Source organism: Nomascus leucogenys, chromosome 3 (assembly GCF_006542625.1).
Source record: "Nomascus leucogenys isolate Asia chromosome 3, Asia_NLE_v1, whole genome shotgun sequence".
Classification (NCBI taxonomy): Eukaryota; Metazoa; Chordata; class Mammalia; order Primates; family Hylobatidae; genus Nomascus; species Nomascus leucogenys.
This window is the reverse complement of record NC_044383.1, coordinates 1,794,788-1,938,966: the sequence shown is the minus strand read 5'-3', so window position 1 is coordinate 1,938,966 and position 144,179 is coordinate 1,794,788.

The following is a 144,179-nucleotide window of genomic DNA, read 5'->3' as shown; positions in this document are numbered from 1 at the left end:
CACTGCACACCCCCTGACCTGGGAACTCCTGACTGCCAAGCACAGGGCAGGAGCGGGGCCCATGGGCAGCTTCCAGCATCCCCACGGAGCACAGGTTCCTTCTGAGCCAGGGGGGCTTGGGGAGGCTGCAGGAAAGCTGTGCAAGGTGTGCAAGGCATCACCTGACTGACAAGCTGAGGGATCCTGTAAACCTCAATCCGACACTGCCAGAAATCCCAAATGCTCCCTCTCCCGTGCTCAGCCAGGGCCCTGGCTTCTCCCTCAAACCCCACGTGACGTGGTCTTTTGTTTCCTGATTGCGTGCCCACTTCCACGGGACATTGTGAAACCCCTCCAGGCAGGGAACTGCACACATCATCTTCACAGTCTCGACCCTCAGCAGAGTGACTGGTTCCTGAGAAATCTCACCCAGTGCTTGAAGGAATGAATGAATGAAGAGCTACACAAGTGAGAGTGGCTTTTGGGTCCTGTGACAATGGGCTTGGTGTCACTGAGCCTTGGTCCCTTCCAGCCCATGGTAAAGGAGGCTTCTGTGGCTCTCTCCAGGCCCACGTGGTCTGATGCCCTGGCAGTGACAGAAGCAGCATCGTGCTTAGCTCCTTTCGAAAACAAAGCTCAGATACTTGTTTTTGCCTCCTTGTTTATAGACATTTGCATTTTGATCGCTTAAGACCTCAAGGAGACTGGAAAGGAGAGCACTCCGAGGCCCCTTCATCTCTCCCTCCTTCATCTGCATTAGCAAATCTGCATATAAATGGCAAAGGCGAGGGCTTTCTCCCACAACATCCTCAGAATCGCCTTCCTGATCACTGCCGCTGCACTGAGAGCAATTTGCACTTGCCTGTTACCAAATTAGACCCAGCAACTGAGCTGAGAGCCGGCAGCAGGGCGGGTCCCACTCAGGGAGACTCCTCGTCTATTCCCAGGGCCAGGGCCCCTGCTGGCGAGGGGAGGGCAGCGAAAGGGCCCTCGGAGATGTACCCCAGCGGGCCGGGGCAGACAAGCCCCTTGGGCCCTCGCCAGGACGCCCCTCCCTGCGGCTGGCTGGAGCTATCTCCCAGGCAACGCGTCTCAGCGCATCGGGAGCTCTTTTCAGATGAGGCTCTGAATCTGCAACTTAGCAGAAGACGCGTTCTCTGCTGTTTTTATGGGGGGTACTTATCACATTTTCGCAGACAACATAAACATAATTTTAAGTATCAAACATCTTTAATGTCTTTATTCCTCAGGAAGTGACAGTAAACGCTCCTCTGTTAATGGGCTGTTTCCTGTAAGGGGGAGATAAAACATCTATTCTTCTCGGGCCGTCCAGTAAGGGCGGTTTACTTCTTAGGCGCGAGCATCAATCTCAGCCGCCCGTCCTTCCTTTAGAGCTAATTTAGAGTTACTGCATCTTGAGCGAGGCCGTCCAAATTGAGCTTAGTTCACATTCCAGCTTCAAAAACAAGGTCTGTGTCTTGCTGTTTCCCTATTGTTATATGGGCTCTCATTTCTGTGCTTTTGATCCCAAATTCTAAGAACTCCCTTTAGAAAGCCTTGCTGGGAAGGTGGTTTGGTGGGGACCAGGTTCCGGAAGGGCAGGTCGGCAGGGTGGCCTGGAGTGGAAACACCCAGCAATCGGCCCACACGCGGAGCGGAGTGGAGGGCGGGTCAACTCACTTCCGCAGTTGAGACTGACTCTGCCTGCAAGTCAGGGGGTTAGCACCAGCCCCCTGTCGCCTGCCCAGGTGTCGTCCCCCGCCGCGAGGCGGTACCTCGTTCCTCCTCTAAAATGCCTGCTCGCAGGGCACATAAACTGCCTATTATTTATTGGTAATCCGTCTATTAGGCACAGACGTAACACATTTTAATTCGGTGTTGCTTCTCTTCTGCTCTAAAAAATTAACGCACGCAGGGCACAAACCTCATTCCAGGGGATGTGCTGCAAGGCAGACTCAGAAACTCAGACTCCCTTCAAACTGCACGAATTCCCACGGCTCTTAAGAGAGAGATGATTTCCGGAGCCATCATTTATCCCAGGTAACTTGAGGAATTCATCGCTGCTATTTGCATGTACTGGCTCCAAGATAAGGCTGAGTTAGTTAGAAGTTCCTCGGGGTCCTAAACGATATTTCTTGGGAATGAGAGTCTGGGACTGAAATTATGATCTGTGTGGGAGGAACCCTGGTCCCTCCAGAGTGCGCTTGCCTGAAAGACTGTTATAGTCCTAAAGAAACCACGGAGGCCCCCCACACCCCAGAGGCTGGACGGGAGCCACAGACGGTGGGCCATGGACACGCCCCCTCCAGCAGGCAGGGGGACGTTAAGTGCTGACCTTGGGCACTACCTGTTGACCTTGCACAGGTCCTCTGGGCTCATCCTTGTATCCACTCATGACCCGGGGCCTGGGGAGGCAACTGGCATTGCCCATGCACAGACGGCAGTGGCGTAGAACGAAAAGTCACACATGGCGGACTCAGCCCCACGAAGGTTCAGACTCCAGCCCTACCACCCACTAGCTCTGTGTTTCCCAGCAAATCATTCATTTCCACGTCTGCCACTGAGGCTGAGGATGCTTCCCTCCCCGCTGGCCCCGAGTCTAGGAGGACACTGCAGGGAGGCCTGGAAAGCAGAGGGGCACAGTCTGTTCCTGGGTTTGCTCGAATTTCCTGGGCTTTCCGGGAGCCCTGAGATCTGTGGAAGGGGAACCACATGATCCCCAGCAAGGCCTCCGTTCTGGACTTCGGGGAAGGTTGAGGGGGGTCCATGTGCACGCACTGGCGCAAGCAGGGCGGGGGACAGGCTGCCTCATCCCTTCCGGGGGGCAGCACCCATCTGGCATCCTCCAACAGGAGGCAAGAGAGTCCCTGCTGGGGGGCCCAGGAGTTCCACCGGTCCAGTGCCCACTGCCACTCACACGGAGGCAGCAGACACACGGCACCACTCACAGACATACACACACACACGCACACACGCACACAATGCACACCCACACTCACAGGGAGGCAGCAGACACATGGCAACACTCACACACACACATGCACACCCCCATTCACACAGAGGCAACACAGTACCACTCTCACACACACGCACACACACATGCACACGCAAGGATGCAACACACATGGTACCCCACATACAGACACACTCACACAAAGGCACCAGACACACATGGCACCACTCACACAAACATGCACATGCACACAGAGGCAGCACTCACAAGCACATGCACAATCACATGGACGCAGCAGACACGCACGGCACCCCTCACACACACACACAAAGAGGCAGCAGACACACACTGCCCTCCTGCACACTCACACACTCGCACACTCTCGCATACACTAATGCACACAGCCCACGTCAGGGTCCCTGGGGTGCCTGCAGCCTGAAGTCACACTCACACCCTCACACACCCTCACATACACTCACTCACTCACGCACACAGCCCACGTCAGGGTCCACTGGGCACTCACAGCCTGAGGTCAGTTGCTGTCCTCGGTTGCTGTCCTTGGGTTGAGCCATCATTGGCACCCTGGTGAGGGGCAGACGCTGTGGACATTTGGGGCCTGGGGGCTGGCCCCACAAAGGTCAAGGACTCCAGGGCAAAGCTGAACACCCTCAGCCCCAGCCTGGCATGGGCAGACCCCTACTCTCAGGGCCACTTTTCCCAGAGCCCCTGGCCAGTGCCTGCCTCTTCCTGGCCCTGGTCCCCTCTGAGAGACTGGGTCTGGTGCCCCCAGAGCATCTAAGATGAGTGGCTGGTGAAGGTCAGACAGCCTGGCTAGGAACAGGGCCGGAAGCAGGACGCATACACCCTGGACCCCATGCATCCGGCCTCCCCGTGCTGCATCTAGGAGTGTCACCAGCCTCCTGAGTGCACAGCCGTCTCTGCTCCTCACACAGGATGCTGGGGCGGGAAGGACAGGGCTCTTCCTCTGCAGGTTTTCTGAAAACGATGGCAGGGCCCAGACAGCGCCTCATCTCCTGGCCACGCTCCTGGGGGTCACTGGCCTTGCAGCGTCCAACGCCTCCTTCTGCACCCGGAGTCCCCAGCAAGGGTGCCTCAGGGAGCACCACCCATGTCTGTGGCCCACGCGGGGCCGCCCCTGACCACGGGCTGTCACGAAACAGGAGCCTGCCCCGGGTGGCTCCCACAGGAACAGGGCAGGCCTGGGCGCTCTCGCTACGCTAGTCCTGCTGCACTTCCTCATGCGGCGTCAGGACGAGTCTGGACGGTCCACAGCTCTCTCACCTGGCTTCTCGGCCTGTCCTGGTTTGCTTCTGTTTCTTCTGTTGCATTTGCCCATGTTCCTTAGGTCATGGAAGGTTCCGGAATCCTCCTGCAATAAAAGCTGGAGCAGTGCTGGCTTTTGAGCTGGTTGAGATGAGACTCATTCCTCCCTGGACACAGAAGCCGCACACACCCCCAGGCAAAGTCCCTGGCTGGCAGCCAAGCTGTGCCCTGCACTTGGTTAGCTGGTCAAGGCCGTGACCTCCCTGGCGAGTGCCTTTTCCCAGGGTCCCGGGGCTGTTTCTGGGGAGCACAGTCTGACTCAGAGTGCGGGTGTCCTAGAGGAAGCCAGCAGAACCAGCAAGGCCTCGCTGGAGCAGATCCTGGGTGTCAGGTTGTTCAGCTCAGGGTCCCACTGCAGCGCTGAGCCTAGAAATTCTGGAACGAGAGGAAGAGCGGAGGAGGAGTGGCCAAGTGCCCTCCAAAGAGGGAAGCAAGGGATTCACCTCTGCTGACCAATGCAGGGCCGCCCAGGAAGACAATTTAATTCCAATCTTTTCCCATGAACGTGTTTCCACTCACCCGTGAGCACAGAGCCTCTGCTGATGAGAACCCTGCACAGGGAGCCCCTCTGGCCGGGACCCAGGTTTAATTAAAACACAGCCAACACGGCCAGGTTGCCTTTACCTGGGAAAAGCAGGATCCTTGGTGCCTACGGAAGCTTTTTTGCAAATTGACACTTAATTTAACATTAAAAACAAATTATGCTTACATTAAAGGTAGTATGAAGTATTAATTTCGCTTTAAAACATTTCCAGAGAATTTCTCTGAGAACAGGTCCCGGGAGAATATTACTCCACTCATTTTATTCTGTTTATTTGTAGCTTTCCAGGGGAGAGTTTTCTTTCACTTTTCTCTTTAGCTTACACCATTTCCTAGAAGCCCATTGTTATGCTCCAGGTTCTATCCTGTTTAGCCTTTCCTCATATACCCATAGAATACAACTCCCTCCACCCCTCCTCAACAGACAGACTCCCGATTGTAGAAATGGGGCTCTTGGGAACCGTCGAGCCCAGGAAATCCTGGAAATCGGTCCCTGAAACCTGCAGGCCGGGTGACTCATCAGGGGATGCGACACTTCTCAGAAGTCCTCCTGGAACCCGCACTTTCCCTGCTCCAGGAAGAGGCATTCTCTGGAATCTGTTCTTGTCCTTGTGGGTGGTTCTCAGTAACACACACAACAGTGACCAAAAAGAGAAGATGACAGAAATGAGGCAGACCCCAGAGGCCACCCACAAACCCTCGGGACCCCTGATCCCAGGTCCCACCCTCACCTGTCTGAGCCTGAGCCAGCCCTGAGCCTGGAGAACAGGAAAAAAGGCCAGAGCTGCCAAACCCAGCCAGACTGCCACACAAGAGCATGTGCCACACGGGAGCCACATGCCACATGGTATCCACATGCTGCACAGGAGACACACACCACACAGGAGCCACATGTCACACACCACATGGGACCACATGGTATCCACATGCCACACAGGAGCCATATGCCACATGAGAGCCACACAGCACACAGGAGCCACATGCCACGTGGGAGCCACACACCACACAGGAGCCACATGCCACATGGGAGCCACACACCACATGGGACTACATGGGGCCCACATGCCATGCAGAAGCCACATGCCACACAGGAGCCACACGCCACACAGGAGCCAGTGCCACATGGGAGCCACATGCCACACGGGAGCCACATGCCACACAGAAGCCACATGCCACATGGCAGCCATGTGCCACACAGGAGCCATGTGCCACGCGGAGTCACACGCCACACATTGGCCTTGGGAGCCTTACCTTGGAAGGCAGAGGGCCCGGCCGGATCAGGTGGAGGTCAAGGGCCAGGGCTACACATGGATTCCTGCAGTCTCAGGGCCGTCCTACCTGAAGGCTGATTTCCCTTTTAGATAACAAAGAACAACAAAGCTTAAACATTTTTGAAAGTTTTAAAGCTATAAACAAAAGCAAAGCACACATCTATTTCTTTTTTTTTTCTTTTTTTTCTTTTTTCTTTTCTGAGATGGAGTTTCATTCTTGTTGCCCAGGCTGGAGTGCAATGGCACGATCTCAGCTCACCGCAACCTCTGCCTCCCAGATTCAAGCAATTCTGCCTCAGCCTCCTGAGTAGCTGGGACTACAAACATGTGCCACCATGCCCAGCTAATTTTGTATTTTTAGTAGAGATGGGGTTTCTCCATGTTGGTCAGGCTGGTCTCGAACTCCTGACCTCAGGTGATCCGCCCACCTCGGCCTCCTAAAGTGCTGGGATTACAGGCGTGAGCCACCATGCCCGGTAGCAGGGGTGGAGCTAGCCAGAGCCTGACATCATGCTCACAGTAGAAAGGAGAGCACAATTTGCAGACAAGTCTAAAGGAATGATGGGATGGGCACACGAGGCGCCTGCTGGACACTGTGCAGCCAACACCATGGCAGCTGCCTCCATGGCCTGCAAACATTCCGGAAAGTCATCTGTGGGTGCACCCGGCACGGGCTGGACGTGCAACACCCAGCTGCCTCCATGGGCTGGGAATATTCCGGAAGGTCATCTGCGGGCGCACCTGGCTCGGGCTGGACGTGCAATACTGACCAATCAGCGTCCACTGCCTTCTCCCCAGGAAACCCCTTCGCTTCCAGAGGCTGCTGTGCGTTCCCTGGTTCACTGGGCCCTTGTGGTTTGAGGTTTATTCCTTCCCACCCTGGGATCCATTTGTTATTTGATCAGAACAAAGTTTTCTGTCTCCTCTCACCTGATTCCAATCAGGCATCCAATGTGTCAACCCCAAGTGTGGGGAAAAAACAACCGTGGTAGCCCCCCCAATCCAGCCTTCCCACACCCTGGGGCCAGGCCTGACCTGCCTTCTTCTCCTTCCCAAGCCTTAAGTAACTTTGCAGCTAAAAGTAATGACCACTGCAATAGACCAAATGTCTGTGTCCCCCAAAAATCCACAGATTAAAATCCCAACCCCCAAGGTGGTGGTGTTGGGAAGTGAGGATGTGGGGAGGGGATTAGGCCACAGGGATGGGGCCGCATGGATGGGCTCAGCGCTCTTCTAAAAGGCACCCAGCAAGCAGCTCTCTTGCCCTCTCCCCCCGCCCCGCCCCCCACAAGGACACAGGGAGAAGGTGGCCCTCTGCAACCCAGAAGAGGCCCTCACCAGAATTCGACCTGCTGCCACCCTCACCTCAGACCTCCAGCTTCCAGAACTGTGAGAAAGGGATGTCTGTGGTTCAGAAGCCACCCAGCCTTGTGGGACTTTGTGAGACTGCCCCCAACAATCTCCAACACCGTTAAAATGGCCAATGGCAAGTTTTATACATGATAATAAATCATTGAGCATGACATCAACTTTGAACACAGCAAAACCTTAAAAAATGTGTAAAATAATACCCAGAGTGTCATTTTTTCTGTCAATATTTGTTGGGAAACTGCTATGTGCCAGGCCCTGCTGCAGGGGCTGAGAGACCCCAGTAAATAAAACCAGACATCAGGGTGGGGTCTACACCCTCCTGGGGGGTACAGAGGTGGGGGGCAATGAGCCTAGGGAGATCCTCAAGCAGGGTGAGGAGAAAGGGACACTGTGGAGATAGGACCAATGTGGTGCATGGACCAGCTGCCACCCAGGCTCCCCGGAAGCCGAGTCTGCCATGGAAGTTAATGGAGAAGCTGCCTTTGCTCCACAGCAACGTGGAATAGAGGGAGGGCCTGGGGGCAGAGGAGGAAGAGACAGCCTCAGCAAAGGTCCCAGCCAATCCCCTGGGGAAGCCCAGAGCTGGACAGCCCTTCAGAGTCTTCTTGAATCAGGGCAAGTAGATGAGACCTGGGACCCCCAATCTGACCAATCACTGGCTGCAGTCACACCTGTGATGACCAGGCAGTGGCCCCACCTGACAGGAGGGACACCGGCACATCCACCCAGGGGGAGCCAGGGCTCAGGCGGCGTCCACCCCCCAGACCCTCACGAGGGAGCGGGCAGGTGCAGGTGCAGCTCTCCGGCAGGGCAGCAGCAAGGCCCAGGCCTCCAGGCAGAGACTTTCTTGCCCCCTGCCCATTTTTGCTTTATGTAAGGTGGAGGAGCAGGGTAGGGAGTGGAGGCTGGGGTGGGGAGTGGAGGTCGGGTGGGTCGGGGTGTGTCCGGGGGTCTCAGTTTCTGAGCACACATTCTTTTAAGGGTTCCTTTTCTTTCTGCTCATGGCTCTTCTTGGCAGGTGCAGGTGTGGGTGCTCATGAGTCCTATTTTACAGATGAGGAAACTGAGGAGGTTCAAAGTGGCCCTTCCCAGAGGGATGGAGGATGGGGGCACACTCAGGTCTGTCTCTTGAGCCAGAATGTGCCCCCATCATCCATCCCCCTGGGAAGGGCCACTTTGTGGGGCACCCCCAGTTGGTTTATTCTGTGTCTGGAGAAGGGGCCAGGCTGGGGAAAGAGAGACCCTAGGCTGCACAGAGACTCCACTTCTAGCAACAATCAGAGTGATGTTTCTCTGGAATTAGCTTACAGGACACCCTCCTCCTCCCAAAAAAAGGCATAATTTAAAAGCAGACAGATTTATCCACGAATATTCAGCTCTTATGCAAACAGCAAACCTGGCCTACAGACAGGATGTTTTCTATTGTCATCTTGAACATTTCTCAGAACAGAACACCTGCGTGTTTCCACGGTCACTCCTGTCCATAATCACAGTGATAGTTGTGTTTCTGTAGCTTTTGTAGTTTTCTCCTGCAAACACCTCCCTTTTCTGGGGCTGTTTCTGGTATTCTGAATTCACCAAGTAAGAATGCCATATGGAAGGTGTAATTTTCGCTCAATTACTTTTCAGCCTCTTAAGAACACTGCTTTTTCCCCAATGGTTATTTTTTTCTTGAGAGAAGTTACTTCCCTTTTTTCAAATACATAATTTTCTTTAAAGTATTCCTAAAACTCATATTATGTTTTGCCCTTGATTATTTTTTCAAAATGACACTGTAATTTTTGTTACCAGAAGGAGGAAAAATGAAATAAACCTGAAATAGGGGATGATGTGTGTGTCAGTATCCTGAATGCACATGTGGGCTTATAAATGCCCTGTCCTGTCAGTTAACCACACCCATCCATCCACCCCATGCTGGGACCGTCCTGGGAACCTAGAGGATGCAGGGCAGGTGAGCCCCCAAACTGGGGCTTAGCCCAGGAGGGTTCTTGGCTTCAACCAGGAAAGAGTTTGGTGGGGAGGTGGTGGTGTTAGACACTGACTTCTATCGACACAGCAGGGCACAGCAGCAGCCAAGGCGCTGCTCCATGAAGAGTGGGGCTACCTGACAGGCAGGGTGTGCAGAGCAGCAGCTAAGGGCACTTTTAATTATACATGAATTGAGGGGTGGTTTATGCAGAAATTTCTTGAAAAAGGGTGGTGACTTCTAGGCCATCAGGTTGATGCCATGGGAAGGGTCAGAAACCCCAGGTTTTGCCGTGGCGATGGTGAAGTGACATGGCACCCTGGTGGGCATGTCTTACAGAAAGCTGCTTCTGCTCATCCCTGTTTTAGCTAGTCCTCAATTTGGTCTGGTGTCTGAGCCCAGGCTCTAGGGTTGAGTCCTGCCCCCTATCTCACAGGGGGCCTCAGACAGCTCACAGGGAAGGGGTCAAGCCATTGGGTGGCAAGGACCCCCTCCCCCATGCAGAACTAGAGTGTGCAGCCCACACCAGAGGGAGCAGCCTTGGTGCAGGTTGGGGGGCAGCTGCAGCCTTCCAGGTAAACATGCATGCAAAGACCCTGAGACCAGAGGAAGAAGCCATACCCAGCAGCAGCCTCAGGACCAGGGCTGAGGGAGGCCCCCGGGGAAATAAGGCAGAAGAAAGGCAGGAAAAGCATTTATGTGGAAGAAGAAGCTAAGGGGTGCTAGTTGACCAGGAAGAAGGAAAGCATCGTCCAACCACACAGAATCAAGAAGCCGGGGAGAACTTTCAGAAGGAGAGTGGACCTCAGGTCCTTCCCACATGCCATTTAAATGCAGCTCCCAAAACTACTTTAAAGTTCATATGGAACCAAAAACGAGCCCGCATTGCCAAGACAATTCTAAGCAAAAAGAACAAAGCTGGAGGCATCATGCTACCTGACTTCAAACTATACTACAAGGCTGCAGTAACCAAAACAGCATGGTACTGGTACCAAAACAGAGATATAGACCAATGGAACAGAACAGAGGCCTCATAAATAATACCACACATCTACAACCATCTGATCTTTGACAAACCTGACAAAAACAAGAAATGGGGAAAGGATTCCCTATTTAATAAATGGTGCTGGGAAAATTGGCTAGCTATATGTAGAAAGCTGAAACTGGATCCCCTTCCTTACACCTTATACAAAAATTAATTCAAGATGGATTAAAGACTTAAATGTTAGACCTAAAACCATAAAAACCCTAGAAGAAAACCTAGGCAATACCATTCAGGACATAGGCATGGGCAAGGACTTCATGTCTAAAACACCAAACGCAATAGCAACACAAGTCAAAATTGACAAATGGGATCTAATTGAACTAAAGAGCTTCTGCACAGCAAAAGAAACTACCGCCAGAGTGAACAGGCAATCTACAGAATGGGAGAAAATTTTTGCAATCTGCTCATCTGACAAAGGGCTAATATCCAGAATCTACAAAGATCTCAAACAAATTTACAAGAAAAAAACAAACAACCCCATCAACAAGTGGGCAAAGCATATGAACAGACACTTCTCAAAAGAAGACATTTATGCAGCCAACAGACACATGAAAAAATGCTCATCATCACTGGCCATCAGAGAAATACAAATCAAAACCACAATGAGATACCATCTCACACCAGTTAGAATGGCGATCATTAAGAAGTCAGGAAACAACAGGTGATGGAGAGGACGTGGAGAAATAGGAATGCTTTTACACTGTTGGTGGGACTGTAAACTAGTTCAACCATTGTGGAAGACAGTGTGGTGATTCCTCAAGGATCTAGAACTAGAAATACCATTTGACCCAGCCATCCCATTACTGGGTATATACCAAAAGGATTATAAATCATGCTGCTATAAAGGCACATGCACACGTATGTTTATTGCAGCACTATTCACAATAGCAAAGACTTGGAACCAACCAAACAATGATAGACTGGATTAAGCAAATGTGGCATATATACACCATGGAATACTATGCAGCCATAAAAAAGGATGAGTTCATGTCCTTTGTAGGGACATGGATGAAGCTGGAAACCATCATTCTCAGCAAACTATCACAAGTACAAAAAACCTAACGCCACATGTTCTCACTCATAGGTGGGAACTGAACAATGAGAACACTTGGACACAGGAAGGGGAACATCACACACCGAGGCCCATCATGGGGTGGGGGGAGGGGGGAGGGAAAGCATTAGGAGATACACCTAATGTAAATGACGAGTTAATGGGTACAGCACACCAACATGGCACATGTATACATATGTAACAAACCTGCACGTTGTGCACATGTACCCTAGAACGTAAAGTGTAATTAAAAATAAATAAATAAATGCAGCTCCCTAAGTTGGAGCTCCTCAGAGCCGCACTCCTAGCGGGCTAGGGGCTGGAACACTTGCCCTCTGGGGCTGAGAAGCTGCAGTCTGAGCCAGCACCTCCTCATGTTTGCTGAATTTGAAGGTTCCAGAGCTAACGTTTTAAGGATTCCTTAAGAAATGGTGAAGTATGTTTAAGTTTCTGTTAAATGTACTTTTTGCATTGTAAGATGCAGGGATGTGGTCTCATGCTGGGCAGTAGGGAGCTTGGCCATTAAGGAGCTGAAGAGCCAGGCTCCAGCTCCCTAACGAGGGAAGGCATCCCTTGCTGCTGTGGTATTGGGAGTCCTCAGGGGTTTTTTTCCCTGCTGAAGATGAAAAGGCCTCCACAATCCCTTTTGATTAAAAGAAACACAAAAAAGAATATTCTTCAGAAAGGAGCAGCGTTGCTATTCACTGTGCATAGTGCACAAAATGGAACTGAGGAGGAATCAGCTTTGCATGGTGTGTGGGTGCAGCCGGTGGAGCAGGAGAAGGTGCCCGGCACGGGGCCTGGACACCCAGCAGGATGCAGGTGACCCCCTCGGACCCACAGAGCAGAGCCCAGGGCTGCGCTCCCCCAGCGCGCCCTGGGGCACCAGCCCGCTATGTTCCAGGCACATACTCAGCATTCACCCTTCCTCTCTCTGTCTTCTAGTTACCTCTGCTTTTGTCTTCTCTCGCTAGCAAACACCCACTCCTGGAAGCTAGTGCCAGGTTCGATGCTTCTTCTTCCCTCTCTCTCTCTTTCCTTGTCTCTCCCCTCCCTGATACCCTGCCCACTCAGCCCGTGGCCCACTGCTCACCCCACAGCCTGTGCTCAAAACAAATGCACCAACAAGTAAAGGTGTGAGTGCATGGAAATGGGCACCCCTGCCCTCCACTGTCTCCTTGGAGACCAACCAGGAGGGAACAGATGGGGCCGGAAGAGTTCTGTACTAGGCGCATGCACTAGTTTCCTGCACCGCTGTAATGAATTACCAGGAACCAGGTGGCAGAAAGCAGTGCCCATTTACTCCTGCATGTCCCTAGAGGCCAGGAGCGCTAAGCCAAGTTGGCAGCAGGGCCAGGCCCTGGAAGCTCCAGGAAAAGAGCCTTCCTTCCTACCCCTTCCCACTTCCAGAGGCTCCTGGTGTTCCCTGGCTTGTGGTTGCATCACTCTAGGCTCTGCCCCTGTGGTCTCAGGGGGGCCCCCTCTGTGTCCATGTATTCCAGTTCCCTGAGCCCTTTCTAAACCCTCTCTCTCCCTCTGGCTGCTACAGACAGTTGCTTACAGGCTGCTGCCCCATTCTGATGGTGAACTCTTAGAGCAGGGGTGTCCAAGCTTTTGCCTTCCCTGGGCCATGTTGGAAAAAGAAGAATTGTCTTGGGCCACACGTACAATATACTAACACTAACAATAGCTGATTAGAAAAAAAAAAGAAAGAAAGAAAAGAAAGAAAAGAAAGAAAGAAAGAAAGAAATAAAGAAAGAAAGAAAGAAAGTCACAAAAAAATCTCATAATATTTTAAGGAATTTGTGAATTTGTTTTGGGCCACATTAAAAGCCATCCTGGGCCACATGGAGCCCAAGGGCAATGGGTTTGACAAGCCTTGTCTTCAAGGATGAGACCCCCCCATGCCCTCACTCATGCCCACCCCAAGTCCAAAGCCTGGCCTGAGCAAGCATGTTGAGATCAACAATCCAGAAATGCTAGGAGCTCGGCTTTTAAAAGTCTGAAATTTTTAAAACTTCAGACAAACAAACAAAACCCTCTGGACCGGGATGGTTTTGCTGGATGAGTCTACCAATTGTTTAAGGAAGAATTAACATCAATTCCATACCATCTTTTCCAGAAAATATTGGAGGATGGAACACTTCCCAAATGTTCTGTAATACCACTACCCTGATTTGTAAAAAGATGAAACAGTACCCCAAAAATTACAGATAATAGCTTCATCAACTTAAATGTAAAAATTGTTATCAAAATAAATTCAACAATGTGTGAAAAGGATTACACATCATGACTAAGGGGGAATCATTTCAGGCATGCAAGGCTGGTTCAATGTTTGAAATGCAATCTACCCTGCAACAAGTCAAAGAAGAAAAATCGTATGATAATATCAATTGATGAACAAAAAACATTTGGCAAATTTAACACTCATTCGTGATTGTATAAAGTTCACCAAGTTATGGATAAGACAGAATTAACTCCAAGAATATGAGTAAAAATAGACCTACATCTAATGTCATACTCAATGGTGAAAGATTGAAAGCCATCCTCCTAAGCGCAATAACAAAGCAAAGAGTCCCCTCACTGCTTTCATACTGTATCCCATTGGAGGTTTGAGCCACAGCAGCAAGAATGGGAGGGGCAGGCAGAAAGGGAGGAAGAAAACGAATGTTTTAAATACAGAAGAGAAAGGAAGAAATGTAGCTATCTCTCTTTGCAGATGACGTGGTTTTCCATGTCAACCAAGAGGGAGAGCAAGGCAGGGGGTGGGGAAAGAGAGGGGCGGGGGGAGAGAAAAAGAGTCACAGAATGCTCTGGTGTCTCTTTTCATAAGAAGCCCAGTCCCATGGTTAGGGCCCCTCCCTCATGAGCTCATCTAACCCCAATCACCTCCCAAAGGACCCATCTCCAAATACCATCACACTGGGGATCAGGGATTCAATATGTGTTTTGTGGGACACATTCATTCCATAACAGTGATGGTGGCTATTGGTGTTTTGTTTTGCTTTTCCTATGAGAAGATAAAATTCAGCAGAAACTTGGGAAGGCAGGAAACTTGTCTGTCTTGTTTACCTCTTGCTTGATACCTATGTGGTCCTAGAATAGCACCTGGTCCATAGCAGGTATTTGATAAGTATGTGAAGGAAATCAAGGAGTGAATGATTGGATGGATGGATGGATGGATGGATGGATGGATGGATGGATGAATGGATGGATGATGGGATGGGTGAGTGAATGGATGAGTGGATGAATGCATGATGGATGGATGGTCGATGGGATGGGTTAGTGAATGGATGAGTGGATGGATGCATAATGGATGATGGATGAATAGGTGATGGGATAGGTGATGGGATAGGGTCTTTGCACAGTGTCCAGCTCTCCCTCACCTCTGTCCCCCATTCCCGTACACCCCCACGCTTTGTGGCAGGCCTGCATGGAATTTCTCTCTCCCCTCTCAAGAGTTGTTTCCCAGAAAGAGCCAACATCATGAAGCTCTGTTACTAAGAACATCTCTTCTCAACCCGAGAAAGAATTTGAATCCATGAGACCACCTGGCAACATCCAGTGCAACACCACTGGGCTGGCTGGGGGTGAAGGCAGACAGGGTGCAAGCATCAGATGTGGTAAACAGAAGATCCCCCAAACCCTGCTGACTGGGCACCCCACCTTGCGTGGTCCCAGAGAGTTCCACATCACTGCTCAAGCCCCTCCCTCTCTCCCCTCTCTAAGTTGGGTGCTGAGGGGAGCACCCCTGACCCTGAGCTCTGCTTGCCCAGGTCAACACTGTCCACATTTCTGCAGGTAAAGTCCAGGTGGCAGAAGAGCTGCTGTCCACTGAGAGGACCATGAATGCTGTGACATCCTTGGACCCCTGTGAGCCAAGAGGGAGACCTTTGCGTTTTAGACAAAGGACAAACAGATTTGAATTGTAGAAAAGGTGAGGTTTTGGTGACATTAGACAAAGAGGTGGAGGCAGGGCAGAAACCTTCATCATATTTCCGGAGACAGTCTCAGGCCAATGAAGACAAAGACTTCCTTGTTCTGCTCTTCTATTGACCACATCAGGGGTTCGCACCCTCTCTCCCTCCACTGCCAGCCAGCCCCATGGGACTGCACCCGACGCTAAGCCCTCGCTGGATCAACCCTGTGGCTTAGAAGGAGGCAAAGGCAGGAAGGCCAAGGTGAAAATCTATGACTGGGAAGGACCTAACGTGCGGGCGTGGAGGCTTCTAGGGGCACAAAATGAGAGGAAAGGCCAAGACTGTCGAGGTGGTGGGGGAAGTACTGGCCAGACTGAGGTCTCCAAAACTTAGGCCCTCCCAAAGGGATGTGGGTTCCATTGTCACAGCTCCAATCACAGACAAGCATGTTGGCCAAGATTATGGACATTTGTGTCTTCTCAGCCACTAAATGGGGGGTTGAATCCAATGATCTCTAAGCCTCTTATGCTTCAGACACGTATTTCTAATTCATGGTGTAAGGTTAGGTGTTGTGTCAGTCAGGGAAAACTGGGTTATGCTGCCTTAACAAACATCCCCCTAAATCCTAGGGGCTTAAAACAAAGAAAGGCTTACTTCTCAATCATGCGAAAGCCACTGCTGGGGGCTAGGGCCCTGCTGCTTCTCGTCCCCACTGGGGTCCCACCCTGCTCAAGGCACCATCCTCACAACCTGGTCCCTGCTAAGCTGTGGGAAGAGGAAGTAGCAAGTCAGAAACCAGCTCTTTAAGTTTCCTCCAGGTCACTTCTCACAGATTTCATTGGCAAAGCAAGTCACGTGGTCACCCCTAACATTTTCAGGGACAGGGAATGTCATCCTACTGTGGCCTGGAGGCGCAGTGCCAGCAAGAGTTGGTGAGCTGCACAGATGGGATCTCCCTGTGGAGACAGTGATCTAGGCTTTGTCCTGGCTCCACCACACATGAGCCTTCAGCTTTAGGTGCCCGTCTCCCTGCTCTGTGGACCCTGGTCACAGATCAACAAGGGAGTGCATGGAGCACGCCTGGCACAGAGGACAAGTCTAGTGAGGCTGCCTGCTGTCACCAGTTCTCCCTCCTGAAGGCCCCCCAAGCCTGCACAGCTCCTAACCTCCTCTGTCCCAGCTTTCTTCATTGACCAATTATTCAGGGAAAAAATGCAAGTTATATCTCTAATATCTGAATGCTGCATATTCTGAGAACTAGTTTTCCCAAACAAAGTCATCTTCCTCGACCAAGAATTCAGTTTCTGTGGCCACCCCTTTCCTCTCCTGCTTCGTAAGTCAAGTGCTTCTGAGCCCCCTGCCATATCACGCCTGTACCTCGGTGGGGCTTCTCCGCTAACTAGGCTGAGCCCTCCAGGTCAGTGAGCCAATCCAGCTTTTAAATAATATAGCATATTCCTTCTAAATATTTTAAAGCAATTGGAGAGTTAGAGCGAGTGAGAGGGAGGAGGCATGTAAAGAAGGTAAAGGGCTGTGCCTTGCCACCTCACGCTCATGTGCAGCTCTAGATTAGCATTTAGCAGGCACCAGGAAAAGTGCTCCCTGGAAGTCCCAAAACTGCCACTTCAGCTGCCAGCACCTTTTCTATTTAAAGAAGCACAAGGCAGTCTCCTTCCGCATCTCCGCATCTGACGTCTTTCCCCTTTAAGAGATCCTGCAAGTGGGTCCCAACATTTATAAATATTCAAAGCTTTTCTCATTCCTTGACATTTCAAAATGGACTCAAAAGCTATTATTTCACACAGTAAATTCAGGCAATAGGACAGCGTCAAGAGGGACCAGCCACTTGCCCCACTGTCCTCATCTAGGCGGCAGGAGTTGGGGAGGAGAGTATGGGCACAGCTAGAAGGCCAGGTCCCCAAGGGCAGCAGCCAGGGGCCACCGGGAGAGAAGGAATCACACCGACATCCCCAGCTCACGGGGCGTGAAGGCCACCAGGCAGCCACAGGACTGCCTGTGCTCAGGCCTGAGGACACCGAAGCCAGAAATCAACCCTGTCATCTTGTGTGCAAGGGCTTTTTAGATGCACATTTACGTATCAGCTCACAAATTTCACATCTTTCTGATTTCAGATAAAAATGACTGCAGGTATTGCAAGCTTTTAAAAAACCCTTCACCTGAAAGCAGTGATTTATATATAATTTTCTTTTTTTCTTAAAGAGAAAGACACGATGCCTGTCACTACAGTCGTGGATGGCACGCCGAACTGAAACTCAGGAAACCTGGGTTTCCGAGCCTTGGCTGTGGTGTCCTGAGGAAATCAGTCCACCCCTGTGCCACCCTGTGCCGGCTGAGACCAGATGAGAAAGGGGAGGTGGAGAGACAGAGGGGCTTTGAAAAGTATCTGAAGAAATGTAAAATATTGAAAAGATTCCCATGAGGCCCATTTTTACATTCAAGTTTTCACTGTGGTTTAAAAGAATGTATGTTGTGTGTCGCAGATGCCTTTAAAAAACAGCTTTTGGGAAAACAGCAGACACGTTCCACTCTACCAAGAATATCCGCAACCTTAGAGCTGAGCTATCAAGGACCACAGAGGATGGAGCCCTCGCGTTGTGAAGACGGGGGCAGGAGCAGCTCCTGTTGGGTATTGGATGACGAGTTCTTCTAGTAAGGATTCTGTGATTTCAGAGCGTTCCTACTGTTTTAACGCAGCCAAACATCCCCTCTCCTTCTTTGTTGCCCTGGACTTGGGCTCATGGTGAGGCATCCACAGTCAGGGCCATGTCAGACTCCGTGGGGGCTTCCCTGACCACGTGACGCCTGTCTGTTCTCCTCTGGAAGCTGTTCTGTCTAGCCCAGTCTGTGTCTCAGCCATCCCCAGTCTGGAGAGTTCTGCTGCTAAACAAAGCTATTAAGTCATTAAAATGAAATAACCGAACTTCAAGAATCATTTAGCTCATTCTATGGCTGGAGAACTCCCAGGCAGCAACCGCAGTCCACGCAGCCCTCCACGGGCACCTCTGCCATCTCGGCATCTCCACCGTGAGCTCTCCATGCCCTTGTGGCGTCTCCACCCCATGCTTCCCTCTCCCTTCCCAGCATGCCAGAAAAACAAGTGTGAGAAGGAGGATGTGAATTATGGTCACGTGAATAAGGGGATTTATTAATGATGCCAGCAGGTTTGGGAGGTGGCATAGCTCCAAAGCCCAAATATTTAGGTTGGTGCGAAAGTAATTGGGGTTTTGCCATTGCAAGTAATGTCAAAAACCGCAATTACATTTGCACCAACCTCATAGGTTTAAAAAAAAAAACAAAGCAATTAGGCCCACAAGTCATTTAATTTTCTAGCTGTTGCTCCAGATGTCAGAAGGAAAGCACCTGCAGCCACACCAAAGGGGACCCTGGATCAAGTGCCATAGCTGATTCTGGTCGAAAGGCAACTGTTTCAAATGTCTTCTCTCTAAAGTAAAGATGGTGCCATACTTCCATCTGCAACATAAACGCAAAATATTGATACTGCCCGGGAACTGCCAGGAGGAATGTGGAAGTGGCCCCAGGAGACAGTCTGAGGACACCCTCCCCCCGGCCCCGCCCCAGGCCTCTGTTTTCTAATCAAAGACTCAGCATGGGTCTCCTTCCGCATTGTCTGCCTGGAAATGCAGGCTCTGCTGATGGCCTCCCTGTAGTTGCGAATGTGTTTCCAAGCTAGAATGTGGAAGCGGGAGGAACCCCCCCCGCCTGCATGTCTGGGCTGCAATTCCCCCGTCTGGGGAGCAGCCTGAGCTCCCAGAGCTAACCCGGGGGCAGCTGAAGGCAACCAGGCAGGGGCCCAGCTTCCCAGCAGGATTGTGCTCACTCAGTGGCATAAACACAGCTTCCCCAGGGGGAGGGTTTGGTTTTGTGTTTTGTTTTGTTTTGTTTTGTTTTGTTTTGTTTTGTTTTGTTTCTGAGACGGAGTTTTGTTCTTATTGCCCAGGCTGGAGTGCAATGGTGCAATCGCGGCTCAACGAAACCTCCGCCTCCCAGGTTCAAGCGATTCTCCTGCCTCAGCCTCCCAAGTAGCTGGGATTACAGGCACGCGGCCACCACACCCAGCTAATTGTTTGTATTTTTAGTAGTGATGGGGTTTCTCCATGTTGGTCAGGCTGGTCTCGAACTCCCGACCTCAGGTGATCCACCCGCCTCAGCCGGGGGAGGTTTTAATTCCAGATGCAAGGAAAGAACCGGAGTCCTTCCAAAACCCTGGGCCTCTGACTTCCGGCTGGAGAGGCTCTGGTCCCCACCACTCGTCCCGCCCACCTGCGGGACTGGCCTTGTTTTAAGGAGCCCAGAGCCAACATGGAATCGGAGGAGCGTCAAATCAGGAAGCACAGGCTGCCGTCTCAGGTCTCTCACCCTCTGCGCCTGACTCCTGCCTTCAGCTCCGAGGCTCCGCATCCACCTATTCAAAAGTCAGTCTTAGGGTTTCCAAGTCAGACAGTGGTTCTAGTCTAGGCCTCCAGTTAATTGCTGTGTGACCTTGGGTGACCTTGGGCACTGACTCAGCCCTGACAATCTAATGACTCCCTGAGCCTGGGGCGTGGAGGAGCCGATGGCCTGGTGTTGGCAAGAGGGCATTTGCCCAGCCCACTCTGCATAGTGGGGCTTGGAAGCTAAAACGCTTCGAGAAACATCCATCTCAGGAAGGGTCACCCAGAAGCCAACCTGAAGACAAGGAGTTGAGGGTATGTGAGTAACCTGGGAGGGAGTCTCTCAGGAGCCCCCGGGGGAGTGGGCAGTGAGACAGGGTGGGGAAGGGAGTCCACGGAGGGGCTCTGAGTGGGGCCACGGGGTTGCAGTGCACTGGGGACCTGAGACGATGCAGAGCGCTCCTCGGAGCCACCCGCCCCGGCGTCTGTGAGGCTGCTCCCTGGGGTGTCAGCTCTCCAGCCCCTCTGGCCTGCTCCAGCATTGGTGCGGCTCCCTGGTAGATAGGGCCCCTGGCACAGGCCGCCGTGGGCAGTGGTTGGGTGTGGGTGAGGAATGGCTGCGGGCACACAGTTCAGGGCACAGCCCAGCCTGACACAGGCTTGGAGGTCTAAACTCAGGCCACTGGAGGGCTTTGAAGGGGGAGGCAGAGAATACGGTGTGGCTGCCAGCGGGAGCACTCAGGAGGCAGGAGCACTCAGGAGGCAGGCGCCATCTTGCCTTTGGTGGGAACTCACTGGCAGGTGCTGCTGGAATCAGGTCTGTATTTGTTTGTGGCTTCCCCTGGCAGCGGCTACTGAGATGGCCCAGTTGCCTCTCATCCAAGCCCCCACGTGCATCCTGCACATGGGGGCATGGGTGAGGGGTGAGATGGCCCTTTGGGCTAGGATGAAGCCTCTCCAGCTGGGCAGCAGGAAACCTGAACGAGAGAGTTGCCCCCAGAGACGGAGAAGCCTGTTGGATGCAAAGTCCTGGAGAACGAGCAGCATGGGGGCATTCTCCCTGCCGCGTCCCTCAGCTCCAGGCAGGCACCACGGTTGGTTCCTGTCCATTTTCTAGTTGGCTATTGCCACTAGAGGAAAATGCCCTATTTTAAGCACAATCTGGCCAACTTCTTGAACTTTTTTGAGGAGGGTGGCTCCAATCGATTTTCACTTAATCCTGCTGAGCTTCCCTGGATATCCAATTGCTGGCAAATGTGATGGTTTTCTCCCATCCAGTACGAGTTGTTTTTCTGTTTCCTGCTTTATCACATTGTCCATTATGTACATCGTAAAGTTAGCCTGATGACAACTAATTTTCGATTTTCGAGCACCTGTGGGGAGGATGGATCTGAGAAGAGAGAAGTTGAAAGCAGACTGAACAGCCTCAAAGGTTTGCCATAGATTAGGAGAGGCAGGCTGGGAGCAGAGTGGAAGTGAGAGGGGGAGCAGGGACACATCTGACCAGGGTTTAGACTCAGCCCTGCGTGGACTCAGGCAGGCAACAAAAGCTCCTCTAGGTTCCAAACTGGAAGCACAGGATCCAATAGGCATGAACCAGGAAAGGGCACCATATTACAATCGCTGTTACACTGTGGTCATTTACTCAAGCAAAAAATGGGACAGACGAGATTAATTAGAAGTCCTGATTTCAATGAGTTCTCCAAGAATATGGACTCAAATTAAATTAACAGCCGTTTTAGTTTTCTCCCATACCTCCATGGTCTGACTCTTAACGAGGCCACATCCAAACCCTCTTATGATAATTGAGTTACACGATGATATTGCAGTTGACATGGCAACTCTGCACACATGGTCTTACCTCAAGCCAGAGCCCCATGATCTGCACAACTTTCTCCAATGACCAAAACGTCCCCGTACTGTCCAGAGTGGTCACCCAAGTCAGGCATGGCTCTGCGGCCAGGACACAGAGAAACCGAATTTGCAATTTGATTTGATTTAAATGGAATCTGCCTTACTTAATAGCAAGATTTAGGACATGAAGAATGGGACTCTGCATTTTAGCAAGATGCCCAGGTACCTTGGTTGCAAGTGAAAGGTTGGGGGGCTCTGCTCTTCTAGGTGATTGCAGGGGCTCCTGGAGTGCGCTGCACCCTACAGTTCTCAGAGCACCTCCTCCCCATTTTCTCACCTGATGGTCACGCCGCAGGCTCTTTCCAAAATGCTGTCAGCAGACCTGAGGTGCTCCTGCATGTCACCTGTCTTTGCATCTGGGACTGCATCTGTTGCCTCCGCCTCCCCAGCCTCACCCACCTATAAAAGGCCTCTGATGTGTCCTTACACACTTTGTGCGGGTATGGGCTGGCCTTGGCCCTCCCTCTGAGGGCATGAAGCTTAGCACAAACATGGAGACAGGAGGACTCCACAGGGTCAAGCAGCAAGCCAGCAGGTCAGGTAGACTCGGTTCTGCAGCTGCTTGGAGTCTTTCTGGAAATCCACCGGGCAGGGCTCAAAGACAAAGACAAGGCTCGACCCACAACCCAGTGCTCCTTTCTTTAAAAAACTAAAATAAAATCAGACAATTCCTCCTCTGGGTGGACTTCAACCCCTACTTTCTTCACTCAGAGTGAGGGGGAGCCATGGAGACCTTGCTCTGCCTCCTTTTAACCCCAAAGGAAAAGGCCACCCACCCTGCTGTGGGTAAGTGGGCGTTCGGGTGCCATGTCTCGTTGGCTTTCTTTACTGGTTTTAGCTTTCAGGGTCATTTGGAAGGAGCAGCCTCCTGTAACCCGCTCTGGGACTGTGCAGATTTCATGAGAAACCTTCTGCCTGTGAAACTCCCCACGTGTGAAAATGTCCCCCTGAAGCCAGTGGCTCAAACAAAACCCAACTCAGATCACAGATTCACAGTTATGGGCAGAAACTAGGGTTTTTGTCTCTACCCATAGAATACTTGATTCAAGTCACCCCATTTTAAGTGACTCATCAGGGGAGGAAACATCTCATTGAGGACAGGATGCCTGGCTCTGTGTGGAGCTGACATTCCCAGCCCCAACCCTGAGCATCCTATCAGGGGAAGGAAGGAACGTGTTGGGCTCGTGCAGCAGGCCTGGACCTCCGGCCTCTGTGTCCCTTGCTGGAGGAGCCTGAATGTGTGCGGTGGCCCTGCTTTGTGGTCATTCAGCATGGTTGGACCCAAGCAGAGTTTGAGGGTACATGGAGGAAGCCTTAGTGTCCAGGGGTGTGGCTCAGAGCTCAGATGGCCAGCGCTCCCTGCATGCCCTGCCCAGCCCACACCCCAGCACAATCCCTCTGGAGCGGGGGAGGTCTCCTGCAGAGGTGGAGGTGGAGCTGGTGTGTGTCCTGCTGAGACTCCCCTGCAGCTCACACACCCCACCCACTTATGCAAAGCCTCCCTCTCCTTCCTCCCTCAAAGCAGGAAGTGTCTGCCTGGCCCTTTGGGGGAGTCTGCCACACAGCTGGGCTTGCTCCGCCACCTGTCTCTCTTGAACAATTGTTCCAACCACTGACGCCTGGGGCCTAGGGAAGGGGGGGACTGAAAACCCAGGTTCCCTCCTCCCTCCTCCTCCAGGAACAGCCATGGTGGCTCCGAGTTCTACTGAATGAACCTGTGACCTCTTCCTTCCCAGAAGGATCCACTGGACGTTTAACTAGAGACTGCTAGTTTAGAGTAAAGCAGGCTATACCGCTAATTTGGGACAGTTCGAATAGGCTGTTATGGTGCAGAGACAAACAATCCCCCACATCTGGGGGATGAAATCAGCAGGTGTGTGCTGAGCTCGTTCTGAGAGGGCCTGGGCTCTGCTCCATGTCACTGTCCTGACTCCAGAACCCAATGGACCCAGCAGCCTCTGTCTGAAACCGCCTGTCACTGTGGCGGAGGGAGGCGCAGATGCGGGAACGCGCCCTCTGCCCCCAGTGCCACACAGAAGCAGAGCCCAGTGCCTTGGCTCACCCTCAACGGCCGAAGCAAGACTCAGGGCTACTCCAGGCCTCCGTGGGCAGGAAGGACTCTGCCGTGGGGTACACATTTGCAGACAGGCCTTGCATCGCCTGCAAGATATTGAGGTCTGCCAGGCACAGTCATTTATGCCTGTAATCCCAGCACTTTGGGAGGCTGAAACAGGTGGATCACCTGAGGTCAGGAGTTCAAAACCAGCCTGGTCAACATGGCAAAACTCCATCTCTACTAAAAGTACAAAAATTAGCCAGCCATGGTGACACACACCTGTAATCCCAGCTACTTGGGAGGCTGACGCAAAAGAACTGCTTAAACCCGGGAAATAGGTTGCAGTGAGCCGAGATTGAGCCACTGCATTCCAGCTTGGGTGATAGAATGAGACTCTGTCTCAAAAATAAAAATTAAAAGTAAATTAAAAAAACAAAGATATTGAGGGCCAGCATGTGAAGTTCCTTCTGGAAGTAAGATGGAGAAGCCAGGCTCACCGTGGAAGCCCAGCGGCTCTGCCTTCCTTATGAATGGCCAGCGTGGGCCGCTCCTTCTAGAAATAAGGGGGAGGAAAGGGGGAAGAGTTTGGCCAAGGATTTGTCTGCCTCTGCAGGAGCTGTGCTTGTAGCAGTGATCCATGCACATGGCAGGGTAGCTGGTGCTGGGGAACGGGGGCCCAGCCAAAACTGTACACACTTAAACCATAAATCCAATCAAGCAGAAGGGTATTTTTGTTTCTTTATGCAAATGGATTATCCACGACATCCATGACACAGTTGTGTGTTGTTATTACACAAAAGAGATTGCCTGCCTTCTGCCTGTCCTGAAGAGAGGTCCCCATGGGCAGAGCTAGAGAGCAATGCGGGAGTCAGTAAGCCCTGCGAGAGAGTGATGTGCTGGGGACATTCGGAGGTGAGAAACCCCCTGGGCACTCAGGAAATCCGGGAGGAAGGATGCTTCTCCCAGGAAGGAGATTGTGGCCTGGAGACGGTCGTATGAAGGGACAGAGAAGCAGAGGGTGGGGGCGGATTCAAGGTGCTGTTGCGGAATCATGGTGGAGGGCAGGTGTCGGCGATGGTTTCCGCCATGCACAGTGGCCTCATGGACAGAGATGGGCAAGTTGATGTCAGAGGCCCAGGGCGAAGCCTTATGGGGATAAGAATGGTGTCTGTTTTGTAGGGATTTTGAGGTTTAAATAAGTCACAGCTGCAAGGGTCTTGCCCAGTGCCTGGCCCACCGTGATCAATCAATAAATGTGAGGTGCTGTGACTGTCTGCAGCCACTCAAGGCTTGCTTTGTGTTTTCTAAGCAAGGACTGTGGTGGGAAGCACAATTTCACTACTGTTCGAGTAGAAGACGTGGACTGATCAACAGTAAGCAAATGTATTCAGCACCTTCGTTTCAAAGAACTCAACGTATTTCACATGTGATCCCTCACATCGGAGGTCAGAACAGCAGTGTCTGTCTGTACTTTGAACAGGAGGCCCTGGAACATGATCTTACCTGGGTCTGTGCATGGCCAGCTCCAGGTCCAAGGTCCCTGGCCCCTTATCCACCACCCTTTCCTCTGTCTCCAGCTCAGGGCATGCTGAGGCTTCCTTGGGCTCCTGACCACCCAGTTCCCACGGAAACTGCCTCTTTTCATGGACATCTCCACACTGTGCCTTGTCGGGGGCCCCTGGGGTCCCCGCACCCGGCCAAGAGCAGATTCAGGGCAAACGTGGGCCCTGGCTGAGCAGTGAAACTGGTTCCCCTCCCCTGTTGTGGAGCAGTTGGTCCGGCCACAGAGTTGGTCACCCAGGTCCCCTTCCACGGAGATAGGGACACTGCAGGAGGCACCGTCTGTGGCAGACACGACCTGCCTTCCCAGGACAGACCCGCCCCGACAGCGAGGGCTTCTCATGCCTGAGGCTCCCAGCTCCCCGTATCCAGTCCCAGGGAACGCGAAGGCAGGCTGTTGGGGATGGCAGCGGGAACGCTGTAGGGCCAGGAGTGGGGGGTGGGGTCAGAACAAAGCGTAGACATGACTGCCCGATGCTGCCGCATGCTGGGAGCTGCAGGTGGCTCTCTGAAGCTCTATAGAGACACCTGAGCAGGAGCTCCATCCTACATGGGGGAGGCCAATTTATACCTAGAGAGGGGATCTCTGAGCAGCAATCCACAGAGGTACTTGCTGAGCAAGACCACCCAAGACAAGTCAGCCGCACTTCCCCACCTGCTCAGACTGAGTGCAGCAGCCCAGAAATACCTGCGGCCTTCAGATCAACGTCCTCCTCCTGCGTGAGCTCCTGTCATCGCAGGAACTGCTGCTTTGCAGGGAGAGCTTCGTTAGAGGACAGGCCATTGCTTCTGACTGGGAGGAAGAGGTCCTGGGGTCCCGTAGCCCTGTGGGATGGCTTCTGGTGACAGGGACACGGTGCGGAGTTCAAGACGCTGGAAGAAGGATATTGAATGTGCCCGACATGAAGAAATGATAGGTGTCTGAGCTGTGGGAGGTGCCAATTACCCTGCTCTGATCATGATACAGAACTTGTCTCAAAGCACCGCTATGCACCCCGTGAATGTGCGCAATTATTATTTGACAATTAAGAAATAACATTTTCAAATGGAAAAAAAAGAAAAGTTGGACATTCTAAATCTAAATTTGGGCTTTTCAGGGTATAAGGTGTATATTGCAGGAGCTGCCAAGATACCCAGACAAGACTTTCAAATACCTGGCACCCAGCGCCAAACCTGACCGAGAAAGCCCCAAGTCCAGAGAGAACTCAAAAGTCAAGAACCCAAAAACCCTGCAAACATCGGACGCACCCCACAGAGACCAGCCACAGAGACCCCTACCTTCAAGCAAAGGAAGCCCTCACCCACGTCGGCTTCCACACAGGTGTTCATATTGAATTCAATTACTCCAAATACCCCCACCAGATCCACAAGCAGAATGGAGTCTCACTAAAGGCTAAAATTATTCTCCATAGATTTTGAAATGTCTGCCCTTAGAAACCACCCAGCCATTATTCACACAAAAATTAAAGTAATGCAGTCAGGAAGCGGAGGTTGCAGTGAGCTGAGATTGTGCCCCTGCACTCCAGCCTGGGCAACAAAGCTAGACGCCATCTCAAAAAATAAAAAAATAAAGTAATGCGATCAGAGACGTTTAACCTGAGCTGAACACCAGATGGACAGGAGCACGTTTGTGTTATCACAGCTTTGTGTTATCACAGACGCAGAAGGGCTGTCATTAGACACCAGTGGGCCTTGTGAGAGGCCCTTCCGTCTGGGGTCAGGTGAAATCCTACAAATCCACAGCACAGGCGGGAGGTAGGGGCCTCTGCTGCCCTCATGACTCAGTCATTAAAACGGCCTTGAGAAGGGACAGCTCATGAGAGCAGTAGCCAGGGATGGCTTCCCCGCAGTGGATCCCCTGTGACCCTGCCTGCTGGCCACCACGGTCCTGGCAAGATGGCTGTTCTTACACATTTGAGTAAAATTAACAGCACGCGGAAGACAGGGGTCTACATTTAGGTGACCCTACTAGAATGGTCCCTGAGATGTAAAATCATGAAAGGTCAAAGGGAAAGGGCTCAGAGAGAGCGGGCTCAGAGAGAGCTGGCTCAGACCCTGCTCCTGCCTTCCCTCTCCCCTCCCCTGCTGAAAGCCCGGGCACCTGCCAGCGGTGCTGTCCTGCCCAAGCCTGGTAGCACATGTCTCAGCTCCAAGGACTCTGTCCCCAAAGCACGTCAGTACCCACTGCCTTGGCAGGACCCTGAATCATTCATGCTCTGACATCCCACCCGCTCTGGGGACAAGCACTTTCTCTCCCTCCAGCCCCTACTCTCATTCCTGCCAGGCACTCTCCACTTTCAGCCACGCCGCCTGCCCTCTGCCCCACTGCCTTCTCCAATCTGCCAGGCCTCTCTGCCGTCACTGCCCATGAAGCCGCTCCTGAGACATGAGTAGGGAGCAGCCGGTGGCAGTGCCCAGTCTGCATTTGTGTCAGGGAGAAGGGGTGACTGAGGCACCTGCTCTGCGGAATGACTCACAGGATTGGCCAAGGTCATGTGCCGTGTCCATGATGTGCTTGGCACAGTAAGTGTAGTGTTTGCTGTTATGTGCCCACAGATCCTCACTGGAACCACTGCCACGCCAGTTCTTGAAACTTGGAAAGAAAGAGAGAGAGGCCGGGCATGGCAGCTCACACATGTAATCCCAGCACTTTGGGAGGCCAAGGCTATTGGATCACCTGAGGTCAGGAGTTCAAGACCAGCCTGACCAACATGGTGAAACCCTGTTTCTACAAAAAAAAAAAAAAAAAAAAAAAAAAAAAAAAAAAAAAAAAAAAAAAAAAAAAAAAATTAGCTGGGAGTGGTGGCAGGTACCTGTAATCCCAGCTACTTGGGAGGCTGAAGCAGGAGAATTGCTTGAACCCTGCAGGTAGAGGTTGCAGTGAGCCTATATGGCGCCATTGCACCCCAGCCTGGGCAACAAGAGCAAAACTCCAACAAAAAAAAAAAGAAAGAAAGAAAAAGAAAAGAAAGAAAGAAAAAGAGACAGAGAGAACAGAAAAACAAAGCAATCTGCTTAATGACCAATTCACTGAATTAACCCAGATAACTTTGCATACTTGGAGAAGTACACACATTCTCTCTTTCTCTCTCCCTCTCTCTCTCCCCCTCTCCCTCTCCCTATTTCTCCCTCCTCTCTCCGCCCCCACTTCCTGAATACATTCAATAAATATATGCTTCTTAAAAGAATTGTAAGAAATGGTCCGTTTGTTGAAAACTGTCACTAAGTACTTTCGCCTCCTTATGGACACGTTCTCATCACTACATTTGGGAAGAGGAAGTACCTGAATGTAGTTAAAGAAGACAAAACCGCTCTACTCACCAAGAAAATGCCAGTTAAATTCAGCGGAAAGGAATATGGTCTTCAAATAACCCTTAGAACTTGTTTTTTGGTAAGTTGAACAAATTTAGCAAGTTGATCATTTTGGTGGATTTCTCTGGCGGCACACCACCGTCCTGGGAGCCGGTCTGCTCCCTGGTTAATCACAGTCCCCGCAGCCCAGCCCCGCGGCCCTCAACCTCCAGCCACCCTCCCTTCTGTTCTCCCACCCGTGTGGCTCTGCCAGTCACCGCAGAGCCAGTCCTGGCCTCCAGGCTGGGCTGGGACAGGGTGCTCAGCTTCACCTGCACCTCCCAGGCAGGTGAGTAGGGGTGCCTTTGCAGGGACCCCTGGAGGTTTCTTCCAGCTTGCTTCCCTTCCCCTCCCCTGGTGCCCCGTCCACCCTCCCCAGACCCCCGCTGCTGCTCCATCACCTCCTGTCTCAGAGTGGCTGGGCCCTGGCTCTCAGCTCCACACATTTGCAGCCACACAGCGGCCTCTCTTTCCTCGGCAGCTCTGCAGCTAATCCCACCCCCCGCGGGGACCCTCTTCCTTCAGGCCTTCTCAGGGACTCCACGCTCCATGGGGGACTATGTCTTACCCAGTCTATACCATTCTCTACATTTCTTGAAATTGAAAAACAAAATGAAGTAGGTTTTAGCCGGTTTCAGCCTGTGTATAGTCACAGATTATTTTATTCACAGGTTTTTTTTTAATTTCTTCAGAAACAAAAACAGGATTCAAGGGTAGGCTAATAAGTAATGAGTGTGTTTTGGCTGAAGCTATTTTGAACTGATGATCAGGTCTCAGTGAGAAGAGCTCTGATTTATGGAACTGCGTCAAGCTGATGACATTCACTCTGATGCCTCAGCTGAGCTTCAAAGGAAGGAAGGACACATAACACCTCCCGCCAGCACACACAGGCACACACTCACATACACACGAATGCCTACACAAACACACACAGCACTCACACACAAAGATATGCACACAAAAACACACTCACACATGCACATGCCACTCACACACAGGCACACACACACATACAAATGCATACACAAACACACATAGCACCCACACAAGGATACACACACTCACACGCAAATATGCACACAAAAATACACACTCACTCATGCACACACCACTCATAAACATACACACAAAAACACATGCATGCATGCACACACACGTGGAACCCCATTAACCTCACACATACACAAACACACACACACACAAATATGCACACAAAAATACACATGCACTCACCACTCACATACAAGCATACAAAAACATACATGCATGCATGCGTGCACACACAAACATGCAACCCTGTTAATCTCACACATACACAAAAACACACACGCATGCACACACACCACTCACTCATGCACAAATATGCACACAAAAATACTCACAAGTACATGCCACTCACAAACATACACACAAAAACATGCATGCATGCATGCAAACACACATGCAATCCCATTAACCTCACACATACACAAATACACACATGCATGCACACACCACTCATGCACAAATATACACACATATGCATGCACACACAATACACACAAATATACACATAAACACAGGAGTGCACACACCACTCACACACAAAACACACACATGCATGCACACACACTACATGCAACCCCATCAACCACACACCTACACAAAAACACACATGCATGCACACATACCACTCATGCACAAATATACAAACACACACACATCCACACCCCATTGACCACACACATAGACAAACACACATGCACACATGCACCACATATATACACATACACGTCACACATGTACACATATGCATACACATTCCTACTGGCACAAATACGCATTCACACATATACACACATGAACACACACACATACTGTCACACATCTATACAAACGTGCACACATACATCCATGCACACACCCCACTGACACACATCATGCGCACACACAGCCCTTCTGTTGTCAGGACAGGGGCGGAGCCTGTGAGAAGCCTCCTGTGATGAGGAGATGAGTCCCACGGTGTCCTGTTCCTACTTTCTCCACACACGACACCCAATAAAGACACTTCCTTCCCTTTTGAAAAAGGCTCATTCCATGCACTGAGCTGGACTAGGAAGCCCTGCACTTGCTAATCCATCCCCAACCCCACCACATCCTGCGGGTCGTGCCTCCAGCCCCCACCCCACCCCGCATGCCTACAAACCCATCCCTGCCCCATTTCAGGGTCCCTGTCCACCCCCCCCCCCAGCTCGAGCTCTGCCTCCCCCATGCACATTGGGCTTTGACGCATGTCGCCTTGGCCCCCACAGTTCTCAGCGTGGTGCTCTCTGCCCCTGGCAGGGCCCACTGACCCTCACCCTCATTCTCCAGCAGGGCTCTGCCCACCTGCCCCCACCTCCCAGGCAGAGTGCCTATTTACAAGGCGTTCCCACCTCCGAGGCCTGCCTGCCACCCATCAGTGTGGCTCCCCAGCGCCACCAGGAACCCACAGAGGCTCCCAGGCACCTACGGCTTCAACGCCCATTCGCAGAAGGCCCCGAGCTTCTCCGGCAGCAGCCGCTTTCCTGAGCGCCAAGCCCTGGGTCCGATAGCCTGGTGGACACCTGTGCTCAGATGGTCTCGGGCCCAGCATGGCCCCAGTACACCTGGCGTCCTCTCTACACATTTGTTTTGTGCTGTCCACCCTTCCTTCAGTGACGATGCCCTCACTCAGCTGGCCAATTAGAAAACCCAGGTCATCCCTGATGTCCCCATTAGCAAACTATCTAAATAGGTACCAGGCCCCACAGACTCCTGCTGGAAGATGCCTGGAAATTGGCGATTTCCTCACCCCCCTGCCACTCACCCCACCGCTGCACTCCCCAACAGCCTCTACCTCTGCATGGGCACCGTCCATCTCCTTCTCGGCTATAGCCAGTGGGGCCGGCCTGCAGCGGGAGTCTGAGCCCACTGCTCCCTTGAGCAAAGTTCTTCGCTGTCCTGCTGTCTCCTAGCAAGCCCCTGACTCCACACCCAGCTGCACCGAGTGGCCAACAGCCCCCAGCCCCAGCTCAGCCCCGCACAGTCACACATGCTGCCATCCTGAGCCCTTGCCTGGTCACACACGTTGCCATCCCAGTCACATGCACGCCTGTCTTGGGCCCCTTTCCTTCCTGCTGGCTTCTGACCCTGCAGCATCAGGAAGTGAACTGTGCGCAGAGATGTTTGCATTTTCAATCCTGTTGTCTTCAAACAACCGTCACTGGGTTTCTGACTCCCCATCCGGCAGATTGCCTGTTGCTCAGGGCTCTCCCCAACAGCTGCAGCCACCAGGACACATCCAGGTCAGAGGCGACAGAACACGTTCTCCCTTCACTCCTGACTTTGATGCGAGTGCTTTTGGAATTTCATCATCAAATATGTTTTCCATATTTGTCAGGTTAAGGAAATCCCCTTTTATCCCTCATCTGTTAATATTTCTTAGAATAAATGAGTAATGATTTCTTCAAAGGCATTTATGTACCCATTGAGTGATATTCACTTTTCTCTCCCTTTTGATGGATGAGTAGAGGAAGCAGATTCTGTGACGTGAGCCATCTACTCATCTCCCTGGTCATGAAACATGTCAGTGTCTGCACTTTTGTGTCCTGGACATGTGCTGCTGTGTTTCACAGTTTGCACGTCTGTGTCTGTAAACGTGGTTGTTCACTGTTGTGTGTGGTTCATTCTCCTCCCGTGTCTACCGTGTTGGTTTGGGCTCCCTGTGATTTCAATCAGGCTGTGATTTTCCTCCCTTCTCTCTCTTCCCATGCTCCCTCTGCAGCTCAAACAGGGTCCTGGGCCCAGAAGCAAGTTTCATGCTCAGTCTCGGGGCCTGCGACTCACAGAGACACGGAGGGCATCACAAGGTTGATCAACAAGCCCACCAGTGATTCAGCGCCCGCCTGGTTTCACAGCCCTGGTGCTTCTGTCCACCTCTCAGGGATGGATTCCGAGAAAGTGCCTGTGGACACAGCACTCACAGCTTGCCTGGGCTCTGCCTCCTGCCCCACCCCGCCCCTGCTGTATGTTGGGATCCACCCCCTCGCCGCCTTGATGGGGCACACACTCCCTTTGACTTCCCGGATCCGAGCCCCAGGCCACCTCTGCCTGCTCCCAGGAGCTTCGACCCCCACATTGCCTTGGGTGTCAGCTTTATTTCTGGGCCCCAGCAATGCTCATTTTCTCTAACATGACTGTAGCATTTAATTTTCATTTGTCTGATTAGCTGTGTCTGCTACCCCACCGTGTTTCGAAGGAAAGGGTCTCTGAGGATGGCCTTACAGTGCCGTCCTGGCGGGCCACTCAGGGGCTGCCCAACACACGTTCTTGGGAACTCCAGAAGCCAGGCGACATCATGGGAGAAACCGCACACATTCTGGTTGCACCCAGGCAGCCCTGCCCACGAGGAGAGTTCCTGGGCAAACCCTGTCTCTGGAGGTACCCCCACCATGCCCTCAAGCCTGGTGCCTTCTGGAGCCCTGCCCCTCCCAGTCCAGGGTGACCCCCAAGAACATCTTCCCCTGGGGCTTGCCCTGCGTCCTTGCTGCTGCCTCCAGCTGCCATGTGTCCTGCCCTTCTCCTGCCCCAGAGGGTCTCATCCTCACACATGGGAGTCCGTTTGAGAGTCTGCTGGATGCGTAGGCCTCTGCTCAGAGAGTAGAAGTGCTAAAGTACAGGTGCACAAACTGAAGAATGCAGGTGCCTAGAAAGCTTCACTGATCCCACTTTGAAGATCACTGCCCCCACACCTTCCAGGAGCCTCATGCATCCCCCACTGAGGTCAGAGCCATCACAAATCAAGGGTTTATCCTCCTGCAATCCAGCAAAAGGAAGACAGAGAAAGGAGAAATTTTTCAGGAAGAGTGGATACAAGAAGAAGCACGTTTTTTGTTGTTGTTGGAACCAAACTCAGAGATTTTCTGCATAAAGGGCACAGAGCTGCCCTCTCACACGAGCACTTCTTGCTGAGGGCCCTGGATGAGCCTCCCGTTGCTTCCGTACAAACAACTATGACTCAGTGACTGGAGCAACAAGCGTGGACTTCCCAGAGTTCTGCAGGTCCAACTCCAAAGTCGACCTGGACTAACTCGACATGCGGCAGGGCTGGCTAGTCCTAGAGGCTCCAGGGGAGAAACTTCCTTGCCTTCTCCACCTTCTAGAGGCCGCTGCCCTCCTGGGCTCACCCCCTCTTCCTCCATCTTCAAAGGCAGCATCACGAGGGTGAGTCCTTCTCACGCCACCATCTCTCTAACCTCCTCTCTAAGCCCCTCTTCTGCTGTGAAGGACCCTTGGATGATGCAGGAAAATCTCCCTACTGTAAGGTCACCTGATATCAGCCCCTCAATCCCATCTGCGAGCTTAATTTCTGTGTTCACAGGTTCCGGGGAAGAGGAGGGGGATGTCTTTGGGGCCCCCAGTGGTGGACCACAGGCACTGAATGCTCCCCATCAGGACACCAGTGAGGAGAGCTGGTGAGACTCTGTAACTGGCTACTGTGAACCCAGTGGAGCCCAGGGGGATCTTAGCTCCCTGCAGCAGTGTGAGCTGGAGGGACCATGTGGAAAGCCATGTCTCCGAGGGAGGAAGTCTGTGTTCTCGAGGCTTCACCTGAGTTCCATGGCAGACCTGGCAGCGTGGGAGAGAGGTGACCCATAGGTGCACGGCAGGTCCTCCCACCCCCTCCAGTGGGTGTTCGCTGCCCTGTGGCCCTCAGATGCCCACCTGTGGCCCCTGTGCAGACCTTCCCTGCCCACACACACCTGACTGTCCCCAAAGGGACACGCATCCCACACGGCATCGCCCTGAGCACAGCCCAGTGACACTGGCCCTTGGATACTGCTGTTGTTCTTAATTTCCCCCAACATTCACCCATCTTAGTGGATTTCTCCAGGAACACAAGAGTTTGTAGCCTCTGAATCCAGGACTTTCTCCTAACAAAACTGCCCTTGCCGCTTCAGGTAATGAAACTGAGGAGGAAATTGCCAGGAGCTGGGGTCTTGCCTGCCCCGTGCGGCTGTGTTTTTCCTCATCTTTCAGCCAACCCTGCTGAGACTTAGCATGGGATGAGGAGTCACGGCTGCACAACGGAGGTCATTTTTTGTTCCTTGTCACATAAAATTGGAAGCTTAGAGAACACCATGAGGAAGTTTTTAAAACTTTAATGAATTATTCCCACCAGGAGTCATAAGCATTTTTCACTGTGATCATTTTGGGTTCAGTGAAGCAGTAAGTGGGCTAAGAGTCTCCTGGTTTTATGATTAAAAGGGCAGGTTCTCTCGTCCGGTCGCACAGGCCTGCATGGAAGTTAACCATGTCCTTGGGACTAAATCAATCCACTTAGGACATAGGAGGACGAAATGCAAGGAGAGCCTGCAGAGCATGGAGATGCGCCGCCCTCCCCGGCCAGGGCTGGGAACCACCACCTCCCAGCCAAGGGCAGGTGCAGCGGGCGCGGGGACAGGGATGTGCTGGAGCCCCGCGCCTGAGTCAGTGCTGCTCCAGGACTGCTGGCTGTGCTGCTGGCCCCGCAGGTCACACTGTGTGCTGGGCCTGTGGCTGCACCCACCCAGCTGTGGGGACTTCTGAGTGCTGCGGTTTTCCTGCCTCAGTACATCGGTGTCTGGCTGTCAGCCCCACTCTGGAGATGACAGCCCCCAGGTGGCAGAACTAGCAGTTCTGGAGGGTCACATGGACTGTGTTCATACACAGCCACCCACCCGTGCTCAGGCAACCTCGAGAGATTATGGCCCTGGGCTCTGCAGCTCCCTTAGCCAAAGGGTGCCACCGCGGAGCTCACGGGAAGGGCTGTCCCGTGCAGTACACAAGCGGATGTTGGTAAAGTGCCAAGGACAGAGAAAGCTCCGTCACCTAAAGAATGAGTCCTGCTCAGCCAGGGCTGGGAAGGCTGCACACAGCGGCGACCTTAGGTCACTCAGACACACTCCTTCTGGCTGGGATGACACAGGGTTCAGGGGCTTCAAGTCCCACCTCCAAACACTTCTAATGACAATCCGAGCTCTGCATGCACTTCTATGCGGGAGCCCCGGGGCTGTGCATGCACACTCGAAGCGGGGTGTGGTGTTGGAACATGACAGCTGCTTGCAGACCTCAGCGTCCCCCACACCCACACACTTCAGCTTCTCCTCTATCTCCTGAAAACAAGAGCCTGCATAACAATCAGCACAATTACTGAAGATTCGAATGTGCAGTCCTTATTTAAATATCCTCAATTATCCCATAACGTCCTTGGCAGGTTTCTTTTAACGCAGGTGACCCAGCGAAAAGTTGCAGGCTGCATTTAGTCATACTGTCTCCCGGCTCCTTCAGTGTGGAGCAGCTTCCACTTTGTATTGCTGTTCTATACCTGTTGCTGTTTTGAAGGGTCCAGCCCAGGTGCTTTGCTGGAGGTACCTCATTGGGAAATGCCTGGTTGCTTCCCGTGTTGAGAGAAAGCTGTCACGGGTGCTGTGTCCTACCCAGGGCACCCACACGGGCCCAGGTCCCCAACCAGGGGTGTCATGCCTTGTCACTGGGTTGTGGCTCATCTTCCACCTTCTCGATCCTGAAGGCACCTGCACCGAGCAGCCTGTGGTGATACTTTGAGACTTGCTCTGGCACAACTGGCTGTTCCAGGCCCACTTCGCAGGCTTCCCACAGGGTGGGTCTGGAGCCGGCCCTGGTTCCTTCGGTGAGAAAAGGCATTTGGAAACCATGAGCCAGGTGCCTCTGCTTTTTGACAAGGTCGAATTTCTAGAAGGAGGTTCTTTCTTCTGTGATGCCAGGTTATTTCTTTTCAATTCCCATACTGTGGATTTCTCTCTAAAATGCAAGATATTTACAGAGGATGCACACATGTAGCCACCAGAGGACAGGGAAAGGAGCCTGTGGCGCAGCCCCTAATAATTCTTAGCACATGGCACCTCCGTCGCATCCACTACACACCCTCCTGGGTCCCGGCGCTGTCAGGTCTTGGGGGTTGGTTTGTTCTGTGTTCTGTCCCCGCTCTGTCCCCACTGGGATGGGCCCCACCCATGGCCTGAGTTACCCACAGACTCCTCTCCTCTTTTAGGAAGTGGATCCCCAGTTCCCGGGATGTATCTCTTGGTCCTGGTGGTCTCGGCTAGCACCCACCTGTGCATTCCTGAGAACAGGGCATGGAGGTTCTTTGCAATTTCTGGATCTTCCTGCCTACCAGAAGCCTTCTTGGGGGAGAAAGTCTGTTTCCTCTTTTCTGCTGTGTCACATTCTTTGGCTTAGCCATGTCTTCGAAATAGGTGACAACGTATTTGTCTAAGGGTGCCTTTATTAGTCAATGTAAAATTCAGCAAAAGCAAACTCATTCCCTGCCCCACTGTCTTTTTGCATTTAGCCATGTGTGTACATTACTTTAAAAGAATTTCAACAGCACAAAAGCAGATATCACAAAAGCAGGTCTCCCTCCACCCCGTCCCCTGCCATTGTCCCCAGAGACAGCCACAGCCCCTGGCACCTGTCAGCAACGTTGACAGGAAGCCAAGCCTGCATGTGCCCTTACCATTTTAGAGCACATTATATACTTTTTCACTTAATAAGTTCATCTTAATATTTTTAATATTGATGATCTCACCAGTACTTATCAGTACTAATAGATATTCTTTTTAATATCTGCACAGAATTCTATGGCATGGCTAAAGCATATTTCATTCACCTAGCCTGCCAGTGGACAGGTGGCTCTCCCCTGCCTCCCTGCTATTGAAACACTGCACCACACATAAGATGCTGCACTCCTGTGTGGTTCGTCCCAAGGCCAATCCCAGCACTAGGCTGCTATGTCAAGGGAGTTTCACATTCTAAGTTGTCATCACATTTCCTTCCACACAGGAAGCCCTGCCCACAGGATCGCAAGCAGAGCCGAGAGCATGTGGTGCCGTGTCCTCATCACTACTGATTGTTCCCCACACTTCATCTTTGCCAGTCTGGTTAGCAGAAGACAACACGCTGGTGGCTTGATGCCCATGCTTCTCTCACTCCTTCGCATCCGTCTCTCTCTCTCTCTCCTTGAGGGAGGCTTTTTTATTTCCTCTCCTTCCTGAACTCCCCATGCATGTCCCCTAGAACCTGTCACCTTCCTCCCTGAAACAGAAATAGGGCAAGGCCAGCCCTCTGGCCAGTCTCCCTCCACCTGTCTGTGAAACACAAGGATGGCCGTAGTGAACTGTCTCATTCCCGCCCCAATGCCCTCTTCCTGCCTTCGGGATCTGAACCAGCCTTGTGACATGCTTTAACCAACAGAAAGCTGCAGAAGCAATGCCTGGTGACCTCTGAACTGAGGTGTCAAGAGTTTGAAAGATCCCCTCTGCTTCCCATGGACCACGGGTAAAAATCCAGAACGAAGAGTGGAAGGTGGAGCCGGAACTTGGACTCTGGGTGAAAGTGGAATGGAGCCTGGAGATGCGAAGCCTTAGGTGGAATCTGGAGGGAAGTTTTCAACAGCCCATGGCTTTTCCCTATGGTGACTGAGGGTGGGCCATGCACCAGGGTGGGCAACTCCATGATAAAGGCACAGGATGGGGCTGATGAAGTCAGAGAAACCGCAGAGTGCAGGGAAAGTCTGCAGAAAGTCTCAGAGAGGGAAGCAGGTGCAGGAAGAGAAAGAGCCCTAGGGGCGTGCCAGAGAAAAGAGGTATGCCTGGAAGGGGCGTGCCAGAGAAGGGAGGTGTGCCTGGGAGCAGGTCAAGGTCAAGAGAACGCCTCGCCTGTGCAGCCTGCCAGGCATGCGCCCTGAGGGGAGAGGCCTCGGCTGCACCTCATGTTTATGGACTTGATCTTTGCTGGCAGCGAAGCTTCCGGCCTCAATATGCCGGCCAGGTGAGAAGGTGCTTCCCACAGGGACCCTGTCTGCACGTTGGGAGCTTCCCATGCAAGGTGGTGAGCGGGAGCTGCTATAGACAGCAGCGTGGATGCAGAGCCAAATGCCTCGATATCATAGCCAAAAAACATGCAAACAAGAGTCACAAAGGCGTCTCAAAGCCTGGTTTCCAAAGGCATTTGGCAAGCAGCTCGAAATGTGCACAGCTGCTGTAATGACATGGTTAGCTGGCTTGCACTGCGAGCTGGGAGGACACATCTCAGAAACTCGCTTTCCTTCCATTTCCAAACACAATGGTGTACGTGACTTGGAGCTACCTTGTGACACGCCAGTGATTAGAGTGGGACAGCCTCCTATTATCACAGGAGTCTCAGTCCACGTGATTAGACAGGCTTGGACCAAATATTACTGAAAAATGTGTCTAGAATTTAGCCTGTAAGGTAGCGAATACACATATACCCTAAAGACAATTTGTCACTGTTCATATGGGTCAAACACATAGTTAATAATCACAGATAAGTGAACTGTCAAATTGAAACTTATTACTGGGGAAAATATACCTGATGCGCAGCACATAGCATTCATTAAAGGGCACCCCGCCATCCACATTCATGCTGCCAATTCCAGAAATAAAACCACTGCGCTTTTTCTAAAAGTGTAATACTTGGGAAAGGCAAATGGGTACTTCTCCCAGCAACTCCCAACCCTCCCATCTATTAAGCTGGCTGTATTCTGGCATCTTCTCCCCAGATGCAATTGCTAGGGCTGTTTATGATGCATGAAAACAGACCAGGATTAAAAGAATCTTCCTTTACTTTGTGCTCAACGGTTGCTTTTGAAAACTCTTTGCCCCTTCATTTGTTTTCAGGAATTTGCTACTCATCAAGCACAACCCTGTCTGGGTGATCTGGGTCCATCCTAGACTCAGACAGATTTTCCAGACTCACTTCATCAGCTCAGAACCCAGCAATGCACACAGACACCACAGACATACACACACACATAGACACACACTGAGAGACAAAAAGACGCACACATGCAGCACACATGCAGAAACAGAGAGAGAGAGACATGCACCCGCCACACAGACACACACACAGCACACACATACAGACACACACCTGCCACACAGACACATACACACAAAGAGAGACACAGACATACACGCAGAGCACAAGTACAGAAACAGAGAGACACACAGAGACACACACCCGCCACACAGACACACACACACATAGAGACACAAAGACACCCACACAGCACACATGCAGAAACACAGAGATATAGATACTCACACACAGACACACAGAGACACAAACACACACACACACACCACACAGAGACACACTCCTGCCACACAGACACATACACACACAGAGAGACACAGACACACACACAGAGCACACATGCAGAGACAGAGAGACACATACACAGAGATACACACCTGCCAGACACACACAGAGACACAGACACACACACAGAGACAGCTCCTGCCCCAACACACACACACAAGCCAGTGCCCGAGCAGCTGCCCCTCAATCAGTGACTGACCCAGACAAGCTGTGTGTACCCAACGAAGCTGGGAACCTAATTTAATCCAAATTTTCCTGTTTGCATTAAATATCTAGATAAGGTAGGCAAAGCCCCTTTTCTGGGTTCTCTGTGTACATTCTACTGGGAGTACTCAGAAATGTGGAGGTGGGTGTGGGTCAGGGAGAGGCCCACGGGAGGACTCAAACCGGAGGACGCTGGACCTTCCCCCCAAATCTGGGCACGTGAGGAAATCGACCTGACCTGCCGTGAGAGGGCATGGAAAATTCCAGGATGTTCCAGCGAGGACAGTTAGGAGGGTGTCCAGGAGGACACAAGGGTCTGGGCTCACAATGACTGGGCCACACACCAGGGAAGCCAGGAGGGAGGCGCAAAGCTGCCTGTCCCTCCCCTGGGGTGAGGGCGTGAGCCTCAGGTGTCCCCGCAGGAGGGAGGCACAAAGCTGCCTGTCCCTCCCCTGGGGTGAGGGCATGAGCCTCAGGTGTCCCCGCAGGAGGGAGGCACAAAGCTGCCTGTCCCTCCCCTGGGGTGAGGACATGAGCCTCACGTGTCCTGGGGGAGCCACTTCTCCTCATTCCACAGCCAGCTGGCTGGGCGCAGCGTCCCTGGCCCTCCACACCTGCAAGCCCAGTGTGATCCTGCTGTTCTCCATGCCTCGCAAACAACGGCTTGGGAGGACCCGCGCTGCCATCCTAGCAGGAGGGTACTGGGATCAGCCGCATGTCTCAGGGGAGGGCAGCTGGAGTGTCCTAGAGCTGGAACCCAGGAGTCTGAAACCCAGAGTTCCACACTGGGGCCAGCAGCACATTCCTTCCACAACATCCTCTGAGGTGAGCACGTCGCTGTCATGGGAGTGTGACATGCAGTTCTGAGAAATGCCAGAGAGACCCCTCGTCACCTACCCCAGCATCCCACAATGACAATGTTCTGCAGAACAGCAGAGGTAACATCACCAGGATAATGGCATTGATAAATCCACCAAACCCACGCAGGCTTGCTCACACTCACTATGCACGTGTGTGTGTCAGGTTTATATAATTGTATAAATTAAAATTGTTTTAGCTATTCAACAGCCTGAGCATTTCTATATAAGTTTTAGAGTAAGCTTGTTTATGTTTACCAAAAAAAAATCCTTTCTTGGATTTTGATGGGAATTGTATCAAATCTACAAATAAATTTGAGGGGAATTGACATCAACTGTCCACTCTCACAGTCAGGATCCTGAATGGCTCCAGCCCCACAAGGATCCCTCATCCTGACCTTTCATAACCACACCTGCTGCCATCCAACCCTCCTCCCGCTCCTCCTCCCTGAGCCTCCTCCTCTGCCTCAGCCCATCCTAAACCAGGGCTACCACTAATCCAGAGGCCTAATCTGTCTTCTGTTTCTAAAGTTTTGTCACTTCAAAATGTCATAAAGTGGGATTATATGGTACATATGTTGTGTGTGTGCAGCGTTACACAGCACACACCCTGAGTTGTTTTTGTTGCTGTTGTTGTTGGAGACAGAGTCTCACTCTGTCGCTCAGGCTGAAGCGCAATGGTGCAATCTCGGCTCACTACAACCTCTGCCTCCTGGATTCCAGGGATTCTCCTGCCCCAGCCTCCCAAGTAGCTGGGATTACAGACATGCACTGCCACGCCTTGCTAATTTTTTCTGTTTTTGTAGAAAGGGGGTTTCATCACGTTGGCCAGGCTGGTCTTGAACTCCTAACCTCAGGTGGTCCCCCCGCCTCGGCCTCCCAAAGTGCTGGGATTACAGGCATGAACCACCGCACCCGGCCACACACTGGCCTTTTACACCGAGTAGAATTCTCTGGACGCCTATGCGGGTTATTGTGCACAGTTCACTCCTTCTTACTTCTGAGTAGTGACCCACGGTGTGAATGCACATGGTTTATTTAACCACGCCTCCTTTGAAGGACATCTGGGCAGACTCCAGTTTTTATCTATCACAAATAAAGTCGCTGTAAGCATCCACGCACAGGTTTTGAGTGACTGTAAGCTTCCATTTCTCAGGGGGAGATGCCCAGGAGAGCAAGGACTGGGTCCCATGGAAGCTGCACGTGCAGTTTCACAGGAAAGCACCAGCCTGTGTTCCCAGGAGGCTGTGCCATTTGACATTCCTATTAGCAATGAATGAGGGGCCTGTTTCCCTGCCTCCTCTCTAGCACTTGATGTTGTCTCTGTTTTTTAACTTTAGCCACTCTCATAGGTGTGCTCCAAGATCTGTGTGGTTTTAATCTGGCTTTCCTTACTAGCTAATGATATCACACACATTTTCATGTGCTTGTTTGCCATCTATATGTTCTCTTTGGTGAAATGTCTTCTGCCTTTCAGTGAATAGGGTTGTTTGTTTTTTTTGTTGTTTGAGTTTGAGCTTTAGATATTCTAGATACTTTATATATTCTAGAGCCTTATGTATTCTAGATACTCTAGTACTTAGACATGTAGTTTGCAAGCATTTTTCACACAGTTTGTAGCTTGTCTCTCATCCTTTTCACAGGAGCTTTCACAGAGCAATGATGTTTAATTTTGATTAGTTTCAATTGACCAATTTCTCCTTTTATATAAATTGTGCTTTTGGTGTCAAGTCTAGAAACTGCCTAGCCCTAGATTCTGAAGATTTTCTCTTATTTCTTTCTAAAAGTTTTTATTGTTTAATGTGTTACATTTAATCTGTGATCCAGTTTGAGTTACTTTTCCTATAAGGTGTGAGACACTGAGATTGAGACTCACGTTTTTGTCTGGGTGTGTCCAGTGGCGCAGCACCGTTTGTTGAAGTCTACCGGCCCTCCATTTCGTTGCTTTTGCACCTTTGTCAACAATCAGTGCGACATATTTTTGTGGGTCTGTCTGTGAGTTCTCTGTTCTGTTGACATATGCACCTCTTCCATCACCTAGCATGCTGTTTTGATATTAAAGCTCCATTAAAAAGTCTCAAAATCAGTTAGTCTGATTCCTCCAGCCTTATTATTTTCAAAATTGCTTTAGCTATTTGACAGCCTGAGCCTTTCCGTATACATTTCAGAATAAGGTTGTTTGTATTTACAAAACAAAACAAACAAACAAACAAAAAAAACAAAGAAACCTTTCTTGGATTTTGAGAGGAATTCTGTTAACTCTTGAGCACAATTTGTCTCTCCATTTATTTGTCTTTCTTTTTTTATTTTTTATTTTCTAATAGAGACAGGGCCTCACTATGTTGCCCAGGCTGGTCTCGAACTCCTAAGCTCAAGTGATCTGCCCACCTCGGCCTCTCAAAGTGCTGGGACTACAGGCATCAGCCACCAGGCCTGGCCTATTTATTTTTTAATAGTACACTGTTATTCCCCGTCGTCACCATGTAGTATAATAGATCTTGAGCTTTGCCTCCCACATCCTCCCTGTTCCCAGCCCCTGGTAACATCCATTCTACTCTCTGCTTCTACGAGTTTAATTTTCTTTGATTCCAGATATAAGTGAGCTCACGGGGCATTTGTCTTTCTGTGCCTGGCTTATTTCACTTCACATAATATCTTCCAAGCTCACCCACGTTGTTGCAGATAATAGGATATCTCCCTTTTTAAGGCTAAATAGAATTCTACTGTGTAGATACAGCACATTTTCTTTCTTTATTTAGCCGTGGATGAACTCTTAGGTTGATTCCATATCCCGGGTACTGTGAACAGCACGGCAATGAACATTGGGGTGAAGGTATCTCTTCCACACTGATTTCATTTCCTCTGGACACATACCCCAACACATTCTGGATCATCTGGGAGTTTCTATTTTAAGTTTTTGAGGAACCTCCTTACTGATTTCCATCATGGCTATACTAGTTTACATTCCCACCAACACTGTGTAAATGTTCCCTTTCCTCCACATCCTCCCCAATACTAGTTCTCTTTTGTCTTTTCCATAATAGTTATTCTAAGAGATGTGAGTTGACCTCTCATTGTGGTTTTCATTTCCATTTCTGTAACCATTAGTGATGTTCAGCATTTTTTTCAAATACCTATTGGCCATTCATACTGAGAAACGTCTACTCAGGTTCTTTGCCCATTTTTTTAACAGGGTTACTTGTTTTCTCATTATTGAGTTGTTTGAGTTCCTTACGTGTTTTGGATATTAGACCCTTGTGAGAATAATGGTTTGTAAATATTTTTTCTTATTCCATAGGTTGTCTCTTCACTCTGTTGTTTACTTCCTTGGCTGTGCAGAGCTTTTTAGTTTGGTGTAATGCCATTTGTCCATTTTTGCTTTTGTTGCCAGTGCGTTTGGGTTCATTCCAAAAAGTCATTATACAGACCAATGTCATAGAGATTTTCTTCTATGTTTTCTTCTAGTAGGCTACAGTTTCATGTCTTACATTCAAGTTTTTAATCCAGTTTGAGATGATTTTTTGTATATTGTGTGAGAATCTAATTTCTTTCTTCTACACGTGGATATCCAGTTTTCTCAGCACGATTTACTGAAGAGACTGTTCTTTCCACATTGTGTGTCCTTGGCAAATTTGTCAGAAATAAATTGTTCCATTACTCTATGTGTCTAATGTTTATGCCAGTGACATGCTCTTTTGATTACTATAGCTGCAGGATATATTTTGAGGTCAGAGCATGGAGGCCTCCAGCTTGTTCTTTTTGCTCTAATTGCTTTGGCTATTAGGAGTTTCTTGTGGTTCCATATAAATTTTAGGACTGTTTTTTCTATTTGTGTGAAAGACGTTATTGGAGTTTTGAGATGGATTGCACTGCATGTATTGATCTGTTTGGATAGTACGGGCATTTAAATAATATTAAGTATTACAATCTATGAACATGGGATATCTTTCCATTTACTTATTTTCCTCACCTTCTTTCATAAATGGTTTATAGTTTTCACTTTACAGGTCTTGCACATTCTTGGTTAAGTTTATTCTTAAGGGTTTTTTTTGTAGCTGCTAAAATGGGATTGTTTTCTTGATTCCTTCTTTGGAAAGTTTGATATTAGTATATAGAAATGCTACTGATATTTGTATGTTGATTTCATGTCCTGCAACTTTACTGAATTAACGTATTAGTTTTCCGTGGTCAGTTGTATTCCTAAGAGTTTTATTTGTGTGTGTGGTTATTGTGAATGGGATTAAATTCTTAATTTGGCTCTCAGCTTGGATGTTGTTGGAGTATAGAAATGCTACTGATTTTTGTACATTGATTTTGTATCCTGAAACTTTGCTGACGTTGTTTTTCAAATATAGGAGCTTTTGGGCAGAGACAATGGGGCTTTCTAGGTATAAAATCATATCATCCGCAAACAGGAATAATTTGACTTTCTTTCTATTTGAATGTCTTTTATTTTTTTCTCTTGCCTGATTGGCTAGGACTTCCAATACTATGCTGAATAGGAGTAGCAAGAGTGGGCGTCCTTGTCTTATTCCAGTTTTCAAAAGGAATGCTTCCAGCTTTTGCCCATTCAGTACGATGTTGGCTGTGGGTTTCTCATAGAAGGCTCTTATTATTTTGACATACGTCCCTTCAATGCCTAGTTTGTTGAGGGTTTTTAACATAAGGTGGTGTTGAATTTTATCAAAAGCCTCTTCTACATCTATTGAGATGATCATGTGGTTTTTGTTTTTAGTTCTGTTTATGTGATGAATCACATTTATTGATCTCTGTGTGTTGAATCAATCTTGCTTCCCAAGAATAAAGCCTACTTGATCATGGTAGATTAGCTTTTTGGTGTGCTGCTGGATTCCGTTTGCTAGTATTTTGTTGAGGATTTTTGCATCTATATTCACGAAGGATATTGGCCTGAAGTTTTCTTTTCTTTTTGTTTGTTTATTTGCTTCTGCTGGGTTTTGGTATGAGAATGATGCTGCCCACAGAGAATGAATTGAGGATTCCCTCCTCCTCAATTTTTTGGAATAGTTTCAGTAGAAATGATACCAGCTCTTCTTTATAAGTCTGGTAAAATTTGGCTGTGAATCCATTTGGTCCAGAGCTTTTCCAGGTTCATAGGCTTTTTATTACTAATTCAATTTCAGGACTCATTATTGGTCTGTTCAGGATCTCAGTTTCTTCCTGGTTCAATCTTGGGCAGTTGTCTATTTCTAAGAATTTACCCATTTCTGGTAGGTTTTCTAGTTTTTGTGCATAAAGGTGTTTGTAATAGTCTCAGGGTTTTTTTTTTTTTTGTATTTATGCATGGTTGGTAGTAATGTTCCCTTTGTCATTTCTGATTGTATTTATTTGGATCTTCTCTCTGTTCTTCTTTATTAGCCTACTGCTGAACTAAATCACAGGTGACACAAGCAAATGAAAAAACATTCCATGCTCATGGATAGGAAGAATCAGTATTGTTAAAATGACCATACTGCCCAAAACAATTTACAGATTCAATGCTATTCCTATCAAACTACCAATGACATTTTTCACAGAATTAGAAAAATAGTATTCTAAAATTCATATGGAAAGAAAAAAGAGCCTGAATACCCAGAGCGATCCCAAGCAAAAAGAACAAAGCTAAAGCCATCAGATTACCCAACTTCAAACTATACTACAAGGCTACAGTCACCAAAACAGCATGTTACTGATAAAAAAAAAAGACACATAGACCAATGAAACAAAATAGACACCCCAGAAATAAAGCTGCACACCTACAACCATGTGATCTTCAACAAACTTGACAAAATCAACCAATGGGGAAAGGACTCCCTATTCAATAAATGGTGCTGGGATAATTGGCTAGCCACATACAGAAGATTAAAATTGGACTCCTTCCTTTTACCATATACAAAAATCAACTCAAGATGGATTAAAAAACCTCAATTTAAAATCTAAAGCTATAAAATCCCTAGAAGGAAGCCTAGGAAATACTCTTCTGGACATAAGCCCTGGCAACAATTTCATGATGAAGATGCCAAAAGCAATTGCAACAAAACCAAAAATTGGCAACGAGACCTAATTAAACTATAGAACTTCTGCACAGCAAAAGAAACTATCAACATAATAAGCAGTCAACCCACAAGATTGGAGAAAATATTTGCAAACTGTGCATCCAACAAAGGTCTAATATCCAGAATCTATAAGCAACTTAACAAGCAAAAAACAAACAGCCCCATTAAAAAGCGGGCAAAGGGCCGGGCGTGGTGGCTCACGCCTGTAATCCCAGCACTTTGGGAGGCCGAGGCAGGTGGATCATGAGGTCAGGAGATGGAGACCATCCTGGCTAACACAGTGAAACCCCATCTCCACTAAAAAAAAAAAAAAATGCAAAAAATTAGCCAGGCATGGTGGTGGGTGCCTGTGGTCCCAGCTACTCGGGAGGCTGAGGCAGGAAAATAGCGTGAACCCAAGAGGTGGAGCTTGCAGTGAGCCAAGATGGCACCACTGCACTCCAGCCTGGGTGACAGAGCAAGACTCCGTCTTGAAAAAAAAAAAAAAAATGTGGGCAAAGGACATGAACACTTTTCAAAAGAAGACATATACGCGGCCAGCAAACATATGAAAAAAAAAAGCTCAAAATCATTAGAGAAATGCAAATCAAAACCACAATGAGATATCATCTCACACCAGTCAGAATGGCTATTATTAAAACGTCAAAAAATAGCAGATACCGGCGAGGCTGCAGAAAAAAGACAATGCTTATACACTCCTGGTAGGAATGTAAATTAGTTCAGCCACTGTGTACTGCAGTTTGGCAGTTCCTCAAAGAACTTAAAACAGAAATACCATTCAGCCCAGAATTGCCATTACTGGGTATATACCCAAAGAAATGTAAGTCATTCTACCATAAAGACACATGCATGCATATGTTTATTGCAGCACTAGTGAAAATAGGAAAAACATGGAATCAACCTAATTGCCCATCAATGATAGACTGGATTTAAAAAATATGGTACATATACACCATGGAATACAATGCAAGCATAAAAGAGAATGAGATCATGTCCTTTGCAGCAACATGAATGGAGGTAGAGGCCACTATCCTAAGCAGACAAACACAGCAACAGACAACCGAATATCACATGTTCTCACTTGTAAGTGGGAGCTCAACACTGAGTACACGTGGACATAAAGAAGGAACAGCAGACACGGGGGCCTACTTGAGGGTGGAGAGTGGGAAGCGCATGAGGACAAAAAAATTACCTGTCTGATACTATGCGTATCACCTGGGTGAGGAAATAATCTGTATACAAAACCCCCATGACATGCAATTTACCTATATAACAAACATGCACATATATTCCTGAACATAAAATAAAAGTCTGAAAAAACTTACTAGTTTTTTGGTGGAGTCTTTAGAGTTTTGTGTACATAAGATCATGTCATCCGCAAACAGGGACAATTTGAGTTTTCCTTTCCAATTGAGATGCCATTTATTTCTTTCTCTTGCCTGATGGCTCTGGCTAGACCTCCCGTACTCTGTTTTTTGTGGGGGCTGGGGTGGTGAGAGTATTTGTTTTGTTTTGTTTTTGAGACAGGGTCTAGCTCTGTTGCCCAGGCCAGAATGCAGTGGTGTGACCTCAGGTCATTGCAGCCTCCTCCTCCTGGGCTCAAGCGATCCTCCCACCTCAGCCTCTGCAGTAGCTGGGACTAGCACATGCCACCATGCCTAGCTAGTTTTTTATTTTTTTGTAGAGATTGGGTTTCATTGTGTTGCCGAGGCTGGTCTTGAACTCCTAGGCTCAAGTAATCTGCCAAACTCGGCCTCCCAAAGTGCTGGAATTACAGGTATGAGTCACCACACTGGGCCAACCTCCAATCCTATGTTGAATAGAAGTGATGAGCATCGGCATCCTTGTCTTGTTCCTGATCTTAGAAGAAAAGCTTTCAACTTTTTAACCATTGAGTACGATGTTAGCTATGAGTGTGTCATATACAGTCTTTATTGCACTAAAGTACATTCCTTCTATACCTAATTTGCAGAGAGTTTTTATGATTAAAGAATGTTGAATTTTGTCAAATGCTTTTTACACCTTTATTGAGATGATTTTATGGCTTTTATCCTTCATTCTGTAATGTAGTATATCATATTTATACATTTGTGTATATTGAAACATCCTTGCATCTTGGGATAAATCCCACTTGATAATGGAGATGGATCCTTTTAATGTGCTATTGAATTTTGTGTGCTAGTATTTTGTTAGGGATTTTGTATCTATGTTGATCGGGAATATTGGCTTGTAATTTTTTTTCTTGTAGTGTTCTTGTCTGGCTGTGGTTATCGGCGTAATGCTGGTCTTGTGAAATGAATTTGGAAGTATTTTCTCTTTTTCAATTTCTTGGGAGAGTTTCAAATGAATTTATATTAGTTCTTCTTTAAAGGTTTAGTAGAATTCAGCAGTGAAGCCATCACGTCCAGAGGATTTCTTTGATGGGAGACTTTTACTACTGATTCAATCTCCTTCTTTAATTTTTTTCATCAATATTTTGTCTTTATCAACATACCACCCCAGTTCCTGTGTTAAGTGTATACCTACGGAACTGATTTTGCCTGGAGTTATTGTGAAGGTATTGTGCTTTTAATTTTGTTTTCTGTATGTTCAGTGCCAGTATGTAGAAATGCGATCTTTTTTTGCTCATCTTACATCCAAATATCTTTATAAACTAACTTTTTAATTCTAAGAGATTGTAGATTCCTTGAAATTTTCTACAATCGTGTTACAGATTATAAAAAAAAGTTTTATTTCTTCATTTCAATACATATCCCTTTTATTTAATATAGCTTTTTGCCTTACTGAATTTCTAGCACTTCCAGTAGTATGTTGAATAAAACTGTTGAGAGTGGACATCCTTGCCTTGTTACTGATCTCAGTGTTTCACCAGTGTCTATGATATTAGCTGTAGGGAATTTCTGCTGTTGTTTGTTTTGTTGTTTTTGTTTTTGTTTTTAATTTTATTTTAAGTTCTGGGATCCATATGCAGGATGTAGTGGTTTGTTACATAGGTAAACGTGTGCCATGGTGGTTTGCTGCACCTATCAACCCACCACCCAGGTGTTAAGCCCAGCATGCATTAGCTGTTTATCCTGATCTTCTTCCTCCCTCAACCCCTGACAGGCCCTGGTGTGTGTTGTTCCTCTCCCTGTGTCCATGTGTTCTCATTGTTCAGCTCCCACTTATGAGTGAGAACATGTGGTGTTTGGTTTTCTGTTCCTGTGTTAGTTTGCTGAGGCTAATGGCTTCCAGCTCCATCCACGTCCCTGCAAAGGACATGATCTCATTCCTTTTTAAGGCTGCATAGTATTCCATGGTGTGTATGTACCACATTTTCTTTGTCCAGTCTATCACTCATGGGCATTTGGGTTGATTCCATGTCTTTGCTATTGTGAATGGTGCTGCAATGAATACACACGTACATGTATCTTTATAATAGAATGATTTATATTGCTTGGGTATATGCCCAGTAGTGGGATTGCTGCGTCAAATGGCATTTCTGGTTCTAGATCTTTGAGGAATCACCACACTGTCTTCCCCAATGGCTGAACTAATTTACATTCCCACTAATAGTATAAAAGCATTCCTATTTCTCCACAGCCAGCTATAGGGATATTTTTAGCTGCTTTTAATCAAATTGAGATAATTTCTCCCTGTCCCTAACTTGCTGAGAGATTTTTATCATGAATAAGTATAAATTTTATTGAATGACTTTTCTGAATTAATTGATATGATCATTTATCTTTTTCCAGTGGCTCATTAATATGGTGGATTACCTCAATTGACTTAAAATGTTGAACCAGCCTTGCACACCTGGAATAAATCCCACTCAGTCATGATGTATACATTGTGGAATTTGGCCTGTGAACATCTTAATAATGATTTTTGTGTCTAACGTGAAAAGAGATATTGATCTATAGCCTTTTTTTTTTTTTTGTACTGTCTTTGTCTGGTTGGGTATCAAGGTAGTATTGGCCTCACAAAATGAGGGGAGAAATTTTTCCTTCTCTTCCATTTTCAAGAAAGAATTGTAAAATTGGTATTGATTATTTTTAAAAGGTCTGGTAGAATTCTCCAGTGAAACCATCAGGGCCTGGAGATTTATTTGGAGGAGTATTTTACTTACAAACTCAATTTTTTGAATGGTTATCAAAAGGCTACTGGGATCATCTATGTCATCTTGGTTGAGTTTCAGTAGCCTGTGGTTTTCAAGGAACTTGTCCATTTCTTTTAAGTTGTCAAATCTATGAGCATAAGATTTGTGTAATGCTCTCTTACTGTATTTTACTATATTTTAATTACTTGGGATCTATAGTGATCACCCCTGTTTCATTCCTGGCATTGGTGGGTTGTGTCTTCTTTCTTGTTATTTTTAGAAGTCTTGCTAGAAATTTATCAATTTTCTTGATTTTTTAAGAACTAGGTTTTTGTTTCATTAATTATATTATTTTCTCATTTTTATTTTATTTATTTATTTTATTTATTTATTTATTTATTTATTTATTTTGAGACGGAGTCTTGCTCTGTCCCCCAGGCTGGAGTGCAGTGGCGCAATCTCGGCTCACTGCAAGCTCCGCCTCCCGGGTTCACGCCATTCTCCTGCCTCAGCCTCCCGAGTAGCTGGGATTACAGGCACCCGACGCCTGGCTAATTTTTGTATTTTTAGTAGAGATGGGGTTTCACCGTGTTGGTCAGGCTGGTCTTGAACTCCTGACCTCAGGTGATCCACCCGCCTCGGCCTCCCAAAGTGCTGGGATTACAGGCATGAGCCACCGTGCCGGGCCTTCTCATTTTTAATATCATTGATTTCTGCTCTTTATCATTTCTTCCTCCTGCTTCTTCGGGTTTTTTGCTCTCCTTTTACAAGTTTCCTGAGGCAGAAACTGAGGTTATTAATTAGAGATCTTTCTTGGTTTCTGCCGTAAATATTAAGTGTAATACATTTCACTCTCAGCACTTAGTCGCATCTCACGTATTTTGTTGTTGTTTTCATTCTGCTGCTTTTCTTATTAGTTTTCTTTCAGGCTTCCTCTTTGACCTTTGGATTATTCACTGGTGTGTTAATTTCCACATGTTTCGAGATTTTTCTGTTATCGTTCTACTAATGACTTTTAGTTTGATATCATTATGGCCAGAAGCCCCACCTCCTGAGGATCACGGAAGAGATCTAGGTGAGGGGCAAAGCCTCTGCCGGTACCGCTGAGCACCTGGGGTTCTTCCACTGCAGCCACAGGTGCAGAGAGGAGGCCAGAGACCAGGCCTCAGCCAGGGGCTCAGGAGAGGCAGGTGGGACCATGACCTCCACCCCTTGCACCTGCTGACTCCCAGGGCCCTCTTCCCCACCCCCTACCTCCCCACTCCTGCTCAGACCCTTCCTTTTCAGAGCTCTGCAGGCCAGGGTGCCAGAGGTGTGAAGGTCAGCCAGATCTGTCCACTGACAGGAGTTCTGGGCCTTCCCCACTGCCCATGGCTTCTGCATCTAAGGGAGCCCCATCATGCCTAGATCATCGTTGGCCCATGAAGCACCTACCGTGTGCAGGAAAATGTGCCAGAGTCGGGGGAGGGGTCACTGAACCGTCCAGAGCCCCTCCTCTGAGAGTAAACCTGGAGTGGTAACACCTCCCGAGACCCACGTGAGGAACATAAGAAATAAACCCCCTGGAGGCCACGCACTCATGCGCGGCGCAGTGACCACCACGGAGCCTCGGGTGCTGATGGGCCACAGGCGAGGGTGGCTCCCTCTCTGCACTTTCCACATCCAGACCAGACCTGGCACATCGGAAATGCGGGAAGCTCTGGCTAATGTACCGTGAGAAGACAAAGCTTGTACTCTCCGCGGCTGGACACAAATGGCTCAACCAGAAGGGAAACCAGATGAGTGTCGAAAAGAGACCTTGAGTGATCACGGAGGCAGGGGCAGTGCAGCCGCCTCCTCCCAGCCAGGGGAGCCCTCAAAGGAAGCGGGGGGCTCTCCATGGGGCCACCAGGCAGGAGCTCCATTCCTCCACAGTGAAACACGGACAAATCACGTTAAGGCCACCCAGAGAGAAGCGGAAAAGCTCCCCTCTCCTCCTGCCCTCCCACCTCTGCCAGAGGCCCCCATCAGCAGAGCCCAAGGAAGCTCAAAAGACCAGGCAGCCCACTGGGCCTTCAGCCCCTCTCCCTGGTGCAGAGCAGGACAGGAGGCAGGAGTGGGCCTGGGAGTGAGGAGACTCTGGATTCTTTAACTGCTCAGAGCCCAGAAATTCTTCTCATGTCCACAAATCATTTTTTAATTAGTGGCCAGTGGTTTGCGGCTCCAGCCCACAAGGTATTGTATATTCTTCGCTGCCCTCTTGGTCACAAGAGCAGCTGCAGCCAACAAAGGAGGTGCCTTCGTTTTCACCTACCCGATCGCAGGTGCCTCACGGCTGCAGGCTAGGATGTTGCACACAGTTTGTGAACAGCTGGCATCTTGACGGTTTCAAGGTTGTGGGGACAGGGGATCCTAGGAAGGGGCCCAGAGAGATGGATCCCTGGGGTTTGCCCACCTGGTGGGGGCCCCCACCTGGGATCTGAGGGCTTGGCCCCAGTGGCAGGGCTGGCTCTGGAATGATACGAGGAAGGTTGAGTCCTCTGGCACAAAGGGCTGAGCAGAAAAGCTGGTGAGAGCTCCTGGGCCATCCCAGTCCATCTGCTGTCCCTGACACCTGGCACCTGGCACACAGCCTCACTTTCCTCCCCTGAAGGCGGCAGACCCTGAGCCAATGCACCCCAGAACAGAGAGCTCCTGCTCACAGCCAGCGAGAGAATCAGCTTTATGGAAGAAACTTCGCAACTCCAGGGCAGGACAGAGGCCGCTTTGCCCCTTTTCTCAAATGCTTCCAGAGACAAGCAAGCCAGGAGTCTCGTGGCAACCCTGTCCCCGTGGGTTCCTACTCTGGGATTCTCCACCAGAGGCAGGGGCGCATGGCACACCTGTGTGACACTTGTCTTGAGGGCCCAGCCCAGAGCCCGAGCCTGAGAGCTGGGGTGAGGCACCCATGCACACGCACACACACACGTACACACAGACTCACAAACACACACACAACAGATACACAGACACACATACATTCACACACAAAGACACAAACACACGCAGGCTCACAACAGGCAGACAGACACACACAGCCTCACGTGCAGCCTCACACACACATCGGCATACACAGACACACAGACTCACAAGGCACACACGTACCCACGTACAGACACAGGCACAGCTCCGCACACACAGGTGAACATGTGATTCCTCTTTATGGATGGGACATGAATGCCCCAAACCTCAGCAAGTCTCTTCACAACTCAGCCAGAGCCACTCAGCATCCCGCCCTTCCAGACAGATGCGAGTTCTAAGTGTGTCCTAGGACTGTGATCTGCCGGGCGTTCGCTGGAGCCCGCCTCACTACTGTGGGCCCCGCTGGTGGGTCTGACATGACAAATCACAGCTCTGACAGCCACTGTGGGCTGCCAGCGATTAGAAGGAAACGGGTATATTCCCCTAATTTAATTACCCACCATCTGATGCTTATGATGATCACTGACAGTACTCATTTCTAAAATGAAATGCGCTGCTCTCTAATTGTTCACAGTTCGAAAGAAACAGCTAGAGAACATTTTCAACCATTAAGGAAATGATATTTTAAATGATGAACATACTGTATATGTTTGTACTTTAAGGAAACAGACTCTGGTAATGTTTGGGGAAATTAGTGAAAATTTACTGATTCCCAGAAGAAAACTAGTTCCATCTAACCATGCCAGGCGGAGTCTGTGGGCACCTTCCTGCAGCGGCCGCATGAACCGTGGCTCTGAGCAGCCGGAGAGGGCCCAGGCCCCTCTGCACCTGGGGCCGCCTGCACCTGTGTCCTCTGGCTCTGCTGGGACAGCCCTGAGAACGTGGCCAGGGCTGAGGGAGACAGTCCCAGTAAGGCATAGTGCAAGGGCTGGTGCTTGCTGGAAACCCACAGAGGGACCCTTCCCCAGTGTCAGCCCCCCGCAGTCAGTCACAAGCTCCAGGGAACACTCGGGAGCCTGCTGACCTGAGAAAGCAGGGCCCCTGCCTGGTCTGAGTGAAAGCCGCAGCCTAACAGCCAGACACAGATCTGCCCAGCACTTGCTGGGGCCCCGGACGACACGCCCACTTTTGAGGCTCCGGTCCTGTGTGCACGGGGGGACGCTGAGGTTCCCCGGCTCCGGCTTGGAGGGGCAGAGAGTGACCGCTAAGGAGTGTGGCACATGCAAAGCACCCGGCGAGACCCACTGGACACTAACTCAGGCCAGGCTCTTTGCTTTTCAGGGGAGAAGCAGGGGCTAGTTGGCAAAAGGCCAGGAAGGCCCCAGAGCTGGACTCCGTCGGTGGCTGGGGAGCCAGCCTGGAGCACTACATGGGGCATGATGCCAGAGCATAACGAGGTGGGAAACGGGGAGCACATGGGCACCTGGGCAGGGACTGGGGCCCAGAGAAGGTCATCGTCCCCCATCACAGTGGGATGCAGAGGCCTGGGCTAGGAGGGGCGTCAGGTCCCAGTGCCATTTATGAAGAGAAACTGATGAGATGTAGAACCATGGGCGTGTGACTGGGCCATACTGAGGCCTGACAGGGCAGATGGCAAACCCTGCTGGGGATGCCATGGTTAGCCCAGTCCAGTGCATGCTTTGAAAAATAGGAAGTTGCATCAGGCATGGAGGAGAGAGGCAGGAGCTGGAGGTGGAAGCTGCAGCCATCCAGGCAGAGAGGGAGGCAGCCTAGGAGTGAGAACAGACAGGAGGCAAGAGCCTAGCGCGGGCCAGGAGCCACACGTGAAGGAGCCCAGAGCAGAAGTCCAGTGCAGGGCCCATGGAGGTGGAGGTGGCTGCAGAGCCCTGGAGGGCAGGTGCTCAGCGGTGGACATGGGGACGGGGACCCCGAGGGTCACAGCAGGGCACCGGCCAAGGCGGCCACCGAGTGGGAATTGGGCCCGGGAAGGGAATGTGTGTCTGGGGTCTGGGCTTCTGTTCCTCTTCCATTTTCTTATCGAAGCAGCACTTCCGTTTGATGGAAAACGTAAAATAAAACAGCAGAGAGCTGGTGAGACGGGGCGGTGGTTCCCGGCTCCAGCCGCCCACGCGCAGAGGCAGCCGCTTCCCCCAGGTCTTGCCCGGAGCTGGGTTCTCAGGATTATTTCCTGAATTCTAAAAACGCACTTAGTCCTCCTATTTCTTCATGCACCTGAGAGGTTGTCTCTCTCTAGGAAAGAAAAGGGAGGATGTAGATCACTCACATTAGGGCCCGCCCCTCCCCCTTTCTTCCCAATTTTTGATAGTTGTTAGTTTAGTTCTTTCACTGACTGCCTCAGAATCTTTAATATCCTGAAGTTTCTCTCTCTCTCTCTCTCTTTGTCTCTCTCTCTCTCCCTCCCTCCCTCTCTCTAATTGCATCGAATGTGGAATCTCTTGGCTTCTGGCTGCATTGGGCAGAAGTGCTGGCAGCCTGCCCTCCGCTTACCCGCTCCTCTCCCCTCCGCCTCTGCCAGCCCCGCCTTCGCTTGAAACAGCAGCATCGTCTTCGTCTTCATCCAGCAAATGCATACGGACTGCCATCGCGGTGCCTGTGCCTGACACGCCCCTGTCATGTGACCTCTGACACTGGACCTTGAGACCATAGTGCCTGTCGCTGTAAACACTTAATCTGTGTGCAGGCAGGGGGCTGGGGACAATGCTTTCCTTTCCACGGACACGTCTGGGCTCAGGCCCTCCCTGCAGCACTGAAGGCACGTGGTCCTGGCATCCAGCCCTCTGGCTTCTCTTTTCTTCCACCCAGCCTGGAACTCAAAGCCACGTCACCTCATAGGTTGTCCCTTAGCCATGAATTTCTAAGTCCTTTGTCCATTTTTCCTCAAGTTTCCTGTTGCATTTCCTGTGCTCCTACTGGGAGAAGCAGCATCTGCTCCACCCACCATGCTACGGCCCACACTGTCCTCCAACCTCCTGTCTGTGGCTGGGCTGCAGCCATCCTTCTTCAGGACCCATCTTCCCTGAGTCCCACAGATAGCCTGGGGGGCTTGGGCCTGTGGCTACTCAGCCTGACACTGTGATCTCGGGCTCCTGTGGGGCTCCCACTTCTCCCATCTCACACCTGCCATCCCATCGAGCTGCACCTCCCTGCAGAGTCCTCGGGGGCGCCCTCTCCTTCCCTCTCCTTCCCCCTCCTTCCCCCTCCTTCCCCCTCCTTCCCCCTCCTTCCCCCTCCTTCCCCCTCCTTCCCTCTCCTTCCCGGCCCTCTCCACTGGGGACCGTTCCCGCCCCTGCTGGGGAAGGGCCCGCTGGGCTTTCTCCATCCGCCATCTTCTGGGCTGTGGCTTCTCGTCACCAAGAACACTTTCCTCCTTTGTTGTGGGTCCCCCTGTGGGTTCCACAGCCACGATTCAGCACCGGTGGCTCCTGAGAAGGTGCTCAGGCCTGCAGCCAAATCCTCTAGAATTCTGTCCTCAGAAGCTTCTGGTCCTGTGTTTTTAAACAGTTCTCTCATAGAGCTGAAGCTGGACTGTTTCATTTTCCCTCTTAATGTTCAGAATTGATATAGAACTGATTAATAAGCTTAATTTTGACTGTCCATCTCCTAGAAAGCAGATAGGCTCATTCTGGAAGACAGCAGAACATCTCCAAGTGCCCAGTCACCCCCGCACAAGAACACAACTGTCGCCTGAGGTGCCAATGCCAGCCTCACTCTGAGGTCCAGCCTCCACAGAGCGGGCTGTGGATAAAGCTGTCCTTCCATCACACGCCCCAGTCCAGCCTCCCCAGAGCCACCTGAAGGACAGAGTGGGCTATGGACAAACCTGTCCTTCCATCACATGCTCCAGGCCAGGTGTTCTACAAAGTCCTCCAAGAGGCAGTCAGAGGCCGCTGAGGGTTGCCGCACCCAGCGCTTACCAGGCAGAAGGTCCATTCTGCAGCCAGTGATGTGGAACCGCCGTTTTCAAAGGCGCTGTTGGTGGACACAGTACGGCCTTCCCAGTCGAGCCTGACACCTGTGCGGAGGTTCTCTGGTTGGAACCGTGGCTCAGCTCTCTTGCTCCAAGGAAAATGCCAAGAAGACGCCCCACATGGTTCACCAGACACATCCACGGGCACAGTTCACTTGTTTGTTTCTTTAAAAGCAAACTCCTTTCCAAACAAATACCTCTTTTCAAGGGAATGCTTATACACTGTTGCTGGGAATGTAAATTAGTTCAGCCACCTTGGAAAGCAGTTTGGAGATTCCTCAAAGAACTTAAAATGGCCATTCATCCCAGCAATTCTGTTACTGGGTATGTGCCCAAAGGAAAATAAATCTTTCGACCAAAAAGACACCTGTACATATATGTTCATGGAAGCACTATTTCCAATTGCAAGGACGTGAAAGCCACCTCAATGCCCATCCACAGTTGACTGGATAAAGCAAACGTGGTACATATACACCGTGGAATATTGCACAGCCATAAAAAAAAGAATAAAAGCATGTCCTTTGCAGCTGGAGGCCACCATCCTGAGGAATTTAACTCAGGAAGAGAAATCCAAATACCAGATGTTCTCACTTATAAGTAGGAGCTAAACACTGGATACTCACAGGCATAAGGAAGGAAACAGCAGACACTAGGGAATCCGACAGGGGCAGAGAGGGCTGCAAAGCTGCCTGTGGGGTACTGTGCTCACTACCTGGGCGATAGGATCCATTGCACCTCAAACCTCAGCATCGCACAATATAGTAATGTAACAAACCTGCACACGTCACCCCAGAATCTGAAATAGAAGTTGAAATTTAAAATATCTCTTCCCAGACAGGAACTACATCTCTCCTACTTGGACAGGATGCTCTTCAGACCCCATGGCTGGGGCTGCCGGACCCCTTCCAGGGATTCTTCCCAGAGGGGCCTTTGTCAGAGTTGGGGGTTGGGAAGGTTCTGGACTCCAATGTGAACGCATTTGCCTTAATCCAAAGAAACCTGACGTGCTGCTTGTCCATAACAGGTCACATGTCCCGTGAGCCAAGTGTACAGCCTGTTAGCAGCCCACAGTGGGTCGTCCTGGGGCAAAAGCCTGGCCCCTGGTGGGTTAATCACAGCTCCTGGCTCCAAGGAAGCCTCTGGCTGGAGGCTGGTGCATTCCCTCTCCCCTGATCTGTGCGCACCCTCTTCTCGCTCACCTCTAGCCCAGCCTGGCTTTCGGCAGCTGTCCTCTGTGGGAACCTCTTTTTATCAAGTGCGGAATAACCACACCAGTATCTGGTTATTGGTACTTCTCACAGAAATGCCCTCTCCTTTGATGGCCACAATAAATAATTCTGCTCTTACATAGAAAAATGAAGCATTCCAAGAATGCAGAAAATGTTTATTTGAGGGAGTGCATAGGATTCTGCTCTGGGAGCAAACATATTCGTCTGGATGGTGACTCCAGTTTCCATAGGAGGAGCCCAGGCCACAGCTCTCCTGAGGTGCAGCCACCCCTCCTGGGGGCCTCTCCTGAGCTCTCCTTGCTCCCATCCCACTGCCCTGTCCTCTTTCTCGCCTCCTTCTGCCGCTCTCACCATCCTCCAGCTCTCAGGCTGATTGATGTCAGTGGAACAGCCTACGATGGCCCCGGAGAGCTGCCCTGCCTGCATCCTGGGCCGTCTGAATGCAGGCATGAGAGTGTCCAGAGAGGCCACTCTGTAGAGCAGGCCATGCCAGGTGCCCGGCCACTGCCTTGTCTTGAGCCACAAGGTAAGTAAATGCACCTGTTATCCACAGACAATCCTACTCGCTCTGTGAAATAAACATTGTTTGCATTCTTGGGATGCATCGTTTTTCTATGTAAGAAAAAGCAAATAAAATATTTATCTTCATTCCCAGGTGTCTCCACAAGGTCTAATTTAATTGCCATTTAAATTGGAGAAAATGTTTTAAATAAATTTCCTTGTGATTTGGGGAGTGGCCGATTATATAAATGTGTTAGGGGAATAAAGCAATGAATCTGGAATTCAGACAAACCACACAGAGGGAAGCTTGGCCTCTTAAGACAGGCTTATGATCCCAGAGGCAGAAAGACCACCAGATGTGGGGTCAGAGGTGGGCCTCCAGCCTGTGCTCATGGTGCAGTTATGGGGGTATGGGTGGCCCCATCCTTGGTCTGGGCAGTGGCTGATGCTCTCTCCTGGGCCGGCCACAGGCGGGGGTGTCACCTCCAGGTCCTCTGAGGGACCTGGGCGGTCGTGACAGTCCTGGGATCACCTGGGAGCATGCAGAGGACTCGGCACTCACAGTCACCTGCTGATTCCAAAGTGGCATCCAGAGTGGGGCCCGGGGCCTGGCCTTATATTTTTGTTTTGTGTTGAATTTCCCTGGTTGATTCTGAGGTCCAGCCAGCTTTAGAAAACCTGTTGTTTAAGGCTGGGGCCCACAGATGCCTTTCTAAGAGCCAGATACAATTTCAGGTTTTGTGGGCCCCACAGCCTGTGTTGCAGGAGCTCGCCCACCACTGTAGCATGAAAGCAGGTGCAGGAAACACTGAAGGGATGACGTGGCTGAATCCCAGGAAAACCCTGACTGACAGAACAGCCAGGAGCTAGGTTGGGCCTGGGGCATTTGCCAACCGTGGCTTAAGGCCTGGTCCCTTGAAGGGCACCTTAAAATACAGGTAATAGAAGAGCATGGAAACACAGCTTCTCACCCCCAGCACGGACGGAGAATTGTTTTGTTATAATCTTGTTTCAATATGTACAAATGTTCAACTAGACATAAACTCCTCTTACTTTTTGCTTTTATATGGCTTTAACAACAAAGCACATTAATAAATTAAACACAAAACTGTAACAGCAACAAAATTCAAATTAAAAATATAAATTCAATGTGGCAGATGTTATGGTTTTGCTGACACCAAATCACCATCCCAGGACTCAATCCCATCACTTCCCCCGTTGGCACCACTGCCCCCTCCTCCTGGGAGCACCTTCAGCAGCACGAGGCAGGGCCCTGCCTGGACGAGCGCCTGGACACGTCTGGTGTGTGCCGTGTCACGGGCAAAGGCTCACAGTCTTAAGAAGAGACCAAGCCCAGCAGGCACCAAGCTCGCCTGCAAGGCAGTTCCTATGTGCTAGGAGTGTGTGCGCACGTATGTATGTGGTGGGTATGTACACGCGTGTGTCGTGCATGTGTGCAGGTGTACGTGTGTGTTTACGTTTGCATCAGCATGAAAATGCAAAGGCTTTAACTTCCTTAGAAAGCCATGCCCCCCACCCGGACTGCCCCCATGTGGTCCAGTTTAAGGAAGCCAGCAGAAATTCACTGGTGTGTTCCCGAGCCCTGGAGATCACTTTGGCATCACTGCCCTAAGATGTGGACAGTGAGATTGGGAGGAGGAGCTGGCAAGCCTGCAGGGAAGGGGCCGTTGGGAGGGACTGGGACAGGGTGACTGAGGGCAGCAGGCACTGACAGGAAGGACCCAGGTAGAGCAGGTCTCACAGTGGACCCCACGAGAAAACAAGGGCTGCTCCTCCAAGGGACGCCCAGTGCCTCAGCTCCCCGACCAGCAGCAGCACCAGCACGGATAGCATATTCTGCTCCCCAAAAATCTAAGCCATTGATGGATGACACGCGGGAGCACGGTGGTAACACGCATTTATTTTGACCCTTTTTTCCACTCAGCACAATCAGCAACTCTGGCTGGATGCTGAAAACCCCATGGAAGCATTACCCATGTGGGGTTTCAGAGACACAGAGTTTGTGGAAATTGCGTTGGAACCTAACTTCTGAGGTCAGCCGCTGTTCCAGACACCGAGTTCTAATCCTAAGTCTTGTAGCAGCTCCGCGTAACTTAGAGCAGACTCCCCAAACCCTCTGCCTTCTCCGCTGGAAAGCGGGACGATACCATCCACCAGACCGGACTGTTCTGCCAACGAGGACGGCAGGGTGGCTGGAAGCTCCTTAGGAGAACCGACGCAGCCTGCTCCTTAGAGGGTTTGGGGCTTCTTAAGTGGAGTGGGTGGAAAGGATCACGTGACGCACATGTGTGGTCCAGAAGATCTGAAGGTTCTGAAGTCTCTTTTAAAACAGTGACTAAGTTTTCAGACTAAGGGGACCCACTTGTATTCATCTTCAGCCTGGAAACTAGCACACATCAGACACCTGGGAAATCTGGGAATAAAAGATGAAAAGGATCATCCAAGGAGCAGGATTGCTCATTGATTTGCCCAGTAAACCAGATGCCAAGCTCTGGAACTGGAGCAAAACTCATCCAGCCCACATTTTCCCACTCCTGTGAGTGGGCCTGAGGAGCTGCCTATGCTGTCCTCAGAGAGAAGGGCCCCTCACCAGGGCCAACACCCCAGCAGAGCCTGTCCTGGGGACATTTGGAGGGGGTCACGATGCTGATGCCAACCAGGACAGCGGCCATGAGACTGGGGCTCTGCTGGAGCTCTTGACAAACTAATTCCATGATTCTCCCCATGCCTGATGGGATAGATGAACAGGCACATGTGCACATGCATGCACACACACCCATGCATGCACACATGCACACATGAACTCACACCCAGGCACACACACATGCACACATGTACACACATGCACTCACACCAATGCATGCACACAATGCACACATGCATCCAGGATGCACTCACACCCAGGATGCACTCACACCCAGGATGCACTCACATCCAGCATGCACTCACACCCAGGATGCACTCACACCCAGGATGCACCATGCATGCACTCACACTCACATGCATGCATGCACACACAACCACACACATGCACACACACACATGCACACATGCACATACATGCACTTACACCCAGGCACACACACATGCACATGCACACACATGCACTCACACTCAGGCATGCACACACAAGACAAGATCTCAAGAGTTTGAAAGATCCATTCTGATTCCTGTGGACCACAGCTCTGGAGTGGAAGGCCACACAGCCCATGTCTAGCACTAACTGCCCGTCAAGCCACCAGACGAATGCAGTCAGAAAGTGACCCCAGATGAGACCAGCAGAAGAACCACCCAACTGAGCCCAGCCCAAATTGCCGACCACATAATTGTAAGAAAAAACCTACCTGCTGCTTTACCTCAGTTTTAAACCTACGTGTTGGAGTGATTCGTTACACACCATGGATGACGGGTACTAAGATGACCACGGCAGACAGGAATGCAGAGACAAACACGCTCAGATGCAGACACACACAACTGTTTGATCAGGAGTCCCAGGGCTTGATTTGCTAAGAGAACCAACACATCTTTAAAAAATAGCTTGTTTTGGCAGGGTGCAGTGGCTCATGCCTGCTATCCCAGCAATTTGGGAGGCCGAGGCTGGTGGATCACAAGGTCAGGAGATCAAGACCATCCTGGCTAACATGGTGAAACCCCGTCTCTACTAAAAATACAAAAAAAATTAGCCAGGTGTGGTGGCAGGTGCCTGTAGTCCCAGCTACTTGGGAAGCTGAGGCAGGAGAATGGCGTGAACCTGGGAGGCAGAGCTCGAAGTGAGCCGAGATCTTGCCACTGCACTCCAGCCTTGGCTACAGAGCAAGACTCCATCTTAAAAAAAAAAAGAAAGAAAGAAAGAAAAAAAGAAAAAAGAAACTAGCTTATTTCTATTCCCAGTTTCTAAGGAAACTACAGGCATATGGGGGGTTGGGACCATGCTGGAGGGAAAACAGGAGATGGTGAGAGTGGATGGATATGGGGTGGGGGCCAAATCCAAACATGCCCACTTATAGTAGAAGAAGGGACAGATGAGCGGTCAGGAAGACACCCAGAGAAGGAGCCAGGAAGGGAGCCATGTGGGAGGAGAGAAGTTACCGCTGACATTTCCTGCAAGTTGCTTTCTGTGGTGAGTCTGATGTGAAGTCTCCTTCCCCGAGAAGCCCCCCAGTAGGATTCGAGCTGCCATGGGTGCCTTCCCTGGCCCTGGCTCTCTAGGATAGAGGCAAAGAAGCACTGGCTCAGCCTCCCATCCACCACGATGCCAACAGAGGGCTCACAGTGAGGCAGGAGGAGCAGAAAAGGTGGCTGAGGGTGACCTCTGGAGGGGCCCAGGCCAGGCTGTCAGTCCTGGGGGGCTGCCCACCCAGAGCAGCTTGTCCCCCGAACACCTGTCGATGGCCTGGGCTGTCCACCCTCAGTGCGTTGAGGGTGACACGGAGGAAGGTCAAGTACAGCTCCCTGCAAAGAGGCTGCAGAGGTGAACCCCTGATTCCACACTGGCGCTCCCCAAAAGGAAGCCCTCATAAACAGAAGAGCTGGTGCGGTCTCTAGACTGTTTTTATTGTTGGATTAATCTGTCTTCTCTGATATAGATATAAATATTTTATGTTCCATAGCCTGGAGACTCAGTTATGACAATCACGCTGCCTGGCTCCACTTTGAAGGAAATACCTCTGTGAAGGAAGACGGTGCCCCTCTGTCTTCCTGGACCATGGGCAGCCTCTGCCGGGCACAGGACATGGGCCAAGGGACAGAGGGGTCCAGGGAGAAAAGTTCTGAGAACACGAGAGAGCAGGGTGCCTGCACCTCCACGACTCAGAGATGCCAGTCCCCCAATGAAGGTGGAAACCAGGAGGGAGCTAGGGACTCGTGGGAGCTCAGAGAAGTGACTCGGACCCTCCCCAACCCCAGTCCTCAGAGAACTGTCACCTGCCACCTACCTCTACCCATTCAGGCACAATTCATATGGCAGACACTCTTTAAAGGAAATTTTAAAGTGTGGCAATTAAAATCTCAAACAGAACCACTCTTCCACTGTTGTGCATGGACTCTGTAGAAGCTCTAGCATTGCAGAAAGCAGTTGAGATGCTGGACTCTGATTATGGCATGGAGGCTCTAGATGCTGGACTCTGATTATGGCATGGAGGCTCTAGATTGTGGACTCTAATTATGGCATGGAGGCTCTAGATGCTGGACTCTAATTATGGTATGGAAGCTCTAGATGCTGGACTCTGATTATGGCATGGAGGCTCTAGATTGTGGACTCTAATTATGGCATGGAAGCTCTAGATGCTGGACTCTAATTATGGCATGGAAGCTCTAGATGCTGGACTCTGATTATGGCAGGGAGGCTCTAGATGCTGGACTCTAATTATGGCACGGAAGCTCTAGATGCTGGATGCTAATTATGGCATGGAAGCTCTAGATGCTGGACTCTGATTATGGCAGGGAGGCTCTAGATGCTGGACTCTAATTATGGTATGGAAGCTCTAGATGCTGGACTCTAATTATGGCAGGGAGGCTCTAGATGCTGGACTCTAATTATGGCAGGGAGGCTCTAGATGCTGGACTCTAATTATGGTATGCAAGCTCTAGATGCTGGACTCTGATTATGGCATGGATGCTCTAGATGCTATGCTCTAATTATGGCATGGATGCTCTAACTATCATGGTTTGTTGATGTAATTACTGAATACCAAGAAAATGCCAGAAAATAAGAGGAATATGAGAATTCATGAAGACTTCTGTGTAAAGTTGTTGAAAACATGATCATGTAAATAAATCAATGGTTTTTCTATATGGTAGCAATAATCAGCAGAGGGAAATAAATCCCAATACCTTTCATTATAGAGGCAGAAACCCTACATGTCTGGTAGGATTGTTGACATACAATGGAAAGAGTTGTTTGTAGAAAATTACAAGACTGTATGGGGACATATAAAGAAAAATAATAACGGATGTGCCATGTGGAGTCAGCTGAATGAAGTCAGCCCTGACGGTGTCTGCGTCATTGAACTCAGGGTCCCTGTGCAGGCTGCCTGTCTTGGGAAAAGGGGCTCAGAGGTGTGATAAGTGAGAGGGACCTTGAGACTTACCTGGTGGACTCAGGGTCATCGCAAGGGGCCCTAGGAGAGGGAGGCCAGAGGGTCAGGGTCAGAGCACAGTGACCGAGGCCAACATGAGAGAGATTCAAAGAGGTGGCACTGCTGGCTTTGAGGATGGAGGGCGGGGCCCCGAGCCCGGGAGGCAGGTGGCCAAGAGGAGCTGGAAAGGCCGGAGATGGACTGTCCCCAGAGCCTCGCGAGAAGCCAGCCCTGCCCCAACCTCCTCCCTCCTGAACATCAAAATAATGTGTGTTATTTGTGGTAATTTGTTACAGCAACACCTGGAAAATAATACATTATGTTTCCAAGGAAAAGAACATCATAAAACTTAATTCCAAAATTACATCTAGGTTCACCCTATTCAAATCAAAATCCATGCAAGTTTTTGTTTGATATGACAGCATGATTATAAAATAATATTGAATAAGCAGGTAGAAAGCCAGGAAGACTTTGAAAAGCTAAAAGAAAAATAAAGCAATCACGGGAAGCAATGGCCGCCTTGGGGGAGCGAGGCTCTGACCAGGAGGGAGGAAGCGGACACAGCCTTCGGAGCTCGATCCTGTGGCTGCTCAGTGAAAAGCTCATCCAGTGATCGTCGTTCCTAAAACAAAACGCCATTTTTCCTGCCACATCAGTGCAAATGTGAAAGAGAAAAGCGCATATTTGCTGCTTTGCAGACTTCCACAAGGACTGGCTGTCCGGCCTGCCTCGCCCTAAGGTGGGTGTTGGGCAGAGGGAGGGGAGAGAGTGCGAGGACAAGGAGGTGTCACCCACTGGGAGCAGCTCCCACCCCAAGCACCCAGGGAGCTGGGCTTTGAAAACCCAGGCGGTCACCCGGCATGGTATGGGTGGGGGCAGCTATGTTTATTCCTCGGGAGCCCTCTCAGGCCAGGGAAGTGGGGCCCGCAGGCCGGGGCTCCAGGAGAGGATCTGCTGTGATCATTGAAGAAGAAATCTGAGGCTTTGGGACCCCTGGAAGCAGGTGGCCCATGAGACAGGACTCAATCAGAGTCAGGGGAGGGAGAGCCCAGGATGGCACCAGCCTCCAACCCTCAGGTCTGGACAGACGCGGTGTCCAGGGCCCAGCAGGGAGTCAGGCTCAGGGTTGGCCCCTGGGGCTTGGGGCAGCCCCTGGTCATCTGGGGAAGATGTGTGGGGCGGTGGGCTATGGGGGACACATGAATGTCACAAGACAGCAGAAGTCTTGGCCCAGGGGGCTGGGTATGGGGCAAGAGAGTGGAGGCCAGAGGACAAGGACAAGGCCATACCTAAGAAGGGGACCAGGGCATCACCTGCCCTCCTGAGGCTCAGGGGCCAGGGCAGAAATTGCATTTCTCTAGCCTATAAGCAGAAATCAAAGAAGCTTCACTACTTTTGAAAAATTCAGTTGATGCTTATGTATTTAAATGTTAAGCAGGAAGGAAGCCAGATCCTTGAAGTTCAGATCAAGCTGAGCACCCGAAATGAGGAAATGTCAGCGCCGGCGGGCTGGGGGCACGCACCTCCCTCCCCACCCACCTCATGCTTTCAGCACTTCAGGGTTTTTATATCAAAAATGTGGAACATTGTCTGAAAGCAATGAAAGGTCTGGGATTTAATCTGTGTAGGGAATGGTTGAGCCCAGGCGCTGATCCCTGGAAGAGTGAACTTCCCACACTGCCCACCACAGCCTGGAGACCCCGACTGCCCTCCTGGTGCGAGGCTGGTCTGTCAGAGACTGGTGGCCAAAGGAAGGATGAGAGAAGTCACCTCCATTTATATTTCTGGAGCCTTTACTACAGGCCAGACCCTGTTCTCAGAGTTTGACAATAATCCTCGCCACAGCCTCATTGCATGAAAAAATCGTAGGAAGGTGAAGTCTCTTGCCCAAGGTCAGCCTCCCAAGACCAGCCTCTGGAGGGTTGAACCAGCAGCCAGGCCAGTGCTGGAGCTCTTGGCCTAAACAGGGCCCCGGCCCCACAAGCTTCCCCTGGACGCCCCTCTCAACCCCACCTGCACCTGGAAGAACGATGGGCGTGGGATGATCTGTGAGTGTCCTGGGCAACTCTCTGAGTCTCAGGGCATGGAATTCCTAGTGGGGTTCCCCGTCCCCCTTGGTGGGGAGGCTGCAGAGAGTTGCCCATCTTTGGTAAGTGAGAGGAGACGCCCAGTGACCCCCCCCATGGCACACGTGGGAAGGACCTGGAAGACATCTCAACCCATCTGCAAAGTGCAGGTGCAGAGGCAGAAAGGTTGAGAGGAGACGGGATGCAGAGCCTGGGGAAAGGATGGGCTGGGGTGCAGAGGGCCGGGGCCTGCCTCTGGGGGCTGCACATAAACCCTGTGCTGGCCAAGGACCAGGTAGGCTGGCCGGTTGCCACATGGAGAGGAGCAAAGGGGCAAACAGAGAGCAACACCTGGCATTTGTCTTCCTCCTGAGAGTTGCCTGGGCTCCACACAGAACGTAGAGGGTGGCGGGGGCCAAGATCACCACCCACTGGCCCCACAGGATGGACACCGTCCTTCAAGGCTGGGAGGAGGGTCTGAGTGTGAGGGCTGTGGCTTCATTACCCATCATGCACAGCAGCATGTTCATGCAGTCAATCAGCAAACATCTGTGCACTTGCTAAGTGCTGAGAACTCAGCACTGAGCAAGACACTGCCCCTCCATGGAGGAACTCACAGGTGTGGGAGTGGGCAGGCAGGAGGCCGGGCACACATGCAGTGTGTGAGCCTGAGGCACCCTAGGGCTGAGGAAGGGACCTGGGCTGCTCTGGGAGCCCCAGAATGCAGCTGGAAGGAGGAGGTGACCTTGAGCGAGCCTTGAGGGAAATGCACAAGTTAACCTGGCTGGAGGATCCCCCCCCACCATCATAGCCCGCCCCCAACACGCAAGCTCACTGTGAGTGCCACACCCGGATGGAGAACGATCCAGCTCCCACCTCACCCTCTGGGGCACAGTGTCCCTCTGCAGCCATGACCCCCACCCCACGCTGCCACGTGAGCCTGGCCATGCTCGTTTACTTTTATTTCCTTTTAAAACTTTCTACTGGAATGGAATGTGCATTTATCTAAGTGAGCAGCTCATTGGATTTTCACAAACCAAACCACCCATGTAACCAGCACCTACACCAAGAGACGGAACCTAACCAGGCACCCCCACAAAACCCACGCCCTTCCCACTCCCAACACTCCACGCTCCCTCCCCACCCCTGCAAACCCAGGCTCATGCCTCCCCCGCCCACCCTGCGCTCCCTCCCCATCCCCGCAAACCCAGGCTCCTGCCCCACCCCTCCCACCCTGTGCTCCCGCCCGCCCCCCCCCCCCCCCCCCGCAAACCCAGGCTCCTGCTCCACCCCTGCAAACCCAGGCTCATGCCCCACCCCGCCCACCCTGAGCTCCCACCCGCCCCTGCAAACCCAGGCTCATGCCTCCCCCGCCCACCCTGCGCTCCCTCCCCATCCCTACAAACCCAGGCTCCTGCCCCACCCCGCCCACCCTGCACTCCCACCCCCCCCACTGCAAACCCAGGCTCATGCCCCACCCCCACCCCACTAGGTAACCATCTTCTTGATTTCTCGCATCAGCATCTGGCCTGTTTTTTTAATTTTTTTTTTCTTTTAACAGCTTTATTGAGACATAACTCACATACCATAAAATTCACTTTTTAAAAGTGTACAGTTCAGTGGTTTTGAGTGTAATCATGGAGTTGCAAAATTATCACAACGGTCTAATTTTAGAACATCTTCATCACCCCCAGAGATACCTAATACCCTCCTCAGTCACTCCCCGTTCCCTTCCTCAGCCCCCACGCTGCAACTGCTAATCTGCTTTCTGTCTCTAGGGATTGGCCTGTTCTGGACATTTCATATCCACAGTGCCACCCACGTCTCACTCCAGACCTTGGGGGTCTCCCCCAATACTCAGTCTCCCCCACCGAGTATGACACAAGCTACGGGATCTTCATATATGCTCTCTATCACGCATCTGTACCATCGAGTGTGACGCATGCAGCTGGATCGTCATATATCCTCTCTATCATGTATCTGTACCATTATGATGTGTGCTGTGAGATCTTCATACATGCTCTCTATCATGCATCTGTACCATCGAGTGTGACACATGTTCTGGGATCTTCATACATGCTCTCTATCACACATCTGTACCGCTGAGTGTGACACATGTGGCCAGATCTTCATACGTGCTCTCAATCACGCAACTGTACCATCGAGTATGACATGTGCTGCAGGATCTTCATACATGCTCTCTATCACACATCTGTACCATCGAGTATGACGCGTGCTGCAGGATCTTCATACATGCTCTCAATCACGCAACTGTACCATCGAGTATGACATGTGCTGCAGGATCTTCATACATGCTCTCTATCACCCATCTGTACCATCGAGTATGACGCGTGCTGCAGGATCTTCATACATGCTCTCTATCCTGCATCTATATCATTGATTTTAAAAATTAATCTCTCTCTTTACTTGTTATAAACCTATGCCAATTTTCTATTTCTTCTTGAATCAGTTTTCATAGTTTATGTCTTTCTAGAAATTTTCCCATGTCATCCAGTTATGAAATGTAGTGACATGCAGTTGTTCATAATACGCCCTGATAATCCTTTTTATTATTTTATTTTATTTTATTTTATTTTGAGACAGAGTCTCACTCTATTTCCCAGGCTGGAGTACAGTGGCACAATCTCAGCTCACTGCAACCTCTGCCACCTGGTTCAAGAGATTCTCCTGCTTCAGCCTCCCAAGTAGCTGGGATTACAGGTGTATGCCACCATGTCTGTTTAATTTTTGTATTTTTGTAAAGACAGGGTTTCACCATGTTGGCCAGGCTGGTCTCGAACTCCTGACTTCAGGTGATCCACCCGCCTCGGCCACCCAAAGTGCTGGGATTACTGGATAATCCTTTTTATATCTGTAAGGTTGGTTTTCTTTTTTTTTTCTTTTTTTGAGACGGAGTCTTGCTCTGTCGCCCAGGCTGGAGTGCTGGAGTGCAGTGGTGTGATCTCGGCTCACTGGAAGCTCCACCTCCCGGGTTCACGCCGTTCTCCTGCCTCAGCCTCCCGAGTAGCTGGGACTACAGGCGCCTGCCACTACACCCAGCTAATTTTTTGTATTTTTTAGTAGAGACAGGGTTTCACTGTGTTAGCCAGGATGGTATGGGGTTGGTTTTCACGTCACCTCCTTCATCTGATTTTATTAATCTGAGCCTTCTCCTTCTTGATGTTTTGCCCGTCTAGCTAAGGCTTGTCAATTTCGTTGATCTTTTCAAATAACCAATTTTGGTTTTGTTGATTTCCTCTATTGTTTTTATACTCTATATTTTATTTCTTTTCACTCTAATCATTATTATTTCCTCCAACCTGTCTGCTTTGGATTTATTTTGCTTTCCTTTTTTTAGTTTCTTGAGGTAAAGATTAGGTTATTGATTCGAGATCTTTTTTCTTTTTTAGTATGTGTTTGCAACTACAAACTTCCCTCAAAGCTCTGTTTTAGCTGCATCGAATAAGTTTTTGAATGTTTTGTTTTCATTTTCATTCATCTCAAAGCATTTTCTGATTCCTTTGTGACTCGTTTGACACCCGGTTATCGAGGAATACACTGTTTAATCTGTGTGTATTTTTGAATTTCCCAAATTTCCTTCTCTTGCTGATTTCTAATTCTATCCCATGGTGGTCAGAAAATAGTTTGCATGAAAGCAGTCTTTTAAAATATACTGAGGCCTGGCACAGTGGCTCACGCCTGTAATCCCAGCACTTTGGGAGGCTGAGGCAGGCAGAAACCACTCTGGGCAACATGATGAAACCTGTATCTACTACAATACAAAAAACATTAGCCAGGCATGGTGACATGCACCTGTAATCCCAGCTACTTGGGAGGCTGAGGTAGGAGAATAGCATGAGCTGGTGAGGCAGAGGTTGCAGTGAGCCAAGCTCGTGCCACTGCACTCCAGCTCGGGTGACATAGTGAGACTCCATCATAAATAAATAAATAAATAAATAAATAAATAAATAAATAAATAAAATATATTGAGTTTTGTTTTATGGCTTAAGATATGGTCTATCCTGAGAATACTCCCTCAAGATCCTTAACTTACTTCCATCTACAAAGACCTTTATTCCAAATAAGGTCACATTCCCAGGTACCAGGTGGGCATATCTGGGGTCGAGGGGTTGCAGGCAAGGAGGGCATGTGAGCTAAATGCACAAACACCCAGGAGTGTGTGGGTGCAGAGCTCTGGGAAGCGTGAGGCTCCACCCCTGTGCTCACCAGGCTGCTTCTCATGGCTCTACCCCCGGTGCCTGGAAAAGTCTCAGGCACCCATGAGGAAGCCTCTCTCCCAGATCCTGGGCCCCAGGACCTCCCACCTGCAGCATCGCACAGGCACAGTGATCCTTGGCACTGAGGATCGGAGGCCGAGGGACACTTTGCAGCCGTGAGACTGAGACCCCGACGAGCAGCTTAACCTCCAGGGCCTCAGGAGGTCTCCTCCAAGTGGGTTGATGATAGCTGCATCCAGAGGAACACTGTGCTCCCCGCCCCAGGCTTTCCCTGTGAGGACACCGCCTCTGGGCTGGGCACGCATCTGGGGCCCCTCCTGGCCTGGCGAACGCTGTGTTCCCTGCACTTGGCTTTCCCTGTGAGGACATGGCCTCTGGGCTGGGCACACGTCTGGGGCCCCTCTGGGACTGGCAGGTCCTTATGGGAGGGTCTGGGGACCAGCACCCAGTGCACTTTCGGATAAAACTTCTTTGAAACTTTTCTCGCCCCTTTCTGGCATCATGGACCCTCCCCAAAGACTGAAAGCCACCACAGTGAAGGAGAAGCACCAGTGATCGGGGCTCGCCCTGGAGCCCCTTCTTCCCGAAGTGGCAGAACCATGTCCAGGAAGGAGCCAGGGGGTGCTGGGCTCCCCACCCACGGCCCCACCCTTGCCCTCCCTTCCTCCCCAGCCTCCCCTCCACAGACACCCAGGGACATGGCCAAAATGGGGCTCCCTCTCATCTGGCAGTTTCTATTCTGTTCCCATGGAAACTGCTATCTGAATGTGGGCAAGAAAGAGGAGCCATATTCTTTAAAATAACAATCGCTTGGAAACTTTCACAGGCCTATGTTTTCAGTTACCCGTGGTTTCCATGGAAACTCAAGCCAAAAACAGAGCTAAATAAAGAAGGCACTGGGTTTCCCCTGCTACCAGCCCCCCGGGGAACTGTGGAAACCCACAGCCCCGCCCCACAGGGAGATGGTCACCACTGCTGTACAAGGATGCAGGACCTGCCCTCCCAAGTCAGCCACGGGGCTGCCTTCCTCCAAAGCGCATATGGGTGTGGGAAACGCAGAGAGGGAGAGAAAGAGAGGGGCCACAGCTGCTTCCTGTCCCTGCAGTCAGACACCCCCTACTCAGACGTACATGGGGAAGGGACACTGGGGTGTGGGTGTGGGAGACGCAGAGGGGAAGGGAAAAAGAGGGAGGGAAGGAGAGGGGCCACAGCTGCTTCCTGTCCCTGCAGTCCGCCTCTCCTACCCCAGACTCACATGGGGAAGGCTCACTGGGCTGTGGGTGCCCCAGGCCGCCCATGCCAGCAGAGGTCACTCACTGGAGGGTTGAGGGCCCATCTCAGCACAGCCAAGGCTACCTCACCGCTCCCCTTTTCTGAAAGTCGCCATGGGGCAGGGAGGGATCTGCAGCAGGCCGGGAGGCCTCTGGTGGAGGGCACGGAAGCCAGGCCGGCATCTCCCGGACAGCCCTGCACAGCGAGCCGAGCATGGGCTTGCTTTGACAGGCTCTTGCTGCTGCCCGGAGACCTTGTCCAAGAGCCCCTACACCGAGGGCTGTGGTCCCCAGGTCTGCTTTCCACCGAGGCAGTGCCTGGGAAATACCCAGGGAACGGACAGCACAGAAACCCCCTGAAGATGCGACATGCAGGGGCCCCCATTGCTTCTCCAGCTGCAGTTCCCGAGAAGAGGCTGGTTGTGCAAGAGCCAGGGGAGCGGAGGCCCCCGGCCAACTCACTGCCGTCCTGCGCAGAGCACTGGCTCAGCAGCCAGACACAGCCTGACCCTGGCAGCCCTGCCCGGCCTGAAAGGAAAGTCATCTGCACATTCTCTCGCATCCTACCTACTTTCTCTTTCTTCTTCTGTTTAAACAATGCTCAGGACACCGGCTAGACTATGTTTTGTTTTGTTTTGTTTGTTTCTTTGTTTTTTCTTTTAATAATGTCTACATTTCTTAAAGCAGTGCTTTTATCTCAAGTCAACTGGACACGTGGTTATGTTACTGTCAGTTTCCTGCCACCATCATCACATTTGAAAGATGCTGGAGTTATGAGCCTGTGAATTCTCGTGACACACCCACTCGGGCGCTGGAGTCATGAGCTGGTGAACCCCGGGGACACGTCCACATGGATGCTTCTCAGCTCTCACCCCTTCAGTACCAGATCTGTGCTGGGCCTTCTTCTGCGGGGCCTCACAGACTCTGCGTGGTCCAGAGAGGACGCCGTCATAGCCAAATTCAGGCAGAGGCCTGGGGTCCATCCCAGCTGCATCCCCCACTGGAAAGAGACAGATGGGAAACCTCAGGCTCAGCACCAGCCTGCCCAAATGCAGAGCAGGAATGCTTTTCCCTGTGGAGAACACTCCTCAGACCTCCACTCTTTCATTAAAATTTGAAGTAAACATCTGCATTTAACTCATCAAGCCTCGTCACAGATGCTTCACCTTCAGTCTCCCAGGAAGGTCCATTTTTGGGGTAATAGCAGGATGGGAAGCACAGGAGGACAGGAGCATGGGAGGACGGGAGCCCGGGGCGACAGGAGTATGGGGGCACTGGAGGATGGGAGCAAGGGAGGACAGGAGTTTGGGAGGACAGGAGCCTGGGACAATGGGAGCACATGGGGCATGGGAGGACACTAAAGGGGAGGACACTAAAGGGGAGGACAGGAGCAGGGGAGGATGGGAGCACGGGAAGATGGGAGCACAGGAAGATGGGAGGATAGGAGCACAGGGGGCATGGGAGGACGGGAGCACAGGGAATGGGAGCACGGGGGGAATGGGAGCAGGGGACGATGGGAACACAGGAGGACAGGAGCACTGCAGGACGGAAGCACAGGAGGATAGGAGCATGGGAGGACAGGAGCATGGGAGAATGGGAGCAGGGGAGGATGAGAGCACAGGAGGACGGGAGCATGGGAGGACAGGAGCCCAGGAGGCTGCCTGCAGTGATTTTGTTATTCCCTTAACTTAAAACCCAGGACGTGGGACCAGATGTTTGAGAGACACATTAAAACCAGTGAGAATTCAGCATAGGGAGCGTGACCAAAGCTCATGCCTCTCCCAATACCATTTTGGTTCCCAACAGTCAGAAACAAAAAGACGTCCCTATTCTGAGGCATGAAGTATGAATGTGAATTTAGATGAAACTTTTAAATTGATTTTAAAGGACAGACAAGTGTCAATGATCAGCAGAGTTTACAAATTGCAAGACAGAGAAGAAGCTTCACCAGCCTGCGGGAAGATGCCTCGGCAGCGGCGGGAGTGCGTTTCCTGCACCTATTTGCCCATTGCTCATCTTTCATCCTCGCGCCCTGAGCAGGTGCTAAGGCAGAGGGTGCTCGCTCAGGGTGAGAGGCAGGGAGAGGCTGCAGCGCCGGTGGGGCAGGGTGTGGCTCCTCTGCAGGGCCACGGTGGACAGAGGTGAGGTACCAGGAGGCTTGAAGGAGGGGTGCCTGACCCAGCCCAGGCACCACAGAGGACCGCGTGGAAGAAGCTACCACTGCGAGCCCTGACAGAAAAGAAGGCCTAGCCCAGAAAAGAGGCAGTGTCGTCGGCAGATCCCAGCCCTGCCAGGCCTAGAGTCAAGAGGTGCTTTCAAGATGCAGGCAGCCTAAAGACCTATACACACACACACACAACACACAACACACAAAACATACACAGACAACACAACACATACAGACAGACACTTACAACATGCACAAACAGCACACACACACCTCGCACACACACATATGGATACATACGGAGGTGGCTCCAACAGGATGGGCTGGCCCGGATCACAGGTCTGTGTGCCCTGCGGCGGGAGGAGCCTTGGGTGGCGGACACGAGGTCTTATTCTCCAGCTACCCGGTGCAGTGAGGACTGTGTGCCCTGCGGCTGGGGTAGCAGCAGACACAGGGTCTCATTCTCCAGCCACCTGGTGGGGCGAGTTGGTTCCTGAAGGATGTGTGACCATGGGTTGGGCTTCCAGGGCTTTCTGCAGGCATCCAGAACAGATCCTCAGGAATGTTCAGCTTCGTATTCCGCCCCCCCCACCCCCCAAGCCAAAGAGGGGCTGCCGGCTTCATCCCACAGGCCCCCTCAGCCCTGACTTCCCATAGGGCCTGCAGCAGGGTTGCCTGGGACGTTGACTCGTGGGTGAAGAACCCGCCCCCGGAACCCCACTGGGACCCAGCCCTGGCAGAGGACCCTGGCCCACTGTTGGGGACAGAGCTTCAGGGAGGGGACGGGGCCGTGTGCCCACCATGGGGGATAGAGCTGGGGGGAAGGGAAGGGGTCGTGTGCCCAACACTGTGGACAGGGCTTGGGGGGGATGGGACCATGTGCCCACCACTGGGGACAGAGCTTCTGGGAGGGGACAGGGCTGCTCCTCCTCCTGCTCCTCCTCTGCTCCTCCTCATGCTCCTCCTCCCGCTCCTACATGCTATGACCAAGCAGACCAGGTTTCACCTGGTCGTCCCCAGCCACTGCTATTACCGAAGTCACTGAGGGCCTGGAACTGCAATGAGTGGGCACGGCCCACAGAACAGAAAGGGCCCCTGATACCCACACATTTCCTAGGGATGGAGCAGGGAAAGATATCTTCTTTTACAGCCCTACAATATTAATGAGGGTTCTGAGGAACCTTCCCATTTCTCTTAAGGGATGGGCAACCGTCACCCATCAGCACTGCCTCCTCCGCCGGGACGGGAGGAGCTGACTGCTGGGGGCTTTCAGAGCATCTGCCCCAACAGCCTCCGGACCCAGCCACGACACCCACCGCCCTCAGCGGCACCTCCAATGTTCAAAACTTGTCCCCAGCTGAGGCTGAAGGTCCCATCAAAGAGAAATGGAATCCACAGGCTGGAGAGGGAGAGAAGATCCCACTGGGACAGCATGTGAGAGGCCAGCCAGGGGACGCACCTCCTGATCCCGCCACACACAAGGCCACCATGGGGTGAAATGAAGGCTGACGTGGTAGTCAAAGCCACGAGTGAGGAGTGGCTCAGCCACGTACAGACGGGGCGGCCAAGTTTGAATAACTTGCTAAGAAATGGTAAACCCAACTCAGGAAAGTCTAAACCAGGAAGGCAGCTGACATCTAATGGGGCGCTTGTGGCGGGCTCTGTGCCTCCGTTTGCTCGTCTGTGACGCGGGGATGAGGATGACAAGCTCGTGGGCTTGGATGGTTGATTCGCTTTCTCCAGCTCACACAACGGCACAGGTGCTGAGTGGGGATTCGAGCCCCACGTTCAGGCCCCGGGGGGGGACGCTGAACCAGGTGCCCTGTGGGTTCTCTGGACAAAGCCAGGGTCTGGGCTAGAGCAGATGTCCAGACGTGGAGTCCAGTGGGACAGCCGGGCAGGGCTCTGATGGGGCCACATGGGCAAGCATCTGATCTTTCCTTCCCGGGCCTCTGTGCGCACAGGCCCCGGCCTCCTGCTTTAGCCCCTTCAACTGCCTGTCATTTCTGAAACACGCTCCCCTTCCCCGGCTTCCAGCTCCACACTGCACCCCTCCCATCTTAGCTCAGAGAGAGGCTGCTCCCTCAGAGGCCTCCCTGCGAGCCTGCCTGGAGCACTGGCACTTCCCTCCTGGGCCGGAGACCACACGGGCCTTGCCATCTCCTTCCTCCCCACTGGAGGCTGATGTGGAGGACAGGGCTGTGGCCACCTGGTCCACTGCTGACCCCAGCTCCACAGGAGGCCTGGTGCAGACATGGCAGGTGCTCAGGGAGTGCTGCAGTCGGCACTGGGTGAACCAGGGCAAAAACAGTGGGCACCATGGTGGGTGATACTTAGCAGAGGGCCCAACACGGCAGCCACGGGGGCCAATCAGTGGCACAGCCACCGCCATCACGAGCCACAGGGCCAGTGGCACAGCCACCGCCATCACAAGACATGAAGGTGACTTGAGTCTCTGCAGAGGAAAACACTGCTCCTCATGCAGGCAATGCCGGGCTCAGCTGGTGCCTTCCGGATGCAGGCAGCGTAAAGACCTACACACACACACACACACACGTGCAACATACAACACAGAAACACACACATAACATATAACACACGCACACAACACACACACATAACACACAACAGGCACACACAACACACACAGACACACACACAGGGACACAAACATACTAACACATACGTGCACACACACTGGACACACACCCTGCATTCCAGGCTGGCCCCTTCTCTGCCAACACAGCCACAGCTCCACGGAGCTCCCAAGGGCAGATGGCCCGGCCAAGTCACTCCACCTGCTTCAAGCAGAGGCCGGAGCATCCTCACCAAAGGACAGGAAGGCACAGGCTGACACGGCGCCTGCAGAGCAGGAGGCTGCTCCATGGGACAGGAATTATGCAGGATCAGGAAGGGAGCTGTTTAACACCCGTGGGCAGAACTCGCCGCAGGAATGCAGGATGCTGACCCCCTTAATCGGGCAGCAGTGAGGGAGCTGCCCCAGGTGGCAGCTGAGGCAGGTGGGGGACTGGGTCAGAGCCGACCTTCACCGGAGCCGAGGGCCAAGGCTTCATCGGGAGCCCAGCGCCCCTTTTGTGTGGCCAAGGCAAGGGCGGGCGGGGCTCTGTGCCTCCCCTTCCCCCTCCTAGCCTCAGTGAGTTTTGGGGGAGGGGTATCATCTACACCTCCAGGCTTTGGAGGGCATGCAGAGCAGCGTGCAGAGCAGCGTTAGTACAAGAGTGTCCCACAGCTCCACAGGCCATCACCTGGACCCAGGGAGAGCAAGAGAAGGAAAAAGAAGCAGCCACCAGGGAGGTAGGGCCTCTGGCTCTGGGTGGCCTGGCCATCGATCCACAGGGAAAGCACTCAGAGTGTCACGAGTCCCCTGGGCTTCCTTCTCCGGGAGCAGCCACGGGCAACACAGCCCTGCCTGTAGGTGAACGTGCCCCTGGCTCTGCCTCAGCATCACAAAGGGGGCCATAGTGCACCAGCCCCTATCACTCCTGTTAGACTCTGCCCACCCAGATGCAAGTCCACTGGGCTCAGGGATGTGGAGGAGTGCCCTCGGGAGAGGGCAGAGGGGTATTTGGGGGCCGAAGACCAGCTTGTCTGCTGCCGGGCCCGGGGAGGAGGTGGGCGCCTGCTGGGGAGAGGCCAGCATAGGGGCACGTCAGGCAGCCTTCAAGTCAGGCTCGTGTTCTATATCCCCTCCTCATGGGAGCAATCAGAGCGGTCTGCTCTGCACACACAAACCCTGCGTGCGTGTTAGAGGAGAATGTCCCTGCCAAGTGGGAAGTGGCCTTCCGAGGCAGAGGGACCCCCACTTCAGCACCTGCCACCACCTCCCCACAGCTGGGCGTCCACTCTTGAGGATGGGCCGCTCACTAGGCTTTCCAGCAGGCCCGGGATTCCAGAGTGGCAGCTAGCCTGGCTGTGGGCCTGGTCTCGTGTTCATGGCCTGGCGCTGCCGCCCACAGGGCCCTGGGGAAGCCAGGATGGGACTCCGTGGGGCCTGGGTACATAATGGCATTATACTGGGAGCCACTTGGTAACTCAGAGCTCTGGCCACCCTCTCTGAAAGTGGACACCCGGCCTTTTCCCCTCAGCCGCTCTCTTTCCCTTTCTCCCTCTAACACACGCACACACCAGATTCTGTAAGAAGGGCACACGATTTTCTTTGACTTATTCAGTCTGGTCATCATCTCCTCAAAAAATATATAAATACCTCCCAACGGCTCCCCAGCCTGGAGCTGAGGCACGACAGGGGGCGGGGGAAGAGGGCGGCCACGTGTTGAGAGTTGCCTGCACATGGTGACCGCCTTGCAGCCAGCTGGGTCCATGCTAAGAGACCTCCCTGCAGACGGCGTGCCTCCCACGGCCTGCAGCTAGGCTGCCCCACCTGCCCTCCATGTGCCTGTGCAGGGTGGCTCTGTCCAGTGAGGAATTCTGGCGGAACCAAAGAAATCCCTGTCGAAGCTGTGGTTTGGCCTTGTGTGGAAAGAGATCGAGCAGAGATCCCAGAGGACCCTTCATTCCGCTTCACTGCGGAGCGAGCAGCCGTGAAATTGTGCAGCCAGTGCCCCACTCAGGCAGGGGCGTGCACCACGGACACCCACCCTCCCGCTGCAAGGACCACCAAGGTGGCGGCAGAATCTACCTATCGGCGCAGCGTCCCCTCAGTGCCCTGGGCAGGAAGCAGACAGCTGGTGGGCCAGAGCCTGTGTCCGCGAAGTCTGGGGCCCCGAGGCTGGCTCTGTGCCTGGCTGCAGCACTCGGCCCCCGCCATGCAGCCACAGGAGGCTGGCCACAGAGGAGGCCGGTCAAGAGGACAGAGGGAGGACCTCTCGGTCCCGGATTCCAGGGTCAAGAGGATGGAAAGGGAACATCTAGGTCGCGGATCCCACGGTCTTGAGGTCAACTTCATTCGTATCCTACATTCTTGAGACCTCTCTCATAATAAATAAAGTGTCCTTATAATAAATGGCTTATTTTGCTTTAGCTAGTTTGGTTTCTAGCACCTGTAGCCAAGAGTCCCAACCAACCTGCGCCATCCTGACGCCGCCACCCCCTCTGGCCTGCTCAGCAGTGGCCTCCTCCCTGTCCCCGGAGCCTCAGGATGGAAAGCTGAGGCGGGCTCACCCCCCAGGACCCGGCTGCAGCCCCTCCCCGAGGCCTGCCTGCTCTCCTTCCACCAAAGCTGCACCGTCTGTCAGTGAAGCAGAAACCGTTCAGGAGCAAGGCACTGCGAGCCCATAAATTTCTTTCCAAATACTTATTCAGTAAAGTACATGAAACAGGAAAAACAGCATCATTCAGTATGTAAAGGTTTATGAAATGATTATACAATCCTCAGGAAATTCCAAGGGTTCTGTCTGCTCCCTAGCCGTTGCCATACACACACAGCCTCTGACCTTCCTTAGCCTCCCCCTGGGGCCTAGGGACCGGGGCTGCCCGTGGAGCATCTTTCCACCCTCTCCCACCTGACCTCTGGCCTCCTGGCTCCAGGCTGGCTGACCTATCCAGGACTCCAGGGGCTGGGGTGAGCCCCTACTGCCTTTGATGTCTGCCTGTCCCCCTCCAGGAGGCTGCTGTCCCTCCAGCGCTCCCTCACCATGCCCTTCTCTTCCCACATTCACTTACCCTGAGTGCCCCAAGCTGTCCAGACACACAGCGTGACCCCAACATGCCAGAAAAGACAAAGGAGTCACACAGAGCCAGAAAATCCTCCCAGAGCCTCCGCTTCTGACCTCTGGAGCCAACCCAGCCCCACGGGGCTCTGGGCTCTCAGCTGCAGACAGCGGGGCTGTGGTCGCACGTGCCCTGCTTGCTAGGGAGCTGACCCTGGGCAGCGAGGCCTCCCTGGTCTCCACCCATGGTGCAAATCCCATAGCAGGGACCAACAGAGCTGGAATCGCCACATCCACGGGCCTGGGGGACCTGCAGGAGGCTCCGCCCTCCATACCAAGAAGCAAAGGAAGCAGGTAGGAGCACAGGCGCTGCGGGGGGAGGTGGAGCATCTGTGGCCGCACTCCCCTACCAGACAGTCCAGGTCTGGGTGACAGACAGGAGCTCAGAACACAGGATGTGAGCGCCCAGGTGCTGGCCAGTGGGCTCTTGAAGCTCAGGGTTACAGGGCCTCAGGGCGGGGCATTTTGGGCTGGCACCCTCAGAGGCCGTGGGGCGCTGTGGGGCTGGGGGTGGAGGTGGGAGCACATGTGGGGGAGCCACAGAGGAGTCACCCCAGAAGCCCCCTTCGGTGGGTTTCTCCCACTCATTGCAGTGGACAAGAGCTTGAACGTCTGCCTGGGGAATCTGCAGCTTACCCGGGCCCCACCTGCCTCCTGTTTTCATATGACTCACAGCTAGGAATGGTTTTTACATGTTAAATAGTGGGAAAAAATCAAAAGAGGAAAACTATTTCATGACACATGAAAGTTAAATTTCAGGGGGGTGAGTCCGCTTTCCCGGGAGCAGGGCCACAGCCGACGGATTTTCCACTGACGCAGCAGCTTTCATGCTGCAGGCAGAGTGGAGCTGTCACAGCAGAGACCAAGCGGCCTGCAAAGCCTCCGGTGTTTATTCGCAGGAATTTGAAGAAAAAGTTTGTTGACCTTTGCTGAAAACAATCAAGACCCGTTAACGCTTTCTCATCTTAGAAGCCCAAGGAGAAAACGTGATGTGGAATGGGCCTCCACAGAGAAGAGCTCTCCACTTCCTCCAAGGAGGAGCGACCCGGCAAAGGGACCTGTCCTGGGGGTCGTTCTCCAAGTCCCTCTGTCTTTCCTTGATCATTTCAGTCGGGCTCCGGGGCTTTCTGTCTTTGCTGGTGCTCTGTCTCTGCTGTTTATCTGTCTGTCTTCTGTTTCATTTCTGGTCTTTCTCTTGGCCTTACGCATAGCTTAAAACTATAACCCACAGTTTTTACACACAATTCACATCAGGAAAAGCTTTGATATGGTCAGAAAGGTTACTGTGTGTGCTTTCAATGTAACAGAAGGCATTGAACATTTCCAGGTTGTCTTTGGCTGGGCTGTTTTGCACCTCAGTAAAAATAGACATTTGCCTGGAGAAGGCTGATGATGGCGCCGCGGAGGACTCTTGCACGGAGATGCACCTGCACTGTAGACCCATAGAGATACAATTGATTCCTGCCCTGCAGAAAAGCGTTTGCAAGCATTACATTGTTGTTCTACAAGATACAGCTTTGTATCTAGCAGCAAACTCATTTCCACATTCCCGATTGTATATACAGTATCTTCCTCCGGGTCTCATCGAAACTGGTTTTTATATTACTGGTTCCTTGTTAACCAATGAGTTAAATGAAAATCTTTGGCATGAATTTATTTTATATTTGCACTTATGATTTTGGCTTTTAAAAAGATTATTCATGAACCTCCGTGACCTCAGGCGACGACGTGATACTTACAAGCTCAAGGATGTTGGAGCAGCTGTGTTGGAGACCAGACAGAGCAGTGAGGAGGCCCCACGAGTGGCCACAGCTGAGCCACTGGCCTTGGGACGTGCTCCTTCCTCCCCGCCAAAGATGCAGCCAAAGATGCCTCAGAACCCACTGACCTGGTGTCATCTCTCCTATAGCTTCAGATGCAAATTGAAAATTGAGTGTTCTGAAGTCAAAGCAAAATTCAAAAAACTGCTTCTCAGTTCTCCTTAACTTGCTCACACATTGAGATTTGTGAATCGTATTTTACTTAATGCAAAATCGTTCTGGAGTCAGTGACAACTTCTTACACGCATGCATGCTAATTTGTTTTACACCAACACCAAATAGATGAAATACTTTTAAAATTATAGAATACAATACAAATGCTAGATACAAGTGGATTATGAGCATAGCACCTTTCCCTGACCCCCACAGAGCTTTTGATACTTTTTTAAATTCAGTGCTCAATCAACACACCATTTCAATTTGACACAGGCCAGTTTGGCTGGTCAGGCTCTTTTGGTAACTATCTGAAGGTCCCAGTGGTTAGAGGTAGGTGGGAGCCGTAGTCCCCTTCTTATCAGTGACAAGGGGAATGGCGCAATGAAACAATTCTTAGACCAGATTTTGCTAAATGTTTCCAAGTATGCACAAAATCCTGTTCTTGTGGCCAGGGGTAGCCCCGCTGTCAGCCCTCAGGAATTCGGGAAAGTGCTTTGCCTGAAAACTTGACTCTGAGGTCACTGCAGTGATGTTCTGGCTGCAAGCACCAAACATGCACGAGTCAAGTCTCAGAATCCTGCCTGCAGCGCAGGGGAGAGGTGGGCAGGAGTCATGGGTTCTGCCTGCAGTGCAGGGGAGAGGTGGGAAGGACTCACGGGTTCTCCCTGCAGCGCAGGGGAGAGATGGGCAGGACTCACAGGTCCTCCCTGCATCACAGGGGAGAGGTGGGAAGGACTTACAGGTTCTAGGCCCCAAGGAATGCACTAAAGGTATCAGGGTGCTGGGCTCTTGAAACTCCATCTGCTTCCAGGGACTGGCCGGGCCTGAACAATCTTTCTAATCCTCTGCTTATATTAAATAATCCTCAGTTCACCAGTGAAAAACAATTTCTAACATCTGGTGTCTACACTAGAATTAAACCTTCTGGTATAGATTTCGATAATGACATTGAAAGTGCTAAGTAACCACCTGCACAGTGTGGATCCATGATAGAATATTTCAAGCAGCTCCTAAGATGTAGATTACGGTTAACTTTCACAGGCATTGCAATTTTTATGCATAAGTATGTTTGAAGTTAATTACCGCATGGGTAATAATACTGCCTCTTTTTTAGGGGACAGAGAGGAATTCATACACCAGCATATGAACCTCACCAGAACTCCAGGAGGGACACTGGCACTCGGACGTCGGCATCGCCCCAGCACCTGGACTCATCTAGATGAAGTAAACTTACTGAGGCTCCAGAAGAAGGTCTTCAGGACTCAGACCTCAGTTACAGATTAGAAGAAGTTAATCACTTATGTCTTTAGATGAATGTACACTTACATGCAGACATGTAGCTTAGAAGGTATACAAGCTCTGGAAGACTTTGTAATTTTAAGTTGGTCTGGCGATAATTTCCAGGACTTCTCCCTGTAACCGGTTGCAGAAATAAACACTCTCTTTCTCCTCAGTTCATCTGCATCTCGTTACTGGGCTGCGAGAAATAGCAGCCCGAGCTTTAGTGTGGTCTGGGAACAAAGGGGCCTCATATTTTCATTTTGCACTGAGCTGTGCAAATTCTGTAGCTGGTCCTGCTAACTACTGTTTCAGCCCAGGAGCTCTGAGCTGACCCCTTCTGCAGCGGCTCCTCGCCACCACCTGCCTGGAGCCAGGGGATTCTGCAATCTCATCAGGGAGGGGCTCATATGGCACGGTGTGGGGTGGCTAGGACCACCCAGCAAAGTCTGAGGCAGTCACACGTGAGGTGGGGGGCACTGGCTGAGGAAAGTCCCTGGAAGGAAAATTGTCTCTGAGGCCTGAGGTGGTGACGGCCGGCTCCCACTTCCCCACCACGCCCAGGGTCTTCCCAACATGTCAGGCAGAGTTCCCCAGGATCAGCTTCTGCTTCTGTAGCTTCTTCTGGAAACCTCTCCCCATGCCTTCTTTCCTCATCCTCTCAAGTTTCCTGCTTTATTTTCTCTTTATTCCCCCACCCAAAGGAAAGGCTCTGCTCCCCGTTCACCACCAGCTGTGATGGTGCAACCAGCCCAGAGCTCTGAACACAGGCAGAGGAACCTTCCCCGAGGCCTGGAAGTGCTTGGTCCTCCAAAGACGCAGCAAGGGGAGGAAACTGTTTAATTCTATTCTTCTAATGCAACAAAGAAAAGGAAGAAACACCAATAGGCTGCCATGTTAAACCCACATGGAAGTCTAACTTTTATGTATTGGCACTAGAATCATTCAGACACCTGCTACGAGCACTGGGGAAATAGTCAGCTTTTTAATTAACTTTTTTTTTCTGTTTATCATGTTATCCCTGACCTTCCCTTGTATAGTACATGCTAAAGACTGATAATGTGCATTTAAGAAAGGGGGGTGGCAGTACAGGACAGGTGCCACTTGTGAGTCCTTCTCAGAACATTTAGTTAAAGGTTTACATTTCTTTGAGGGGGGTGATGAATCACAAAAACAACAACATTCTCACTTACATGTCCTTAAAGGATACGATGTTCATAAAATGGTTACATAAAAACATATGGCAGAGATTTTATTTAACTTATTAACAAGTGAAGAAATCAATAAATTATTACAATCGGTTAAAACAAAAGAAAATTAAACATCTCTACACATACACAGGCAACCAGGGATGATGACATAGTGTGTGAGTAAATCAAAAACTTGTCATTGTCCATGGTCGACTGTATGACCCGGATAAAATGTATTTGCAGTTCTATGGGCAACAGTCATTTACATGACTGTAAGTTTCTATGACATAAAATAAAATAAAATAAAATAGCCCACAGACAGTGAAAGACACTGGCCCCTCCAGAATCAGGTGGCACAGGACGTGCTAGACCAGACATTTGGTGATCGCTATTTCTGCATGTCAAAGTCTTGCCATTTTTCCCAACAATATATTAAAAAGCTAAAAGTTCTAAGCCCGTAGGACACCAAGACCTTCTCTACTCTGCCTTGTGTGTTTTTCAGGGAACCGCACAGTGCTGAATGCCCGGGCGTCAATAACATGGCTGATTGGGTGCTTGCAGGCACTCAGGGTGAGAAGGAGCGGCAACGTCACAGATTCCACTCGATATCCGCAGCTCAAGCACACAGAACAGCAGCTCCACACGAGCACTCACTGGAACCCGGAGCAAAGGAAGAGATCCTGGGAACCCCCAGCCTGGGAGCTCCACTGAGGAGGGTGTGAGACGTCACCGGCTGTGCCTGCATCCCCATCACAGTCCCACGGAGAGCAGGAACAGCTTCCCAGGGAACAGCTCCAGACCCGGGGCATGAACACGAGTGCGTGTGTGTGACTGTGAGAGTGTGTGAGGGTGTATTTGGGCACGAGTGTGCTGTGAGCATGTGTATATGTGTGTGTTTACATGTGCATGTGTGCGTATGCGTGCATGCATGTGTGCATGTGTGCATGTGTGTGCATGTGCATGTGTGTGCATGTCTGCATGTGTACGTGTGTGCATGTGCGTGTGTGTGCGTGTGTGTGCATGTGTGCATGTGACTGCATGTGCATGTGTGTGCATGTCTGCATGTGTGGATGTGTGTGCATGTGTGTGCATGTCTGTGTGTGCATGCATGTGTGTATGCATGTGCATGTGTGTGACTGCACATGTGTGAGGGTATGTGTGTAAGACTTTGGAGGACAAGTGGTTGACACGAGAGTCATGAGAAACCAGCCTGCTGGGGCCAGCTGAGCCCATGAGGGAGCTAAGGGGGAGCTCCCTCCCCACACAGGCCAATGGGCAGGGGCCCAAGCCCTGGTCAGCCCCTTGGCTTCCTCCCCTCACTCCAGGGAGCCAGTCCTTCCACCCAGGAAGGCTGTCAGCTCCACGACACCCCCAGGGCTGTGTGCCCAACAAGCTCCACCCAGGTGGCCTCCCAGGAGCTCACAGAGCAGATGAGATTCTCCCTGGAGCCGAACACATGAGCAGAGTGGCCAGCGCCTTCTCCTCCACAGAGCAAAAGGGACATGCTGCTTCCGGAGGCCCAGCCCTGGCCCCGGAGAGCGGAGAGGGATGTATGGAAAGAATGAGGCCTCGGCTTGCCTGCTGGGGCATGAAAAGAAATCACAAGGCAACAAAACAAAAGAAACAAGGCTGGGGCGCTGCTTCCATTTCACAGGAAGAAGCCTCAGAGGAGCCGTGGCCCAGAGGCCCCACATCAGGGTCACCTCCAGTGCGCAGGTGGCTTTGCACCCACCCACCCTCCCCCAGCCCTGGAGACTCCCATCCAGGAAAGAGGGGGCTGGACTGCAGGAGCCCCACAGCCAGTACTAGCCCTCTCTGCTTAACTGGGGCACGCCCAGCTTCCCTCAGCAGCCGGCTCGCCCTGTGCTGACCTGCAGGGCCATCTTTAAGTCCACATCCCTCTACTGAAGAGGGACAAGTTTCTCCCTGCCCTCAGTGAAATCCAAAGTCATCAGTGTTGAGACCTCAGGGCTGTGAATGGCAGCTGCCCTGATAAAGCATTCGAAGCAAGCGGCTGTGGAGAATCCTCCCTGAAAAATCCGTGGGAAAACCATGGCCGCAAAGTTTCACCGCCCCGCACGGCACCATAAAAATACACCTAGGGTATTTTTCAATGTGAATGAATCAGAAGTGGTCCCTGCAGCTGCCTATCAATTACTGTCTGGCTGGGACCAGGCGTCTGTGCTCCCGTTAGTTGTCGCTGCGTGGCTGGTGGTAGGACCCGGAGACCGAAGGCTGCGAGAGGAAGCCCAAGGCCCTTAACCTGCTCAGGACATCAGGGTGTTAGACGCCCTCTGCCCTGATGGGGAATCACTTCCCAAGCCAGTCACCGTGTATGGCTATATTCGCACCTTACAGCTGCTGTGACAAATCCTCACAAACGGGGAGGCTCTAGCAGCACAGTTACCATCCAACAGCTCTGGAGATCCCACACCTGGCCTGGGCCTCACTGGACTAAAATCGGGGTCTCAGAAAAGCTGTGTTCCTTTCCAAGACTCCAGGACGCATCCACTTCCTCACCCTTTCCAGCTTCCATGGGCATCTGCCTTCCCTGGCTGGTGGCCCCTAGGCCATCTCAGAGCTGGCGATGCAGCACCACTCTGGCCTCCACTGGCTCTGGCCTCCTCTCCTGCCTCCCTCTTCTGTGTTCATGGGCCCTGCGAAGACATCAGCTTCCCTGGGTAGCCAGGAGGCTCTCCCCACACGCAGGTCAGCAGTGAGCAGCCGTAACTCTCCTTGATCATGTAACCCTCATACCCCCAGGCCCTGGGGCATTCAATGGGGACATCTTTGGGGCATTCTCCTGCCTGCATGTCGGGGCCTGGCATGTAGAGATGCTTGGGAAATAGTCATCCACGAGATGAATTTGCAGAGTTGTATCAATGCGGATAAAGGCTCAAAGGAGCCATGTGCTGGCTGGTGATTACAGCTATCAGGTGAGACCACCAGGACTTGCACAGACATGGCAGTCTCGCGTTCTTATCAACTACAGGAGGTCTCTTCAGGAAGAAATGAACCCACGTAAAGAAAACTTGTCGCTTTTTAATTGGGAGATTATTCTGTCCACAAAATAATCGCTACCAAAGTACAGGCTTCAAAGTCACATCTTGAACTTGTGGTCAGGAGAGGGCACGGCATTCACACTTCATTTTCTCCTCTGCTCCAGACACATGTTAGGTGCTGAAAAAAGCCATGAAGGATGTAGCCTGGTGTCCGCGAATGACAAGCACAGCACTGTGGGTGGCCAAAGACCCCAGCCTGTGGACCTCAGATCTGGTAACCGGCAGCAGGGCCAGTGGGCTGCTCCTGAACGGTGGAGAGACTGAAACTGCCCATACAGGGTACAGGATCCCCAGCCAGGTGCCCAGCATGACGGGCCCCTGCCTCCCAAGTAAAGCTGCCAGACCTCCATGAGAGCTTCAGCACCCTGAACCCACAAGCCAGGGTAGGCAGGCTCCATCTGATATATGGATTATATATATCCATCTGATACATGGCTCAATTGAGAGGAATTATATATATCCATCTGAGATGGAGCCATGGTTGGCAGGGGATTGACTCACTGCTGACCCCTGAGGGACAGAAGCCCAACCACTGTGGTGAGACAGGGCCTTTAGGCACCAGGCAACTGCAAGGCTGCTAGAAAAAAGTGCAGCGGGAACAGAGGGAGGGCAAGAAAGAGAAACAGGCTAACAACAAAACAAAACAGAGCAAAACTCCTCCCACTGACAATGAGCCTGCAAACAATAAGACTCCAGCTGAGAGGAAACCTGATGCTGAGACCCTGAGGACAGCTTATCCTTCAGCAGCATCCTGGCACCTGCCGCCGAAACAGAGAAACACTGAAACACCAAAACACCAAACAGAGAAACACCAAAACAGAGAAACACCAAAACGGAGAAACATCAAACAGAGAAACACCGAAACACCAAACAGAGAACACCGAAACACTGACACACCAAAACAGAGAAACACCGAACAGAGAAATACCAAGGGGAGGGGAGGGGAGGGGAGGGAGAAACGGAGAAAAAGTCCCTCAACTTCAACTCAGGTCTCAAAGAACTCCCAGTTCAAAGGAAGATGAGTTCCCCATGCAACATACACAAGGAACAAAGGTGCCATGAGTGTGAGTGAGTGGGAAAAACAGAAACGCAAAAATAGATTCAGTAAAACCATAGATATTGGAAACACCAGACATATAACATTAATATAATATTAACATTTTAACATATTTTAAAAATTGGAAGGAAGTTTCAAAAGGAAGACTAAATGTATTAGTAAGAAACAAGATATTTGAAAAATAAAACTTCTGGTAAAATATGAGTGAAAAGCAGCAGACTAGCTGGAGTTTGAGAGAAACTTGTCAGAAGATGTTATCAGGGATGCAGTCCAGAGACAAAGAGATGGAAAATATGAAAGTGATGGAAAACATTAAGACATGGGAGATAAGATGAATTAGGTCTGACATTGATCTATTTGAATTTCAAAAGGGAGTAGAGAGAAAAATGAGAAGGAGGCGATATTTAAAGAGATAACAGCTAATAATGTTTGAAAAACAAAAAGACACCAAACCTCAGATCCTAAAATCCGCCCCCTCAACTTTCAAGCAGGATGAATATTACAAAATCCGCACCAAAGTGCATCATTGTGAAACTAAAAAACATCAAAGACAATGAAAACAATATTAAAAGCATCTAGAAATGGCTGGGGGTAGTGGGGGAGGGATTGCTGCTTACAAAAGAAAAACAGATAAACTGCTGACTTCTCAACAGCAAAATGCAAGTTAAGACAGTTGAACTTCTTCAAAGTTCCAAGACAAATGGTTTTCAACCTAGAATTCTACACCAATGCTAGAAGTCTCTAGAATGAAGATGAAACAAAGATATTTCAGGAAGATAGCACTAAGTTTGTCACCATGCAAATTAGCTTTGCTACAGCACAAACCACCCCAGAGCTTCATGGTGTAAACCCTCATGCTCCTGAGAGTTCACTGGGCTGTGGACAGAGGGGCGAAGCTAACTTCTGCTCTCCCCTACACCTGCTCCTGAGAGTTCGCTGGGCTGTGGATGGAGGGGCCAAGCTGACTTCTGCTCTCCCCTGCACCTGCGGTCAGCTGGCGTCTGGTCAGCTGCTGGGTGACCCAGGATGGCCCTCCTTCCACACCCGCTGCTGCCTGGGACCTGAACGCTCCTGTTCAGGCGCATGCACAAGGTGGCCCAGGGTCCAAAGCAGGAGGAGAGCAAGCCCTGCTCCACCACCACAGGCAAGCGCCTCACACACATCTGCCGATATCCCCTTTCCAAGCCAGCTCCAAGGGGTGGAGAAGCAGGCTTGGTAGGGGGAGAATGTATGGGCAGTTTTGCAGCCTACCACACACCAAGAGACCTCAGGCAAAGGAAATTCTAACGAATGCAGTTTGGGCAGAAGGGAAGGACCTCAGACGGAAGGTCCGTGATGCAAGAAGAGTGAAGATGATGGGAACTCATGGCATTGAAACAAACATTGACTCATTACAAACAAGGCCTGCTCTGCGGGAGTCGGTGGGGAAAAAATCCCGGAGAAAGACGCAAGAGGTTCAGAAAGAGACGATCAGAATGTCAGCACTGAAAGATCCATGGTTGTTCAAAAAGGAGGATGAAAGCATTGGCACTCCGGAATTAGATGAATTGTATATATGTTAAAATATCTAGGACATCTGCTAAGAATAGGTGTTTAATATCTACCATCCAAACGAGTAGAGAGAAAGAAGTGGAAAAAGGAAAAGAACACTTGCGGAGAACCAAAAGCATTTTTACTCCCATGTGACTCTTGGTGAGTGGGGCTGCATCTCTGGATAACAGGAGCCTCTTCCTCAGAATGGCCGTGGCCTGCCCCCTCAGAGCACAAAGAAGAGGAAAGGGAACTCGTCCCGGAGGCTGGCAGGAGCACACACATAGCAAATGGTGGCAGGATGAGGCTCTCTTCAAAAAGAGAGAGAAGACAGCACACAAAACCATCAATCTGAACATAAATGTTAGAAAACTGTCTAACGAACACTTTAAAATCCCACCATCTTAGCCATAGCTTTTCACATTTCAACATCTCTGAAGTCTGGACATATCTTTCCATAAACAACATGACCTTGTTTAATCGGCAGCATTGTTTCTTTCTAAAGAGCACACAAATGGCTGGTGCATCATACAAGCAATGGAATTTTAGAGTAAATGAAAGGCAGTAGATCTCGTGATGAACAGGAAGTGCTCGGCACCCCAGCTGCTGCGGAATGACAGCAGGGAGCCCCTCACTTCTCTTGCTGCCCCTGCTCTCCCCAGTGCCCCCAGTTAGCAGAATCCAACACGGAGCTGCTATGACCACTGGGGAAGTCTTGTGCAGACCCTAACCCTGGCATCAAAGGGCTTGTACTGAAGGGTGAGTAAATATCAAAGAAATAAGTCAAGGCCCAGTGAGGAATTTTGAAACAGAACAGGCAGAAATAAAACAAGAAGAGGTAAATGTGAAAAAAAAAAATCCAACCACAAATCTAAGAGACTGCAAAATGCAGTTCCTGAAATAAAGAAATAATCCAACCAATATGATATATCCCAGACTGGAAACAGTTGAGAGGAGAGTTTGTGAATTGGAAAATGTTGATGAGGAATTCGTTCACAACACGGTACAGACAAACCGTAAAATTAGAAGTGTGAAAGAAACTTGGAAGAGAGATTGAAATGATCCAGTGTTCACCTACTAGGAGTTCCAGAAGAAGAGAATTATGAAAACTCAGTATCTGAACACATAGTGGCAATATTTTCCAAAAACTGAAGGAATACAAGTCTAACTTGAAGGCAGGTTACATAAAAAATAAATTTAAAGGTAAACACAAGGAGTGAAACCCAGGGTTAGCTGTACACAAAATATTTTACAGCTGCGGGCTGGGGTTGGGTTTCGCAGGAGCAGGCCCTGAGAGAACTAAATGCTGGTCCAGGAGGGGACAGAGGCTGTGCGGGAGTGTGATGTGGACAAATTGCATGGTTCTGAAGACAGTGTGGGTGACACCTCTCAGCGGTCCTAACTGGGGCTGCCCCTGCAGCACATGCCTTCTCAGGCCTTTGTGGCCATCTGTGTGCTGCAGAGTGGGCTCCTGCAACCTGGCAGCGGCCGTCCAGCAAGGAGGTGCAGGTCCTGCCTGCCAGGAGCTTGAGAACAGGAGCATAGAAAAGAAGTCAAGGGAACATAGACAGATGGCATCAGCTCTGCCACCAAAGAGCCAAGCAGGGCCTGTGATGGGACAGCAGCTGGACAGGCTGCAGACCCCATCGAAGTAGCAACGGTCACCATGGAACTTTCCTCCTACCCACTGCAGTGTAGGGAGTATAAAGAAGACAGTTCCACCACACGCCCTCACAAGAGAACCACCAAAGGATGTGCTTCAACAAGAAAAGTGGTGACTGTAAGAACAGTAATGAAGCATTGCTAAATTAAGAAGTAGAACCAGAGTTCCAAATCAACAATGATAAAATTGGAGGATGCCATGGCCATGGTCAGGGAAGAGACATTGAGTAGCCATGGCCTTGGTCTGAGCCACGAGAAGGACGGGTTCCTAGACACGCCTTCTCTCCAGTGGTCCTCAGAACCCCCTACACGTCTAACATTTATTGAGCACCTCTCTCTGGCAGGATCTGCACCAGATTCTGGGCTACCAAGACCAATGAGGCATTGCCTCGTGCTCAAGCTGGTTGCCATCCCTGCTGTGGGAAGAAGGATTGATAGGCAAGCCTTACAGCCTCAGGTAAGAATTCTAACCTAAATTATGATAAAAGTATCCATATGAAAAGATCGACTTTGCAGACATCCCTTTTACCTCTTGTAACCCCCTTCAGGTAGGCCTGACGCTTCCTGGTGGCAGGCAGGGCCCTCCTCCGGTCAGCGGCCAGCAGGGTCATGATGAAGCCATTTCGCACCCCCGCTCTGCCTCTCACGGCTGAGCGACCTTGGACCCGTTACTTACCCTGTCTGTACCTCAGTTTCTTCACCTATTAAACCAAACTGGCAAACCCCATAAGGTTGAGGGGAGGATTAAAGTACAGTCATGAGTTGCTTAATGATGAGGATACACTCCAAGAAAGCACCCCTGGGTGACCTCATCGCTGTGCGAACAATGCAGAGTGCACCTGTGCACACCTGAGCAGCACGGCCCACGGCACACCAGCCTGCACGACACGGCCCGTGACATAGCAGCCTGCACAACGCAGCCCACCACACAGCATCCTGCACAACGTGGCCCACAGCACACCAGCCTGCACGACACGGCCCACCACACAGCATCCTGCACAACGCGGCCCACGGTACACCAGCCTGCACGACACGGCCCACGGCACACCAGCCTGCACAAGCAGCCTTTTTTTAAAAGGGCATACCTCGGGTGCGGTGGCTCATGCCTATAATCCCAGCACTTTGGGAGGCCAAAGCGAGTGGATCACCTGAGGGCAGGAGCTCAAGACCAGCCTGAACATGGTGAAACCCCGCCTCTACTAAAAATACAAAAATTAGCTGAGTGTGGTGGCACATGCCTGTAGTCCCAGCTACTCAGAAGGCTGAGGCAGGAGAATCGCTTGAGTCCATGAGCAGGAGGTTGCAGTGAGCCAAGATTGCACCACTGCACTCCAGCCTGGGTGACCGAGCCAGACTCTATCTCAAAAAAAAAAAAAAAAAAAATGTAAAAGGTCAGACCCGTATAGGGCACTTACCATGAATGAAGCTCGCAGGACTGGAAGCCGCTCTGGGTGAATCGGTGAGTGTATGGTGCATGAATGCGGAAGGACTAGGACATTCCTGTACACCATTGCAGGCTTTCTAAATACTGTGCATTTAGGCACCGCTAAATTTATTTTAAAGTCTTTTTCTTTCTTCAATAATAAATTAACCTTAGCTTACTGTAACTTCTTGATGTATAAACTTTTAATTGTTTTAAGCTTTTTTACTCGTTTGTAATAACACTTAGCTGAAAACACACATTGTACAGCTGTACAAAAATATTCCTTCTTTATATCCTTATTCTATAAGCTTTCTTCTACTTTATTTATTTTTTACTTTTTCAACATTTTTGCTTAAAACAAAGATACAAACACACACATTAGTTTAGACTACACAGGGTCAGGAGCATCGCAGTGTCACGAGGCCATAGGAACAGTTCAGCCGCACTGGAGTCTCATGGGAGCCCCACCGTACATGCCATCCGAGGGACAGAAGCGCCTTTATGTGGCGCGTGACTGTAACTCATATACGTGAAGCTCTTACGACAGTGCCTGTGAGCACATAAGGTGCTTATTTTTCATGTGTTCCATCATTATTATTAGACTATTAGAATATGCCATGAACATCATAGATAAAACGCTGCAGGCCTGGAAACGCTGTTTCTTTCCGGCTCTCAACTAACCTTCCATCGGGCTCTAATACGCTCCAAGCTCATGGCACTCAGAATCACTAGTGAAGGAATGTGATTTAGACAACTTCCCCTTTCTCCTGCCCCTCCTGCCAAATATCCAAGTCCTTGTCTTCATCTTGATGGTCAAGGCAGCTGTGCAGCCCCTACACACATGGGCTGTGGCCCCCTCCCCAAACACAATCGTTATTTATATGGAACTACACATATATTTCACAGCACCCTACTATTGACCTTGTCATAATAAACTCCTTGTTTTGCTTCAGGTCCCATCGGATCCATCCATCAATAATATATTGTCTTTTTAAAGGTTCACACTCCAGCATTATAAAGTGCCCATCTGGAAATTAGTCACTTCAATCATCTGATTTCATTCAGATCCATGCCTTAGGCCCCTGACGGAACTCATGCCCGGCACTTCACATAGCAGAAACAAGGTTGCTCGTAAATTACAGACATTCCCTCTTGCCCCTAGCTCTGCTCTGCCACTGTCTTCCTCCCTCAGAAGGCCTCAGGCTTGTGACCAAATAAAAAAATAAACGCAAATGCATCCCTAGCTCTTTTGACTGTCAAGGGTTAGGTTACCTTTGGAATTCTCCTGTAGCTTGGGCGAGCTCCCTGGGGGGCAGCCTCAGCTCTTATGACTCAAGTCATAGAGGGTGCCCCAAATTCATCTGCACTCCATCCTAACTTTAGTGTGCTTCTTGCTTTCTGGTAAATATAATTAACGGCAAGAAAGATATCCAAGGCTGGAGATCACAAAAGCCAACATCTGATATCAAAATCATCTTTTTAAAAAAACAAACTGTATTTGGTTCTTCTTTAAGAAAATCATTGTGATAGACCAATGCTGCATCTGTTCACATATACAGGGATCCTCCATGTCCCCACTGCCTACTGGGGACCGCCAGCCCTGCTGGCTGACTCCTGGTGATAGGAGGGGGCTCTCTGGAGGCCACCTCCCTCCACAGCACTGCACAGTGGCTGGGAGGACCCCTTCCTGCTAACTGGGCCCTGTCCCTTTGACCAATCCTGACCACCCTTGACTACCTTGACCACTCTAGATGACTCTTGAATGCCCTTGACCATTATTAACCACCCTTGACCATCATTGACCACTATTAACCACCTTGACCATTATTGACACCCTTGACCATCATTGACCACTCTTGACCATCCTTAACTACCCTTGACCACTCTAGACCACCCTTGAACACCCTTGATTACTATTGACCACCCTTGACTGCCCTTAACTACCCTTGACCACCCTTGACTACCTTTGACCCCTCTGGACCATCCTTGAACAACCTTGACTATTATTAACCACCCTTAACTACCCTTGACCACCCTTGATCATCACTGAAAACTCACCCCAATCCTGGGATTGGGCTGGTTTAATTTCATTTTTGAAGTCAATTCAATTTTACATGCACTTATTGAGTGATTCCTGTGTCCCTCCCACATTAATCCTGCTCTGAGCCCAGGGTCAGCCACTCAAGTCTCACTGGAGGGGGGCAAGCAGAGGAGACCTTTGGCCAAGGACAGTCCCCCACACAAGGTAAGGCTGAGGTGAGCACCCGTCGATAGTTCCCTACTGCTTAATACCCTGAGGGGGCTCAGCTTTGCATAGGAGCTAAGCATATGTAATGATCTGTGCATATGTAATGACCTGCACATATGTAAATGACACACGATACATAAGTCAATGAGCTCAGTCCCACCTCCTCTACAACCTCTCCCTTAGAGACCATCATCAGAGCCTCACGGTAAAATCTATTTGTATAAAAACTTACTCTGGTAATATTATTTGATGCCGGAGGAAGCCTCTCTGGTGAAAATGTGAAACCTTTTGCCGGCTGGTTTGCAATGTGTTTCAAGTTGATTGCTGCCATCTGACACAGCAAGTTCATCAGACACATTTCATTTCTCTAAGTAAATGGATATTGGCGACTTCGCCTCACCCCAGTAACAAATGCACCGGAGGCACGAGAAGCCCGCACCTGCGGCAGTTCCATCCTGGCTTCCATAAAACGCCCTGGGAGCGGCTGTGTCTTCCTGGGGGCAGCCCAGAGGGCCCAAAGCAATCCTGGCACATGCTCCGGAACCTGTGTAAAGTGGTTCATTTTCATGCACAAAAATGAGAGGAGAAAAAGGTTTTTTAATATTAATGAAACTGTTGCTATAACATGTACAGCGTGCCAGTATGAGTATCATGATTAAAAATTGACTTCAACTTAGAGCAAGCTGTAAGCCTCATTGAATTTTTATAGGTGTGTTGACTAAGGCACCCCAGGCTAAGTCTTCTGGTGTTGATGATAATATCTTGGTCTCCTCTCCAAAAATCCATTGGAACTGACCAAGCGTCCAGCGCCGCCGCCCACTGGCCAAGTCAGCTGGGTGGATACCTGCCAGGCTGCTGGCTGGGCTCTGCTCCATGGACACATGATCCACTGACATGAATGATTTGTCTATAAAACCCAAATTACCGTTTCACTCAAAGTAACGCTTATAATTTTTGTCTCCCTGATGATGCTGGCCTGATCCATAATAGCCCCTTGGGGGACACCAAGCCTGGTGGTGCGAGGGACTAGGAGGGAAGCCAGAGATGGCTGGGGTTGGTGCCCCCAAAGCCTGAGGGCTGGGGCCAGGGACATGAGGACCCAGCAGCTCCTGGAGAGGCAGCAGGCATCCACAGGATTCCAGAGGCACCATTCTTACCCTCTTCTGTTATTGCTGACGCAGTCCATCTGCAACGCGTTTGAAGGGACAATTCTCTCCTCCATATGAGAATAGGATCTGCATTGCTTTGGGTCTTAAATGTTAGAATTTGTTTCCCATAACTATTGTTTTCTCTTTCTGTCCCTCAACACCAGGCTGGCAAGGCCAGCTCCCTGCCCTCAGGAGCTCACAGGGAGAGGAGAGGTCACCGTGAGGTGCGGGCTGAGCCATGGAAGATGGTCGTGAACACAGACAGATTCGTGACAGCCCAGGCTGTCCCAAAGGAGACTTTTTAGAGGAGAAAACATTTGTTACGGGTTTGAATACTAGCAGCTGGCCAAGCCAAGGACTCAATATCTAAAAGGCATGCAGAGAGAAGAGGCCTCTGTTTCTGAAAAGTGGGAAATAGAGTAACTAGATGAGGCAGGTTGGGGAAAGGGGGATGGGGGACAGTGAAACTGTGGGGCCTCAGCTGCCAGGCCCATGAATGCGAAGCCCACCCTTCCACCTGCCCGGAGGGGAAGCCAGCAGAGGGCTCCTGGCCCAGGGAAAAGCTGCCGGCCTCTGGGGTGACATGGGGACCAGGGCAGGAGGGCAGCAAACAGCTGACACCAGGGTCCAGGGGAGCACAGAGGTGGGGCGGGGAGGGGTGTGGAGGGGAGGAGTGGGGAGATGCAGGACAGGGAGGGGTGGTGTGGGGGAGGTGGGGCAGGGGGTAGGAGAGGGGCTGGGCCCCCGACCACCCTTCCCAGGTAGCTCCTTGGCAGGGTCCGAAGCACCAGTAGCTGGCATGGAGGCCGCAGTCTATGGGGAGCTGGAGCTTATCGGGTCCCAAAGCCTCAAGGGTCACTGAGCTAGAGGCTGTCCGGCTTCTCCCTGGAGCTGGGACTGGGGCTTCTGGAATTCTGGAGGTTCAGCTGCAAGCCGTGGGTCCCCTGTCTCCCTCCCGCTGCCGGGAAGCCCAGGAGCTGGTGATGGTGCAGGAAGGTCACCATCTCCTTGCTCTGGAACTGAGCAGAGCTGGCCCCACCTGGATGTCGCCTGGGTGTGGCACTCATCTGGAAATTCCACTTTAAGCGGCATGAGGAACGGGCTGTGGAGGGAGAGTTGTGACCAGGGCTGGACCATGCTGTCATTCTGCCCCTTGGCTCCTTTCTGAGCTCTGCCGTGGAGCAGGTGTGATCGGAGGAACTGTGTAGCCCCAGGTGGCTCCACCAGGCCCCTGGAGAGCTCAGCTGCAGAAACTGGAAGAATGAACCAAAGGCCGCAAGGGCAGAGGCCTGCAGCCCGGGTGTTCTGACATGGACAGCCCCGGGGACAGCTGGGAAGGCCTGCGTGTGTCTCAGGAAGGCTGTTTCTGGGCTGAGATCCTGACCCTGAGGGCACGTGCATGAGCAGGCACACAGGCGCCCACCGTGCTCCACTCTGCAGGGACGCAGGTCAAACCCTGGGATGGATGTGGTGATGGGTGTGGTGACAGGTGCAATGACAGGTGTGTTGCTGAAGTGGCATGAGAGCTGGGGCCGGTCTCACCTGGTGAGGCCCAAGAGCAGGGCGTCCCCTGGGCCAGAGCCACTGGTGCCATCTGAGCCAGAACCAGAGTGGGTGGAGCGGCAGATGGGTTGGCAGCCAGCTCAGCGTCCTGCTGCCTCCTCAGTGCTCGCCCCACGGGCTGGAAATGGTGCCCAGCAGGAACCTGCAGGGCCAAACGGACACAGAAGGAAGGACAGCAAGGGGTGGGATGGTGGCCTGGGGGCAGGTGCAGCTTGGGGCACAGAGCCTGGCCCCTCAGGACAGGGAGGCCACAGATGAACCCACCTGCATCTATCCGGGCCCTCACAAAGGTCCCCACCTGTGCAAAGGCTGCACTAGCCATCAGAACAGCAGTGGGTGGACAAGAAAGGGGCTGAGAGGAGGTCAGGCCACCTGCCTGAGTGAAGGAGGCGGGGTCTGAGCGCCAGGCGTGGAAGGCACAGGGCTGAGTGGGCTTACTCAGGGCCTCCGTGGTGCAGGCCCTTGCCAGAGGCACCCACACAGCTCTGGACACCACAAAGCCAAAGGCCTTTGAAACCCCAACTGGCTCCCTCAGTAGAAGACTCACTCACGAAACCTAGACTTGCACAGTATCAGGAAGGAGCTTTGGCTGCTGATTTTCTTTTAATTTGTGATTTTAGGGCAATTATTTTATACAGCTGTTGAGTAACATGATTGCTCTGTGTTAGGGAGGAAGAGAGAGGCCATTAAAAGGAGGTGCCCTGGGTCCAGCCTCAGCCCTGGGCAGGAGGGAGGGCGTCAGCCTGGCGGTGGTCGGGCATCAGAAGTCGTCGTTTCCCCAGGAGCCCCCACACCTGGAGTTAAAACAGATGCACCATGTCAGATGCCAAGATTGAACTTTAAACAGCCTCAAGAACAGCACATTGAAGTGCAGTGGTGACGTGATGTGAAAACTCTGGCATGTTGAAATAAAATCCATCTGGTTACTATAAAGATCAAACCTGAGTTTTAAAAACCCCCTTCACATTTTTGTTCATGTGAAGGCAGAAGGACTTCAAATTCTTCCAACCTGCCTTAAAGCTCTCCTTAAGGAAAAGTTGAAAGGATGTGTTCTTTCCCTTCTTGGTGTTGTCTAGAAGTAACGACGGTTGTCGCCTCCAGGACTTCAGCATGACCATAGCAGGTGCCATGACCTGCCTGGCCCTGCCACCTGGGTGGGACCCCAGCACCCCCTAACTCCCAGACCAGCCCCTGGGACCTCACCTTGCCATGAGAATGGCCCTCCTGCCTCTTCCCTCCTCTCTCCCCAACACAAAAAATCCACTAGACCCAAAGATCAATGAGTCAAAACGGCAGCAGAGGAGGAAGGCAAAAGCTACTGTGGATGCAGGTCCTTTCTCTGTGATTTGGAGCCTCTGAATGTGCCATCTCTGTTTATTTCGCAGGCTTTTTAAATTTTTTTTTACTGCCAAAATCTTCTACAGAAGATTCGTAATTTTAACACAGGCCCCTAAATCATTCCACATATTGATCACAAAGAAAAGCGAGCTGTGACATCTCTTTGGTCACACCTCCACTGGCTCACTCGTAATCCCGGGGATGCGGCTGTTTTGTAAGTAAACAGGGAGGGAGAGAGGGAGGGAACTGACTGCTTGGAGCCAGGAATGGCACTGTCCATTTAAAAGATAGTCATCCGTGTAAAGCAGTGATTCTCAGCCAAAGACGATTCCCCCCAGGGGACACCTGGCAGCGTCTGGAGGACGCCCTTCGGTTGTCATCCCTGAGGAGGGGGTTGCTGCTGGCCTCACGTGAGTGGAAGCCGGCCATGCAGCTCAACATTCTGCCACCGCAGCCTGGGCATCCCCTGCCACCAGGAACCACGCGGGGAGGCACTGCTCCACGTGGAAACCTGGAAGGAAGGCTTCCTTCATCTCTCAGAAACACAACTCGCTGGCATCACCCTGGAACCCAAAACGTGAGGTTTTTGTTTAGCCATGAAGAATGTCTGCTTCTGCAGATGCACACAGGCAGCTCACATGCACACGCGCACGTGCACAGACGCCCACGCGGGTGTAAACGTCGCTCACTTTCACACCCCAACCTTGGCCTCGCCCACATTTGGCCACATACCTGGCAGGCAGGCCGGCTGCCGTCGTCTGATTTGTCAAGTGGCTCACCTGTGCCTTATTCTACCTGATACATCATCTCGACTCCCTTGGGGCTGTGTTTTTTGGAAGACATCAGTCTCGCACACCCCGGAGGACAAGTGATCCCAATGATTGCATCGTTGTTTGAGAAAGAAGAAAAATTCACAGGCGCCCTTCACAGTGCGCTCAGAGTCGTCGCCAGCTCAGACGTCAGGACCCATGGCCTCTGCTTTTCCAGGAGGTTCTCTGCTGAGGGAGGAGATATACGTGTGTGATTCCCAGCACTGTAAAAACATCAACATTCAACTTCATTTTTTTAGGAAAGAGAATTTTTTTTTAAGCCTATCGGAAGTTTGAGATAAATTCCAGGAACGCCTCCAGAACTGGATGTATCTGTGTCTGGTGCTTCTGGAAGAATCTGACTGTCACAGGGCACGGGGCACATTTGGGGTGGAGCGTAATTAAATTAGCCCTGTCTGGGGGCTGTTCTGAGGATGGCTGAGGGATAAGCTGTGCAGATGAAATGTCAATATTTTAATAACTTTCCTTGAAAAAAATATTGCCGTGTAATTCTCTCTTGGTGCGCTCTCAGTGGCTCGTTCTGTCCCTGCGGAAGTCGGCCTGGAGGAGTTATGGTTTTAGCTATTGATTCCCTCCCTCCCCGCCCCCTGCCCCCAAAACCATGGGTTGGGATGAGAAGCAAAGTTAAACCAGGGTCAGACACATGGGGGGGCTTCAAAAGCTATTCGCAGTCGGTCTATTTTTCCACCTTGGTGACAAGAAGATCAGCAGGCTTCTGCCGCTCCACTGGCTTTAAAATAACTGTGGTAGCAAAGCAAGTCTCCTCCCACAACACACACCCCCAGAACCCGCTGCAGGGAACTGAAAGAATCAGAGCAAACTCCCAGTGTCTCCCCAGCCTCAAGAGCTCACCAGTCAGGACGTGGCAGCGCCTGCCTCCTGAATCACTCCCGCTGGGAGTTCTTTCTGGCGACGAAAAGCACAGCACCGAAGCAGGACGAGGCCCCAGCCCCAGTGGTCAGTGAAGAAAGGAGGACCAGCCTGCAGCCCCCACACTCCGTGGGGCCTCCCTGAGCTCGCTCCAGACCCCGAGGCCCCAGGTGCCATGAAGGCAGAAGCACACGCGCTCCCCAACGCCCCAGTGGGCTGAGCTCAGTGGCCCGTGCAGGGCCTGCTCCCAGCCTGGGATTCTTGCCTTTTCTGTTTCACCACCACTCCCAACCAGGTGTTCCTGAGACCACCCCACAGACACAGATGCATGTCTGGGGTCGGCTTGTGGAGAAGAAAACCAGCAAAAGATATCACAGGGTGGGCGGCAGGCTCAGTAAAACTCACCACATCTTTAATGGCTTAAGGACGAGGTGCCCATAGTTCCTACTTACTCCCACGTGACCAACCGAGAGACTAGAAGGAGAATAGGATCCACAGCATCTGCCCGTCTGCTCAGGTTCCAAAACCAAGAAAGAAAACCCTTTGTGCCTGAGTCAGCAGATGGGGCACCTAAAGGCCTTGCCTTCTGGGGATGGGCGGACAGGAAGCCTGGTCCCACCTACAAACAGGCAAACAGAAAGGAAAGGGATGTGGGCTTCTGTGTCACCGCCTCAGGACCAGGACGCGGCTGCGAAGGACCCGTGGAGAGCGGCGGAGCGGCAGGCCCGGGCATGGAAGCCGCTCCTCGCCCAGCTGGGGGCTGAACCTGTGTCTGCAGCTGGGAGCTCTGGCCTGAGGAGGGAGCACTGGCTTCTCGATGGGACTGGGTAAAAACGAGGGTTCAAAGTTCCTAGAAAAAATGGTGGGAGTGGAGAGGAGAAGGAGGGAGAGAGAGCAAATGAAGCGGCAGGACCCTCCTAGGATTAAGGCTGGCCCAGGGTGCAGGCTGCACTTCCGAAGGCCGCTCCGCAGAGAGGCGAGGGTCCCACGGGCACCCACTTCCTTCTCGGTGCTGGCTGGGCTGCTGCACAGTGAGGGCCCGCCTCCCCTCTCCTGGCAGAAGAGAGGTCAATTCCAGGAGCCTCCCGTTCCTGCCTCCAGCATGGGGGCCACCAACCCTCCAGTGCAGGCATTTCCCACTCAGCCCGGGCCGCTGCCTCCCTCCTCAGCTCTCTCCAGCCGGAGTTGGGGGTGATTTGAAACCGGCCTCCCCAGTGGCCGTGTCTTTGAGGACCATGGAATGGTTGCTGCAGACAGGCTTTCCTGAGATGGCAGTTGTGATTTCCTCGGGACAGTCAAGTTCAATGTTGCAGAATCATTACTGTGGTGCTGTAATTCAGTCATTCAGATTGTACCATAACGATAATGCAAAAAGCAATCATAGACAGATATGTAGGAGACTAAAAATAACCAGGAACACACACCAGCCTTATCTGAAGGCGGATGACAAGAGCTGTGCTGATAGGATTTCCCCTGCATTTTATTTATTGATTTGTCTCAAAAACAAAGGCATAAACATTGCAAATATCTGACATTATGCCCTTAGGGAGGGAAGGAGAATCACACCTGAGCAGAGGTGTCATGAAGGCAGAAGCACACGCACTCCCCAGCTCCCACACTTGTGCCAGGCCCTGCAGAAGCTGCCAATGCAACCACATTTCTCATTGATTCTTAGGCCTCTCCTGTGACACAGCACAGCTCTTCCTCTGCCGGACTCACAGGTGTGGAACGTGGCCATACGCACCCCCACAGACCTCGCATGCTCCAGTTCCATGAGAGCCACTCCAGCGCAAAGACCCCTCCAGGAGAGACTTGAGAGAGGCCAAAACAGGATGGGAGAGGGTTGGGGGCAGGGACAAAGATAGTCTGGAAACAAAGACTTCCCCTTCAAACGAGAACAGACAAATGCTATTTGTTCAGAGCCAGCTAGCAAGAAGTGGGTTTGACAGAGACTTGGGGCAGCAGAGGACTGGGAGAGCCTCACGGTGGAGACACAGGAAGGTCTCAGGCATGGACGGAGGGAGGCTGATGGCCAGAAGACAGGAGAGTGGAAAACAAGCAAGCCTCCATCTGACCAGCTAGGGGGACACAAGGGGCTTTCTCTAGTTGGCCCCAAGTTGGAAGCAGAGACTATGGAAGTTGTCAGTTATTGATCAAGACCTGGCCATTTCGAGCCTACTATTACAGAGGATACTGTTGAGCTTCCTGCGCTGGTTGTTAGAGACATTGGTCTGACTTCCTACCAGACTGACTGGTACGCAGCAGGCGGGCTCCTGGGCTGATCACTATAGACGGCAGGTCGGCTTCCCGATTTGGTTAGTGTAGATGGCAGGCTGGCTTCCTGGTGTTGGAAACAAATGTTCGGTGCTGCGAAGAAGAACCTGCACCCAGACAAAAAGTTTTCTCAGCAAGGCAATTTACTTCTGCAGAAGGATGCTGCCAGCATCAGCCACGATTGCAAGAGCACAATGAACAAGGAGAGAAGGGTTGTCATCCCTAATACAGTTCCTGTTTCTGTGTCCTTTCTCCATTGGCTGGGGTCAGACCACACAATCCAAACTAACCAGATTGGCTAAGACTTAAACTTTTCCAAATATGACTAAGACTTTAACTTTCCTAAATATGACTAAGACTTTAACTTTCCTAAATATGGTAAACGTGCAGCTTGCTAAGAGAGGAGGAGAGGGAGAGACTGTCTGTTGCTAAGGTGGGAATGGTCATCTACGGAACAAGTTCAAGGCATGTCTGGGCATGTCCAGGTATGGTGAAGGGTTCTTTATAGAGTAAGAGGTTGCTAGTTATAGATCACGCTGAGGAACAAGGGCTTGTTACAGATCAAGCAGAAGGGGGACCAAGGAGTCTTTGAAGAGGATTGTGTTGTCCTTAACATTGGGCTGGTTAGTGTAGATGGTAGACTGGCTTCCTGGGCTGGTTAGTGTAGACTGGCTTCCTGGGCTGGTTAGTGTAGATGGTAGACTGGCTTCCTGGGCTGGTTAGTGTAGATGGTGGACTGGCTTCCTGGGCTGGTTACTATAGAAGATGGGCAGGCTTCCTGGGTTGGTTAGTGTAGATGGTAGACTGGCTTCCCAGGCTGGTTAATGTAGAAGACAGACTGGCTTCCTGGGCTGGTTAGTGTAGATGGCAGGCTGGTTTCATGGGGTGGTTAATGTAGATGGTGGACTGGCTTCCTGAGTAGGTTAGTGCAGATGACAGGCTGACTTCCTGGGCTAGTTAGTGTAGAAGACAGACTGGCTACCTGGACTGGTTAGTGTCGATGGTGGGCTGGTTTCCCGGGCTGGTTAGTGTAGATGGTGAACTGGCTTCCTGGGCTGATTAGTGCAGATGGCAGGCTGATTTCCTCGGCTGGTTAACATAGATGCTGTGCTGGCTTCCTGGGCTGGCTGTTGTAGATATTTGGCTGACTTTCTTGGTTGGGTACCATAGACAGTGGGCTTCCTTTCTCCAGGAGGTACCTTTGCTGCCCACAGTGGCAAGTCCAGGGTGGGCAGGGAGGAGAGATGGAGGGAGACAAGTTCCTCTTCTGATTCTCTGAACCCCAACCCAGTCATCTCTGAGTCCATGGCACCCCACTTGTGGAGCCAGTGGTCTCCTCCTTTGTCTAAGTTACCACTGGTTCCTGGTTGCCAGCAGTGGGCCCTCTGCGAGAGACAAGAGAGACCTGCTTGCCCCCAGGCTGGCGGCCCCGGGCTGTGTGATGATTGCAGCATTTGGGAGAGCGTGTGTCGCCTTCCACAGGTTTCCATCTTAAACAACTAGAGGGGCTTTGCAGTGGGGGCCAATGTAGCTGGTGGTGGAGTGCAGAGGAGGGAGCAGATCACCACTGGGGAGCAGCAGCTTCCCTCTGAGTCCCAGCCTGCCCTGCACCCTGTTGAGGTTTCTGCACAGCGACATTTCTTCTTGACAATTCTAGCATTCAATTTCAGATCCACAGTCATCCCTGGAGATCCCAGTTTTCTCTGGGACTGGCTGCCCCAACCACGCTGACAATGGAGTTGTTTCAGCCTCGGGTCTGAGACACAAAAGCAATCCCAGTGAGGAGGAGAGTGAGATGCCGAAGTCCTTCCTAAGAAGTACCTGACTCCAGCCCCGCCCCCGCCTGACCCCACAGAGAGCACACGCAGCTCAGCCTGCAGGACGGGCCCAAGGCCTGTGGGAGTGCCAAGAGTCCAGCGTCGGCTTCCTGACCTCCACTCCACTTGTCCTCCACCACCTGACCCTTCAACAGGGCAGGCAAGAGGGCACTGCGGGGGTCCCACAAAGGCAAAGCTTCTGTGAAACCACAGAGCCTCCAGAGCTGAGAGTCATTCAGGTGAGGAATCCTGACCAGCGTGTCTTCTCCCAGGGATTGCTGCCTTTCTGTTGCTGTTTGGTTTTGTTTGGTTTGGATTTTTGTCTCCTCCTGAGAATCACTGTTATAAACATCCAGGAATTTCTATAAAAACTCTGGGATGAGAATGCCAAACACCTATGTGCTATTGCTAGGCCACAGAGGAGAGGCAGCCAAATTCCTGGAGCGCATGAATGAATGAATGAATGAATGAAGTCATTATCTGTGTCCCTGTGAGGTGGAAAGGGGACAGTACTTTGCTCCTCCATTCGCCTGGAGGGGCTGGATGCCCACTAGCCTGCAGGGTCCTGGGAAGCCTGGCCAGCCTTGTCATCTTCATGGTCCCCACATGCATTCACCCTCCGTTGGTCACCTCCCTTTCTTCCCCCACCCGCTCCCTCCCCAGAACAAGATACACTTCGGGTACTGACAAGCAACCATACACGTTTTATTTAAAATAACGAGAAGATGTTGTTATTCTGGGGGGTTATAAATGGGGCTACCACAGCAGCCCCAGAGCTGCTCTTGGAGCTGAGCTCTCCCAGTGACACCCTAGCCCCCCACCAGCTCCCAAGGCCTCTCCATCTCCACGACTGTCACCATCACTGTCCCCAGCACAGAGGGCTCCTGGGGCTCTCCACTGACCACCCAGAAGCACAACCTAAGTGCTCTTGGCTGCCCCTCTGACTGAATCCACCAAGGTTCTCTGTGGGGGCTTCACGTTCTACCTGGTGGAGGGGCCTCCCCACAGCATGGAGCTCACTCACCAGGGCAACACTCTGGGTGGCCACTGCAGCCTCAGTGGAGCCACAGCTTCCCCACAAGGATGTCCAGGGAAGCCTGGCCACCGAGGCAGCACACAGGACCCAGACGGTCTTCCCTAAGTGGGAGGGTCGGGGGCAGGCAGCTGTGCTCCAGGGAGTGACCAACCAACCATCCAAGTTCCAGAGGCACTGAGGGGCTTCCCAGGACTCCAGACCCACAGTGCAAAAATGGAGACAGTCCCAGGCAAATGGGACAGTGGGTCACCTTAGCAGGTCCTATCCCATGTCTCCTGGGTCAAGGCTAAGGGACCCTGAACTAATCCTAAAGCATGAGGGGGTCACCCCAAGTCCCCCACCATACACATCCACTCACATACACCACTCCCAGCCTCCCAGCAACCTTACTCCTCCAGCCTCAATCAAAAAGCTGTAGATGTGGAGCTGGGGCCAAAGACACCCCTGCTGCCACTGAACATCACAGCCACAGCCCCAAATCTGTGGCCATTCAGAGCCAGGCACTGTCCACAGAACAAAGACCTGTGCGTTCCTTGCTAATTAGTCCACCTTTCAGTGTGCAGAGTGCAGCATCTTTAACTTCCCAAGGAGCAAATGGAGCCAATTAATTCAGCAGGAGGAGACCAAATTAATTTCCCAAACAGCTTGTTATAGGATTTGCGACTTCACAGACGAAACTCCTGCCTCCACCTAACCCACCAAACATCCTCGTGTCCAAACAGCCTCACCATTAACATCAGAGACACTTGCCTCTCTTTGTGCATAACCCACTACCTCAGACGCTGGGAAGAACTCAAGCTAGGACTGGCTGGTGAGTTCTCCCCAAGACTCACTCTCTAAGAGACCTGAATCCTGGCCCTGTCCATCCAGGGAATGAGGAGAAGCCTTCCTCAGGAAGTAATGACCTGGACCGGCCAATCTCAGTTGACCTTGTCCTCTTTAGAGAGAATTGTCTCCAAGTCCAAATTCCATGTAAGACTTTTGTCCTGCCCAGGGGAGTACGTTGGACCCAGAGCAGTGGATCCCAGATGTCCACAGGCTCAGGTTAAAATCCAAGCAGAATCAGCCAGTGTCAGAACTACTGACATTTGTGCCGCATTGCTCTGCACCGGGAGAGCTGCCCTTGCACTGTTGAGTGGCATCCCTGGCTCCACCCACCACATGGCAGGAGCACCCCCTACTAGTAACAGCCAAAACCACCCAGAGGCATTGCCCAATGTCTCCCAGGGGCAGAATTGTGCCACTAAATTGGGCTGAGTAGACATCATGCATCAGACATCTTCGTGGGCCCTCTGGGCTAGGAAGGGTTCAGAGGGTGGGGTCCAGCAATCCCAGCTGTCCTGCTCAGGGGCCTTCGGTAGCAGGCACAACAGAGGGATGCAGGCATCTGGGGGACAGGGCTGCCTATAAGTGAGCGTGGTCACCAGAAGGAAGGGAAGAGGCGGGGCCAGAAGCACCCTGAATGCCCATTTTGACCGTGGCCTTGGACAGAGACAAGACTAACACGGCCGAATTGTTGCTCCACCCCGCTTCCACACACATTCAACAGACTCCTTTTCAAAGAAGCCCTGAGACGCAGCCTTTCTTGGAGATGGAGGTGAGCTGAAAACGTCTCCAGCTGCTGGGAGCTGCTGGCTTGATTGAGTGTTCGAGATACAAACAAATGAAAACTATAATGTCCAAATTCCAAGGCAGAGGTCGGGCAGCCCCTGATGGCTTTGAAGAGTTTGGATGACTTCAAAAGATGCTACATTTCTACCCAAAGTGGCCCCAGCCACATGCCTCTCTTTGGTCTTAGATATGAGTGGACTCTTCATGTGGACGCATGGCTTTAGGTGATATAGGAAGGGGCCACTGTATTAAAGTGAAAAAGAACGAATTACCCATGGACAAAAAACTCTGCGTAGCTTGATCTTGTCCAAGGCTTTGTCTCCAAGTGTCTGAGCACCAGCCCAGGTGCTGGAGTTCACTGGGAACCATGTGCTTGGCCTGGCCCTGTGAGCTGTGAGTTGGTGTGAGTAGCTATGGCCTCTGTCTCAGCGGTGTGACATTTCTGCATGATTCTGTGCTGTGACACTCTGTCTTGGGCCCAGCGTTCCTGCTTGTTCTTCCTAAGCCACGGTGTCCTCCAGCTGTGATGGGGCTTAGCCATCAGGAATGGGACAACTCCCTCTCTAGAGGTGACTTCAATCCCACAGAGAAGCGAGTGATGGAAGTGTTTGCTGTGCATTTATTTCTGAAGACTTGGAAGTATTTGCTTGGGGGGACAAGACAATATCATTATTCATCTTTCTCTTGTATTTGCCAAACCAACACTTTTTGTGCTTTACTTTTTCATCTATAATAACAGGGTAGTAGTGCAGCTATTTCTGGAACTGGAAACAATGGCTGTCATTTTTCCTGTGGAGAATTTGAGTTTAATCTAAATGGCCAGTGTGCACATTCACTTTCCCAGTGTGGAGGAAATACGTATTGATGAACGTCAGGTTCTTGGAGGATTCTCATCAAATAAGAAACTCAGTGGCCTTCCCTCAGAGCTCTTAGAGGAAATGGTAATACTGGCATCCTTCTTTTCTGCTAAAGCCTCTTGGCTACAGTGACACTGTGCCCACCCGACTCTCCTCCAACTTTCCTACAACACTTCTCTAATCTGGTTCCTTGTCCTCCTCCTGAACCCAGTGACTGTTGAAATGAGGGGAAAGGTGAGCCTCAGAGTTCATCCGGTTGACCCTGCGGAGCTGCCCCAGGGGACGGAGAGCTGCTGTGCTCCCTGCTTCTGCACACCAGGCAGGAACCAGGCCACCACGAGCGCCTTCCCCTCCATCACCTCCCACCATGGCTCTGCTCAGGGTGGACTGGGCTCCTCTGGCCGCCCAGCCTTCCTGCAGGGTGGCTGACAGGCCCTTGCCTACCCTTCGCTTCCAGCGTTGCTATCCCCATTTCCCAAAATTCAGCAAGGTTAGTTCCCTTCTCTTTTCCCCTAATTCCTGCTTTTTAAGATCAATCCTGAGCAAGAGGCACTTTCTCAAGAAAGAATTATGTGCATCTACAGCCCCACTGAAGCTTCAACAGACTGATTCCCCCAGATGTGTTCAATGGAAGAAGTCAGGTCCTTTGTTGTGTATCAGATCCACTTGGCCAAGGAGAAGGGTTCTGTGCTGATTCATTCATAAAATCTTCATCAAGCTCTTACTGCATTTATCATCCTATGCAGGCACTAATGGGTACGTGCGTGCACCTGACAAGGAAAAATGGGCCTAAGAAACATCACTGTAAATGTCATGTCTTTAAGACATAAGCGTCAACATTTTAAGGATAACATTAAATTTTTTTCAAAAGAATATGATCTTTTTCAATAGGAAATACACAAGTCTGTAACAGCGTGAATGTCCTAGGTCATTGATCACAACGGAACTGGCCCCACTGAGTTTGGATCTGCTGCAAAAAGATGCATGGAGACTTGTTCTTTTCTGAGGATCCTGGCAGTTCTGAGTTTCAGTGCTTGTCGGCTGGGAACTTTGGTTATGCACAGGCAAACTTCTGGAACCTATGTTCCCAGGCCAAGGAGGCTAAGGGAACAGTGTTGTCAGCACACACCGTACAGTCCTTGGAGCTGGGGTCTCCTTTTCCTGTGCCACCTAAAAGCTCTGGCCAACGCAGTGGAAAAAAACAAAAACAAAACAAAACAGCAAAAACAAAAAAAACCACACTGGGTTTTGACTGAAGTGACATCTATCATCGGCATTATATAGATTCGAATTTATTGACTTGACTCTTTTTTTTAATTCTAATTTATTCACCATTTCAAAAACCAAGTATGTGATTAAAATCTGCTGCCACCAGATGGTGGTAACAGTGTCACATGTGATGTTCCAAAAAGTGAAGTCCATGCTACAACTGTGCTTTGGTAGAGGTAGAAATGAACACACTTTTCTCATCTATGTAGGGGAAAATGGTAAAATACGTGAACTTATTCATTGTTAATCCTACATGTGACAAGTATAATCTGAACGCAAGCCTCGAGGCAGCGTTTCTTAACTGGTCATAGATGCTTTTGAAAACCTGATAAAATTTGGGAGGATCTCCCTGGGAAAATGAACACACGTGCACATTCACAAAATTACACATGCAGCTTTGAAAGAACACAGTACAGGGTGAAGATGCTTGCTTTAAAGAAAATACCTAGAAATCGATCTCACTGAAATGGTTGCAAATTAAAACGCTCTAATCACAGGGAAAAGGAACCGGTAGCTGTGAGCCACTGTGAGTTTTCTAAGAAGTCAAACCAAGCACACCCTGATTCCATTTTGTTGTTATAATATGTAAAGGTAAAATATATAGGAGATATATGTGTTTTATATATGTGTATATAAAACATAAACATTTCTATTTTGTACTTATTCATATAAAACATATTTATATATAATTATTGTACAAGCTAATTTAATTCCATGCAATAGTTATTTATCACATGGCTGGACTGGTCACTGGGATGGGTGCTGAATGCTCAGAAAATTAAGATACAATTTCTGCCTTCAAAAGACCCACAGGCTGGCAAGGAAAATGGGCAGATGTAGATACACATATATAAGAATTATAATCTAATATGACAAGTGTTCATCCAAAGGCACTACGAGAGCGAGAGGAAGAAGCAATTTCTTCTCTCTGATTTGAGGGGTGGCAGGGAGGAAAAGTTGACATTTCAGCTGAGGAAAGAGAAGGGTAACTTCATCCCCAATGTGAAAGACACATATTCGAAGCAGGGAACTGCATGGGGGAAAGCTCAGCGGCATCAAAGTTCACAGGACCAGCACGTGCTCTGGGGTCAGGTTGCCAAAGCCACAGAGTGCAGCTAAACTTCAGCTTGGTGCTTTGCAAAATCTTTTATTCTTTCTCCTTGATTGTCCCCTACAGTAAACTTTCCCACCAGTCCTACTCTATAAAAGGTTCCCTTCCCCCACACTCCAGGGATTATCCAAGGTGCAGAACAGCGAGGAGTGTGCCCCGTCTCGTGGGCAAAACCTCATTATGTAAGGTAATTCTATGGGATGCCTTTTATACCCCACATGAAAACCCTCCCAGCCTCACCTCGCACTTCACCCAGTACCTCCCAGGCTCTGATCCGCTTTGCATAGGTATCACCTGACACCACCTGGGCTCGGAGACCTGCTCACCTCTTACTTCCTGCCTTGGCCCCGGGGTCACCTGCAGGAGGCTGCTCAGCAATCACAGGTATGCAAGTCACCAAACACAGGGCCTCCACGGCCAGGACAGAAGCAGATAATAAGTTCTCTTTCCTTTACTGTCCCAAGGAGACTGTGCTGAGATGCATTTCATAAAGGGCCTCAGAAGGTCTCAAAAAGCCCAGCATCAGCCACCCCACGCGGCTGTCGATTGGATAAGCCATCTGGTATTCCCATTCACTCCTTCTCTCCCTCGCTCTCCTCACGCCTGCTCGCCTGAGCCCTGAGACCCCTGCCCAAAGAAACAGCCTGAACTCAAGCCTTTGTCCCTAGCTCTGCTGGAGAAGCTCCATCTAAGACCACTGATACCAAACCTGCAAGCTCTAGAAAGCAGACCTTCAGGATAGAATTTGGGGGCTAGTCCCCTTGCCAATCCAGCACAGAGAGGAACCCCATTGCCAGTGGCAATTGGGGAAGTAATAAACCCCGGCCTCGGTTGCCTGGGGCACTGGAGTAGGGCTAGAGAGAGGTGCAGGGAGGTGCGGGGGAGGCAGGCTTTGCACTGGCAGCCTTGACACCTTAGAGGCTCCCCATCCAGCAGGGTAGGGGTCCCCAGCTCCCAGCCATGAACAAGTACCAGTTTGTGGCCTGTTGGGAGCCAGGGCACACAGCAGGTGAGCAGCAGGCTGAGGAGCATTGCCACCCAAGCTCATCCTCCTCTCAGATCAGCAGCAGCATTAGATTCTCACAGGAGCACAATCCCTATTGTGAACTGTGCTTTCAAGGGATCTCGGTTGCCCACTCCTTATGAGAATCTAATACCTCATGGTCTGAGATGGAACAGTTTCATCCCCAAACCATCCCCCCACCCCCAGTCTGTGGGAAAATTGTCTTCCACAAAACGTGTCCCTGGTGCCAAAAAGGTTGAGGACCACTGCGCCAGGGCGTTGGATTCAGATGGTCTTGCAGAGGGTGTATCAGCAATGTGCATTTCTAACTGGCAGCAAAAGTCCTATTACAAAATGTTCATCTACTGTAGAAAGATTTAGGATGTAGAAACAAAAGAAATGTCACCTGTAACTCTGCCATGGGTCAGTGTGCACCATCTCAGACTCTTCTGCATGCCCATGTGGGTGGGGTCGGGGTTGGGTGTCTTGGCCAGGTGGAGGCTGGGCCAGGCCCCAAAGCTGTGGGTGGCGGATGCTGCATCCACCTCCTCTGGCTTGGATCTGGAAGCTTCCTCCTCTCTCTTCCTCTTGCCTGAATTGACACAGGAGATGAAGCCTGGGGAAAATGGACCAGAACTCAGACCCCAACCCCCAACCTACAATGACATTCAAGGATGTAAGATGCACATGATAGACTTGTTAGTGCGTGTTATCTGTAAATCAGAGCTGTGTTCACTGTCAGTTAGAACAGGCTGGGTTATACCGAGTAACAAATGTCCTGCAATCACAGACGCTTCCCTCCATAAAGATCTGCCTGTCACTCACCACATGCCCAGGGCTTGGCTCAGCCCTTCACAGGTGGATGGGCATCCACAAACTGGAGCATGGCAGCCTGTCATAGAGACAGGAAATGAGCACATGGTGAACAAATGCTGGCTCTTAGCTTCTGCCCAGGAGAGCCCCCTGACACTTCTGCTCACATTTCATTGGCCAAGGCAAGTCACATGGCCCTACTACCACGTGACACTTGTACTTGAATTTCATTGGCCAAGGCAAGTCCCCTTGCTTTGCCTGCTTCAGAGGGGCAGGGACGTTCAGTGAGCAAATCACCCTGAGAATTTGATTACTGTCCTTGCTCCATTCTTTCTTTTATCATGGTCCTTTGTCCAGCTCTGGACTGGAGCTCCAGTAGAGAGGGCACCAGGTACACTCACCCTTGTATCCCACAAGGACTGGCATCGTTGGCAGACAGGCAGTCAACTTCTCTTTCTCCTGCCAAGAGTCAGAGAGAGCAGTGGCTTCCACAACACTGGCCCTGCAGACCTTGTAACCTAAGTTCCCAAAAATAGACTAAAAAGTAATGAGTTCTTATCCTGACTATTCACTCAACAATACTTAGTTATTAAACATCTTCTATGTGCCAGGTACATAACGTGGAGAATAAATAGAAGTAGCAAATAAGAAAATGAAAATCTCCTACAGGTTATCTCTTATTCAAAATGCTTGGGACCAGAAACGTTTTGAGTTTTGGATTTTGGAATATTTACATTACACTTAATGGTTGAGCATTTTGAATCCAAAAGTCTAAAATCTAAAATGCTCCAATGAGCATTTCCTTTGAGCATCATGTCAGCACTCAGAAAGTTTCAGATTTTGGAGCATTTCAGATTTCAGATTTTTAGATTCAAGATGCTCAACCTGTATAATTTCACCACTCTGGGGGATCTACTTAACATTTTTTATATATTTCCTTTCAGTTTTTTTCTATAGATTTTTTCATCATGCCAATTTAAATAATTTTTTTCACTTAAAGTTATAACTACAACAGTCTGAAGAGCTCGTTGAAAATTTAATGTTAAAGACTGAATCGTATTGCCTTTAATGTGGATTACATAAGTGCAAGTTATTTATTGGGCCACCTTATTATCATTAAACACTTTGGGTCATTTCACTTTTTTATTTTTTTAAATGCTATGATTAATATCATTTTTAAAATTCTACCTCAAAAAGTCTTTGTGAGAAGATTATTCATAAGGCGTAAGCATAAGGAAACCTTCTTATGAGATCATTTGTTCCACAACAATTTATCTCAGCCTAATTGCCTCTTATTGGCCACAGAGCTGTTCCCTTCCTCAGCAACCCAGAGTTCAAGTGCGGTGAAACACAACACTGGGCAGTTCTAGAAGACAGAAACGTTTCTGGAGCTGGGCTCTAAAATCTTCAGATCACAATAATTTTCACAATGAAATAAAATTTAATTTTTGGCTCACACAGTAAAAGATTATATCAGATTTCTCATTCCTCAGAAAATCAGAGAGAACTTAATAACAAATACCGTAATTATCTGCAAAGACTGAAGAGTGATTAAATTATCAGGAGGCCGTTACTCCTAAAACTATTTCTTTAATTAGCTAAAGCTGGCAGTATATATTAATATTTCCTGAGATATTTGCATACATTCACAACAGGCTAACCAGATATTAGCTGAAATATAATTTTTCTAATATTATGTTAGAAATATTTTAAGATTAAATCATATTATCATGTTTTTTCCTGTGATTATTAGAGCAGACACTCTTGATTTATTACCATAAATTCTCTAATTTAGGAGCTGAAAATGCTTCTTGTTTTCCATGACGAGCTTTTTCAATTCCATTTACACAATAGAAGGTGCTCTTTGAAGCCAAGATCTGCTGGTAGAACGTGGTTTTTAATAATCCGTATCTGCACACTGCTCCCGGACAAACACAAGAAAGCCCACCCTAATATGTAGCTGGCAGGACTCTGGCCATTCAGATTCTGTGGCCGCAGCAGGAAAAGCTTCTGGGTAGAAGTGGGTGCAGGGACAGGGTGAGGGGGAGCTGGTCCTGGGTGGCCACAGCACCAAAGAGCGGAGGACGTGTCAGCAAGCAGGATTTGAATGAGGGTCGAACAGGTCTTTCTCAACTCCATCCCAGCCTGCATAGAGGACAGGACACTCAATTGAATTGGGCAACTCACAGAAGGTCCCAAAAGGGGGTCAGTACAGAGGTGTGGGGACGGTCAGGGAGGCCACACCCGGGAATCACAGCAAGGCTCTGTCACCACCACTGGGGACAGGAAACTGGGGAGTCCTGTGGTGAGCCCCAGAGCCGAGGACCACCCAACAGGAACCAAGACCTCAGGGGAAGGGCACAGCCAGCTCCAAGCTGCCCCGGGGGAGGGAGCAGAAAATAAAGGTTCTTACCGCTCTCCATAAAGGCTCTGACCACTCTCCATTCTCTTTCTAAACACCCCTGCCCAGGTCCCTTTGGCCAAACCCAGCAGAAGCCAGAGGGGAAGGAGGCTCACAGATGTCTGGGAGGTGGTGATAACAGGACAAAGCTGGTACATGGTTTTGTTTTTTGTTTTTGTTTTTGTTTTTTTTTAAGACGGAGTTTCACTCTTGTTGCCCAGGCTGGAGTGCAGTGGCGCAACCTCAGCTCACCACAACCTCCGCCTCCCAGGCCCAAGTGACTCTCCTGCCTCAGCCTCCTGAGTAGCTGGGATTACAGGTGTGCGCCACCACGCCCGGCCAATTTTGTATTTTTAGCAGACTCGGGGTCTCTCCATGTTGGTCAGTCTGGTCTCGAACTCCCAACCTCAGGTGATCCGCCTGCCTCGGCCTCCCAGAGTGCTGGGATTACAGGCTTGAGCCACTGCGCCCTGCTCTGGTACATGTTTTGAGAGCTGCTCCCCACCCAGGGCATCATCACTAGACGAGGTCATTCACTCAAGGCTGATTCTGGCCAGATGCTGAGTTTGATTTTATCAGTTTAGTCCAGTTGGACATCCTGGGCGAGATGGGGCAAGAACTCAGAGGATAAAATTCATCTTGTCCCTTGGGCAGAACCGTAGCAGGGAAATACCTTCATCTTAACCTCACCATCTGACGATTGCCTTTATCATCTTAACCTCACCGTCTGACGATTGCCTTTATCATCTTAACCTCACCGTCTGACGATTGCCTTTATCATCTTAACCTCACCGTCTGACGATTGCCTTTATCATCTTAACCTCACCGTCTGACGATTGCCTTTATCATCTTAACCTCACCGTCTGACGATTGCCTTTATCATCTTAACCTCACCGTCTGACGATTGCCTTTAGATGGTGTTCGGACGGCATCTCTATGAACAGAGCTAGAGGTAAAGACACGTGGGCCTCCAAAGCTCATGCCGCAACGACACTTTTCCATCTTAACACCTTTTTTTCCAGACAAACTTCATTGAAAACACCATGGCCTCTGACTTCCCTGGTGGAAAGAAATCATCTCCATGACTCTTGTTGAACCTCAAAAAGCATTTGACGATGCCCATTTGCCTTCTGAAGTCCTGGGTTGGGGGCCAGGTGTGTGTCCAGGCCTAAAGCCTGACCACTCTGTCACATCTTTTTCCCGTAGGAAGGGGTGACCGAGCTCAGGAATCAGCAAAGAGAAGTTGCATGAGTTGGGGCTGCTGAGCACCTGGGTGCATCCAGAGGTTTCCTCCCCACACTCTTTGGGAGCCTCTACCAAGACAGGAGGTCCACTTGCCTAAAGCAAAATGTGTCCCAAAAACATTCTTTTCTCCTCGTCCCAAAGACTGAATAGGTATTTTGGGAATTAAAATTCAAATTACAGTCTCTCCAAATCACGATACTAAAAAGGAAATGTAATATTCATACTCAACTTGTCATCTTAATTAATTTGTCTGTATTATTTCAGGAGTTCTAAAAAAAATACAGGGCAGTCATCAAGTGAAAATGGGAGTATAAATAAAGCGATTCAGTTAACTCACTATCCATCTATGCAGATTTATGGGAGGAAGACCTTTCCACTAGGAGAAGAAGTGGGTAGACAAAACACTCCCAGAAATAGCTATGAGAGAACCATTGCTTAAATATGGGTGATTTTTTAAGTTATTTATGATATTATCCAATCTAAAAATTCAGCATGCTTTTTCTGAGACTTTCTAAATACTAAAGTTTAACATTTGAAACAATTTTAGGTTTACCACAAAATTGAGCAGAAAGTACCAAGAGTGCCCATGTGCCTCCCAGCCCCATACACTCACAGCCTCCTCCACTGTCAACGTCCCCCACCACAGTGGTGCACTTATTAAAACTGATCAGGCTACACTGACACGTCATCATCACCCAACATCCACAGTTTACATTAGGGACCTCTCTTGGTGTTGCACCTTCTATGGGTTTTGGCAAAGGTAGAATAGTATGCATCCACCACTGTAACATCATACAGAATCATTTTGCTGTCCTAAAAACTCCCTGTGCTCCACCTAGTCATCCCTCCTACCTCCTAACCCCTGGCAACCATTGATCTTTTTACTCTCTCCATAATTTTGTTTTTTCCAGAATGTCATATGGTTGGATTGATTCAGTGTCTAGCCTTTACCAATTGGCTTCTTTTATTGGTAATATTCATTTAAGGTTCCTCCACATCTTCTCGTGACTTGATTGCTCATTTCCTTTTAGTGCTAAATAATGTTCCATTGTCTGGATGTGCCACAAGTTATTTATTAATTTATCTACTAAAGGACATTTTGGTTGTTTTCAAGTTCTGGCTACTATCAATAAAGCTGCTATAAACATCCATGTGCAGGTTTTTCTGTGTGGACCTGAGTCTTTAAGTCCCTTGGATAAATACCAAGAGGTGCAATTGCTGAATATCTTGGTTCATTTAGTGTTGCTATAACAGAATACCTGAGGCTGGGTAATTTATTTAAAAAAAAAAAAAAGAGGTTTATTTGGCTCACAATTCTGGTGGCTGGGCAGTTGTTCCTGGTAAGGGCCTCATGGTGCTTCAACACATGGGAAAAAGCAGAAGGAGAGATGGTGTATGCAAACAGCTTACAGGTTAAGAGAGGAAGTGAGAGAGGAAAACCAAGGAAGCCATACTCTTAATAACAGCCTGCTGTCTTGGGAATTAATCTATTCCTGTGAGAATGAGGACTCACCTCCATGGAAGGGCATTAATCTAGTCATGAGGGGTCCACTCCCATGACAAATTGCCACTCCCATGACACACTGGGGATCCAATTTCAACATGCATTTTGGTGGGAACGAACCACATCCAAACCATAGCACTGGATCATATGGTCAGAGTGTATTTAGTTTTGTAACTCACTGCCAAACCGTCTTCCAAAAAAGTCATACCGTTGTGCATTCCCACCAGCAGTGAATGAAGGAGGGCTCCTGTTGCCTCATTTAATGTTATCAGCACTTTGGACTTTGACCATTCTGATAGGTGTGTAGTGATATCTCACTGTTGTTTCTATTTTCATTTCCATGATGCCTCACAATGCAGAGGGTCTTTCCATATATGCATGTGCCTACTTGCCATCTGTCTTCTTCTATGGTGAAGTGTCTGTTCATATCTTTGGCCCATTTTTTAATTGTGTTGCTTGTTTTCTTATTGTTGAGTTTGAAAAGGTCTTTCTATATTTTGGATACTAGTCCTTTATCAGTTGCGTCTGTTGCAAATATTTTCTCCCCATCTGCAACTTCTCTCCTCATTCTCTTGACAGTGTCTTTCACAGAGTAGAAGTTTTTAATTTCAATGAAGTCCAGTTTATCAATTCTTTCTTTCAAGGATTGTGACTTTGATGTTATATCTAAAAGTCAGCACTATACCGAAGGTCATTTAAGTTTTGTTCTATGTTATCTTCTAACGGTTTTATATTTTTGCGTTTACGTTTGGGTCTATGATCCATTTTGAATTAATATTTGTGAAGGGTGTAAAGTCTGTGTCTAGATTCATTTCTTATGTAGATATTCAGTTGCTCCAACACCATTTGTTGAGAAGACTATCCTTTTCCATTTAATTGCTTTTGTTCTTTTGTCAAAGATTCGTTCAGGATATTTGTGTGGGTCTATTTCTGGGCTTTGTATTCTGTTCCATTTATTTATTTGTCTACTGTTCCACCAATACCACATGGTCTTGACTATTACAGCTTTGTAGTAAGTCTTGAAGTCAGGTAGTGTCTGTCCTTAACTTTGTTCTTCCTGGGTATTGTGTTGGCTGTTATGTGTTTTTTACCTTTCCATATAAACTTTAGAACCAGTTCGTTGACATCCACAAAATAACTTGCTGGAGTTTTTATTGGGATTGTATTGAATTTATAGAAAAAGTTGGGAAGAACTGATATCTTGACAACATTGAGTCTTGCTATCTATGAACGTGGAATATCCCTTAATTCATTTAGTTATTCTGTAATATCTTTCATCAGAGTTTGGCAGTTTTCCTCATATATTTGTACATATTTTGTTGTATTTATACCTAAATATTTTGTTTCTTGAGTTCTAGCATAAATACTAATGTGTCTCAAATCTCAAATTTCACTTGTTCATTGCTGGTGTATAGAAAAGTGATTGGCTTTTATATATTAGCCTTGTACCCTGAAGTCTTTCTAGAATTTTTCATTAGTTCCAGTTTGTCAGTTCTTCTGGATTTTCTAATTAGATGAGAATGCCATCCACAAATAAAGGCAGTTTTGCTTCTTCCTTCCCAATGTATACACCTTTTATTTCCTTTTCTTGTCTTATTGCATTACCTGAGATTTCAGCACAGCATTGAAAAGCACTGGTGAGAGGGAACATCCTTGCCTTGTTCCTGACCAGCATGCTTTCAGTGGGAGTTTTCTCTTATCATATTTTGCTTTTTAAAATTAACTTGTTTTAATTAGGTCTTTTGAGTAACATACAATTTCAGAAATGCCTGTACTTGCAACTTACATAATTATATAAAGAGTGGATACAGTTGATTTTGATTTGAGGAAATAATAATATTTCATTTGAAAGAACTTGAAGCCTTTCATAGGTCCCATACCAGGACTTTCCCTGGAAAGTGGAGCCAGTGTTGCAGTTTTAACACAAAGGGTTACACCAGCATGACAGCGTGAATCCCCCCAAGTCCGGGTCTTAACTCCACCCCACTGAGACTCAGCCCCACTCTACCACAGATCCTCTGAGGACTACAGGAAAAGGAAGTACTGCCCTGTGCCCCAACTCTGTGCTGGCACCCACCAGATATGTGTTCTTCGTTGAGGGCTCTGTCACTCCCACACTCTCAGCCACTGGCCCCAGAGTTCCACAACAGGGCTAAGTCAGATCAGAATGGAGAGAACACCTCTCCCAGGGGCCAGACTTCTCTGCGCTGGATCCTGAAGCTCCACCAGTATGCTTTGGCTCCCCGGGTCCTAAAGCAAACAGTGTGCACCCACATCTTCACTGGCCTATAGTCAGCCCAAGGGCTGAGTCTTCAGAACCCCATTTCACAGAGGAACTTGAGTTTTGAAAATAAGAAATTAACATATGCTGTTAAAGAGAATATTCTACTTTACAAAAAAATTCTCAGAGGGGAAAGCAGGAGAGATGTGCCTCTCCTTCCTAGTCACCTTTTTCTTCTCTTAGAGACCCCTGAACACAAAAACACCAATGGGATGCTGTGATAGTTACCATGCAGTGACCTCCGCCGGGCAGTCATAGTATGTGATAACCAACTGAAGCTTGAATGCCAAGGACAGACCATCTGGTCCAAACTCACAAGGAAAGGCGTTCTAGACAGAGGGATAGATGCTGCCCACATGTATACAGTATTTCAGAGCAGAAAAGAAGGGAAACACCACATGTATTGACACCAAAACCATACAAAGCAGAAAGATGACAACCCAATCTCAGTTATGAACGTAGATGAAAGCCCCTATCAAAAATTCTAAGATATTAAGGAAATGCTGAGGAAATCTGAGCATAATATGGGCTTTAGTTAATAACCTATCAATTTAGTTAATAACCTATCAATGTTGGTGCATTTTATTGTGACAAATGTATCATAGGAACATAACATGCTAATAAGAGGGGAAACGGAGTGTTGGGTAGGTGGAAACCATCTGTACTATCTTTGCAATAATTCTATCAATCTAAAAGTATTCTAAAATTACCAGTTTATTTTAAAAGTACACTAGATGGGATCAACAGCAGATGAGACACTGCAGAAGAAATGTTTAGTGAACTTGAGCACTAGAAATATGGACAATCTAAAGTAAAGCAGAGAGAGATAAAAAAAAAAGACCCAAAATAGGTGTTAACATACAACAAACAATGCCACAACAATTGAAGATCAATGTGGGGGTATTAAAAGAATCTCAACCCCTATCTCCTCATCCTATACAAAAACTAACTCAAAATGAACCATAGACCTAAATGTAAGAGGTCAAATTATAAAATTCGTAGAAAAATATGTATGACCTTGGGTTGGCAAAGATTTCTTAGATAGGACACAAAAAGTGCAACCATAAAAGAAATAATTGACAAAGTGGACTGATAAAAATTGCAAACTGTTACTTCTTAAAAACTACAATAAGAAAACTAAAAGGCAAGCCACAGACTGGGAGAAAATATTTGCAAAATATGTTATCTAATAAAGACTTGTAACCAGAATATATAAAATATAGTATAGCTCAAAAATAAGAAAACAAATTATTTTAATTGTGCAAAACAAAAGAGTTAAACAGATACTTCACAAAATAACATATACAAATAGTCAATAGCGTATGAAAAGATGCTCAACAGTATTTGTCGTTAGGGAAATGCAAGTTAAAACTGCAATAAGACACCACTACACATCTACTAAAATGCTTACATTTTAAAAGACTGACAATACCAAGTGTCAGTCAGAACATGTACCAACTGGAACTCTAATACACTCCTGGGAAATGCAATATGACATAAGCACTTTAGAAAATAGCTTGGCAGGTTTTTATAAGTTGAACATCCAATTGCCAAGTAATTCATCAATCTCATTCCTAGGTATTTACCCAAGAGAGATGAAGTATATATCCCCATGAAGATGCGCTTGCAAATGGCCATAATGGCTTTATTTGTAATCACCAAAAACTGAAACTAACCCAAACTCTCATCAAATGGTAAGTACCTAAATAAATTGTGGTATGTCCATATAATGGAATACTACTCAGCAAGAAAGAGGAATGAATGACCGACACAGGCAACAACATGGGTTAATCACAAAAGCATCACGTTAGGTGGAAGAAGCCAGACATAAAAGATTACACACAATAGAATTCCATTTAGAAGAAAGTCTAAAAAAGGCAAAATTACAGGAGCTGCTAGAGCATGAGGCGGCTAACAGCAAAATTACTGAGAAGCACCTTGGGGATGTGGAACTGGTCTGTGGCTTGATTGTGAGGAGGGCTGCACGGCTGTGCACTGTTGTTGGAACTCATTGAATTATACATTTTATATGGATTTTATTCAAGGACATGTTGCCTTAATAAGGCTGATTTAAAGATCGTTTTCTTGGCTGGGCTTGGTGGCTCACGCCTGTAATACCAACACTTTGGGAGGCTGAGGCGGGTGGACCACTTGAGGTCAGGAGTTTGAGACCAGCCTGGCCAACATGGTGAAACCCCACCTCTACTAAAAATACAAAAAATTAGCTGGGAGTGGTGGCATGAGCCTGTAATCCCAGCTACTCAGGAGGCTGAGGCATGACAGTCGCTTGAACCTGGGAAGCAGAGGTTGCAGTGAGCTGAGATCATGCCACTGCACTTCAGCCTGGGCGACAGAGTGAGACTCAGTCTCAAAAATAAACAAACAAACAAACAAACAAACTTATCTTGCTACTCGCAACTAAAAACCCTGTAATGGTCCCCCATGGCTTGTGAGAAGAAGTCAAGGCCCTATATGATCTGGGCCCTGGTTATCTCTGCACCTTCATCTCTGGGTGAATCTCCTCAACCTCTTTCCTCCCCAAAATATCACACCCTATATTACAGCTGTAATAAACACTTCCAAATCCTCATATCCATGTGCTTCCTGCTTCTGTGTCCTCTATATACCGATTCCTTTGCATAGAATACTTTCCTTTTTATTCTGCCTCCACTGACTGGTAAACTCTGCTGTTCTTTAAGACCCAGCCAGAAGTATTTTCAATGGCCACTAAGTAGGGTTTACCCAGGGAATGAGGCAAGGACGCTTGATACCTCCCACACCAGTCAGCACTGCATTGCCAGAGTTCCTGCCGAGGTAATATGTTAATTTGAGAAAAATGAAGCATATAGATTATAAAAGATAAGGTAATTATTAACAGATCTTTATAGCTGCATGCAAAAAAAGATGAAAGAACATTTACAATTATAACTAATAAGAAGGTTCAGCAAGGCTACTGCTCATAAGCTCAACACAGAAAAATCAAAGCATTGTTACACATCAGCAATAACTAATTAAAAATGTGATTTATAAAAGATCCCATTCACAATGGGAGGAGAAAAAAGAAACCACAAGCTATCTAAAACTAAATCTAACATAACAGAAGACGTCCAAGATACTGATAGAGAAAGTCATCAGCACTACTCAAGGACATGAAAACGGTGAGTGAGTGGGGAAGCAGGTGAGTAAGAAGACATGAGTTCATACACATGTCGACTCTCCTTGAGTTAATCTGTAAATTCAAAGCAATTCCAATCAAAATCCCAAAGAGATTATTTTTGTAGAGCTTATAAGACACTTTTTTTTTTTTTTTTGAGACAGAGTTTCACTGTTGTTGCCCAGACTGGAGTGCAATGGTACAATTTCAGCTCACCGCAACCTCTGCCTCCCAGTTTCAAGCGATTCTCCCGCCTCAGCTTCCCGAGTAGCTGGGATTACAGGCTCCTGCCACCGCATCCAGCTAATTTTTTTGTATTTTTCAGTAGAGACAGGGTTTCACTACATTGGTGAGGCTGGTCTCGAACTCCTGACCTCAGGCGATCCACCCACCTCGGCCTCCCAATGTGCTGGGATTACAGGTGTGAACCACCATGCCCGGCCGTAAGACACATTTTAAAATTCATATGAAAGTCCAAGAGTAGTGAAGAAATTCTGGAAAAGAAGAGGACGGCAGGAGGACTTTCCTTCCGAGATTAGCAAGGCTTCGTACAAGCTCCCGGAATTAAGAAGTGTGTTTTCAGGGTCCAGGCTGAACAACTAGGTCAACAGAGTAGAAAAGAAAGCCCCATAGGCCTCTCTGTATCCACAGATACAGACCCACAGACCACACATCCACATGCAGGGAGGACTTTGTCGTATAATAGAGGAAGCATTGCAAGTCAGAGAAAAAAGAATGACTACGCGGGGCTTGCTAGATTGGGAAAATTGTAGACCCTTACTTCTCAACAAGAGCAAACTGTGAATTCTAAATGGATCAAAGATCGCACAGTCAAAAATAAATTAGAAAAAAATGTACAAAAATATTCTAATGAACTGTGGTGGGGGACAAGGGAGGAAAACGTAAATCTTGAAGGAAAAGCATCACCAATATGACTAGAACAAAATTTAAAACTTTGGTATACCAGCAGACACCATAAACAAATTTAAATGACTAAAGCACAGACTGGGAGAAATTATTTGCAATTTATGTAACCGATAAATGATTGTCAGCTAGAAAGCATGATTTTCCTACAAATCCATAAGGAAAGACAAAGAGCCCAATACAGAAAATGCACCAAGGCTCTGTTGAGGCTGTTCATAGAAAAGACAGCCTGACTGTCCAACAAACAATAATAAAATACTAGGGAAATGCAAATCAAAACAGTAAGATGCCATTTCACGCCATCAGGTTGGCCAGAACTGAAGCAAGTGTCAGTACCCACTGATGGCTCGAGGGTGGGGCGGGAGGCTCCCTAGGCTGCTGTGGGGGCGTGAATGGGTAAACTGCTCTGAGAGCATTTGGAGGTGCCTCTGGGTGGTGCCTCCTAAGGTGAAGAGGTGGGGCTTCCCTTCTTGAAGGAAAAAGCCTCACCTACAGGCCTCTATGAGAAAAGGCGAGAAGGACCTACATGTCACTACATCCTTTTGGTTTTGAAGCAGTCACTAAGCCCATTGCGGTCAAGGTGTGCTGAATGAGGCTTCACCTTCTCAAGGAAGGAGTCTCAATGGCTTTGGGGGCATAGTTTAAAATCATCGCCCAAGGAACCGGCCCTTGTCCCCAGTGAGGAGGAAGACATCCAACAGGGGCCTAGGGAAGGGCCCCACTTCCAGCTAAGCCCCAAGAGTCCAGCCCTGGAGGCAGACCCTTGGGCTCCCAGGCCCTTCCGGAAACCAGGACACTGTCTCTGAGCCACCTTCTTGAACCCTGGGGTAATTTCATTGGTTTCTTTTAATTAGCTAATTTGAGAGCAAAAAAAATCATGTTGCAAAATTTCTATTCCTGCAAAATGGGGGCAGATACAAGTTCTACAAAGTTAGAAATTAAATGACTGTTCTTTCTCTGAGACATATGTTAAGCTAGTACCTCATTAATCTTCTTTCTGCTCTAAGACTGTAACAACCTGGCTACTAAATCTTTTAAGTCACCGAATCATTACTGTTTTATAATCTCCAACGCACGGGCTCCGAGAGGGGTTCATCTTTCTTAAAGCATGCCAGGAGAGGCCGGTTCAGACAAGGCAAAGACAATACAGCTTGGATGTGACATTCTGAAGGCGGTCAGGCACACAGGCTGCACCCTAGAGGCAGCTGGAAGGCGCCTCAGCGGCAGAGGACCCTGGAGTGGGGCCGGAGCGAGGCCGGAGCAGCACAGCACATGGAAGCGACAAACAGAAAAATGATGAGTTCATGTCCTTTGTAGGGACATGGATGAAACTGGAAATCATCATTCTCAGCAAACTATTGCAAGGACAAAAAACCAAACACCGCATGTTCTCACTCATAGGTGGGAATTGAACAATGAGAACTCATGGACACAGGAAGGGGAACATCACACACCGGGGCCTGTTGTGGGGTAGGGGGAGGGGGAGGGACAGCATTAGGAGATATACCTAATGTAAATGACGAGTTAATGGGTGCAGCAAACCAACATGGCACATGGATACATATGTAACAAACCTGCACATTGTGCACATGTACCCTAAAACTTAAAGTATAATAATAATAAAATAAAATAAAAGAGAAAAGCACTAAGGGTGTTTCTTTAACAGAACATTGACTGCATATATTCTAGGATTACAAAAGTGAACAATGCTCACTGGAGAAACCCCCGAAGAATCAGAAGAGTCCAAAGAAAGTGGCAAAATCCCTCCCTCATCAAACCTAAAAGGTCATTTGTTCCCGGAACAAAACGAATGAGGTCGTTTTGCTGTTTCCCGCAGCCCAGTAACGAGATGCAGATGAACTGAGGAGAAGGAGAGTGTTTATTTCTGCAACCGGTTACAGGCAGAAGGCCTGGAAATTCTCCTAGACCAACTCAAAATTACAAAGTCTTCCAGAGCTCGTATACCTTCTAAGCTACCTGTCTACGTGTAAGAGTGCATTCACCTAATGACAGAAGTGATTAACTTCTTCTAATCTGTAACTGAGGTCTGAGTCCTGAAGACCTTCTTCTGGAGCCTCAGTAAGTTTACTTCATCTAGATGGGTCCAGGTGCTGGGGTGAGTGCCCCATCTCCTGATAAATCATAAAGGTTTGGGGAGTTCCTTTAGACCCCAATAAACTTGTCTGTGGAGGCCTGGGGAGTTCCTCAGAGCCCCCATACAACTTGGTTAATCCTAAAAGGGTCCTGTTGACAATTCCTTCGTTGTCTTGTCATGCTTCAAGGTGCAGGAAAAGCCTGAGCAAAACTCTTGATGGGCTTTTGTTACATTCCAGCCTCTGTATAAAGGCACTGGCTCTTTCAGCTTTTAATGTTTAACCTAGCTACTCGGTCAGTGCTGGGACAGTTGTCACGGAGGCCTGTGTTAGTGAGACCTGGCCTGCTACAACAGGGCACCTGCCTTCCAGTGCAGGGTTAGCAAACTGGCCTGGGGACCAAGTCAGCCCACCTGCCGTCTGTGGATTTCCCTTAGCATTTCCAGGCCCCCAGAGCACCCATGGCCTCATCCCTTCACCTGTGCTCCCCGGACACGGAGGCTAAGCCAGACCACGTTTACCCTGCCCTGTGGCTGGCTGTGGGGGGCTTTCTGCCTGCTGCTGTTCTCACGTCCATACCCAACCTCCCCGCCTCTTCCACAGTGAACCACAAAGCTGTCGAATAGACGCCTAAAATTAGAACTGCTGAGTCAGACTCCACCCTTCGGCTATTCACCCGTCCTGCCAGAAATGCTTCGCATGATTTTGAATGTGTGCATGGTTAGCAAATCTTTCGAGAGATCATACTAGTGCTTAACCAATTTCCCACTGTGAACATTTACAGTGTTTCTAATTCTTATTATCATTGACAGTCTTTTAATTAACATCTTATACAAAAATTATTTCCGACACTGCCTCCAGGATCCATTTCTGGAAGTGACCCTATGGGTCAGGGGGTCTGAACCCTGTTTAAGTTTCTGACAATGATGCTGACACTTTGCCCTCCAGAGGCACAGCCGCCACCATGTGGCCGCAGCCTCTCGCCCATCCTGGTGTTTCTCCTTTGTCATGACGGTCACCATTACATCCTTTAGCGTCATGTGTTTGACTGCTACTGAAGTCAAGCATTTCCTCAGGATGTGTGTGTTTGTGTGTCTTTGGCTCAGGCCTAGTTCAAGTTAAGCCCTTAGGAGCTGGAGGAAGTCAAGCGCAAGGACCTCAAGCAAGTTCTCAGCTCCCCTCTCCTCTCTGTGACTGCACTCCTCCTTATCGTAGCCCCTCTCATCTCCGACAGCCAGGAAACAAGCATCGCCAAGGCTACCACTTCTAAGACACTCATCGTCACTCTCACAGCAGTCGCTGGGAGTCCCGGAAGCCGGGGCTGAGGATCAGAGAAGCGAGTGCTGAGGTCCCACGGGCCCCCGAGCGGGGTCGCAGGTCCCTAAAGTCGTGTTTCCAACCACCCACACCACTTTGGACTTTTTTGTTATTATTAAGGATAAAGGGCGACTTTCTGGAAAATTGTGCTGTCTAACCCACTTAAATGTAGTAAGATAAGAATGCCAGGTACCTGCAAGCTGCAAGTGGAATTCTCAGGGTATTCACTCCTCAGGTAATGAATCCCGAGGTTTCCACGTTGCCTCTATCTCCAGTTACACAGAGCCCACGTCCCAAAGTTGCAGATAGAGACTTGAATATCTCAGAGCAAAGTGAAAGTCAATACAATTGCTCTGCAATCTTTATTTATATTCTAGGAACCTGCTTCTCATGGAAATGAGGATAATGAACAGACACTGATTAAATTGTCCATATGAATATTCATCGAATCACCTGGACTTTCATGTTAATTTTATTCCTTTTCTCGTGGCTGTCTCTGAATAACAAAGCTTCCTTCCTTCTCCAAAGAGGGGAGCTCAGTGCTGATTAGAAAACAAAGGGGGAAACTTGAGTTTGAAATTCTGTCAAAAAAAATAGGCCTTAGTGAAGAATGTCATTGGCTTCGGGGTCCCATTTGGCCTTTTAATGTGAGATCCACCTTCACATCCACCCTAATTTAGTTTTCTCACATAGCAGAAGTTGCTCTGCACGAGTGGGAACGTACTGATAGGCACAGGGGCTATGATGTATGACCAGCTGTGTGCTGGGCTGAGGGCACCCTGCAGGGGCAAGAGGAGTGGGGTGACAGGAGCACGGACCCAGCACCCCCTCTTTCCCTCACCCATCCATTCTTTCACTGGGCATTGATTGGAGCTCGGTGTGCGGGAGACACACGCAGTCCACACATCGCCAGCAGTTCCTGAGCAACAGGAACTGATACACGAGCCAAGCCATCCTCACACCTGCCCTGCACAACAGGGACCCCGCCCCTTCTCCCAGATGGGGACCCCACACCCCACGAGTACCCTGCAATGACCACACCATTGACCCACACAGGAGGCAACACCGCCATGACACAAATCCTTTTTGCAACCTTCTCCCAGGAAACCCATAAGCCACAGGACCCTCCCCAGCACCTGTCCCCACCAAGGAACCAGGCACCCCCGGAGCTGCCCCCACTCCTCAAGATGTCTCTGCACCCCCGGCTGCAGTGAGCGCTGATGGGCGAGGCGGCCATCGGGGACTGCAGGCCTGACGCCGGGGTTGTCCCTGAGCCCCAACTCTGGGGCTTCTCTGCCCCACAGGTGGAGCTGGTTGTTGTTAATCCTGACGGGCCCCCACCCCACCTCTTCTACCTTAAAATAACAGCAAAACTTCAAAGCTGGTGCCATAGGCAAAATGCTTTGTGAAAACCACCACATGAGACCAAAGGGAAGTCTGAGCTCACCCTCCTGCCCACAGAGACACTGCGCAGAGCTGGAAAGAGATGGAAAAGACAGTTTTTAGCTGTTTTCCTTTGAAGGGCAATTTGTCCACAGGCCAAGGAGTGTGTTCCTTGCCGACCTAAGCCTGATGCTTTGCATGAATTGGCCTTACTGTGGATGCCGATACGTCGGGCAGTCAGCGCAGCCTTCGGTGCTCTCCAGCTGTGACACCACCGTCAAGGTTCTGCTAGGCCGTCTCTGACACGTGGGCTGGGCCTTCGGAGACCCGCCAACCTTCCAGAAATAGCATAGACAGGGGACATGAGAAGCCGGGGCCTCGTGGCCTGAGCTGCCCTTTATGTTTTCAAAATGACTCACAGCCTACAGTGTCGACAACTAGTTGCTTCGACAGCAAAGGGGAAGACGCCCAGACAAAGTGCTTCTGAGCGAGAGATGGACGTTTACAGCAAACATCTGGCATTGAGTTCTGCTCACCTGAGGTGTCTCGGAAGACATGGAGTATATGACACACTGCGGCCACAGAAGTGTGCAGCTTCAGCAGCCTGGTCTCCAAAACTGTCTTGAAAATAGAGAGCAGGGTACCATCCTCTCGCCCAGAGTGGCCTGGCAAACCCACGCGGGCGAGAGAAAGCTGGTGCAGCAGGCACAGAGGGCAGGGCCATGCCATCCACCCCGTGTGAGCTGACGCAGATGAATGGAGCTCTCCAGGCCTCAGTTTCTCCACCGGTGAAATGGAGAACACAAATCCTAATACACAGCATGCAACATCAGTCTGTTGGCCGGGAGGTGGTGGAGGCATCAGACCCAGCTTCCAGACATGGATAAGGGAGGGAGGAGGGAAAGATGAGACCACAGGTCTGTCTCAGGCCAGCTCCGGGCTGGGCCAACTCCAGCTGCAGGAGTGTCTGGAAAAGGGGGTATTTTAATGAGCATTTTGATACCTCAACATGCTTGAGGTTCAGTCAGGAAGAAAGAGGAGGCAACTAACCACATGTGCCACACCAGACTCATCTGCCTGCAGCCAACGGACCTTCCACACCAGACTCACCTGCCTGCAGCCAACGGACCTTCCACACCAGACTCACCTGCCTGCAGCCAACGGACCTTCCACACCAGACTCACCTGCCTGCAGCCAACGGACCTTCCACACTAGGCTCACCTGCCTGCAGCCAATGGACCTTCCACACTAGCCTCACCTGCCTGCAGCCAACAGACCTTCCACACCAGGCTCACCTGCCTGCAGCCAACAGACCTTCCACACCAGACTCACCTGCCTGCAGCCAATGGACCTTCCACACTAGCCTCACCTGCCTGCAGCCAATGGACCTTCCACACTAGCCTCACCTGCCTGCAGCCAACAGACCTTCCACACCAGGCTCACCTGCCTGCAGCCAACGGATCTTCAACACCAGGCTCACCTGCTGCAGCCAACAGACCTTCCACACCAGGCTCACCTGCCTGCAGCCAACGGACCTTCCACACCAGGCTCACCTGCTGCAGCCAATGGATCTTCCCTAGGCATTGCCCAAGATCTGTGCCCAGCCTCAGAGAGCAAACGGCCAGGGAGTCTATTCACATCCCATCCTGGGGCTGCCTTGCCAAATAACCACAGACTAGGGGATCTGAAACAACAGACTTTTACACTCTCCCAGTGTGAAAGACACTGGAGGCCAGAAGTCTGAAATTAAGGCATCGGCAGGGCTGCACTCCAACCAAAAATTCCAGGGGAGCACCTCCCTGCCTCCTCCACGTCCCGGCAGCTCCGGCAGTCACCACCCCCTTAACTTCCCAGCTGTGTCTCTGCAGTCTCCACACCGTCTTCCTGTGGCCATCCTCCCTCTATCTGTGCCTCTGTGTCTCCAAATTGCCGTCTCTTTAAAAGGAGCGATTCTAAGTCCACATCACTGGACTAGGGCCACCCTGATCCAGCATGACCTCATCTCAGCTAATTCCATCTGACAGACCCTATGGGGTTTCCACACAAGGTCCCATTCACAGATCCTGGGGGTTAGGACTTGGACACATCTTTCTGCATGTACGTGATTCAGCCTATGACAGGCAACCTCCATCCTCCGTTCATTCCAGTGCCCACGAGATCGGGGGAGCCTTCGTCCACCATTCACTCTCAGTGCCCAGGAGATCCAGGGAGCCTGCATCTGCCATTCATTCCCAGTATTCTCAGGGCTAAGGAGACCTGGGGAGCCTCCATCTGCCATTCACCCCCAGTGCCCAGGAGATCCAGGAAGCACCGCCAGTCTCTGAAGATCAAGCCAGGTTGAAAAGGTTGCTCCCATGACAGAATGTGTTTTTCTTCCCAATTTCAAACAATCCATCAGCACAACCAGCTCATGTCAACCTTCACTTCACTTCCCTCTGCGTTTCCTTCGTCCCCCTCCCCAACATGTATTTGTGGTCGCACCCTCACCAACAGCCCCACTGGAAGATGCGCTCTCCGAGGGGAGCTGCCCTCTGCCTTGTGCCTTGCTGGTTCCCAGCAAGAGTTCCTGGCACAGAATACACTTGGAAGCATTGGTTAAAGCACCTGCTCATTCAACAAATGCCGTCTTCCCCGTAGCCACACACATTTTATAATTAAGCAACATCTTGCTGGGCCCAGGCGACAGACCTTCCAGGCACTCACTAAAAGACAGATGTCTCCACCTCTTATCAAAGAGCACACAGTCTGGTTTGGGACAGGGTTTCATATTTTCCTTTGAGTTTCACCTAGAAAGCACTAACTAGCTAGATTTTCTCTGTTTTCCAAGGAATCTGCACATCAAACGAATTTTCAATAGGCGCCCTCAGATGCGGAGGAGAACCATGGCGTTATTTCCTGACAGGTGTGGTGTGTCTGCCCTGCATAGGAGGGAGGCACAGCTTTTCAGGGGCGGCACCTGCAGAGACTGCAAATCTTCACTCAGCACCCAGGCCTGCTAGCACCAGGGCCTGGCTTCCTGTCCCCCTCGGAGAAAGACAAGACAGGCAGGAGGAAAAGGAGGACGATGGAGGAGTGGCGGTCCCCAAAACCACAGCAGGCTCAGACCACTGTGGGTTTCAGGGAAGGGGACGGTGGAGGGTAATGGCAAAGGCCCTGGGAGGCGGGCGGCGCAGCAGTGGCGCGGCTGTACATGCCTGCACAGGTGTGCGTTGTCCTGGGTCACAGGACCACAGGGAGCTGCGTTCACTGAGAATAAACCACTTGGTCAGTGTCACCACTGGGCCCCACCTGCGTCCTCAGAATGCCCTGAGTAGAGAGGCCCTTGAATTTCACCCAATGTTGGGCAAAATTTGGCCTGAGCAGGGCCTCCCCACACGGCTCTGAGACCCTGTTGCTGCTGCTGCGGGGATCTGTTTCAGTGGAATCCCCCAAAGCACCCTTGCAGCAGGGACTGGGGTGTAGGCAGCTTCTAGGGAGGTGATGCAGGAAGTAGGAGTGAGGGGCAGGTGAGTTTTTGGGGGCAGAGGGAGCATAGCGTGAGGTTGTGCTGTGCAATGGCTGTTGTGCACCAAAGGCCAATTCCTCGGAGCTCTCAGGAGCATGCAGAACTCTCCCAGATGTCCCCTGCTGATGGCAGCCAAGCACTGGAGCCCCCGTCTCCCCTGGCTGCGTGGTGTGCTCAGTCCCCTGCTGATGGCAGCCAAGCACTGGAGCCCCCGTCTCCCCTGGCTGCCTGGTGCGCTCAGCCAACCCAAAGCCACTGGACTGAAGCAACAGGAAGAGCTGGCCAGTCACACGACTGCAGGAGGACACTGACCCCACAGGCTCTCAGCCTGCCTTCTGGCGGACTTGCTACTGAACCCCACGATAGCATCAACCTCAGAGGCGAGCCGTTGGCTCCAAAGACCCAGAGGAACCCCCTGGCCCAGGGACTTCCTCCCACGCTCTCCCTCAGATCCTCAGCAAAGCCTTCTGGGTACAGCTACACATGGCAAGGTTCGGGGACCATCCAGACGGGTCCAGCAGGGTGCAGAGGCCACTCCAGCTCCTGGTGTCTGAGGCAGAGGGCACTCTGAGACCAGCAGGGACTCAGGGGTCCTTCCAGGATGGAGGGCATGTAGACAGGCTATGGGAAGGCTGCACACCAGCAGAGGGGGTGGCTGGGAGACCCCACCTCCCAGCCCAGTCAGGGCACCAGTGGGATTCCAGGAATGTGAGAAAACTCAAGCAGGAAGGATTTTCAGCAAGGATGTGCAGCCCAGACTGCCTCTGGGATCCCCAAGGTTCAGTTCCCCTCAGCCCTGTAGATTGTTGTCCGCTTGCCAAGTTTATCACACACACTGCGTGCACCTGCAGAGTAACCAGGCAGCAGAGATCTGCAGGATGGGCTCAGAGCACGGCTGTGCTCCAGGGACCGTGGCCAGCAGCTCTTGGGCAGGCGCGCCCTGTCTGGCAGGTGCCCAGGACCTCCTAACACCTCAGTACCGACATCCCTCCCGATTCTGAGGATGGGGTGACCTTGCGTTCTCCCTTGCAGTACTGCTTGTCTTCTGTTTAGAAAAGTGAGCTAGAAGTTGCAAAATGCCAAACGGTGGGTTTTATATTAAAATAAGATGGATCTGGGTTCTGTCACTAGGGCGTTGGGAAATTGTCGAGAGCATTTTAATTGCAAAGTGTCTAAAACTAGTGACAGAATCGTTGGCTGCTAGGACCGATGCTCCAGGAGCCTGGCTTTTGGCATCTCAGGATCTTGGAATGATGCTGGGCCACAGAGGAGTGATCTGGGGGCCAGGGTGGGCTGGCAGGTTGGGGAGGTGAGGTCTGAGGGGTCACCCCCCAGCCCATGCCCTGCACCAATGGCCCTCTATGGGGTCTCACAGGGATCCAGGGGAACATGGGCTGTAACTCAAGACTGGACATGAATTTCCCAGAAGATATTAATGACCAAGCGTATCAGGACAGACACACCCAGCAGATTCAACACCGCCATCTGCAGAGGTGACCATCAGCCAACCATCAGGAGAGTCCTGGTGATGACTGGGACCTTGCCCTTATGGGTGGAGGGGGAGGTCAGAGGGCACAGCCGAGGTGGCATGTGAGGGTGGCCTTGCCTTTAACATAGACCCTGAAGCAGCATAAACAACCATGTGAGAACCCTACCGTCCACATGAGAACCTTACCATCCACATGGATGGGTGCCTCTCACTGAAGGAACCCTACCTTCCACTTGGGAACCCTACCATCCACATGGGAACCCTACCGTCCACGTGGGAACCCTACCGTCCACGTGGGAACCCTACCGTCCACGTGGGAACCCTACCATCCACATGGGAACCCTACTGTCCACGTGGGAACCCTGCCCGTCCACGTGGGAATCCTACCGTCCACGTGGGAATCCTACCGTCCACGTGGGAATCCTACCGTCCACATGGGAACCCTGCCATCCACGTGGGAACCCTACCGTCCATGTGGGAACCCTACCGTCCATGTGGGAACCCTACCATCCACATGGGAACCCTACCATTGTGCGATAATTGTCCCGCCTTTACATTTGTTTGTTTGGTTTTATTTTGAAATATATTTTCTACATAGTGGAGGTTATCAGAATCTTAATTATGAATAATTATTTCCAACTTAATAAAGACCCATATAATAATCATTCCCAGCTTCATTAAGACTCATATAAGTAATACATCTAATTTATTAAAGGTTTGGATGAAACAATTGCCTGGGGGTAAACCTCCAAATAATTTGAAAAAGCAACGTCATTGCCCTCGATCTTCCTGAGACTGTGCCCTGCACAGACACCAGCAGGACTTCCCAGGCTGCTTAGCAAGAGCCACCTTCATGTCCGCTGGCCCCACCTCCTAGGCAGCCCTGGGCACCTCTGGCAGCAGAGCCTGCTCTGCCCATGCATATGGCAGCCAGAAAGTGGCAGGCACAGCAGTCCACCCGTGGCGATGGGAGTGGTGGGGGATGTCCCCAGCCCCCACCTCCTTGGGATGGGGAGGCCTTTGAAGGACATGTTCTGACCAGCCTCAGAATCCCCCAGGAGGATGGAGCCCCAGTTGCCAGCACTGGGAACCCGCTAGGTTCTGAGCCTTTGGTTGGCTGCATTCTCCCCAGCCCACGTCCCCCCTCCACACCCCCACTGCTGTTTCCCGGAACTGGCTCCAGAAAAACACGCTTACATCCAGTCCCTGTTGCAGAATCTGCTCCTGTTTATTTCAATGACGTACAGGCATGTCCTGCTGCCCTGTACGCTCTGGCTTGTATTTGGAAATGGAAGTCATCTCATGCAACAGCAAGATTGTAACTTTTAAAATAAAGCAGCCTCAAAACAGAAAATTATGAAGGAAGCACGGATTGCTCAAAGTTAACCCCTGTCTCCTTCTTCAGAGGAATCCCACCTCCGCCCCAGGCCCGGTAAGATGGCTGGCAAAGCCACCTCGGAGAACGTGACATGGATGGCAGCTGCTCAGGACGCAAGACCAGAGACAGGCAGGTGTCGTCCTGCTCCTAGGACTGGCCCACAGAGAGGGTCTTTGCTGACACATTTTCAGTTTTCAAGATAAATCAATGGAGGAAATCTGAAGTTCCTGCTGTTTGCTCCCCAGATGTCACGGCAGCCTTCACCGCCACTTCACACACACCCACTATTCCCTTCAAACAAATGGTGTAGAGTGAGCCTTGTTGTTTCTTTATGGACACGTTAGATCACGTAGTTGATCATGTTGCCCTTTTCACGTGGGTCCCTAGGAAGCACATTTTCTCAGACTCAAAAGGCCCTCTGCATCCTGCATATCTGCAATCTTACTTCCTCCAGAATAAAACTGGTTTCTCTGTGTCATTTGATTTTTATTTGTCACTATGCTTTTCCATTTCTATGCATTATACTAATACACTTCAGATATTTTAGAAATGAGTAGAGTATGGCTGCCTACAAACCTACACAGAAACACTGAGCAGACACTCACAGGCACAGAAATGCCACATCCAGACCTGAAGTCACAGGATCTGAGCTCTGGATGTGATTACAAAGATGTAAAGAAGGAACTGGTAAAACCAGTGAACAGTCAGTCAGCTAGTATTCCAAATATATAAGGAAGGCACAAACCAGTAAGAAAAAGACAAATTACACAATGTGAAAATGGCAAAGACTCGAAGAATCCTTTCACCAAGGAGGGGACAAGAATGGCCAACAGACCTGTAAAAAGCTGCCTGGCCTCAGCCAGGTGCGGTGGCTCGTGCCTATAATTCCAGCACTTTGGGAGGCCAAGGCGGGTGGATCACAAGGTTAGGAAATCGAGACCATCCTGGCTAACACAGTGAAACCCTATCTCTACTAAAAATACAAAAAATTAGCCGGGAGTGCTGGCAGGCGCCTGTAGTCCCAGCTACTCAGGAGGCTGAGGCAGGAGAATGTTGTGAACCCAAGAGGTGGAGCTTGCCGTGAGCCGAGATTACGCCACTGCACTCTAGCCTGCCTAGCCTGCGTGACAGAGCCAGACTCTGTCTCAAAAAAAAAAAGAAAAAAGAAGCTGCCTGGCCTCTTATGTAACCAGGAGACAGAACATTAAAAACAAAATGAGATCGTTCCACAGCATCAGGCTGGCAAAGTTTAAAGGTCAGCAAATCCTAGGCACAGGCGAGGGCTCAGGGTCACCGCCAGCGCCCTATTTGCAAGGCGCACGGCACCTCCCCCTGCGCGGAGCATTTCCCTGCTAAGTCACGTCAGCAGGAGCTGGGTCAGCAGCTTCTTCTGTACAGGGCCGGCTCATCGTTTATGCTTTTGGGTCCATGTGGTCTCTGCCACGCCTAGTGGTTGACAATGTGAAGTGGGTGGGTGCGACCTCTCTCCAATTAAACTTGTTGCCCAGAGGCAGGTGGAGCTTCGCCATTTGCCGGCCCATGGTGCAGAGGCACTTGTGCACGTGGACATCAGGCAAATGGCCACAGTAGCCACAGGCTGGAAGCTGCCCCCTCACCACCACCCAAGTGAAATGGCACAGGCCTGCATGGGGCCAGGGGAGCCTGGCAACGCCCTCACCGGGATGAATCTCAGAATCCGGTGTCAGCAAATACAGAAACTCGGGGGCTGACACACACACACACACGGCCAGCAGCAAACAGAGCAGTACCATTCGTTCTTTAGAGAAACACAGAGATGCAACAGACTGTGCAGAGAAACAAGGAAGAATCATCAGGAAACTGGAGGTAGCGTTTCCTCGAGGGTGAGAGGAGAGGGACGGAGCTGCCATGGGGCGGGGACCCAGGGGCCTCACCTCCCAGGGTGTTCTCTTCCTCAGGGTGAACGGTGGCTTCATGGGGCTTCGTTTTACTACTTTTCTTGAAGTGAACCTGCACATTTTCACACTCTCTCCCTGTTTGATGTATTTTATAATTTATTTTTAATTTTGGAAGGAACAGGGATGAAGCGCCCCAGGCATTCACAGGAGGTGCCCCCTAATTCCGAGATGGAATGGGGGTGGCCAAGATGAGTGAGCGCGTGGGAGAGAAGCGAGCAGAGCCCAGGAGCCCCAGGAGGGGTCCAGGCAGCAGCAGGCTGGGGATGCGCCAGGGAGGGTTGTCCGCTGATGTCACAAGCACGAGGGTCGCCCATGAGAAGGGGCCAGGATGTCAGAGAGCCCGTGGGGCAGGGGCAGATGGGGCAGCAGCACCTGTGGAGAGGCAGAGGATACCAACAGGAAAGAGCAGCTGCTGGCCCATCCCCTAAGAGCAGGGCCTTGGAGACAGGGAGCCAACCCTGCTCCCTGTGGCCTTGCCATGCGGCCGCACCTGTTCCTGAACTTTCACTTCTCATCAAAACACAGGGGTAGAAATAGTTCGTAAGGTTGGTGTGATTACTGGGATGAAGCACTAAGCCGGTGATGTATTCCAAGTGCCCTGCAGAGCGCCTGGACCCCACAGGTGTCCAACAGGCACGCGCGCCCACCACGGCCTCACTCAAAGGTCATCCCTGGCTGCAGGTCGGGTTCTCTGGGAAGCAGACGCTGTGGTGGAGTCAGGGGCCGGGATGTTTGTGGGGAAGCTCCCGGGAAGGGAGGGAAGAATGCAGTGAGCAGAGGGAGGAGAGGAGCTGCACTGCAAACCCCAACAGCAGCCAGTCACCCCCGGAGCTCTGGGGCTGACAGGGCCATGGCCACCAGAGCCGTCCCACTTTGGGCCAAAGTGGGCAGACCTGCACACCATGCTTGGGGAGCGGGAGACTCCCATCTACCCACTGCACACCCCACGCCCGGGAACAGGTCCTTCCGTGAGGAGTCCAGGCTGGGGGCATCACCAGGTCCCTCACTGCTGTCCTGTTAGGGTCACCCAGCCCCAAGGAGCAGGGAAAAGCTCAGACGTAAATTGGGAGAAATGATCCACTGGGCGTTTTCCATCCCTGGTGATTAAAGGGAAAGATAAAGCGGCTCCACACTGAGGCGGAGGCTTCGGGAGGGAGAGGAAACTTCACTGGATGAGAAACATTCCAAAGACACAAAACAAAGTGAAGGCACACACTGAAGACATTTCTCTGGGCTACAGGCTGGCAAAGACGGACGATGATGATCAGAAAGATGGATTGAGGGTGTGATCAGGAACACACAAAAGTTTAAGACAGACGACAAGCACGGCTCACATTAGTCTCAGCTGAAGCAATTCCTGGTCATAGTTGGGGGCATCACTCCAAGCTCACAAACAAAAGGTCAGGAGTGGCCTCTTGACCATGTCCATTAGTCCAGAAACTGCAGCCCCTGAAGGCTGCTCGCGGTTCAAGACAGAGCTATGCTTGGCTGCTTCCGGTTGGCACACTCTTGTGCACTCTCTCTCTCTCTCTCTCTGTTTTTAATAAAGGACATCACAGAGAGTGGGTCCTCACACAAGTGTCGCATAAATCATCCTCTTACCTGGTGCTCCTCGCTACCAGTTGTGGGATCTCCCATAGTCCTGGGTGTGCAAGGCAGACACAAACATGCCAGGTCAGAGATGCAGGGAGTGGGGTGGGCGTTATGCAGGAAAAGACCAGCTAAGCTGCAAAAACCAACAACTCCCAAATCCCAGTGGACGTCAGCCCTTAAAGTGAAGCTCTCGCTTGTGCAAATCTTTATCAGGTGATGTCCACGTGGTGACTCAGAGATGGAGGGGGTTAGAGCGTGAGTGTGGGGGTGTGGGGGAGTGTGTCTGACCACAGGGGAGGATGGTGTGCCTACGTGTTCATCTGTGTGAGTGTGTGTTTATGCACAAGCATGCCTGAGTGTGTGGGTATGTGTGCATTTGGGGCAAGGAAATGAGCAGATGGGAGGAAAGGGGGAAGACCGTAAGTCACCTGAAGCTGAGTTTTCCTCGCAGATGCATGAATTATAAAACTGATTCTGCTTCTACAAAGCATCCCTGCTGATAAAGTTGGAATCTGTCAAAAAGGTGTTTTCTGTTAGGAACAGAGCAGCTTTGCCATTATGTAATTCAGTGGGAAAAGACCCAAATCCTACATGTTCAACAGACACACAACTAATCCATGCAATGATTTCTGTTGTCCACATTAATGCACATTTTGCAGACAGGCTGGTGGAGACTGCTCACTTCCACTCTGCACCCACTGCCCTGAAGTTTATGAAACTGAACCAAGCACCTGGCCAGGCCCTTCCCACCCCTCCCGGAGGGGCTCAGGCCAGGCAAGCAGGAAAGAAGAAAGCAAGCAGAACAGGAGGAAGGAAGGTGAGTAAGATAGAGGGGCAGATGGAGGACAGCAGATGCTGGCTGGGCCCTCGGCCAGGTGCTCTGACCATAGAGGACAATGGACTCCTCCCTGCCTCAGGTGCCTCTGGCCAGCTCTGCTCCCCCGCAGTCTGGAGGGTCAGCAAAGTGGCTTTCTTGCTGCGTGTCCCTCTGGTGTGTGCTGGGTTGGGGAAAGCGCGCATCTCTCCCTTGGCTTGTTTATTCACCTCTTATCTGCTGGAGTGTGCAGAAAGGATGCAGTCTCCCCAGCAGAGTGTGTGTCTAGTGGGAGAAACCACCCTCAAAGGCCATGAATTAAGTCATTGCTTGGTTGGATAGAAACTAGCAAGGAGCTGAAGTAGAGAATGACCAGGAGGATGACTTCAGACGTGGTGCACCCAGGAAAGGTCTCCCATGAGCATTCAGGCAGGAGCTCCAAGGACACACAGGCACAGGCCAGGTGAAGTGAGGCAGGAACAGCATGCCAGGCAGAGGGAACAGCACATGAAAACCCACAGAAGGAAAGAGGTTGGTGCAGAGCCCCACCATGGGAGTACAACAAGCCAGGGGAGACTGGCCTAGGTGCCAGGAGATCCCACCGCCCTCCAGTGTGAACCCGGCTGTCCCCCATCAGGTACTTGATCACACGGCCTCCCTAGTGTACTTTCCGAGAACTCGGGCGTGAAGACAGCAGCAGTGAAGACAGTCCCTTTCCATTCCCTTTGGAGAACACAGTGTGTAGGGATTGAACACAATTAGGATCTTGGGCTAATTCACATGCAGATGGCACATGTGAGGAGGCTGGGGTTGGGCAAAAAGGTGAGTTCCTGAGAGCTCTGGGGTCGCTGTGTGAAATTTCATGCATGCATCACAAGCGCAGGAAAGCTGCAGGGGTCAGCCGCTCACACGGCCCAGCCCCCAGACTGTGGGATGCACCTGGCACTCCACCCTCCATGGACAACCGAGAGCCTTCAAAGGCACAACATCCTGGCACCACGCCAAGAGGAGGCGGGATGGTCCCCCCAGGCTATATTCTGAATGAAACACCTCCGGCAGCACCAGCTCAGGTGACACCACCCGATCTTCTCCATCTGGCCTTTCTGGAGCCAGACCCAGGGGCGGAGCAGTGACCACAGGCTCCAGGAGGCCCGGGCTGGTGGCTCTTCCTTTTCAACCAGCTTTCCACTAAGGAGGGTCCAGTCCTCTAAAAACAAAAAGCACCAGACACCGGGGCAGTTAGCCACAGAGACCTGCGGCCCCCTCTGCAACCGAACACGCACCGGGTTTCCACACTGCCCTCCGCACGGCGTCTCCGCACGGCATGACTCTCTCACAGGCCGCATGGCGTCACAGCAGGGGCTCGTGGGTTAAAGCTGCTGTGACCACACATTCCCCAGGGAGGGTGCAAGGCCAAGGGGCAGAATGATCACGACTGACCCCAGGCTCTGCAGGTGGAGCCACCAGGCAGCCCTAGCTCCGCACGTGGGCCTGCTCAGGTTTCCCCAGAAGCAGCCTTCTTAAAGGGACCTTGCGGGGTTTGCTGTGGGGGTGGCTACGGTCATAAAGGGGGAGCAGGTGTCGTGGTGGAACTGCTGTGTACCTGACTGCAGCGGTGGTTACATGAGTGTGCACGCGTGATAAAATTGTGCAGATGCACATAAAACTGGTGAAATCACATGAGCACACTAGACTTCATCAAGCCAACTTCCCAGCTGTGACCCTGTACTGGTGTGAGTTAGACAAGATGCTCCACAGGGGAACTGGGTGAAGGGCTGTGACCCTGTACTGGAGTGAGTTAGACAAGATGCTCCACAGGGGAACTGGGTGAAGGGCTGTGACCCTGTACTGGTGTTAGTTAGGCAAGATGCTCCATGGGGGAACTGGGTGAAGGGCTGCAAACCTGTACTGGAGTTGGGCAAGATGCTCCATGGGGGAACTGGGTGAAGGGCTGCAAACCTGTACTGGAGTTGGGCAAGATGCTCCATGGGGGAACTGAGTGAAGGGCTGTGAACCTGTACTGGAGGTGGGCAAGATGCTCCATGGGGGAACTGGGTGAAGGGCTCACAGGGTCTCTCTCTATCATTTCTTACAATTGCATGTAAACCTACAATTACGTCCAAATAAAAAGTCTTTTAAAAGGGTCCAGTGCAGTGGCTCATACCTGTAATGCCAGCTACTCCAGAGGCTGAGGAGGGAGATCACTTGAGCCCAGGAGGTCCTGGCTGCAGTGAGCCATAATCATGCCACTGCACTCCAGCCTGGCTGATAGACGGAGACCAACTCAAAGAAAAAAAAATGGCGAAGAATTTTTTAAATTATCGGGGCACAGGTGGTGTTTGGTTACATGGGTAAGCTCTTTAGTGGTGATTTGTGAGATTTTTGTGCAGCCATCACCCGAGCAGTATACACTGCACCCAGTTTGTAGTCTTTTACCTCTTACCCCCTTCCCACACTTTCACCCTGAGTCCCTAAAGTCCATTGTGTCTCCTTGTAGCTTAGCATCCACTTATGAGTGAGAACATATGATGTTTGGTGTTCCATTCCTGAGTTACTTCACTTAGAATAATAGTCTCCAATCCATCCAGGTCTCTGGGAATGCCATTAATTAAAAAAAAAAAAAATCTCTAGGTTGCAAAGATTTCAATAAACATGTTCCTAATTAGAAATGCTTTCTAAGAAGCCAGGCTGGACAGCATCACGAGGAAGACGTGCGCCCCACATTCCTTCCACCTGCCTCATTTTCCACCCACGGGAAAAGGATTTACATGGTCTGTCTCAAAAGTGATGATTCCTGATAGATCTGAAGACCCAGCCTGTGGTCCGCAGGATAACGCCACCCTGAAAAATGTGTCCGTGTCTCAACCCTGAAACGCAGGAATATGTTATTTTATGTGTGGCAAAGGGGGCTTTGCAGAGGCG